We start from the raw sequence: 144,179 nt of genomic DNA, 5'->3' as shown, positions 1-144,179 counted from the left end.
TTTAACATGGCTGCTGCTTCCTCTGCTGTATTCTTCGTTTTTTTGATTTTAGTTTTCCTTTTTCTCCCCAAAGCCCCCCAGCACATAGTTGTATATTCTTACTTGTGGGTCCCTCTAGTTGTGGCATGTGGGAGGCCACCTCAGTGTGGCTTGATGAGTGGTGCCATGTCCGCCCGAGGATCCCAACCGCGAAACCCTGGGCCACCCAAGCAGAGCATGCGAACACAACCACTCGGTCACATGACCAGCCCCCTCTGCTGTATTCTTAAAACTGAATAACTAACTAACTAACTAACTAACTAACTAACTAAATAAATAATGGGCTCGATGGAGTAAATTAGTAGTATCTACCTGAGGGCTGGGAAACTGACACTCTTAAAACAGTGAGAATAAATCAACAACTAATATTTATCCAAGTGCTTACAATTGTCCAGCTTATGCAGAGCACCTGCCTTGATGTTAACCAGCATTTAACTACTGTGTGAGCGGCTGCCAGGTCCTGCTTACTGCCAGGAATTATTTTAGAATCTAAAGTCTGTGTTTGCATTATCAGCCCTTCTATTTGGCTCCCTCCCGGGCCTCCCCTCGGCGCTGCCCGCCTACCCACTCAGCGAGACTGCCTGGCTCAGGAGCAAAGCACTGTGCTAAGTCCATTTATGTCCTGCGGGACAGCCCACCTTCATCCCACCTGCTCCATTTGAGGCTGAACAACTGGGTCCACGCGTGCAGTGACCCATAGCAACAGGGACTAAAGCCAAGGCAACCTGTCTTGCTGGGTAGCAGAAGGAAAGAGTTTTCTAGAAGACTACACACTGCCAATCTGGGGCAAATTAATGTCTCTAGCTAGAGGAACACTTTCCAAGGGAAGTAAAGTTGCTATTATTTTCCAGATAGAGATCTAAGAAAAAACAACTTGTGTTGCTAGAGATAACTTATTGCAAGAAAAATAAATATGCAGCCGTCCTCCAAAAGGTTTTAAAAGATACGTAGTGTTAGTTATCAAACAGGAGACAAGGACTGTTTGGATCTGTGCATACAATTGAGTAGCTCTATGGTAAATTTTAGTTTTTCTCCACAGAACGGAACTTTGTGCGCTTAAAGTTACCTCTTTTTTTCTCTGTTCTCCTGGTTTAAGCACTAACACAATTTACATTTCCCTATGGGATTTATACTCTCTTAACCATTGTGCCATTACCACCCTTTTATTCGGGTCGATTTTGAGAATCATTATCTGGAAACTCTGCATCCTCCATCTTTTTAATTATTTGTCTCCACACTTAGTAATTAAAAATTTCTGATATGAGTACTCCTACTGTCTGTGGTTCCTAATTTTATCACTTTTTTTTTTCCAAGTTGCTTAATTAGGTCTCAGACTAGAAATGTGGCAGCATTACAAAATGCGTTACCTCTTTTGTTATCAAAGAAATAATCATTTCTCTCAGAGATATTTTGTTGTAATTTATGTTATGGTTTTGTCCCATTTGTTTCCATAATTATTCAAAACAGAAACTATTATATATAAGACACCACATTAGAAAATTTAGAGATTACAAGAATAAGTAAAATATTTATGCTTTCATGAAACTTACAACCTACAAACTTATCTAAGATATTTAACAATTATAATACATGTCTACACATAATAAAAGCTGAAAGCAAGCAGATCAGCTCTTTCACCAAATCCCTTACTGTAAGAATAAAAGCTCAGTGACCACTGACATTCCTATCCCAAATTCAACAGCTGTGTGATCTTGGTCAAGTTATTTGACCCTGAAACCTTAATTTCCACACCTTTAAAACAAAGACAAACTCAATACTTACGTCATAGAGTTGTCAGTATACAATGAAAAAAAATCTGTGTGAAGCACTTAATACAGTGCCAATCATCGTGCCCAATAAATACAAGCCATTACATTTTCATTGTAATGTATTTTTATACCAAAATATCAAAGAAGTAAATGGACAGATAGACAAATCAATGAAATACTGAGAAGTAAATTGTTTGGATAGAAGACTAATGACATTGGGTAAGACTTGGAAACCTCACTTCTGGTGATGGGGGAGGAGGGCGATAAGTCCTGAAAATAACAGTTCGAATTTTCTGCCACTTCATTGAGATGGGGCAACAAAATCTAAATAAAACACATTTGCAGAATGTAAGGAAATGCGGTATTTCCTGGATGCCAAAGTTGTGGACTGTCAATCAGACTTACTATATATGGTCAAGGTTGATGCCAGGGAGAGCTAACTCCCTGCCTTTCTGGGTTGCATCATCTAGCCACTCAGCTGCTATTCAGGAAAGTAGATTCTCCACCTTGCATGTTGTGATGTTTGCTTCAAGTCTAAAGGAGGGAAACCTGGTCCAGGTAGCCATCAAGCAAAAGAAAGAAGGGGATGGCAAGGGATTCTGAGAAAACACACAAGGCTTATAGCAAATGCACCCCAAAACTTGTCTCTGCTACTGAAGCTGGAAAACTGGGTAGAAAATAGTAAGTTATAAAATTACAGCATGAAGGAACAAGAAGGAGGGTAGAGTTTGAAGGAATGAGGAGAAATTTAGAGAAGCAAGAGACAGTGAGAGATTTCTGCAGTAACCCATGGAACTGGCACATAGATTGAGAGCAGGAGGTACTTAAGAAACAGGAATCTGTGTCCTCTTCTGTGGTAGCAGCCTGGAGAAGGACCAAGACCTTAAAGAGGAATGGCTGAATTTTACATCAAAAAGATGTGAACTGAGGCACCAAGATTCCCAGACACATAAAAGATTTTGACAAAATTTGCCAAAGACGTGAGTCATTGCTTAAATGTTATCATCTTAATAATTCCTTGTATATGATCACCCAGCTTAAAATTACAACCCACCACCCCATCCAACATTCCAATCCCTTCTACTATGTTGTAACTTCTTTACTTAGCACTAATCATCTTCTAACATATCATGTAACTTACTAATTCATGATGATTACTGTTTATTGTCTATCTTTTCTCCACCCCTAAAACATAAGCTTCATGAAATTGGGGATCTGTTTTGTTTACTGATATGTTCCAAGCACCAAGAAGATTTCTTGGCAAAAATTAGATGCTCAATAATATTTGTTGAATAAATGAATCCCTGTAACCTATGCAAATATATGACCAAATATTGACCCCTTCACCTCCACCTTCATGCTCAGTCCTATGCAAGACTCTGGAACTTTGATATGAGGGGTGGAGGTGCCCTGGTAATTACTGAAGTTGAAATTACTATCAATCTATTATTTTTCACACACCTGATCGTAGATTGAAATTCATATGTGCAATATAAATTCTCATATCTTTCAAATCCATATACTTTTATCTTTCTCCCTTCCATTAACTTATGCATGCCATCATCTTCCTCCCAGGTTCACTACAATAACATTCCATGTTTCTCCCTGCCTTTCCTCTTGCCTCCTTCTAGTAGATGGACTCCCATAATAATGCAGTCCCTTGCTTCTTTTCTAGCTTTCTATTCATTAGCGTCTCCCAATTCCTCCCACATTCCCTGACCTTCATACTTTTCTCAACAACCCTCCTCTCTGCACACAGCACATTGGAAATTTGCATTAATTTATTTACTCTTTTATACTTAGAGTATTTTCTGAAATATAAACACATAATAATTTCAATTGCGATTAAACTGATTAAAAAGTAATTCCTTTATTTTCTCCACCAATCAAGTGAACTTACAAAATGTGAGGGATTTTTTTTAGCTAAATTCATCTTTAAAATAGATAAACTAAATAAAAATACATCTTACATAAAACAAGAGTTTCAAAGGGTTACATTCTCTAGACTTAGAAGATGTGTGTCTAAGCATGATTTCCTATTCATTATGTTAGAATTAAATAATGCTAAAGAAACAGTAAAAATGTAGTGTAAGTTCAAGTAAATATTTCAAAAAATAAAAAAGAGCATATTAAGTTAAAATTTTAATTAAAAATTCTTCTTATATTGACCTAATGATGCATAGATTTGGACATAGTCACTTGCATGTACCAAATTTTAGAAGATAGAATGAGAGATTGTTTAAGTGATTGCTTATAATTAGTGATAGATGCTAAGGGCTCATGGAAAAAACAATGTCTTTTTCCCTTTAGCTTAGCTGATCTGAAAATCTGACAGTGTCACACTAACAAAGTTTGTGTAGGAAAAAAAAGGGCTGTTGCTTAGTCGCAAAGCCCTAGAGTGGAGAGTGTGTGTGCTTACGGGTAAACAGATTATCCAGCAATCTTTCCTGAGAGAAGCAAGGAAGTGTGTTCCAGCACCTGACCTTATCTGCTTCACATCTGTCTTTTTCTAGTGAAACCCCACGGTAAATAATGGGCATTTACGAGCATCTAAGAAGATTTAATCATTTGAATAGATGGGACATTCCCACTTCCAACGATGTGTATAGTAGTATGAAAGGTAGTATTGAAAGGTTATAGTTAAGCTGACACTTTGCACTCAGGTATAGGTTCCCACAAGTTGTTGCACTCTTGGTGAGGTGGAGTAAATTTGCCTACCTTTAACAAATAGAGTAGAATCTTGTTCTAACTCTGGTGTTAGACCGCAAGGGTTTTCTCATTCCTGGCTTTCTAAATGGAAGAGGTAAATAATACATCAATATATACACAGTAGCACAATACCATCCTACACATAGCAGATACCTATTGAATACTGACTGTGTGCCAAACATTGTGTTAAGCAACAAAAAAAGGATATAAAAAAGTATAGTACTTGCTCTCAAAGAACTCATAGTCTTGTATAAGAGAGTGTTGAAGAGGATGGTTGGAAACAAACAAGACAACACTTACAATGTAGTATGAAATATACTACCATATAATATGATATAATGTAATATAAGATATAATGCTACGGATATATTCTGGGGAATGCAGAGGAGGGTGTCTAAGGCATTTATGGGGAGAGCAGGACAGGATAGTAAGCTCATTATCCTGAGTCTTCAAGAATGTTGGCCAGGTGTTGGAGGGACATGGGGATGAGAAGAGCAATAATGGAAAGTAATTTCAAACCGAGGAAATAACAATTCAGAAGGCATAGTGGCCCAAGATACCTTCGGAAGACTGTAATTACATAGCTGTATAGCAACAACATGGAGGGTAATCTATATTGGAAACCAGATGGAAATGGAGCATTTTTTACTGCATTATTCTTTTATAATAAAGGTAAAAAAATTTAATATTACCAAATTGAAGCACACCTAATAAGTAATATTTTGACAGTTATTATATCTAGAATATTGAGTCCTTGATATAAAACCATGTTGTCTACTGAATAGACTTCAAACTGACAATTATCCTGTTTTTTAGACCAATTTTTAGCACCATGTAATTTCTGCTTTTCTGTACCAATTTTTCTCAGGTGAAAAATGTGAAAAATATCTACACTTCTCAACTTTCAGAGATGTTGTAAAGGGAAAAGATGTAATAGATGTGAAAGTGTTCCATTATTTTTTATTGGAAGAAGATTTATTCCTTTTTATAATTTACAGCCCCTTATATATTAAGCACTGGGCAAAAGTGAGTTAGTGTCAGTATTTACCAGAAGGCAATTCTGATCTAAGAAGGACTACAGAGGTGTAAAGTTACAGAGAACAAATGCAAATTACCTTATGTTTACTTAAATTAATAAAAATTAATAAAAATAAATGTAAGCACAGTGACAGGAAACTTTGCTATCAAGATGACTAAGGACAGAAGCATGTGAGCTGAGTATCAGCACGAATGAGACCTTCTGGAAGAAGACAGATTTCAGAATCTCTTCAAATAGCAGAAAGGATCTATTGTAAGACTCAACACAGAAAGGGAACAACTGAGGGATAAATAAGTATGAAGGTAGATATTTAATGTATTTTTAATATCTTAAATGTATTTTTTAACTACACTAATAATACACATGTACATAACTATACAGGGTTCAAATAGAATACAAGCATACAGGGCAAATCTTGAAATTTCCATATATTGCATCCTTCCTTCCCTTCCTCTCCTGAGAAGTGACAACTGTCAAACCCTTGATATGCCTTTTGTGTGTGTGTGTGTGATTTCAGTATAACTCACATATAAAAAAGTGTCCAAAACATAAATGTTTGGCTTAATGAATTATCATGAAGAAAATTCCTGTGTTACCTCCACCCGGGTCAAGAAATAGGATCTATCAGCCCTCAGAGTGGCCCCTATCTGAACTAGTGCTTGCCAAAGATTACCTTATCTCAAGAGGATACACTATTTTTACTTCTAATATTCGAGTTCATTTTATCTGCTTTTAAATGTAACAATAAGACTCATAATGTTTTGTTTATATGTGTCTACCTTCTTTCTGTTCAGTCTTTGATTTGTGAAATTCATTGTGTTTCATGGAGTAGCTGTAGTTTCTTCATTTTCGTCTCTGTACATTATTATACATAAAAAATAAACCATAATTCTTTTATCCTATTGGTAGATATTTAGGTTCCTTCTTGTTTGAACTATTTTAATAACTTTTCTATGGACATTCTTGTATACATGCACAGATTTCTGTCAATGTGCCTAACAGTAAAACTCATTGACTTGAAGGGTATGCTTATGTTCAGCCTTAGTTGATAGTGCTAAACTGTTTTTCAAAGTGGTTATACTAATTTCTGTAGCTCCAGATCCTCACCAACACTTAGTATTATCAGCCTTTTAAGTTTTAGCTATTCTGGTGGATGTATAGTGGTACCATATTAGTCCAGCAGGACAATAGTATACCTCAAAACACTGTTTTGGAAATAAGTGGTCTAAAAAACAGGGAAGTGAGGCCTCAGTCTGGGAATTTTATCATGAAGTTTATGGATGCTATGAAAAAGCATTATTTAGCTCTGATGCCTATGAAATCGAAATAGAGCCAACTAGAGTTCTAACTCTACCCACAAAGTTTTTCTCAAGATCTTAAGGAACGAGGGGCTGAAGGGATAAAGAGACCAACTTAAAAGTCCTCACCGGAAGTTATTAGCTCTGTTCTACTCTGAATTTCTATGATTTATGCAGGATATGTTTACAAAGTATGGTCAGAGATCACTAAGGTTCCTGAAGCCCTATATTTGCAGCCAATGACTATTTCACCTAAACCTCAGGATTCACTTCCTGAGGGCCTGAAAATTACTTGTTATTCCGTCTGCAGAAGGAAACCACAAAAGCCACAATGAAGCTAGAATCATAGCAAAGGATATCATCCTTCTCGTCACTTTTCTTTTTTCTTTTTTGTATTTACAATGATAAATCCCATATAAAATGAATTTCTTTAGCAACAAAGTGTAGAGATCTCTCTGCTGACATTTACTTATTTTTCTTTTTGCTATGAGATATATTGCCACAATAATTATCATTCATTTTTCTTGTTTTATTCAAACCAGTTATTAAAATGTGGCCTAGATTGGTTCAACATTCAAAAATCAATTAATTCAATTCATCACATCAACAGGCTAACAAAAAGGAATTAATCATCTCGTCTGTGTTTGATACGTACATTAGATTTCCTTGGTAGGTGTCCTTTGTTTCCATTTTGCAAGCTAGACTGGTTGCATTTTCAGCCTCCACAAGAATGCTATCCTGGGATAGGATGTCACTCCTCAACCAGGCAGGATTCACAGATGAATCTGGATGTTTTCTGGATGGCAGGTCTTTGTCTTCTTGGTTTCCTCCCTCCCTCGGTCTCCCTCTCCCTCGCTTGATTCCTTCCTTTCCCTGGAGTATAAGGTCAAATGACTTTTTAAAAAAAGACATAGAGGAGCTAAAATCTTAGAGTTTAGATTATCTGAAATACCTTTATTTGTTTCTCATATAAGATTTATTTTGTTTTCCAGGTTGGCTGGGAATAAAACTATAAAACAGTGCTCTCACACTTTTTGATGGCTTTTCTTCCTTGTTTCCTACTATCAGTTATTGTTATTAATAGTCAGATGGTGATCCAATTCTTGTTTGTTCTCTTGTCTTTGATGTTTTGAAATCTTATGATGCATCTCAATGTGTGTTCTTTTTCATCAAGGGAACACTTGGTGAGCTTTCTCATTTCTGGAAATTTTTCTTATAATTCATCTACTTGATATTTTACTTCGGGGATTGATGCTCTTTTTTTCCTATCACATGTTTATGTCCTTGTGTTTTGTTCAACTTTCTAAAAGATGTCTTTAATTTTTTCTTCCAAACTGACTACTGATTTTTCTCCTGCTTTTTCTATGATACATATAATTTATGAAAGCTCTTTATTATTATTCCTCAAGGTATCCCATTCTCAGTTCATAGATGCAATGTACTCTTACTTCTCCAGGATATTAATGATAGTGTTTATATACCTTACGTTTATATGCCTTATTTCTATACCTTAGCTCCATACACCATCTCGATTTTTCAGATTTATATTTATACTATTTTTGTGTTTGGACCAGGCCTTGGGAAACATTGTTCCAAATTGTAAGAAGGCAATGAGAGGGAGACATCTAGGAACATTTAAAGGAGAATTGCTAAATTAAGTTTGGATATTTGGAATAATAATTGTCACTCATTAACAGATCTAGTGGAGCAATTAAAAATATTAGCAAGGAATACATGAATCAGAGGAGACTAATATTTCCACAACAACATGAATTCTGTCCATTAAATTTGGTATAATTCATATTTTAATTTGTATTAATATTTATTATAATTATGTAGTTCTGTTAAATTTGTTTTAAATGTCCGTTGATTTTGTTATAGAGCTGCATTATTTTTCTTCCCCAAAATTTCATCCCATAATAATTCTCCCTCATGGTCCTCAGCATAGAGTTTATACTTTAAAACACACACACACACACACACACACACCCCCACACACACACATATATACACATACACACATACACATAGCCTAGAATCACCTAAAAAATCAGTTCCTCAGAAAACACTACCAGGAAATTTTTTGAGTATATGGATACCCAGAAGTGGGCATTAGAATGAATATACTTTTAAGCGTTATTTCTAGTGGAGAAATTAGTATGGAATGCTAGGGACTGGCACAGTTAATGAACATTTAATCAAATAGTGGTGAGCATGAATAATTTAGCTGTGACTAGACAAATAAGGTAAAAGTAACTGGAAAATAGAAATGTTTCATGACAGAAAACATATTCAATGAAACATAAAAAGTCACGAGTTTTCACTAAATGTGTGAGTAGCAGTGGTCTAAATCAGTGGATGCTTATGTCTTTTATGCTCCTCCAGTACTCGGTACATATTTGTATCATAACAGTTATCTTACTCAATTATAACTGCTTGTGTGGTCGATGATATGTGAAGTATTAACTGATGTGTTTTTACTTCCTTCCATATTTCATGTTTCATCTGTAAAATGTGTATAATAACACCTTTTATAGGCGAGGGTTAAATGAATATACACAAAGTGCTTAGAACGATGTCTGGCACATTGTACTGAATGAATGTTGGTTTTTGTTATTGTTGTTGTTATCGAATTTCTTTGCTATTACCTGAGGTTCTTCCAGCCACTCCCCTCAAATTCTGGCTAGATACCAAGGCTATTATTTCCTAAGTGGAATTGCCATAGGAAACAGATAAAACAATCATCAGATTCTTGTGTTTTAAATTTAAAAGGTTTCAGTCTAAGTGTTATGAGTTGAATTGTGTTTGCTCCTTACAAAAAAGATATGTCAAAGTCCTAATCCCCAGTACCTCAGAATATGTCCTTATTTGGAAGTAGTCTTTACAGAGGGAATGAAGTTAAAGTGAAGTCATTAGGGTGAACCCTAATCCAAAATGACTGGTGTCCTTATAAAAAAGGGAACTTTGGCGGGGCTGGCCCCGTGGCCGAGTGGTTAAGTTAATGCACTCCACTGCAGGCGACCCAGTGTTTCGTTGGTTCGAATCCTGGACGCGGACATGGCACTGCTCATCAAACCACGCTGAGGCAGTGTCCCACGTGCCACAACTAGAAGGACTCACAATGAAGAATATACAACTATGTACCGGGGGGCTTTGGGGAGAAAAAAGAAAAAAAATAAAATCTTAAAAAAAAAAGGGAACTTTGGGCACAGAGACGGGCATATAAGAGGGAAGATGATGTGAAGAGATGCAGGGAGAACGCCACGGAAAGATGGAGACAGAGATTGGAGCTATACCATCACAAGCCCAAGGACTGTCTGAGCTTCCAGAAGCTGAGAGAAGGAAGGATCCCTTCCCTACGGGTTTCCGAAGGAGCGTGGCCCTGCTGACACCTTGATTTAGGACTCCTAACCTCCAGAACTGGGAAATAGTACATTTCTGTTGATCAGAGCCACTCAGTGTGGGACTTTGTTACAGCGGCCCTAGCAAACTAAGACTTCAGGTATAAGACAGAAAGATTTGAGAGGAAAACTTGTAGAGCCAGTTGACTAGCAGCACAGAAGGAAGCTGTCCGAGCAAAATACTTTGGGGACTGGAAAGAAGGTTTGTGAGAAAGCAAGGGAGCCCAACCCAACAGGAGTCTCAGATAAGGGTGCCCTACATAGCATGCCTGCCTAGAATTAGCTGAAAAGGTAGAAAGATGAGAAGTTGGAATATTCCAGTGTAGCAGAGATTGTGCCTTACTTGTCTGAGGCCCGCAAGCACCTTACACTCCATGGGATAGAAATAGTAGAAAAGAGATGGTAATGTGGGATATCGGGGCCGTGGGACTTATGTCAGCCAATACCAGCCCTCAGTGACCCTGGAAAGCTGCTACACGTTTCTCTTCCCTCTTCCCCTAAGGACAGGAACCAAAGCCACCTGAGAGGAAGAGCTCACAAAACCTGAGGGTACTAATGGTCATGAAGAGGGGATGCTGCCACACAAAACTGGACGGATGAGGCTTCTGGGGCCAGACAGGAATGTGAACACATTTGTAGATGTTCGTGTGGAGGAATGATGACGCCTAAGGATTCTACAGGATTCTCCGTCTCGTTGGATGATCACATAGAAAAGTGGAAGGTTGGGGGTCATAGTCTGCTTTCTCCTTATGTGTATGCATCCCTGGACTTAGCCCCCAGGAGAAGGGGAGAGGGAAGAGAAAAACTGCACTGGTTTAGCGTAAACCTGAAATCACTGGGAAGAACCTCAAGTGATTCAGCCTATCTGGAGCTGATTAGATTTATTTTTCTGCCATTATGCAAAATGGAAGCTGGAATGAAAAGCTAAATAAATAACACTGCTTTAGTACATGGTTTGAAAATATGGTTATCTGCTAGATTTGTCTCTCTTCATTACATGTAAGCTCCTTGATGACAGGCGCTGTGTATTTTTATCTTTGTTTTTTCAAAGCTAATATTGTGCCTGACATATATTGTGTTCCATCAATATGAATGTACTTAATTAATTAATGATAAATTAAAATAATTATAGTTGTTTGCTCCAAAGTAAATATGAAAAGTCAAATGAAATGAATAGCACTTTGATTAGCTAAGAAATCTCTCTTAATAAACTGATAACAGCCATTTTCATTTTGCTTACGTATTGTGTGCTTCAACGTCCTTATAAACAATATTTTTAAAAGTATTTTACAGACATAGATATAGTAATATATAATCATTGATTTGAATTATCTCACATAAGATGAATTTCAACTGTTTCTTGTGTCATATACACACACCAAAACAATCCACAGATCTAAATTAGATAGACTTCACTGGAGCTTAGAATACTCTTCCACATTCAGATATTATTTCTTGTAAATACTATTTTTTAAGGAATCAGATTACTCACGTGGAAAACAATTCATTCTGTGAGAAGAAAAAGTTTTCAGAAGACTAGAGCAGGCTACAGAGAGATTTTGCAAAACTCTACATGTAGGGTGTAAGGTAACCTAAAAACAATTTTCAAACAGAAATTCATCGGTTTTTTAAATTGTAGTAGTTTATGAGTAAATCAACTTTGTAAATTTATAAAATTTAGAAAAAAATGTTAGTGAGATGCAAATAGTTGAGTATGCAAGAGTCTCTTCGTAGATACTCATATGCAGCGGCTGAGTTACATTTTACTTTAGGATAAAGAATAATGAGGATGTTTTTCCCTTTGTTCAATTTTGTGTGTCTGCCAGTAGATGGCGGTACCACGTTGAGCGCTGTCAGCCTTTTTTTTTTTTTTCTTTCTCAAAGCTGTTTTCTGATATATGTTGGGTACCATAGAGTGAATCTCAGAACAGGAAGCGGAGGCATAAGCAGAGAGGATTCTGGAAAGGTCTCTTTGTTTTCTTGTCCACAGAGAAAGCAAAGGAAAAAACATTGTAATTAATTTGTAAACCCTTGTGGCCAAAAATCTGAACAACTGCAGACGAAGGCACGTTACACTCTGACCATCTTTGATGCGGGTCTTTGTTATGCTGTGATCCATAAGGCTCTGTTTTAGCAGGTAAGCTGGCAAAATGTTTAATTATCTGCACCATAGAATCTAGCCACGAGATCATTTTTCTTATTTTAAAATCTTCTTCATCCTGCTATTGTGAACCTAATGTTCTTTTCATGTAAATTACAAGAACGAAAGGCATCCTTTGACATGTAAACTGCTTACTATTCCTTTATCTCTCAAAGGAAATAGAGCTTCTGTCTAGAAATGGTGACTTATGGTACAGACTAGGCATTACTGATCTCGTGTTTTTGAAACATGCAGATGGTTGTGATTCATTGTATTCAGAGAAAATATTTTTTATTACACAAAGCTAACTTAATGGATTTCGTGGCTGTACGTCATCTATTTAAATGTCCAGTGTGTGTAGTATTTTTAAAATGTAAATGTATATTGAAATTGGAGCTATCATTCTTGTGCTGTAGTCTTTTATTTCACAGCTCTGGAGAAGCCATGAGTATAGGGAGTGATAACAATACAGAGGTGTTTGGCTGTTTGAAACACATTATCATTTTTCTCTAAAATAATCCATTCTCATAGAGGAAAGAAGATCACCAATACTAACTATTAAAAAGAGGCTTAACCCTCTAATACTAAAATGATCCTTATATGCTCCAAAATGTATTATTTCTTTTATATTTTAATATGGTCATTTTAAAATTAAATATTTACCTCTTAATTTATTGACTTAAAGAGTATTATATCTTCTTAATGAATTGTCTCATAAGCTTGATACATTTCTGTTTATATTTTTCTGTGTAGATGTAAAAACTGGTTGTTATTAGTATTGTTGTTAATAAGCAAGGAGAACCACTTGACCCAAAACCCAATTATTTATTTTATCTATAATCTATATTTTCTGTAGTTTTCTTTAAAATATTTTATAGCAAAACCATAAATGCTTCATTCAATCAGCAATCACATATGGAATAAGAAATTATTGACAGAAAATCTATAGGCATTAACTGAAAGGAGGGTTTTAAATATCATAAAGGTTTTTTTTTAATACAACAGGTGGTGTAATGTAGCATATGAGGACAAAGATAAAGGCATAAGTGCTTGTAGGAATTTCCATGGAAGAATTTCATCACAATCATTGCAAGTTGTGTGTGTCCTATGTGAAATAAAGACCTCTGATTTTAACCTGGGTTCCCAGTCAGTACTGGTCAAAAGGGCGTAAAAATAGAACTTGAGGCCTTTGCTCTCAAAGCAATTGTAATTTCTAATGATAGAGTAAAAATACTGATTTCTCACTTAATATTTTACATTGAGTAGCAATAATACTCCCCCTAAAAACATACAAAATAGTGGTTGCCTCAGAGAAAAGCCCTGGGTCATGTATATTTCAGAAGACCTCCTACCATAGGATATAAAGAAAACTGTTTCTTTGAAAAGCATTCCCAGAAATGGCTGTTAATTGACTACTGAGTGTATTGTACACTCCATGCTTCTCTACAGGTGACTGAATGTGAGTAACTTTCTTCTGTGTAAACACGAGAGCTGGTGTGATTGAGCTGTTTTACATTTATGAATGGATGCTTGTATTTTGGTCCTGAATGTCAGCTATTTTATTTTGATATAGTTGTAGTAATCTCTTAGTTACTTCTCTACACATGTAGTCACAATGTGAAGAACAAACGTACACAGTATTCTTCACAAGAGTGCTCTTTGAAAATTTTCAGAAATCAAACCTGCTTTGATTAAATGATATATCAAGTAAGTGAGTATCTTATTCTTAAGAAGACTGTAACAGTGACTTCATTTGTAAGGTCAAGAATAACACTAATTTATCAGTGTGGTAGAGATAACGAGGTTGAATACTGAGCTGGAAGTCTTGGTTTCTGGTTAAAGCTCTGCTACTAATGAGCTTTGTCACCTCAGAAAAGACACCAAGTTTATCACTGGAGTGCGTTTTCCTTGCCTGTAACAGATGAGAATTGGAATCAAAGATGCATAAGGACACTTTCATTTTTAAAATTCTATGATTCTAATTTATCTGGATTTTCACCAATTGATTTCTCAGTTTGACTGTAATCTGATACATCTTTGACTCTTACTGAGTTGTGTATTACCATTAATGGTGCGCTAAACATGGGGATAGAGAAACAGAGGAATAGAGTTGTTTCAAAGGTCCTTGGTCAGTTCCTTCTATGGTGGTAATGACTAAGAAGCAATATGGAAAAGTGGTTAAGAGCAAGGGCTGGAAGATTGAATCCTACCTCCACTATTACTTGACAAAGTATTTAAACTTTCTGAGCCTTTATTACATAGTCTAGGAATCATAATCACAGGAATGATAATGCTTAAGTTGCGGGATTGTGTAAATAAAATAATCTTTGTTCCGTGCTTATTATATATCCTGGAACGTGATTAAGTGGCCCCCTTCTCTCCTTCTCTGCCCCCTAACCCCCACCAAAAGGACAGGTATTACTTTTATTATTGGTGATAATGATATAATATCTTTCACCATACCAGGAAGAGTAGAAAAAAGTACCAGGAATTCTGTAGTTGAAAAGTGAATAATTCTCATTTTGGAAAGGATGCCCTTGCAGAAAGAACAACAAAATGTGTTCCTTATAATAATATGAATTAGTGCTAGCATCCTGGGCATCTCCTGGAGACTTTATAGAACTCTCATAACACCTTCTAGAAGACCATTCTTTTACCCAGTGATATATTATCATGGACTCCACTTCAAAGGCTTTCTTCTTTTTAGCAAAATAGGGGTAAGGGATTTTATTTCACTTGTGCCTTAATAAGATATGTCTATTAGGCAAAAGGCCTCTATGAAGATTCACAAAGAAAATCTAGGTTTCACCAAGAACCACATTTAAATATCAAATGACTTCTACTATGATCATCAAATTACAGATCCTAAATCCCAGAAACGACTTGCATGTGTTGATTATGTGATCAACTCACAAACTCTCTACTACTTAAATCCTGTTAATGGCACAATAAAAGGTGGAAAGGCCAATTGTGCCTGATGAAACTGTTGATATCCTGCAAAATCCTTGCTTCCCTCCAAAGATTTTCTCTACATGCAGCTTCGCGCTCTTGACAGCTGTGTGCTACTGGGATCATCGGGAGCTAGAGCAGGGATGTCCTTTGAGCACCGCAGGCCTCCTAATCCTTCCCTTCAACCACCCTGGGCCTCTTTAAACTGACTCAAGTAACTGCACTGTCAGTTTCATCTTCATGACAGCCAAGATGACTTAATGGGCTCATGATTAGACAGATCTGAGATGGCTGAGAGTTTGGGAGGCTTAAAGATACTAGGGTAAGGTTTCTCTAGACAATGCTTTGCTTGGATTTGTGGCTGGTCTACCACCCTTGACTCTAGGTCACTCCCAGCTCTTGTGATTCCTTATTTTTATGCTTGAAGTTAACTGAAAGCATCAATAAGTATGAGCGTATAAAGACAAATGCTTTTCTTTTTCACCAAAGAATGAGCATATGACTAGATAGTGAAATTTCTTTGCATGGGTGGCAGTGCAGATTACTTTTTTCTCATTATCATTCATATATAGGAACACTGTGAACTCACTGAAGGTTGGGAATTAATGTTTCACCTCTCATCTAAAAATACATTATTCATTCCACAGTAATATTGATGATTATTTTATCAGTTTTCCAAAACTATGAGAATTAGTCACCCACCTAACCTTGAAATACAATTCAAGATATTAACAGTATACTTCTATACTTTCAGGATCTATTTTTAAATTTTGATTAATTTCAGTTTTAATTGATCTTTGCTTCCATTTGAGTTTTACCCAGTAAGCAATTTGAACAGGATTTCTAGATAGAACCTGATATCTGAACTACTACTTCTTAAGGTAGATTGTTCTTTGAGGTAGTTATAAAATTTGGGAAGAATAAAAGCCAACTGTATTGTTGCTTTGGATTGTAAGTTCACACCTTTATCTTCAATTGGGAAGCTATTTTTTTAGTTCAGCTTTATCTGATGATATTTTTCACTCTAAAGTTAATGCATTCTTTGGACATATTTTAATAAGATATAACAAGTGTAGACACCTATTTCAGAGCAGAATGGTGTTAATTGTAGTTTACTCAATAATACGGCAATAAAGAAAATCTTGCTCCCTTGCTAAGCAAAGACGTGCTTTGTCCTATGAACTGCCTGACAGGCACCAGCTCTGAGTATTTGAAATTGGAATCTATACCCAGACATATAATTAGCCACAGTAGAAGAATTCTTTAAAATTTATATAAATACCTACTCAACTGGATACCACAAGTTTTAATGTGCCCAGTGTTAATTTATTGATTTTTTTTAATACTCCACCTCTTTTCTCCAGGATTTCAAGTGATAAAAGACCTTACAGAAAAAATTTTAAAAAAAGTTTTTGCTCAAGATATATGAATAGAGAACAACTGCGAAGTAACTTATAAGTAGGTTTACAATATTAAATATAAGAATTATGCACAAATACACCGCATATAAATATATGCTAGGCTGTATGAGGTTGTATAAGGGAATTCTCAGGGGTTATTTTAGTTCAGAGAAACCTTTTAAAAGTCTGGAGTTATTTCTGTAATAATTGAATTAGGTCTTCATCCTTTTGGAGACTGCATATAGGAAGCCCTTCATGTGATTAAGCTCTGTCCTGGATCAAAGTGAAAGAAATGATGGTCCTTAAATAATTAAATGGTGGTTTAATATTGTTTTATTCAATGGGTGAATTCAATGATGGGAAGTCACTCTTTAAATAACCTTGGCCATTTTCTGCCAAGAAGTTCACTTTTGGGAATTTTAATCTCCTAAAATCAGAATATACTTTATTCTTACTTAGGTTGGACGGAAGGAACATTTTGTCCTTTTCCTTTCCTAAAAGCTTGAACTGGAAAAATTCACTAAATTCCAGTTCTTATTGCTAAGTGACATTGTGCTTCTGACCTAGAACCCAAAATATTCTTGCATAAGGCTTAACAGGACATGTTTTATGGGCTTAAGCCTCTATTTGAGAACGAGTCGCCTGTTTATTAGTTTCCCTGTGTCCTTGGTGTTTTTGTTTGTGACATTATTTTTCTCCTTATAAGTTATTTTGTTCTGCCTACACAAAGTATTCAGAGCATTTTCTTTTCATGGAACTTCTATCAGGGTTGGAAAAGACCTTAAAAATTAATTCTCCAGGAAACAAACCCAAATTTCTACAATGGGCAAAGCGAATAAGAAGAATGAGTGAAGCCAGTCAGTTTGGGACTAAGGAACTCAACCTCCCATGCCATTTCTAAAGAGGGGAGGTTCCTCCTTAGGGCTAGGAGATTGTTAAACAAACAATTTCTCCAAAGAAGCTGAAAATTCAGATTGTTGTTAGAAATCTCCCTCTTGTTCAATGTTGTCATCTATTTTAAATTATTTACAGTACTGAATAGATCCAACAAAACATACCTATAGGCAGGATATGGCCATGAGATTTTTGGCCAGGTTTTTTCCTTTTGCCAATCCAACCAGGATTTTTACCAGTGAGAGAAAACAAATCTCATGGAGAGGAAATGGCTTGAGTATATTTAGGGGCACAGCCACACTGACACTCAGATTTCTTGTCTACTACCGCAGGCTCAACCTTTCAAATCCTTGAAGAGTCTATGAATTACGTCCCACATGTTTGTTTTTCCAGCTGATATTTACATCACCAAAATAATTATCATCATAGATCCTTTTTTTCCCCTTTTTTGTTGCTATTAACGCTTCTCTTGCTGTGGATATCTTTTTAATGATATGCTAGTTGGTGTGGTGTGTAACATTTCCACTTCCTGTTCTGAAACTATTAACATTTGCTTTTCAAGCTTAAAACATAGGGTAAACATATGTCCTTCAGTTGTGAAAAGGTAAAAATATTATTAATAAGATATTGGCATGTCCTTAAGTCCCATATAGTCTCAAAGTTCTAAAATACCTTATTAAGTTATCTTTAATCATAGCCAACAATGATTACAGTTCAAGTGAATCCATTCTTAATATTAGTTTTTAACAACTGTATTAGGCTCTACTATCAATCTGTATATATTCATATCAAAATTTAAAGTATCTTATTATATTAGCATTGGAAGAACAAAGGGTAATTCCCAATCATATTGCATTCTCTTTCATTGACATAAAAACTTGGTAGAATTAGATAAGAATACAAATCAAATACATGTGCCTGGAATAAGAACTTCTTGGCCAGTAAATGGAAAATCAGAAAGAAAAGGCAAAATGAGAAATGAAAAAGAAAAAAAGATTTTTAAAACCTCACTCTTAGGAAAAAAAGAAATGGTTGAAGGGATATAAATATGCAAACATTCTGAGAGAAAATAGGAAAAGGATAAACATGATGAGCTTATTCAGAGAGTGGCCCACAGCTCTGGCTGCACATTGGAATCAGGGGAAGCTTAAAAAAGAGCAATGCTTGGCTCCACCTTAGACCAATCCAATTAGATTCTCTGGGGCTGACCTGGGTATCAGTGTTTGTTCAAACGCCCTGCAAGTATAGTTCAAATAGCAGCCAGGTTTGAGAACCAATTAACTAGACGAAGGCAGAGAAAAATGAGAAGCTAATGAAAGCTTAACTAGACAAGGGAAAGATAGCTGAGACATCACTTTCAAAATAATTTCAAAATGTTGAAAATGCTAATGAGTGGGCGTGTGTTAAGTAAAGAGACTATGCAAATACTTAAGAAAATGACGAAAAATACATTTGTGTCCATTTCCCTCTTGGTTGAACAAGCTGGTATTTATTCTATATGTTAAAGCAGTTTTATATTTCAAATTGTTAATTTCCTACCCTTACTTCTATTTGAAAGTTGGTCCAGCTGCTGGTTATGGTATGTTTTGCAAACTAACAATACAAACAACTGTGCACACTGGGAAATAAGCATCCACGAACTTCAGTTTGTACAACCAGAGATTCGCCTCCTTTTTATTCTGTACCTTAGAAATTGCTCCTTTGAAAATTAAGTCTTAAATAATCAAATAAGAGTGTCTATTGAAAGATACTCTTTAAATGTCCAGGTCATTCAACTGGAAATAAAACATTGATTTCTAATTTTTTAACTACCACTGTGGCAGATTTAGAGGAAAGGTAGATCTGCAAACCAACAAATGTTTTAAACCCAAAGTGCATTTAAAAATGTATTTTCAGAAAGTTGTGTTTCTGAGAAAGAAATGAATTAATCTAATAGCTAAGTGGAATTAATAATGAATTGCATGTCTTAAAAGGAATTCTATTACTAAAGTGAGTCAGCTTTTTCAACTCTTTAAGGAAACATTTGCTGGTTAACACTACAGTGGCTTTTCCATTTTGGTTTCCTGCAGCTGGGGAGAAGACTGTGGTAGCCTTTAATAAAACAATCCTCTGAGCCTTTCAGAGCAGATTATATCCTAAAGCCTTTCCTCTAGAGAAACATCCGTTCATATCACTACTTAACTATGCTTTCTTCACGACCTCTACCATTCTGTCAATCTGGTCAGTGAAGTTATCACCATATAGAAAAGACCTGTTAAATCTCAGGATGAGAATATCCATGTTTTGAAGCAGGAGGCTGGTGCTTCTATGATAAACAGAAAAAAATACAATACTATGTTTGAGGCTGAATTTATGATGGATGTCAGTGAAACAGTGCTTGGGTTTTCAAACTGGGATTGGATCATTTTCTTAAAAAAAATTACACCCTACTTTTATACACAAAGTACTTGGGTAGCCTACAATGAAAAGATAAATAACAAACCAGTAAAATACCAATAAGAATGAAAGCCTGAATCAGAAAAGAAATGTTTTCTGAAGAAGAGTCACCTTAAATTATTCAGAGAGTAAAATAATTATTGTTGATATAACCATTCCCTCCACCAACACGGTGACAACTGTGAGAACTGACGTGATTTTTTGGGAAAAAGCATTCCAACTTGTTATTCAAAAGCATTTAGTACATTCTGTAAAGGGAAAGTGTCATGCTTAGGAGTTAATAAAGAGTGGCAGAGCACATCCAGATCATGACGCAGATCTATGCAAATTAACATAAAAGAGTTGATACACCACCAAAGCCATAATAGTGACCTCTCTTTTATATATTTGTCAGACATGTTTTCTCTGTGTCTTCAAATTATCCTGAGTCATTGTAAAACACATTTCTTTTAAATATTCATTAAATGCACTATAGTCGCGCCACATTTCAGACAACACTTCATGAGACCAATTTAATCATAAAATAATACACTGTTTTTCAACAATCCATATTCCCCACGAAGGCTAAATTTGGAGAATTTGTTGCATGATGAAGTATTTTCTATTCATTCTCTTAATTTCTTCCCGAATGAAAAATTTGGAAACTAAATAATTAAGAGAAAATGACACACTTGATGTGGGAACTCTTTGTACTTTCCAATCATTTTTTTTGTAAACCTAGAACTGCTCTAAAAAAATAAAGTCTATTAATATTTTAAAAGGGAGGATACTTGAAGAATGAGTGAATTGGATGCCCACTTTAGCACAGGCAATTTAATCAGAATCCTGAATTATCCATGTCCTTGAGGAGACAGGTCAGGTGGCACATCTGGAACGCTGTAGGAACGCCAAAAATTCCAGTTCCGTCCTTCCTAGTAACTTCTCCTGTCAGCTCTTCTTATGCTTCTCCGCCTGATTGCTGCTCTCATTAGCCAGCGTCTCACTTGCTGGATCCTCCATCCTAGCAAGGGCCAAACAGACAGGCCGTGCCCATCTTGGCTCTCCTTAGCAGTTTGGTTGCTGCAATCCCTGTCTGAAATAAAATTTTGCATCACATGTAATTTTCTCTTACCTGTGGCATTTTGGCTCTCCTTTAGCCTCAAAAGAACTGAGCACTGAACAGCATTCCTCCTGCCTTTACATCCAGAGACCTTTCACTGTGTGTCCTCACTGCAGTAAGTGGCATCATCGACACCTAAATCAGGGCAGTGCCCACAGGCCCTTGCTCTATTTTGGTGCCAATGATGTGCTCAGTGGCTGAAGGAAAAGCACCGACTCTGGGTCCTGAATTCAGATCCTAGGAATGATATTTTTATCTTTTCTTTACTTCAAAAGGCCCTATTTTGGGGGGATTTAACCAAGTGACTTGTCATATTTCACTGAAAACTAGACAAAGTTTTGCCATTTTTTTAAAACTGCTATTTGCATAGAATTTCTCAGATGAGAAGATTTTCGATATTACCACATCATGAAGAAATCATGTATACAAAATTGAATATCTAGAGTTACAAAGGATTTGAGGGGTAGTTCATTTCAGCAACCAACCTTCCAGCCATGCTCTGTTCAAGGCATTTATAGCATTGATTCAACAAAAAACACAGTTTAAATTTAGCAAACACCTAGTTCATTAAAGTATCCTGAATATGAAGATGGCCTCTAATAAGCATAGCACAACCTACCTCAGATACATGATTAGTCCAGCATTCAATGATCCTTGTTGTTCAGAGAGTAAGGCTATTGCCGTCCCCTCAGATCATTCTCTCTCAGAAGGGATGAATGTTGGAGTACACAGCACAGTATAGAGTCCCAGAGTCTGTACACTGGAACTAGAGTTTTAGAGGTGACAGAGGCACTACAAATGAACTAGCCACTTTCCCTCCTTTCCCTCTTTTTTCCAGATGTGGACACTGAAACCTAAGATGTTGAGTGTTCAGTATGTCACAGCAAGTGATGGCAAAGACGAGTCTGGAAGACAGGTTACCTGAATTGCAGCTTTCATTTCCCTCCTGTTTTCCTTCCTCTCTTCCTTATCTTTTCATTAAATCTTGTTTCTAAAAAGATGAGGCAGGGAATACTTTTCCATTATGTTACACTGCCTTCTGCGGCACTGCCTCAGGATGCTCAGATTCCAGAGCATCCATTTATTTGTGGGGCATGCTTAGTGGAGAAGGCCTCTCACGTGGCTGGGTTCGGGCTGGTGAAGAATCACGTGACAGCTGATCTTCAGCCCCACCTAAATCAGCTTGTGCTCCCGCTGATCGGAAGGTAGTGATTACAACCTCTCCGCTCCAGGTTAGACACATTTCAATCCTCAGTGTTTTAAATCTCAAAGGAGCGCAGGTAACACGTGGAGAAGGAAGTAAGCACCTCCATCTTGAAGTAACAACGCCAAGTTGTACCTCAAGATCCCAGTTCTCAAGTTCCCTGAGGTTGCCAAGTGAAAAAGGCAATCGACTTTTAACACTCAGTTGTGAAAACAGTGCGCTGTCATTTTGATTACAGTCAGTAAACAGTCTGTGGTTGCCTGGAAAGAAGCTGCCTAAAGCACACGGCACCAGCAAGCAGTAGGAAAAAACGGGGCTGAGGGCAACGCAGAGGGCTCTCTCTTATGGCTGATGCCAAACTGATATTAGGGTAGAAGTGTGGATCAAGGATCGGCTATTGGTCTGAGAATGTTGTTTGCTCTCTATTTACTTCAAAATAGAAAGCCTCCTATAATTCTGTTGTATTCAGATTTAAATGTGGCTTCTGCTCCAGAAACACATGTGCCTGAGCACACACAGAATGTTTGCTTATGGACAAAGGAGCTTTTTCACTGTAGTATTTCTTGGTCCCAAATCCTATGACTTAAGCACAAAAACAGCAATCTGACCAAGTAAAATAGAAATGTTATTGATCCAGAGAAAGCCTCCTCCCTTTTAGAGCTTCTCAGAATATGGGATTTTTCCCTTTTTTAATTCATGCATTTGTTTATGGGCTTAATCGTTTGGAGGGGGTGAAGGAGTAGGGAAGAGTACGTACGAGACCAGGACCATCCAACAGAAATACAACGAGACCTACGTGTGTACTTTGAAATTTTCTAGAAGCTAACATCAAAAAAAAAGTGAAATTGTTATTAATATTATATTTTATTTAAGCCAATTTATCCAAAATATTATCACTTCAAAATCTGGCACCAGCCACCTTTCAAGTGCTCGACTCCTATATGTGGCCAGTGGCTCCCACATGGCCAGGGCATTTGTATAATTTGCTTTAGGTAATTGTATTCAACAGATATCAAATAATGTCCTGCTTACTGTGTTAGGTAGTCAGGAAAATCCTCAGCCTCAAAAAAATGTAATAGTAAATGTAGAAGCAATACGTCACATCCTTAATAACAACAGAAAACAGAATATTATAATTATTTTATGAATTTTAAAGACAATATGTGTGTGCTCTGGTTGTTCAGAGGAAGGCGAAATCGCTTCTGACTCAGAATTTGGGCATAATGAGCCTTGGAGTGTAGATAGGACTCTAACAGGCGATGGTTGGTGGTGAATGGTGTTTCAGTCAGAGGGAATGTTTTGGAAAGCCAGAGACCAGAGACTCAGGACTTTCAGGGAGTGGTGAATAGAGCAGTTCGAGTAGAGAAGAGCATACACGTAGGAGAAAATGTAAGACGAAGCTGGAGAAGCAGATTGGTAAAATATTTTTAGAGAGAGAGGCTTTGATTACTTTTTCTAAAGAAAAAACACACTGGATTTGGCGGCACCGTTTACTAGCCATGTGACCTTGGACAAGTTACTTATTCTCCCTGAATTTTATAGTTTGTTTATCTGCAAAATAAGGACAATAGTCACATTTCTCTCACCGGATTATTGGGAAGATGAAATGAGCTAATAATCAGTGCCTGGCACACAGCAAGTACTTAATCAGTGTTCCCAAGTACTGTTATTACTACTTCTCTAAGATATTTTGGAGCGGGGGATTCTTTGAGTAAAGCACTCAGTCCTCAATTTGCTTTGTTTAAAAAAGAGTCTAGTAAACTTAACACATGTGTATGATTATCTTTGAGGTAAACAGGATTTTAATGTACGTATTTTGATCTAGATTAAATAGTACTACATAATTAGGAAATATGATGCCTATAGATATAAATACAGAGAATTTGGCTTTTATTATTCTTTTATGTTTTATCATCCTAATGGCTGTATAATACAAAACTAAGTTACTTTATTTACTTAGCTAATCCCCTATTGGTGGACATTTCAGTTTTTTCTAGATTTTGCTATTATAAAATGTACTGCCATAAATACCGCAGAAGACTTTCTATTGTAAGAGTACTTGGAGGTTGAATTTCTAAATAGTAAATCTAAATAAAAATTATCAAATCTTCTTGAGAAACCAAAATTATTCATTTATTCAAAAAACGTATGTTGAGCACCTCCCATGTGCCATGCACCGTTCTAAGCACTCACAATTCATTGGTGACCAAAAAGGCAAATATTCCAGCCCCTGTGAGGCTTATGTCCTACCCAGGAAAGACAGAAAATGAATAGTAAACATTATAAATAAGTAAATTATGTCATACACAATAAGGTGGTAAGTGCTTTGGAAACACTACAGTGGGGTAGGGAGCTGGAGAGGAAGCACAGTAGGTCTCTTGGAGAAGGTAAACTTTTGGTCGAGACTTGAAGGAGATGAGGGAGTTAGGCGTGCTGCTATCTAGAGGAAGAGCATTGCTGAGAGGGGGAACACTATATGTGTGCTCGGCAGGTGCAAAGGACAGCCAGAAGCCAGTTGGCTAGAAAGGAGTGAGGGAGGAGGTGAGCACGAGGAGATGAGGTCAGCTAGGATCATAAGGCCTTATAGGCAATTGTAAGGAGTTTGGCTTTGTTTCTCGGTAGCTCCTGGATGCTTCTGAGCAGAGGAATGACATGATTTGCTTTCTATTTTCCCCAAATCACTGACTGCTGGGGACAATAGGCTATATGGGAGTCAGGCTGGAAGCAGGGAGATAGGAAGCTATTGCAGGCTTCTGTGAAACTGCCGTAAATCATTTCAAGTTTCCAGGTTGAGAGGAATTATACCACAGGACACTAAATGAATGAACAAATGAGACTGAAGAAGCTATGATTGTCATCTTTGAGAAATCATAAAAATGAGAGCGATATGACTGGCATGTACGTTTCTAACTTCAAAAAACCATGAAATTCTGGATTCTATAAGCCAGTCATTGTCACCCAAAGTGGCCATTCCTGGGCCAGCAGCATCAGCATCATCCATGTGTGCTTGACAGAAATGCCAAATTTGGGACCTCACCCATATCTATAGAACTAGCAACTCTGGGGTGGGGCCTGACACTCTGTGTTTTAACAACAATCCCTCCAGGTGATTCTGATGCTAAATTTTAAGGACTGCTGCTTATAAACTCAAATGGTGAAACTAGCTGGCCCGAACGATCCATTTTAATTTTAGGATACTGGGCTTTCAAGTTCAATTTTAACATTTATTTTCGTTACAAAATTAAGTATAGTCCTTAAGAAAAATGGTTTATAAGAAGCATAGACTCATGCTTAAGAACAAATAAATCTTTCAGATCAAGTATTTAGAGGAATTTGACTTTTATTTTATACTAACTCTTTATAAGAAAGTGATGGAAAGTAGTATTTTACTATTTTTTTTAATCCACGCGCAGTAGGAAGTTGAAGACAAGGAAAATGGAGACAATGTATGATAAACCTGTTAAAGACTATGGATTAATGAAGTTACTCTTTGAGAATGTACATGTAGTTCTGAGCCTTCTAGGCTCAACGGTTTTAGAGTAAGAGCAGGAATGAATATTACATAACTTCAAGGAAAAAATCCCAGATTTTAGGTTAACATGGACCACCAAAAAGGCTTCTGATGTATGGTTTGCTTCCTAGACAGACTTCCAGTATTTCACTTCATAATATCTTAGTAATTTGGCCATTTGAAGTTATCCCCTTGATAAGGTCCTCAAGTCTTAAAACCAAATGAGCAGCTGGTAGGTTAGGACTATTACTGACGTTGAAGGGCCAACCAGCGTTCCCATCCGGATGGAAGGTTGCCCTTTCTCCGTGGGGAAATGCTCCCAGGGACCTACTGGCAAAGTCTGTGAGTTCCTCTGAGCAGCTTTGGACCTGCTTCAGCTCTTGCACAAAGAGCTAACTGAATCCCGAGAGTTTTACAGCCTAATGCATGACTGAAATGGTTTTGATCTGGAAAATTCTGAAGCAGGTACATCCTGTTGTTGGTATAAAGGAAGATAAAATGGATTGAAAGGAAATAAAATAGCATAAATGACCAAAAGTAATTAAAGGATAATAAAGAGGCAAAATGATGGTTAAAAACAATGGAGTAAGACAAAAATATTAACAACTGTGGGGACTAGAAGATCTTAAAGGTTAAATAAATTGTCAGGATAAACTAAAATAACACAAAAGGGAATATAAACAATTGTCTCTAGAAAATTCAATTGTTGATATTAGTATTACAACTAATAACTTTAATAGTAAAATAGAAATGTGTTAAGAAAAATAAAATTAAAGCAACTTCGTCCAAGGTTCCTCAGCTGGTGACACCTACACTTTTCGGGGTAAAGCCTCTGCATACTCTTTGAGCTACCAGGTCTTCATTTGCGGCATAAAGAACTTCTCCTTACTGTCCAAAATGCTGAAATTCTGTTAAGATGATTTCAAAGGTAAGCTATCCATTTTTGGGTGATCTGTGTGTCCAATACTCATATTAGATACCCTGAAAGTAAAGTTTCTGAACCATCTTATCTCATCAGCTTTAAAATTAAATTCACTGAATTTAACTAATTTTCATCATTAGTAGACATATTTGATTAAACCTTGTATGGGTCTTTTGTGAAATTAAATTCAAGACATCTGTTAAGCATGTTACTTAGTGTCTCTCATACCATGTCCTAAGCAAAATGTCTTCCCTCAGTTTAGTTCTTGGAGAAAGTTTGTCTTTTTATACACAGCTTTTAGAAATTGTTTTTGTTTTGTTTTTTCCTAAAATAAAAGAAAATTCATGTTATCCAGTGTGCTTCCACTTTTTCTTACCTACTGGGAACATTAGAGCTAAATTCCAGCCTTGACTGATTATAGAACCTATCTCATGTTCCTGGTAAGGTCTACTCTTCTCCAGAGCAGCCTTCTCAAATTGTAACCCATGTGCCACCAGCACCAAATTCATTTAGGGAGCTTGTTTAAAATACCTTGTCCCAGACCAACTTTTTCAGAATCTCCAGAGATTGAACCCAGAAATTGCATCTTCAGCAAGGAGCCCAAGTGGTTCTTATGCTCACTGAAGTTCAGAACTACTTTAAAGAATCCTCATAGTCTTCTTAACTTAAATAGTCCAGTTTTATATTATGGTTATTCTGTAAGCCATGATCTGGTGTTAAAGATGAGTGAGATAGAGATCCTATTAAGAAAGAATGCAACTTGAAGTATGAGGCCTAAATTGGAGTATGAGGCCATATGCAGAAACCACTGCTATTTCCCTTGGGTACTTGGGATTGGAAAAAATCTCTCCCGTTTGGAGCCCAGGCCATGAGACACATTTTCTTTGATCCATGAATCAGTGATTTTCACAGGGATAGGGAGAAGAGAGAGGACTCAAGCAAATCAGAAATTTCCGGGATGCTTTCTCAAACTCCACTCTCCTGCTCCTCCTTAACTTCTTAGTTCCTCTGTGATATTCAGCCCTGCTCACCTCATGTCCCCGAGAAAAGGCCACAGGTATTTTGGAACTATATCTAAATTGACATTTATTTAAGATCATGCTCATTACATGTTGGGCTGAAGACCAAGGTGTTTAAAACCCAGTCATTTGTGTGCTGTGAAGAGAAGGGAAGTAGCATTTATTAAGCTTGTGGCTGTAAAGTAGAGGGAACTAACATTTATTGAAGGGCTATAAATTTATTTAACAATTTAATGCTTCAAGCTCTGTTGCATGGGTCTGTCTGATGAATATTATTAATATTGTTGTCTTTTTACAGAAAAATGATAACTATAATACTATTATTGCTACTTCTAATCTTACTAAAACCTCCAGCTTTTATGGAAAATCTACTTTATACCAGCTATTGTATGAATGACTTTAAATGCATACATGTGTGTACAAATATATATACAAATACATATGTATATATAAAATCTCATTTAATTCTAACACCAACCTGTTTTGCTGGGTATTATAATCCCCATTAACAGATGAGAAACTAAAAATTAGATTGGTTGGGTAACATGTTGAATGTCACATAGCTAGCGAATAGCAGAGCCCGGTTTGTACTACTACCAAGTGAAAAGTAAGAGAGGAGAGTCAGAGACCAGATCATAAAGACACCTGCACACTTGGCTAAAGGAACTATACGTCACTGAGAGCCACTGACAAATTTTAATAAGGGGAGGAGATGTGTTTTGGAAAGATCACGCTGATGACAGATTAAAGATTGGGGTTTAGGAGTACATTCTTGTCTGGAGACAAAGATTTTAAAAGACTATATATATAGAATTAAAAGTGAGGTTTAATGGTGGTTTTTTTTTTTTTTTTGGTCATAGTACATTGTAAAAGGAGATTTATTGGTGAGAATCCATGACTAGTTGGCTCATGAGCATTGTACAAGTGAATTGAAGTAAATACTGTTTTAAATATCAATTGCTGATTTTAAAATTCTATATATTGTCATTTGAAATAATTATTGGTTTAACTGGGCTAAGACATCGCTAATGGTTGTAGGTGAAAGGAGTATAACATCAAATTGTTATATTTAGGTTAATATTATGCCATGGTTTAGCATGCTTGTTTTTCACCTTTGCTTGTCTAAAATTTACTCTGGAAGCCATTGAATACATCTTATCTTAGTCAGCCAACCAAGTGAGGTTTTAGGTGGAGAGGAGAAGGAGCTGAAAAGGAACTAGAATAGTGACCCACAACACCAATGCAGGCCACGTCTCCGCTGGTCCACCTCTTTGTTCTTTCTGGTATTTGAAGAAAAGAAACAAGGGAGAGCTAAAGAAGGGAGAGAAGCGAAGGATGTAGGAGGTGAAGAAGAGGAAGATGCTCTGGAGCTCCCGCATGCCTTCAGAAGAGTAATTGAATCGAGGCTGCCAAAGAAGGAAGGAGAGCCCCCGTCTGCACCCCAGGATCCTGGCAGTGCTTCCTGGCCCCAACCTTCCTTGAGCACACCGGGCACGCTGCTTACAAGGGTCAAATAACCTGCTTCACTTCAATCCTGCTTTCTTGATCTAGGGCCATATGTAAACAAAGTATGAAAATCCAGAGTCAGAGCACCCACTTCCATCCACATGCCAAAGATGCTGGGCTAACTTCACCTGTGTTCCCTTTCTACACAGATCACGGAGCCAGAAAGCTGACGCCAAGCCCATCAGAGTTCATCAGGGATGAGATATCTGCCAAGGATTTGTGGTCGAGTGGCTCACTGGAATAAAAACACGGAGTCTCTTCTAGGGATAGTGTAAGAACAAATGAGATAATTCCCAGAAGTGGCCTGGAGCTTTTCTGGAAAAAGGTGCTGTGACTATCTAAGGTACCTAAACTACTAGTGGGTATAAATTTGTGTTTGTGGAAAATAGACTAAAATCTCTATTAGCTAATAAAGGCAGCTATAACAGGACAAAAAGACGGCAGAAGAGTGATTTCCTCCCTCCTTGCAAGCTTGTTCCTCCAAAGAGACAAACACTTAGACAGAGACGTGGCAGAGTTGGTCTCGGGGAGTAGAATGATGGCAAAGACTGCTGATGTAAGGAAAAGAGACTAACCCAGCTTTTATTTCTTTTTCTTTTAAGGGAGACATTTACCTTGTGTACTTAGTAAATTACCCAGGATTGTATTTACTTGAATTTGATTATATTTATTTGGTAATTGAATCCATAGCTCACCTGTTTGTGTGGGGTAAAGGACATCCAAATATGTGGTTAGAATCTTGTTGTAAGCTGGCTTCTGGACTGGCCCAGTCTTTGAACTGACCAAGGAGTATTTATTTATTTGGTGTATCAGCTGCAACTAACTAGAAAAGCTGTCTAAAATTGTCTTAGTCAAGACTGATGTTTATTGAACATAACAAGCAGTGCAGAGGTTGTCTGGGTCCAAGAGCTGAGTGATCCATCTAGAGCCCAGGGGTAGATCCATCTCTGTGATCTGCCACCCTCAATTGTCAGCTTTACCCTCAGAATGGCATCTCTTCTGGTTGTGAGTTGACTGAAGTAGTGCCATGTATCATACTAGATGCAATAAGATCCAGAGGACAGAGGATTCTGTCTCCTCCTTCGTCTCTTTCTTAGGAGTGAAGAAACATTTTACAGGCATCCTGTTGGCAGACTACCTCTTTCCTTTTGTTGGCCAGAATTGGACCACATGCCTATTTCTTAACGAATGATTGGCAAGGGGCTTGGAGGAGGTGTCCGGAGTGGAATGAATATCGGGGAGTTAAACACAATTTATTTCAGTTTGTAAACATATATTAGAAAAATTCAGGAGCTAATAAAACCAATGTTGCTGACTTGCCTATTACAATGTTGGCTTAATTGTTTTTAATAGTTAGCAATTGTCTCTCTGGGCTTATAGCTGTCTGATAAGGACAAAGTCACGAGGAACATCACTTGGAAGCTAGTTATTATTTCCAAGATAAAAATTATTCTGAAGCCAGAAATGACCTTGTGCTTTCATACTCAGCTATTTTTTTCAGAGGCATGACATTGAGTCCAGGTAGAGAAGGGCAGAAATAGATTCTCTTATTAAATAGTTAGTAAATCAATAAATACTATTTTTGTGTGGAAAATCATATGTTTAGCTAATAGAAAGGCAACAATGGTAAAGAAAGTCTAGATTTCATTTGTATTTAGCCATGGCATACTGATACCCTTGCTATAGAGTTACTTTCTCACCAGGGTTATTCAGGCCAACAGTAATGCTGAATTCCTTGATACCACAAGAGAACGGGAGGTACACGATATAGAAGAAACTAGCCTAAGCTTTAAGTTTACCTTTAAATAGCTCCAAAGGGCTTAACATACATGTGAACATGTATCTATTAGATGTGGGTTTGGTGTTTGCTATTAATTCATTCCTGCTTGTTTTATCTTCTACATTAGAACAAAAGTGAGGACTATACTGCTGTATTTATTTCTTAGGTTGCACCTCCCCCGTCCTAACACAGGGCTCTAGTCAAGGTAACCTTCCAATAAGGTCGCTGACTTATCATAAGTCTGTTTCAGAAAACACAAACTAAAAATCTTCTCATTTTGCAGGCTTGGGACCCAGGCTATTTCCCACACTATCTGGGTTCAAATCCTGGCTCCGTCACTTATTACTTTTGGAACTTGGGCAAGTTATCCAACCCACCTGCACCTAGGTTTTTTTATTGTAAAATGAGAATAATAATAATACCAACCTCATAAGATTATAATGGCAATTAAATGAGTTAATATGCATAAATTACATGACAGAGTATCTGAGACACAGTAATCATCAACAGAGTTTTATCTATTTTTATCATTTAATCCTCAAAGACACCTGGTTAAGTAGGCATGCCAACCATGAAATATGGAAAATAGCATTTAATTCTGCCTTGGAGAGTGTCCAGAGGTTATCATAATAATGTACTGAATGCTCTGTGTATGCCTTTGATAAAATATTATGCTCTTGGTCAGATACGCTACCTGAGAATATAGTAAATATTAGACAATCAATCTAAAGTCAAAATTCCTTTGGGAAAAATTAATATCTTTCTTCAATAGGAGGGTAGGTAATTGGTCCATCTTGTCTTTTAAATTATATCTTTTCTATAATAGTCTCTGGTTGATACAAGGAAACACAGCATCCTTTCCTCAGTAACGGACCCAGTCTTTCCCCAACAACTCGCTCTCCCGTCATCAAGGACATAAAAATACATCATGGATTTTTTTTTTTTTAATCTCTCAAGTTGTATGACACAAAGCAACTTTCCATCCTTGAAGATGGCAAATTTACAGCCTCTGACATAATTCTGTTTCCATAGGAACAAATCAGAATTAATCAATTTTGTCTGTAACACAATCATAAAAATCCCTACAGAAAGAAAGACTGTTGATACTAACATGTTATAGACCAATACAATTCGCCAACTGTCTGCTGTTCTGAAAAATTAGACAAGACGAGACCTCACGAGCTATATGACTAATGAAAAACAATGTTTGTCTTTGCCTCAGTGACGCCACGGCATATCCCAAATGTTTGCTACACCATTTTTCTCAGATCCTGATTCATTAACACGTATTAGTTTTGTACTCATTGCATTTATTGGCTGCATAAAGTTTCAGAAACTTGTGCTAGTATCATAGCATACACATTTTTGAGCCTGGAAAAACTGAATTGAACTATACGAATTTATTTTTCTATAGTTATTTATATACAGCTTAGATCTTTAAAATCAAATTACGCAATAGTAAGTTTCAAGATAAAAACGTCAACTACAATAGAAAAAGTCATCCAAGAATAGAATGTGTGAAAAATATTTTGCCTCAGAACAACAATTGGTGTTTGTTAGTAGACATTTCAGTGAAGATTGCTTAGCTTCTTTGTGCCTGTTCCTCATTTATTTTGAGACAAGGAGTTGGACTAATTGTCAAACCCAATGTATGCCTTTTAATTGTCTAATATCCTCTGTTTCCTCTCCTTAAAAATTGGTAGTCACTAGCATTCTGCCTCTTCATCTTTCCAATTTTTTCCTAGACAATACAGTGCATATCCTTAGCTTCAGTTTCAACCAGTGACTCCTTTATCAACATTTTCCCAACCCAAATGGCTTTCCTGAGTCTCAGACCTATATTTTAATTACACACCCAGTTGTCTCGCAGGCATCTCAAACTAAATCCCAAACAGAACTTATTATGGTGCCCTACAAACCTCCTCCACTTCTCTGTTGGGTCAATGACAACTTGTAGCTTTACTCAGAAACCTAGAAATGAGGGTAACTCCAAACTCTTCTTCACCTCTCATATCAAGTCATCACGAAATCACATTGATTTTCTTTCTCTTAATTGTGCCTTGAATACAGTCCTCTGGCCATGCTTTGTTTTCTCACTAATTTGTTGAGGGCCTACTATCTTCCAGGCATGGGGCTTGCCCTCTAGATGCATTTTCTCATTTAAATGTCACATTAACTCTATGAAGTGTGTGCTATCATTGCTATCAATATCTTCATTATGCAGATAGGGAAACTGAAGATTATAAGGATGAAAAAAAAATGTCCAAGGTGACACTGCTTGAACCTAGCAGAGCTAGGTCTTGCATACAATTCTGATTGCCAAGGCCCTTAAATAGAGGAGCTGCCGTCCAGTTCTCTCCCTTAGACTGCTGGTGTCCATCAGCTTCCTTCTAGGGCAGCTGCTCTCAAGGGTTGGTTTGCAGACAACTGGGGATTCCTGAATCCTTTCTGGAGAGGCTCTGTGGTCTAAACTATTTTCCTAATAATACCAAGATGTCACTTGCCTTTTTTCACTGTTTTGGCATTTGCCTTTATAGTGCAAAAGTCATGGGGTAAAACTGCTAATGCCTTAGCAAGAAGCAGGGCAGTGGCATCAAACTGGAGGAGTAGTCCTTGTTTTCTTCACCACCACACACTTTCGGTAAGAAAAAAACGCCACTTCATATAAGAACATCTTTGATGAAGCAGTAAATATTATTAATTTTATTAAATCTTGACCCTAAAGAATAAGCATTTTTAATATTCTGTGTGATGAAATGGGGAGAATCCATAAAGCATTTCTGCTGCATAATGAAACACCGTGGTTATCTCAAGGGAAAGCCCTTGTGTGATTGTGAGTCAGGAAGTGAATAAGCCACTTCTTTTTTTTCATGGAACACCATTTTCACTTGAAAGAACTGACAAGCTATGGTTATTCAGACTCTGGTATCTGGCAGATATTTTCTCAAAAAGGAACAAAAGAATAACCTGTCGCTTCAAGAAAAGCAAATGACAGGATTTGTTGTCAGCGTTAAAACTGGAGCTTTCATGTGGAAATTGGAAGTTTGGAAAACTTTTACCTGCCTCTGGGAGCTTGACAGCCTCCCAATACATTATGACTTTTCTCATGACATCAATGGTGCTATCAACAAATGGGATTTTTGAATGTTATATAATGAAATTTGTCAAAATTTGGAAAATATGCGTAACAATATGCCAATATTTTCCAAATGACCCATGCTTGATGGTACAAAATTCATCCAAATGGCAAGAGCATCCAAAAGTTCATCGATACGGTTTCAGATTCCACATTGAAACTAATTTAAGAAACTACCACTTGTAGAGTTTTGGTGTGTATCAAAGAATATTCACAATTGCCTGAAAAGGCAGTTAAAATACTCCTTACTTTTCTGGCTGCATATATGTGTTTTCTTCATGTACTTCAATCAAAGCAACATATCTCAACAGATTGAACTCAAAAGCAGATACGAGAATCTAGCTGTATTCCATTAAGCCAGAGATTTGCCTAAATATAAAACAAATTCATTCTTCTTAGTCAATTGTTTTCATTTGGGATAATATAGTTATTTTCATTAAAAACTGTGTTTTATTCATAAACATACAACAGCTTATTAAGTTAATAAAAATTTTAAAATTTTCCATTTTAATTTTTAATATGGTAAATATGGATAGATAAGTCCTCCCATAAACAAAAGCTCTTCAAGATCACCAATAATTTGAAGAGTAAAAAGAGATCCTGAAAGCAAAACTTTTGAAAATCACTGCTCTAGGATCACTCTTACCTATCTACACTTCATATTGCCGTCATCTCTCTAACCTTCAGATTGATCTTGTCATTCCCCATCCATGGCTTATCTTAGTGTGCTGTACAAGACCTTTGGTGATCCGTATCTTGCCTAACTTTCCAGTCCTTTCTCTTACCACTTCCTTTTGGGCAGATTGGTCTCGACCCGTAATGAACTCCTTATAGTTCCTCCCAAACTCTCCATGCTCTTTCTTATTTCTGGGCCCGTGCACATTCTGTCTCCCTGCCTAGCATGTCTCTACTGGTATGTCTTCCTACTAAGCCTCCTCCAGCTACCCCCCAACTACTAGTTGGTCAAATCCCAACTAGTCTACAAAGCTTACCCCAACATCACTTCCTCAGAAAAACTTCCCTAAACCATACCCCTCCCCACCTTCCCTGGGCAGAATAAATTTCTACCTTCTATGGACCTCAGGCAATAACTAGCTGTATATAACTGTGTTATAATTATTTGTATAAACATCTGTCTCTCCCCCGGACTGTCAGCTCCATAAGGACAGGGACCATGGTTGCCTAGTTCAAGCACAGTGTTGACACACAGTAGTCCTTCAATAGGTATTTCCTGGATAAATGATCCTCAGGGCCCTTCCAGGTTTGAAATTCTGTGATCCATCCGCACAATAGGATATTCTGAACCGCAGTCTTTTTATTGACTAGCAGAGGGATGCATTTGCTTTACTCGCACACATTCGCACACACAGACCCTTTGATTTTTAATTAAAGAGATCATCTCCTCAGAGCTTTTTCTTATCTTTTTTGTCCTTGCAAGGACAGTTCTGAAGAAAATTTGGAATATTAAATTTGCTGTATTTGAATAAATTATATTGCACGTAGATTCATTAATAATATATATTCCACACCAAGGCATCGGTAGGAATTAATTTTTTAAATTCTGCTCTAATAGGAATATGAAATTATGTAAGAGCTCTGTAAAATAAGCTCACACAGAACAAAAAAGAAGAGGAAAAACCTAAAATAGAACTGCTAAAGATCTATGAGAGGTTTCTAAACAGCAAAGCTGCAGGTGAAGCCACAGAAACTCCGCTCACTATGATCTTTCATGTTTCAGCCTATCTCAGAATTGGGCAAACCCGGGTTGCCCTTGCAGAGGAGAAGCTGAGAGTCTGGAACTGGCCTGCGTTCTTAGGATTTAGAGGCAACACTATGGGAACTTCAAAGAGACTCTTTTACTTCCTTTTGACCAAGACTCAACTTCTTTATTCTAGCTCTTGACAATTGAATGGGAAGGTAAAAGATTGTGTATTAAGTAAATTTTCATGATTTTGTGATGGTACCTCATTCCATGCCATCTCGGAGAAATGAGTCATCTGTGAAGACTGTTGAAAGATTTTCACATTAGCTACATTTAACCTAATTGCATTTTAAAACTTAAGAACCAGGACACTCCAATTAAATGAGTATAATTATTTCTTTATGGCAAAGTGTTACGCATATATGATAAGATACTCTGATGACACTGAGGTTGAGGAAGGTTAAATGACATGGGCAAACTGTTATTGACAGACTCAGTACTAACCCAGACCTCTGATTCCAATCGCTGCATGGTTTTCATTCCATTGTCAATAAAGAAACCCAAACCAGTTCAACTAAATGCTCAAATACGAAAGTAACCTTTCTTCTCCCCTAAGAAAGCAATCATTTCGTAGATATTTTTTTCTTTTCTTTGTGATGAAGATTGGCCCTGAGCTAACATCCATGCCAATCTTCCCCTACTTTGTATATGGGATTCCACAACAGTATGGCTGGATGACTGGTGTGTAGGTCCATGTCCAGGATCCGAACCTGTGAACCCTAGGCTGCCAAAGTGGAGAGCGCGAACTTAACTACTACGCTATGGGGCAGGCCTCTAGAAATTTCTTAAGACATGTTTGCCATGCTGTTTCATTTTCATTTAGCACTGGGGAAGAACCTAATCCCTTCAATTCATAACAGGTGATGAGAGACAAGTGGATTACACATCTCTGAGTATTTAAGGCTTGCAGTTAATAGCAAACTCTTTTCACACTCAAAAGTATAAAAGCTGTGAATATTCCACACAGCCGTTACACTGACAATGTGGCCATCAAAATCAACGTAAAATGGCTAAAAACATTCATTCTACTTTGTGCCATCTGCTGTGAATTTAGAAGGCATAAAATAAACAGTTAATTGAATTTGAGTAAAGTAGAATAACTGTTCTCGTCTTCTAATTCATATACCACTTGATAGAGCACACAGAAGAAGAGCCCTACCACTACAAATCAGAAGTTCTTTTTCAGAACCAGCAGGGAAAATGGCACAATTTCTTTGACAAGTCTAATACTTTATAACTTATTTAGAATATGCCTTCATAATAGCAGGAAATATAATAGCAAAGTCATAAATATGAATTCAATGAAAAGACACAGCTATTAAAATACTTTTTCTGTCATTGGAACAGACCAGGGAACCAGCAACTCAGATATAAACTCAAAAAACATATAATAACTTGTGTCATTTTTCTTACGCTGCTATGAGATCTAGAGTTTCTTATTGTCTATAAGCTCAGTATATCCACGCAATGAATTACTAAGAATTAGAAGGCCATTTAGGGATAAAGTACTATGGAGACCAGAATAAATGTGGGGACAGAGGTGCAGGGAGTGGGTGGGGACAGGAAAAATGTCACGGATGATTTTGAGGATTACTTTGATGCCGTGGTTGTAGATGGTTCTACAAGATAACTGATGTACTCATTGTATTTTGTTGTCATTATTTCTATTCTCTATCTTGCTTTTTTAAATGTGATTTTTGGCACAATGCAAAATAAAATAACTGTTAACTTATGTTTCAAAATTTATGTAGCTAATTTGCTGTATTTTTGACAGCTCTGTCACATTTCCAGCAGATAGAATTTTTTTTCCCTTCCCTGGGAAATTGAGCAGGGCGACTCCATATGTCTGCCTTCTCTCCTTTCCTCCCCCAGCCAGGTGGCAGGCATGTGTGAACGTGCCTTGTACTCTGCACTTCTCAACCCATCCCTGAAGCTCCGTGGTCAGTTGTGGTTCCAGTAAGTCAAGACCTTAATATATTTTTTAGAAATTTTCGGACAAACATCTGCTGTGTGTTTGAACCCACACCACCACATCATATTACTGTTGGCAGTACAGTTTTTTCTTCTTTTACATTTGCCTTTCTATTCCATGAACTGATTTTCATTCCCTGGGAATCTTGTATTGACTCTAAGTAACTCCTTTTCCTTAATATCTTAGAATACATCTTAAATACAGCTGCCAGAAACATATAAAAGGGCTTCAGTAATCTTGTCAGAGTACTTCTACAACTCTAGCTCTCTACAACCCTATTCTTTCTAGGATTGAGGCCCAACTGATTTTCTACTGTTAGTGATCTCCTCTTATTTCTTATTGCTGCCCACTTTTGTGCTCAAATGTACCTTGTCAACAGGCCATCTTTCTCATTGTCTCCAATCTCTGTTGCTCTTTTGGTTGATCCGGAACTCTTCATTTTGTGTTTTTTCTTGATTCAGTGTTTTTGCTATCTGGCGACGAGTATTGATTTTTAGCATCAGACTAACCTTTGGTTGAATCCCAAATCTGGCCTTGACCAGCTGTTTGATCTGTGTAATCTCTGGGCAACTAACTTTAACCTCTCTGAACCTCTGCTTCCCATTGGTAAGAATGTGGGGCAAGTACTTATGCAGGTTTGTGGTGAGAATCAACAGACAGTGTATTAAATATGCCTGACATACTGTTAGCTTATCTCCCTTTCCCTCCTACCTGCTTAATTCAATATTTGGCTCCAACTGTTCTGAGAGGTAAATAAAATTTGTAAAGGTTAATTAAAATATTAGCAGTTTAGAGAGTACTAAAGAGTCATGAGTACAAGCAATCAAATGTAAACAGTGGATCCCACTGATTCATGCAAGTTAATGATAGTTGGTACCCTAAAAAAAAAAATCACAACTGTAATGACTCTGCCTGTTTCCTTCCTTATTTAAAAGAGAGTGGCTTGAATTGTGAAGAAGCTTTAAACCACAGAAGAGGAAATGGCTGGAAGAACAGGAGATAATTAGATTATGATCGGTGAGGCCACTATAGTGCTTACTAATTCCAGAAACTATTATAGATACTTAATGTGAATTAATTCATTTATTCCTTACAGTAAGCTGGGAGGTCAGTTCTCCTATTATCTCTGTCTTATAGATGAAGACTGAAGCACTGAGGGGTTACATTTTGCAAAGTCATGCAGTTCATAATGGGCAGAGCCAGGGTTTAGAACAGAGGGAGTCTTGCTCCATAGTCCACGCTTTTAACCACTACACCAAATGGAAGATTCAGGAAGAATATGCAAATTGTCTTGTAATAGTTGAAGAGTAGCAGACTGGAAAAGGAAGTAAATATTGCCTTGCTTCAGAAGATGCCTCGGAAGCCTCCAAGGTGAAAAGCTAAAGGAAACAGAGTTTTTATTTCCCAGTCACTGCTGATGGTCAGACCTTGTCTCGAGAACCAGAGGTTGATGATGCTGATAACCAAAACAGTGGTTGAGTTAGGCAAAACTTCTTTTCCTATCCTGACATATTATGAGTCAGGGATATACCATTGCATTGGCACCGGTATTTCTTTATTTGAAGAGTTAGTAAGATGTAATATAAAGATGGGGGAGAGAAATAATGAGTCCTTAGGTAATTTTATTGACAAGCATTACTGGCATTGCTCTTTTAACCGAAAGTATACTACAATATATTTTGGCTCAAAGGTCTCAAGAACAGACTTCTGATTGACATAAAGTTGGCGTATTGGAAATTCGATTGAATGATGATGCTTCAAGTTAAAATCTGTAGTGCAGCACTAAAAGCCCTACTTATTGTTCATACTTTAAGAAAATTACTAGAAGAAACATTAAATGACATCTTGGTTGATTTCTTGAACCCTCTCATTCATTTGCTTTCCTAACTTCCATGCATTTTTTTTTATTGTAGGCAATTCTTATGCAAGAAGCTAAACGTAATTAAATGTGCAGGATGAAAAGATGGCACAGGCACTGCTGGTACCCCCGGGACCTGAAAGCTTCCGCCTTTTTACTAGAGAATCTCTTGCTGCTATCGAAAAACGTGCTGCAGAAGAGAAAGCCAAGAAGCCCAAGAGAGAACAAGACAATGATGACGAGAACAAACCAAAGCCAAATAGCGACTTGGAAGCTGGAAAGAACCTTCCATTTATTTATGGAGACATCCCTCCTGAGATGGTGTCAGAGCCCCTGGAGGACCTGGACCCATACTATATCAGTAAGAAAGTGAGTGGGGATATTATACTTCCCAAAGTAAAGCTATACTTCCAAAGTTGAGTCTTTAATTAAACACTTAACTTTAATATTCTTTTCTCTGGCTTGTATACATACTGCATCATAGTTTTTCTATGATTAAAGATTCTACACTTTTTATTTCCACTTACTTTTAAGCACAGTATAATAAGCAGAAATATTTATAAGCAATGAAGTCAAGATCTGGCTACAGTGAAGAGATATGAAGAGATGAACAACTTCTGCAATTTCACAGTACTTGAGATAGTCAAAATTAAAATTGACATAACAAAGCAAAATATCTGTTATTGCTGACATATTTAAGCACATTGTAGAGAACAGAATAATAGCTGTGCAAAAGAAGAGTTAAGGGTATATGTACTGCTTAGTTTTTAGTTCTTATTTGGCTTGAGGTTTCTTCACAATAGATTTGTATTTTAAAGGGTAAGAAATAATCTTTTACTTAGCATCCTCCTATAGGAAGATAATACATTGAGAAGCATGTTCACCCAGAAATACATTTTTGGTTGTGGTCCACTAACCTGGAATATAATTGGGATCTTCTCTTAACCTTACTTAATTTGTGACAGGCTAGATTCTGGAACACTTAATGTATTGTTAAAACATCACTCTGAGAAAAATAATGTCAAGAACAGAAGGAAAAAAACCTCAAGTTTTCTCTGTCTATATACGATTTAAATCAACAGTTATGACTCTGCCTTCCTAATGCTAGAATAACCACATAATTCTGTCAGAATTAGCTGGTTTTTGAAGTTAAACCAGCTGTGAAGTATTTTATAGGAAATGTTTTAAAAAATGGATGATAAATTTTATAACTTTTAATTGGGTGTTTTGGCATCTTATAACCACAATTTATATTTCACATTCATGAGCAAAAAAACAGGTTTATGTAGAAACTAAAGATAAATTAATATCACCATGAGTTGATGGTTTATGGATTAAAGAAGATATTGAACACCTTTATTAATCTAAGCCAGCCCTTTTAAAAGGAATGGCTGAAGAAATTGATTCTTTAAGCAGCATGCAATTTAACTTAAAAAGATCAGTGATGGCTAAAGGGAATGACAAGTAACCATTCAGACGTGGAACTAGCCCTATTGCTCTAAAGGAGCTTCTCAAACTTGCATGTCCATACACATCACCTGAAGATCTTGTTAAAATACAGACTCTGATTTCATCGATCTGCGTGGAGCCAGAGCTCCTGCATTTCTAACAAGCCCTCGAGTGAGATTCATGCTGCTAGCACACGGGCCACAATTTGAGTAGCAACTTTTAAAATGCTTTATTTAAAGTCACAAAACAAATTTTAAATAGTTAAAACGGGTCCTTTTCTTTCCTTTTTAAACTAGCTTCATGAAAGGCGGCATTTAATATATATTCATACATTTCTAAAAGGAATTTATTCTAGTACTTTACTATAGAATTGATAAAGAAAATTTTGAAATTTATTTATTGTATTATTACACATGATGATGACAGTGAGATATCCCCCCCAAAACTGGAAGAAAATTCTTTTTTGAAAACTATTAATTCAAGGTATATATTTGCAAAGACACCTTTAAGAGATAGGGGTGTGACTTACTCTGATATGATTAAAAATATTTGCTATTTATAGAAATAAAATGTCCTTAAGAAAGGGAATTGGTAAGATTAAGGATGAAAAAAATGAAATAGAGACAGACATCAGCATCTTCCAAGGGAGACAAACCTTTAGTAATAGCCCTGAAAGCATTTTCCTCCCCAAATCAAGCCACTTCATTGTAGAGGGACTACACTGGGCTACCTAACAGAGATGTCCTTAGCCATCAGGCATCATTTGATTAAGTCAGCTTGTTTGGACTGTACCCTTAGCAAAGAACCTTCTTATTATAATTTGTCTTCCCACAGATCTGCTTAAAAGGAAAGAATGTGCTAGTTATGCCATTGCAATTATTTCAGTCCATGTGACAGTAATGTATCTCATTGTAAATAAATAGATTGGCATTCTGATTTTATGTGTCAGACTTTCAAGCTTGGTTATTGTGAGTCTGTCACTTCTGTGTGCTAACAAAGTCAGTTTTCATTGCCTCCCGGTCTGAGAACCAGACTTGGACCCTGGTTTAGTCATCGTGGCTGTGACTCAACTCGGGAGGCATCTAGGCAGCTTCTTTCCTGTTGGCTGCTCTGCTTGCCTTTATGAAGTGGCTATGTACAGATGAAGATAGAGGTGATATTGTAGAAGAAGGTAGTTTGCGACTCTTAGGATAGGAGCTAATAGAAGAAGCTGATGGAAGAAGTTCTGAAATTTTAAAATATGGTATGAAGCTTATGCTAATTACACAAAATGAGGCAGATGAAAGACATTTAAAAACTGTAAAGCATTATGTAGCTGTTTGCTACCATTAATGATAGATTTTACATACCTAATTTAATCAGATGAGCAGCATCACAATGTATTTTAATGGTATTTAAGTTGACCAGGTAATAACTTAAAAATAGTGACAGTGATAATAATAATAATAGCTAACATTTGTTGTACTCATGCTTTTTCAGGCACTGTTTGAGTGCTTTAACTGGCATAACTCAATATTCAATCAACTTAATATTCAAAGGAGCAGTGAGGCAGGTACTGTGTCAGCTTCATTTTACAGATAAGGAAGTGAAGCCCAGAGAGGTTAAGTAACCTGCCCAAGGTCACACTCCATAAGGCGTGGATTCAGGATTTGAACCCAGGCAGTCAGGCTCCAGAGCCAGAGCTCTTAACCACTAAGCAAAGCTATACATGGTGTTTATTAACATAATAAAAGATGATGTTAAAAATTGGTTGTATAACTTTTTGAACTCTCTGATTGATATGGTCCTACTCAGAGAAGTAAAGTTTATTCCTGCCTCAAGTAGTAAAAATTTTAGTGAACTTATAAGATGTGATTTACCTGGGAAAAAGAAGCAAGCAGCATTCCAGCTATTCCAATTTCATATACTTCCAGCTATAGCATTCATCACCTTAGTAGCAATGTAATATTGTTTTGTTAAGTCATATCATTACTTATCATTACTTGAAAACCAGGTATTGGAATTGACACTATTTATTCCTCCCCCAGTCATCTGTCATTCTCTCAAGTAATTATCAGTTTAGGTAGGTCTCTCAATAACATCAGAGCCCCAAATTTCAAAAGTCTTTCTTGTAATTCATTCACTGTACAAGACATTAGTATTTTATTCCTGATTTCTCAAAATTCAGGGTTTTCTTTGTGTTGGGTGTTGTTCTCCAGAAATAAACTGGGGTTGTATTCTTAAGGCCTGATCTGTTCCAGAATCTGTAAATTCGATGAAGATGCCCTTGGTGCGTCATCTTTAATCCTATTAGTACCACAAAAGCTAATCTTGCTGGAGGAGCAGAGGATTCCGTGTTTAAAAGCACAGCTCATTCTTGTTCACTTTGTTTTTAGAGATCTTTCAAAATAAAACCCTCTCCTAAACAATACAGGAAAGTTGTTTCAAAAGAAAGCATGAGTAAATGCACCGTAAATTATGGTGAACTATTACGGGTTACTGCTGAATATACATTGGATATGGATATGGAGCGTTCGTAATATTAAATGATCTAATCCTGTGAATCCAAAAAGATCCTTTAATGCGTTTGTGCTTCAAGGGCAGTCTTCCCAACGTCCACTGTCCCTTAGGGATAATCCAACTGCTAGTAAAGAACAGTTTACTTGCCCTCTTCATAGAATTGTTCAAATTTAGAGACTGTAGTTCATGGAAAATGGCTGGTTAGGTAATGTTTGGCTCCATGGTTTTGAATACAAAAGGGCAAAGTACAGAGAAATTGTTTTTTCTGTCCTTTATGCTCACAATGTAATATATTTCTGTCTACCTATTCAAACAGTGCATGTTGTCATTGAACATGAATGTACAGGATATAGCCCTTAGTTAAAGGGTAAAAACATATTATTAAGTAAATGGATATATAGAATAGACGTCTTAAAGGAAATGGTATCTTAAAGGTAAACCCACATTTAATTAAAACAAGTTTTATTTGCAAAACACATTATTAAATACTGTGAAAAAAATGGAGAAAAAGTAGATTACAGGCTCTTTATGCTCAATGGGTTATAACAACTTCTAACCTAGTCCTTCAGTGGAATGAACCCTACATGTAAATTGCTACTTGACTATAATTATAAGCAACACGCCAACGTGTGCAAATTAATATACTAAGACTTACTGGTAAGGGGAAACAATTAGGGAGTGATCAGAAGGCAGTGTGATTTATCTGGAAAGACTTAATGGAGGAGATGATTTTGATAGCAGAGGACATTCCCAGAGAGCAGGGATTTTCAACCTTGACTGTGTATTAAAATCACATGAGGGAATTTAAAATACCCCTGTCTGTGCCCATCCTCCAGAAATTCTGATTCAATTGGTCTGAAGTGGGATCCAAATACTGGCAATTTTAAAATCACCCCAGGAGATTCCGATATGCAGACAGGACTAAGAGCCTCTCATAAAGTAATGGGTCATTGTAGGTGGAAACTTGTTGTCAGGTCTGTTATGGACCTGAGATGAGAGGGAGTTTGTGTTAGATGACTTCTCAGGTGCCTCCTTCCTCTAGGATTCTATGGCACCCATTTTCAGAGTCAGAGGGAGAGTTTGACAGGTTGTGAGGGAGACTGACAAGTAAGTTGAATTGGCTGGAGCAGAGACGCCGTGGTGGGAAAAATAAAAGATGATCTGAGAGAGAGGTGGTAGGTAATCACTGGGCAGCATAGCTTAAATGCTAAGTTGATGATTATAGGTTTCAGATCATAGGATTTTAGCTATGGAATGCCCTTTGAAATGATATATTTCAGCCTCATTCTCAATGCAGCTGCCCCTTCTCCGTATTACCAGCAGATCTACAGAATCAGCAAAACCAGGTTATTCAGTCTGTTTGAACATTTTAAAGTAGGACAACTTCCATAAGGAAAATAGAGAGGCATCATATACTTTGGAGTTAAAAAGACTTGATGAAATTAAAATAGTTATAAAAGATTATTTTGATATCAGCGTGTACAGAATAATCTGAAAAGTTACCAAAGCTGGAGACAGGTGGTTTAAGCTTTAAGTAGAAGTGGAGTCTGTAGGTTGCCTTACAACTTGGTAAAAATTTTGTGTCGGTTCATTGGTTTGTATTGGGAAGTTGGAAGCTTAGAGACTGATTAATAGTAAGTCACATCTTTATTTGTAGTTATATGCTAATTCAGGGGGGAAACAGCTAACTTGTTGAGAGTTATGATATACCAACTAGTTTAAATAGACAAGTTTGAACAAACAAATCAGGTAAAAAGTTCTTCATGTGTATAAACTCTTCAAATTAGCCACACATCTAATCTAATAATTTTTTTCTCATATTTTCTTTTTCAGACTTTTATAGTGTTGAATAAAGGGAAGGCAATTTTCCGATTCAGTGCCACCTCTGCCTTGTATATTTTAACTCCACTAAACCCTGTGAGGAAAATTGCTATTAAGATTTTAGTACATTCATATCCTTTTTGTGTGAATTGTCTAAATGCTGTTTCTAGTGGTTGATTTTATAGAAAATGTCATATATTTTTTATATATGTATAAAATTTCTTTGAGATTATTAGTAACATCATTGTTTACTCTGTTTTCATTGATTTTTTCTATTTACAACAAGATTATTATAGAATGACTATTATGATTCTAGATGTAAAAATACAGCTGTGATAGTGAATGTGTAAATGAAACACGTTGTGTATAAGAACAATAGTAAATCTACTCTATATTTTTATTAACTTCAATTACACCATATATAACCATTGCTCAACAAACAGTCTCTTGTGGTTAGTATTATTATCTATATCACCAAATGTTCAAACTTTTGTTCCTTAATCGGTTCTGTATTTTCAGCACCTGGATCCAGCCTTCCTTCAGTAAACATTTATTAAACTACTATATGCCTATGTATCTGATTGGTAATTTATATTTAAAAATCTTTGAACTTAAAACTATTTATAATGATAGTCAAAAAGTATATGTAAAAGAACAGAATAGGTGTGGATTTCAAGAAAATTCTCAAATAAGTAGTGATAAAATAGTAAGGTGATCTTTTGAAGCAGTGTTCAAGAATGGGCATCTTATATAGGCAGATTCCAAACAGGCTTATGTAAAAACTAAAAGGAAGACGAAATACGGGGTAACCTAGAGATGGGGCAAATAGGACTGATAACTTTTTGAAGTGCATTTGAATTCTCTCATTCTACGGTTTGATGTTGGAAGGTATTTACATTTTAAAATAAAAGTTTTACCTCAAAATAGTCATAAGCTTCCTTAAGGCAAAGTCTGGATTGACATCCCAAGAGAAATTATTACAGCTAATTCTCAGGAAGTTTTCGAAATAGTGTTTATCCGTTTAGGTATGGGGTGGACTAGGTACACGAAGATAACCAAATGGCCTGTTAAGTTTTCCCGCAATCTAAAGTGAAAAGAAAAAGTTAGAAAATAATATTAACTTATCAGCAAAAAATCATCTCTCCTTTTATTCCTGTGTTGTAAACTCTAAAGGAATGAGTAACGTCACTATAAGACTGCTAGAGTACCTAATTACGGTAGAAATCTCAATCAGTGTAACCTTTGAATATATTGAGCTATACATTCTTAAGCTTTTTATATTGCATTCATTAACTTTTTGTCAGTCAGTGGAGATTTTCAATTTTCTGAAGTGCAACTTTTACACTTATGTTGTAAACTCACTAAAGAACGGTCATTTTCCCTTGCACGGCAATTTCACACAACTGACTGAAATGTAAAATTCTCTCTTACTTTTGGTAGAGATCTCTATTACATTCAGTTTTGTGAAGATATGATGTAACATGTAAAAAGAATGGACCAAGAATATATGACAGGCTTTGAAGTTTCTTATTATGTTTGCCATTGTTTTAAAACAAATAAGTAAGATTAATTTCACAGGTAACTCGTGTGGATGATTTTTTTTGTATTAGATCTTTGGTTAATGGCCATGATGATTTACTAGCATTTATTCCTTAACTATAATCTACTTTATTCAGTATGCTTATCATGTGCACTATTTTGACCAACTGTGTGTTTATGACCTTGAGTAATCCTCCGGACTGGACAAAGAATGTCGAGTAAGTAGAAACGATTTCTTGGAATGAGAAACGCACACTCAAATTCTCTAGCGTTCTCTTTATGGGTACGGTCTGACTTACGGTTTCCACTTTTTGAAGTCAGGTTAAACACTTCTAAGAAAAAGTTATTTCCATAAAATTAAAGAAGATAAGGGAAATTCTTTGGGGGAGTTTTTCTTCCATGAGGTAAGTATTTTTTCCAACAAATTCATGATAATATCTGTTTAAGAAAGGTTATAAATAGTATATACTAGCTGGTAAACTAAACCTATCATTTAGCCTAAAAGTGAACATTCAATCATTGTTATGCATTTTAGATAAAATCCAATGACCATTTGAGTAATTTGATGAATAAAATTACTGATTCTAGTATATTATTGTAAATGTTATATTCCCATAAAATAGATTTAGATATTTAGCTCAATTTTATTACATTAGACATTTTAGTTTTATGTTAAATTGTTATATTTAGGAAAAATACATTTAAGTATTTAAGTTCAGAAGTTTAGGTTATATTTAGAGATATAGTTTATTTAGACATAGCATCTGTACTAAAACACTCTAGATATGCTCCGTAAAAGAAAGAAAACACCTTCTTCAAAACTATGCTCAAAAAATTGAATGGTTTGAGCCAGCCCTGATGGTCTACTGGTGAAAGTTTGGCGCTCTCACAGCTTCAGTGGCTCAAGTTCATTTCCTGGTTGTGGAACCACACCACCATCTGTCAGCTGCCATGCTGTGTTAGCGGCTCACATAGAAGAACTAGAAGGGCTTACAACTAGGATATGCAACCATGCACTGGGGCTTTGGGGAGAAAAAGAAAAGGGGGGAGGGAAGATTGGCAACAGTTTTTAGCTCAGGTGAATCTTTCCCTGCAAAAAAAAAATCAAATGTTTTCTTAAGGGGAAAACACAATTAGGGCAGATCACTCAAAACTTATGAAACTTTGTAATTACAACACTAATAAAAACAATAATAATCCCAATAAAAAGGTATTGGCCCAGTTAAATCTCTACACATGTGAATACCTAAAATCACAGCCAGTTTCTTTTGTAGTCTCAGACACTAGGCCTTGTCCCTTCTCCCTCGAGTTGGAGGCCCTGGGGGCATTTGTATGATGTTATTGACACAAAACATTTGATTCAATATTTTAACCCAGAGAGAAAGATCTAAGCACGATAGTTCTTGGGCATGCTAAACTAGCCCCTGTTGGCACTACAGAAGGCACGTTTGTCAATTTTATGCATTAGCGTTAAGGTCTTTTATTGCTAAGGGTGTTGAGGGAAAAGATGCCCCTGATTATTTCAAAATATCAATATGCTGGGAAAAATTGTATATTAACTAACACAATTTCTGCATTATAATATTATTCCCTAATTTGTTAGTTATATGTGAAGTTATTTATGACAAAGAAATATGCTTTTTAGCTAACCAGGTGTTTAGTTTATATAGGCTATTTATATATAGTGTAATACAATGATCAGGTATTTTATTGGTTTAGTGAAAGAAAAATTTATAGGATGTTCTTTTTATTGTTATATTTTTAAAAGCAATGTCCAATAGGAGATAAATTATTATGAAGAATATTGCCATTTTTATTTCTGTTGTTATAGATTTCTATGAGGATTTACAGCACCACTCTAAGCCATCATTTGTCAGTGATTTAACACATTAGTTACAGATTTTTTTGATAGTAGCTTGAAAATTCTCCCTAGAAATCCTTTCGGTAATCTAATTCTTCTGTTGAGGCAAGCTGTTTAACAGGATTGTAATAACCATTTATGATTTGGGGATTAACAAATGGACATAGCTATATAAAACTGTTCTGTATGTGCTCTTCCCAGCAGAAATTATGGAAGCATTTAAACATGTATAAATTTCATTTATTTGTATAACGTTATTAAAAGATAGGTAAAGGGCACACTTGAGTATTATTACCTGGATATGCAGATCTCTCTTTTTAAAATAATGTTTAGAGATGACTATACCCATTATGAAAATAGTCTCAGCCTTACAAAAGTTTTTGATTTATATCTTTCAGTTGGAAAACTTTGCATTGGTTTCCTGATCAATTATCTCTAATCACTTGATAGCAAGGCAGCAGGAACACAAAGAAAATATTAGGTATTACAGTCAAAAATCTAGGGTCCAATGAAAAGAGAAGATAACTCAGTTCTGACCTGAAAAGAGAAGTCATTGGTCATTGATAGCAGAAACAGTCCCTAACCAAAGAGGTGCCATACACAGAACGGCCTGAGGACCATATTATGTAGTGAGGGTGGTATTATATAATGCAAGGCACTTCCTTGGACATGATAATTACAGGGAAAAACCTGTGACGTGGACACAGTCAATGGCGTGATTAGGAGCCCAGTCGGGGCAGAGCCAAGAAAGATCAAGGTGCCCTTGATTCCCACTTACCTGTTCAATCTAGTTTGCTGATAGGCGCTTCTGAACACCTGTTCTGTGCAGAGAACAGAATGTCTCAGATGTTCAGCTCTAGGACTGTCTTCCTTGGACAGCTGTCAACACTCACTATATACTCCAAATGTCCCCACAAATTTTCCAAAAACAGGAATAGGGAATAGAGACTTTTATCTTACACCAGTAATTCTGTAGATAACTTAGAATTGCTCAAGAGTAGACCATAGAGCACTGTTAAGATGATAAACAGAATATACACGTGAGCTGTCTCGTGGCCTTTTGCAAGGCCAGCTATCACTCCAAACAGAAATGTCCTGGTGATTTTGTGTAATACACAAAGATCCAAACTAAAACGCAAGTCAACATAAGCTTGGTCTATAAAACGTATCTCTTCCTAATAAAGTCAGCTACTTCACAATAAGTAAAGACAGCATTAGACATATTCCTCATGAAATCACTTGAATTGTTAAAATAAAGAAAGGAGGGGGGATGTTCTTAGGAAAACTAGAGGTGACGATTTCTGTAAACATTTACTGCTGATTTCTTTGTTCCCTCATATGAGAGAAAGCTTCTACAGAAAATGATGCAGAAATAACTCTCCTTTTTTCACATATAAAATACTATTAGGCTGGAAAATATAATGAATTTTAATAAGAGTAAATCAAATCTTTGTGGCTTGGGTGAAGTGATCTGAAGAATAAACTTAAATTGTGCTTTTTAAAGAACACAATGTTGAAAAACAAGCACTCTCAACTATTTTTGGAAGACACAGAAATAACATATTGTCAACACTCAGAGAAGAGAGGGCTAGAAATGCACTATATCAGACAGCAAATGGGAAAGTCTTTCACCATTTTGGATGCTGAAATTTGGAGTTGACCATGTTTAAATGATTTGGCCCAATTGCACAGAGATAGTAGCCATGCAAGGTTAGATTCAGAAATTTTATTTATCCTTGAAGTTTGGTAATTGTGTAAATCACACAGACAAAATACTAATGAATTTAAAAATCTTGTGATTATATATATATATTTATGAGAGAGAGTTAGAGGGAGATGGGGGAGAGAGTGAGAGAAATGGAGAGAGAGAAGCAGTTTTATAACTCTATGCCTGACGCTTAAGGTTAAAAAAAAGGGAAGCATATCTTCTAGATTAGACATGTAAAATATCCCTAAAAATAATTCTAACCATTAAGAAATTTGAATGAAATATTTTTTATTGAGGTCATAATAGTTTATAACATTGTGAAATTTAAGTTGTACATTATTATTTGTCAGTCACCATATAAGTGTGCCCTTTTACCTCTTGTGCCCACTCCCAACCCCTTTCCCCTCAGGTAACTACTAAACTATTCTCTTTGTCCATGTGTGTGTTTATCTTCCACATATGAGTGAAATCAGACATTGCTTGTCTTTCTCTGTCTGGCTTATTTCACTTAACATAATACCCTCAAGGTCCATCCGTGTTGTTGCAAATAGAATGATTTTGTCTTTTCTTATGGCTGAGTAGTACTCCATTGTATATATGTATATACCACATTTTCTTTATCCAATCATCAGTCTATGGGCACTTGGGTTGCTTCCACTTCTTGGGTATAGTAAATAATTGTGCAATGAACATAGAGATGCATAACTCTCTTTGAATTGTTGATTTCAAGTTCTTTGGATAAATACCCAGTAGTGGGATAGTTGAGTTGTATGGGATTTCTATTTTTAATTTTTTGAGAAATCTCCATACTGTTTTCCATAGTGGCTGCATGAGTTTACATTCCCACCAGCAGTGTATGAGGGTTCCCTTTTCTCCACAACCTCTCCAACTTGTGTTATTTTTTCTTTTGGTGATTATAGCCATTCTAATGGGTGTAAGGTGATATCTTAGGGTAGTATTGATTTGCATTTCCCTGATGATTAGTGATGTTGAACATCTTTTCATGTGCCTACTGGCCATCTGTATATCTTCTTTGGAGAAATGTCTGTTCATATCCTCTACCCAATTATTGATTGAGTTGTTTGCTTTTTTGTTGTTCAGTTGTGTGAGTTTTTTTATATATCTTGGAGATTAACCCCTTGTCAGATATATGATTGGCAAATATTTCCTCCAAGTTGGTGGGTGGTCTTTTCATTTTGTTCATGATTTCCTTTGCCTTGCAGAAGCTCTTTAGTCTGATGAAGTCCCACTTGTTTATTTTTTGTTTTGTTTCCCTTGTTTGAGTAGATAAGGTATTCGAAAACATCCTTCTAAGACTGATGCCAAAGGGTGGATGGCCTAAATTGTTTTCTAGGAGTTTTACGGTTTCAGGTCCTACCTTCAAATCTTTGATCCATTTTGAGTTAATTTTTGTGTATGGTGAAAGATAATGGTCTATTTTCATTTTTTTGCATGTGACTGTCCAGTTTTCCCAACACCATTTATTGAAGAGACCTTACTCTCTCCATTGTTTATTCTCAGCTCCTTTGTCGAAGATTAGCTGTCTATAGATGTGTGGTTTTATTTCCGGGCTTTCAATTCTGTTCCTTTGATCTATGTATCTGTTTTTGCACCAGTACCATGCTATTTTGATTACTATATCTTTGTAGTATACTTTGAGGTCAGGGATTGTGATGCTTCCAGCTTTGTTCTTTTTTCTCAGGATTGCTTTAGCTATTCATGATCTTTAGATGCCCCATATGAATTTTAGGATTCTTTGTTCTATTTCTGTGAAGACTGTCATTGGAATTCTTATAGAGATTGCATTGAATCTGTAGATTACTTTAGGTAGTATGGACATTTAAACTATATTTATTCTTCCAATCCATGTGCATGCATTATCTTTACATTTCTTTGTGTCATCATTAATTTACTTCAATAATGTCTAATGGTTTTTATTGTATAGGTCTTTCACCTCCTTGGTTAAATTTATTCCTAGATATTTTTTTCTTTTTGTTGTGATTGTAAATGGGATTGTTTTCTTGAGTTCTCTTTCTGTTAGTTCATTATTAGAGTGTAGAAATGCAACTGATTTTTGTCAGTTGTTTTTCTACCCTGCAGCTTTGCTGTTGTTGTTGATTATTTCTAATAGTTTTCTGATGGATTCTTTAGGGTTTTCTATATGTAAAATCATGTCATCTGCAAACAGCGAGGGTTTTACTTCTTCATTGCCTAGTAGGACTCTTTTTATTTCTTTTTCTTGCCTAATTGCTTTGGCCAAAATCTCCAGTGCTGTGTTGAATAAGAGGGGCAGGGGTGGGCACCCATGTCTTGTTCTTGTTCTCAGAGGGATGGCTTTCCATGTTTCCCCATTGAGTATGATGTTGACTGTGGGTTTGTCATATAGGGCCGTTATTATGTTGAGGTATTTCCTTCTATACGCATTTTATTGAGAGTTTTTGTCATAGATGGATCTTGGATCCTATCAAATGCTTTCTCTATTCCTGAGGCAATCATGTGGTTTTATTCCTCATTTTGTTAACATGGCATATCACATTTCTTGATTTGCAGATATTGAACCATCCCTGTGTCCCTCATATAAATCCCACTTGGTCAAGGTGTATGATCTTTCTAGTCTGTTGTTGTATTCAGTTTGGTAATATTTTGTTAAAGATTTCTGCATCTAAGTTCATCAGCAATATTGGCCTGTAGTTTTCCTTATGTTGTCCTTGTCTGGCTTTGGGATCAGGGTGATATTGGCCTCGTAGAATGTGTTAGGAAGTGTTCCATCTTCCTCAATTTTTTGGAATAGTTTGAGAAGGATAGGTATTAAATCTTCTTTGAATGTTTGTTTTGGCAGAATTCTCCAGAGAAGCCATCTGGTCCTGGACTTTTGTTTTTTGGGAGTGTTTTGATTACTGTTTCAGTCTCTACTTGTGATTGGTTTATTCAGATTCTCTATTTCTTCTTGGTTCAGTTTTGGGAGGCTGTATAAGTTTAAGAATTTATTCATTCTCCTAGGTTGTCCAATTTGTTGGCATATATTTTTTCATAGTATTCTCTTATAATCCTTTGTATATCTGTAGTATCCATTGTAATTTGTCCTGTTTCATTTATAATTTTATTTATGTGAGGCTTCTCTCTTTTTCAATTAGTGAGTCTGGCTAAGCGCTTGGCAATTTTATTTATCTTCTCAAAGAACCAGCTCTTTGTCTCATTGATCCTTTCTACTGATTTTTAAATTTCAATTTCATTTATTTCCGCTCCAATTTTTTATTATTTTCCTCCTTCTGCTGACTTTGGTCTTTGTTTGTTCTTCTTTTTCTAATTCTGTTAGGTGTAGTTTAAGATTGCTTATTTAAGGGGCTGTCCCCAAGGCCAAGTGGTTAAGTTTGCATGCTCCACTTTGGCAGCTTGGGGTTCACTGGTTCAGATCCTGGGCACGGACCTAGCAGTGTTCTCAAGCCATGCTGTGGTGGCACCCCAGATAGAGGAACTAGAATGACTTACAACTAGGGTAGACAACTATGTACTGGGACTATGTACTGGGGCTGTGGAGGGAAATAAAAAAAGGAAGATTGGCAACTGATGTTAGCTCAGGGCCAATCTTCCTCACCAAAAAAAAGGGGGGGCATACTTAAAGAAAAATGTGTAAAAAACAAAAGGATTACTTATTTGAGATTTTTGTTGTTTGTTAAGGTGAGCTTGTATTGCTATGCATTTCCTGTGTAGGACCATTTTTGATGCATCCCATATGAGTTGGTATGGTGTATTTTCATTCTCATTTGTCTCCAGATATTTTTTGATTTCTCCTTTAATTTCTTCAATGATCCATTGGTTGTTCAGTAGTTTGTTTAGTCTCCACATGTTTGTCACTTTCCCAGAATTTTTCCTGTAGTTGATTTCTAGTTTCATAGTGTTGTGGTCAGAAAAGGTACTTGATATGGTTTCAATCTTCTTAAATTTATTGTGGCTTCCTTTGTTACCCAAAATACAGTCTATTCTTGAGAATATTTCATGTGCACTTTAGAAGAATGTGTATTCTGTTGTTTTTTGATGGAGTGTTCTGTTATCTATCTATTAAGTCCATCTGGTCTAGTTTTTCATTTAAATCCTCTGTTCCCTTGTTGACTTTCTGTCTGGATGCTCTATCCATTGATGTAAGTGGGGTGTTAAGGTCCCCTACTATTATTGTGCTGTTGTTAATATCTCCTTTTAGGTTTGTTAATAGTTGCTTTATGTACTTTGGTGCTCCTGTGTTGGGTGCATATATATTTGTAAGTGTTATGTGTTCTTGGTGGAGTGTCCCTTTGATCATTATATACTTCCCCTCTTTGTGTCTCATTACCTGTTTTGTCTTGAAGTCTACTTTGTCTGATATAAGTAAGACAACACATCCTTTATTTTGTTTGCCATTAGCTTTGAGTATCATCTTCCATCCCTTCACTCTGAGCCTGTGTTTGTCTTTAGAACTGAGATGTGTTTCCTGGAGGCAGCTTATTGTTGGGTCTTGATTTTCAATCCATCCCGCCACTTTGTGTCTTTTGATTGGAGAATTCAATCCATTTACATTTAGAGTGATTGTTGGTATGTGAAGGCTTAATTCTGCCTTTTTATTGCTCATTTTCTGGTTCTTCTGCATTCTCCTTGTTTCTTGTTCTGTGTATTTTGGCCTGCCAATTCAGTTTGGTAGTTCTCTGTGATGGTTTTCTTAGTTTTCTCTTTATCATTTGTGTCTCTGTTCTGATTATTTGTTTAGTGGTTACCATGAAGTTTGTATTAAAAATCTCGTAGATGAGATAGTCCATTTTCTGATAGCCTCTTATTTGCTTAGAATATTCTGATTCCATCCCTTTCCTCTTCCCCCTTCTAAGTTATTATTGTTACAACTTAGTCCATCTTGTATGGTGAGTTTGTGGTTAAAATGAGATTATATTTATTTTTGATGTTTTCCTTCCCTTTATCTTTAATGTTATAATTAAGTGTTTGTTAACCTATTCTGATAGAGAGTTGCAATTTTCTGATTTTGACCACCTATTTGTCTCCTTACTCAAGGGTTTGTAAACTCTTTCTCTTTTTTTTTCAGGTACAAGGGGCTTCTTGAGTATTTCTTGTGGTGGTGGGGGGGATCTTGTGGTGATGATCTCCCTTAGCTTTTGTTTATCTGGGAAAGTTTTTATTTCTCCATCATATCTGAAGGATATTTTCACTGGATAGGGTATTCTTGGCTGAAAATTTTTGTCTTTCAGAGTTTTGAATATATCATTCCACTCTCTCCCAGTCTGTAAGATTTCTGTTGAGAAATCTGCTGAAAGCCTGATAAGGGTTCCTTTGTAAGTTATTTTCTTCTGCCTTGCTCCTCTTAATATTTTTTCTTTGTCATTTATTTTTGCCAGCTTTACTAGTATATGCCTTGGAGAAGGTCTTTTTGCATTGATGTAATTGGAAGTTCTATTGGCTTCTTTCACTTATATTTCCAGCTCCTCCCCTACGATTGGGAAGTTCTGAGCAATTATTTCCTTGAACAAGCTTTCTGCTCCATTATCCTTCTCTTCTGTTGCTGGAATACCTATAATTCTTATGTTGCATTTCCTAATTGAGTTGGATATTTCTTGGAGAATTTCTTCATTTCTTTTTAGTCTTAGTTGTCTCTCCTCCTCCTTCTGAAGCATTTCTATATTTCTGTCCTCCAGACTGCTACGTCTCTCCTCCATAACATCAGCTCTTTTATTCAAGGTGTCCAGATTTTTCTTTATTTAATCTATTGTGCTTTTCGTCTCCAATGTTTCTGATTGTTTTTTCTTTATAGCTTCAATCTCTTTTGTGAAGGAGTTCCTGATTTCATTGAACTATCTGTATTTTCTTGTAACTCATTGGTTTTTTCAAATAGATTTCTGTGCCTTCAGGATTGACTTCTAGGTGCTTGTCATTTTCCTTCTGGTCGGGAGTATATTAATATATTTTTTCATACTGTTTGTTGGTGTCGATTTGTGCCTCTGCATAGTGATAGTATCTGATCACAGATTCCACCTGCTGCCACTGGGGGAGGGTCAAGAGCTGTGTATTCTGAGCACACTGGGACCCCCCAACTCACTTGCTCACAGCTGCTGCTTTACTATCAGATACATGGGCACTCTGGCTGACTGGCTAAGCTGGAGTGCCAAGTAGGGGGAAGGGCTCTTTCTTTCACCTGCGCAATCCTGGGGGCATTCTTGCTCTGCTCTCACTATCTGCTCTCCTGGGGTGCTGGCTTGATGAAAACACCCCTGAAATAGTTTAGTCACCTGTGGGGGGCTTTCCCATGGTCTGTTAGGGAACTTGGAGAGTGAATGTGTTCCTGTGGAGGGCCACCCCTCCCCCCTCTCCTCTCAGAGCCACCCATGGTGCCACACCCTGGGTTGCTGCTACTTGGGGAGAGAAAGGAGACCCTCTTACCTCTTTCCACTTCCTCTGGAGGGTCTAGCACCTCAATCTTCAGATGTATGGCTGCCTGGGTCTCTCAAACATCTTTTGTGTTCTGTGAATGTCCTCTGTTAGCATATGAATGTTCTTTTCATTGTATCTTGGGAGAGTCTAAGGGAAGCGCTCACTCCACCGTGATGCTGACATTACCTCCTGAATGAAATACTTTATTATAAATAGATGAATCCAAGAAGTGTTGCCTCTATAGATGTACTGTCCAATGAGAGAGACACTAGCTACATGTGGCTACCAAAACTTGAAATTTGGCTAGTCTTAATTGTTGAAATGATATTTTAGATATATTGTGTTAAGTAAAATATAATGTGAAAATTAAGTTCACTTGTTCCTTCTTTTTTATTTGGCTACTAGAAATTTGAAAACTATGTATGTCACTTGCATTGTATTTCTATGGAACAACATTGATCTAGAGGGCAGCTTGATGATTATCCATAAAACACATGAAACTATTATTCTAAAACCAAAATAGCTAAACAAGATCAGATTCTTGTTTAGAAGATATTATCTCTTCAGTTTAACCCTTTACTTGGGCTTGTAAGATTAATAGTAGATTTGTCAGTAGGTGGAAATAAGGAATATGATTTTAGTGAATTGAAAAACCACAGAAAGATAAGATTTGCAATATGTTAAAAAATCTATTTTAACAGTTCAAACAAAATTGTTGATTTTTGTTTTGATGTTTTTCCTAGGTACACATTCACTGGAATCTATACCTTTGAGTCACTTATAAAAATTTTGGCAAGAGGGTTTTGCTTAGAAGATTTTACATTCCTTCGTGATCCATGGAACTGGTTGGATTTCAGTGTCATTGTGATGGCGTGAGTATTTCTGAAAACTTGTTAAGCCCAAAGAAATGAAAATAATTGTAGCATAAACCAGGTTGTTGTGACATATTTTAAATGTAGAGTTTGCTTATTAGCCAAATAAACTATATGCCTCATATATTTAGAGAATATATATTAGAATAGATATTGCAAGGTAAATATATCTGATAAATGAGCAATAAATGGAATTACTTTCATATCATATAGTCTTCCACTTCATCAAAATGAAGTTATTCATTGACTATAATTTAATACCACCAACTGTACTTTGATAGTTTTGCAAACAAATTTATTCATATTAGTCAAAATTATATTGAAATAAAGCAACAAAATTTCATTCCTTAAAAGCAGCTTTCAGCATATGGCACCCTGAGGTCTACAGCAATTCCATTTGTTAATCTCAAGGGGCTCTATATGCCAAATCCAGCATTAATTCTTTCTTTAGTATAAACGTTGCCAAAACTATCAGTAACTCTGATTTAATTCTACAGGTATGTAACAGAATTTGTAAACCTAGGCAATGTTTCAGCTCTTCGAACTTTCAGAGTCTTGAGAGCTCTGAAAACTATTTCTGTAATTCCAGGTAAGAAGAAACTGGTCTGAGATGGTAGGCCCCTTATATCTCCAACTTTTCTTGTGTGTTATTGTGTTTGTGTGTGAACTCCCTATTACAGATATGTGACAGAGTTTGTGGACCTGGGCAATGTCTCAGCGTTGAGAACATTCAGAGTTCTCCGAGCATTGAAAACAATTTCTGTCATTCCAGGTGAGAGCGAGGTTAAACACCGAGGCTGACTTTAAATATACTACAATAATATTGAGGTTGAAATCACACTTATAACATTAGCCTTGTTGCTTGTCATTCTTGTTTATCACATTCAAGATGCCAGATGATGTTTCAGTGCAGCTCAGTTCCTAACATTTTAGAAAATACATACTTATTTATAAAGTCAGCCTTTGAGTTTAACAAACAATTGCATGAGATGTCTATAAAAAAATACTAGTTTTTCTCTCTCTCTCTTTTTTTTCTCTTTTGCATTTATGACATAAAGTTTTCTCTTACATTCTGAAAAAGCTTCGCTACCATGGCTTTACTAACTGATTTGGATTTTACCATTCACTACAGATCTATTTTGAAAATGGATCTCCTTTTATAAAGGAGAAAAAATTCTTATTCAACAGCATGCACATGGCATGGGATTTTTATTATTTTAAAATTCTTTTCTCCTCTAAATCATTTGCTACTTGGGGGCTAGTATAAAGAATGGTTTGAAGGGAAATAGCCTTATGAATCACAAAATCTGAAATGAAAAATAGCTCAGGTCCATCTTTAGATGTGGTGGCAGCACGAAAAACCTTCCTGCCTAGGTATTTACAATTTCATTTTGAACCTCCAGAAAACACACTGTTCATAAATGAAATCTGCTCTTCATCTATTTCCAAAACCATCTGGCTGTCCATATAGTTTTGGTGTCTAAACAGCCAAGCAATTGTTTGTGGGTAGAGAATGTGTGTGACTATTAAGAAGACGTATGGCACTCTTCCTCAGCTGACCTATCATTATCTTTCCTCAGGGTTAAAGACCATTGTGGGCGCCCTGATCCAGTCCGTGAAGAAGCTTTCTGACGTCATGATCTTGACCGTGTTCTGTCTGAGCGTGTTTGCTCTAATCGGTCTGCAGCTGTTCATGGGCAACCTGCGGAATAAATGCTTGCAATGGCCCCCAAGCAATTCTGCCTTTGAAACCAACACCATTTCCTACTTTAATGGCACAATGCATTCAAACGGGACATTTGTTAATGTAACAATGAGCACATTTAACTGGAAGGAGTACATTGAAGATGACAGTAAGAAATATTGCTACATTTTTAACCGTAGTGTTGCTGAATGAGTTCTCAAGTATCAATAGTTGAGGCTGTGGGTGTGAAGCCATCTTTGTAAATATACTTTATCATTGTCCACTTTGGAAGTAACTGAGGTAGTCTAACTCTCATTTATTCTTAATATCAGTAGGATTGATATGAAATGAAATAGTTTATTCTTTATATTAACAGGTCACTTTTACGTTTTGGATGGACAAAAAGACCCATTACTCTGTGGAAATGGCTCAGATGCAGGGTAAGGAACAAATTTTTTTGAAAGATGTGGAACACTTTTAAAAAAAGAGAATAGGAAAAAAATATACAAAGGTAGCCTTACATTTATATAATAAAGAGTGGTGCTGCCTAGCTAGGAAGTAGCATCTCTGTCGTACTGGATTGCTATCAGTTCTAAACTCACAGCCATCAAGATCATCCCTTTGGGCGAAGACCTTTTCTCCAGAATTTCAGTTAAGATATACCTGAATTATTGCTCCAAAATGTGAAGGCATAAAGTCTGTCTTTTCTGTAAACCCATCAGAGCTTTTTAAAAAATAAAGAGAAGGAATTACAAGATGGACACATTATGATTGGTGTAGGTATGTGTTGATGGGATGAGTATTGCTATGGCTGGGAAAGATCCAGAATTTAACACGGTTTTCAGGGTGCAAGCCCTACTGGGAAAGTGCTTTGAGAGACTTAAGTATTCTTGAAATAGCATGAAACCCTGTGTGCAAATAATCCAAGGGGTAGATATATGTAAAGGCATGTCCAAATCTGAGTCTGCATACTGAACAGTTCTTTTTGGTCACATTCCACAATAAGAGATATTATAATACCTTAGTCATCCTGCTAGCCTCTCACACAACATATTTTCCCAAGAGTATTGTAAATTAATTTTAAGTCAAGATAGAGAGTGAATATTTTTAGAAGCCAAGAGATAGCAATAGTAAGTGACTCTTAGACCACAGAACTTACACAGAATGTATTTGGAGTCATCCTAGAAAATGGGAAACCTGGTGTGGCCACAAAGATCTATGAGAATTATTGAAAACACATACCAGTTATAAAGATGCATCTTTGGAGAAATTTCATTTCCTGATAGTTTTCCCAACCTTTCTTAGAAGACTCTAGTGAATAAGAGCATAGGTTCTAGGCTTCATGTATACCTGGGTTCAAATCCTAACTCCACCGTTTACAGACTCTTTGACCTTGGAAAAGTGTCCTAAGCTCTCTGTATCTCAGTTTATTTCTAAAATGGAGAGAATAATATTGTCTCTCTCTTAGGGTTGTTATGGCAATTAATTAATACATAAAGCAGGTGTACTAGCACCTGGTTCATCATAAGCATTTATTGCATGTCAGCTATTATTTTTTATTATTGTGGTTAATGTAAAAGCCTAGATAAAATTTTGGATAAGATTGGTTAATGCATGCTTTAATCCTATTAAACCATAATAATCACTTCCCTTTATTGAGTACCTACCATGGGTTAGGTAATTTACATGGTAAAACTGATAGGCACTCTATTATTCAATGTCAAATGAAATTCTAAAGAAATCTACCCAATTTCAAGACTTCCTATAAGGCTATCGTAATCAAGATAGTATGGTATTTGGGAAAGAACAGATTTATAGATCAATAAACAGAAGAGAGAGCCAAAAAGTTAGACCCATACAAATATAATCAATTACTTTTAGACAAAGAAGAAAATGCAATTCAGTGGAGACAGGAAAATTTTTTCAATAAATGGTGCTGGAACAATTGGAGATCCACATGCAAAGAAATGAGCCTACATACAGATCTTACACCTTACAAAAAAATTAACTCAAAGTAAATCAGAGACCTAAATATAAAATGCAAAACTATAAAACTTCTTTAAGAAAACGTAGGATAAAATCTACGTGACTTCAGATTTGGTGATGAGTTTTTAAATATAACACCAATAGCACAATCCATGAAAGAAAAAATTGATGTTGGACTTTATCAAAATTAAAAACTTCTTCTCTGCAAAGACGCTGTAAAAGGAATGAAAAGGCAAGCCACAAATTGGGAGAAAATATTTGCAAAACATATATCTGATAAAGGACTTGTATCCAAAATAGACAAAGCACTCTTAAAACTCAACAATAAGAAAACAAGTAACAATTTAAAAATGGACAACAACCTGAGCACACATCTTACAAAAGAATATATACAGATGGCTAATATGGATATATAAAGATGCTAAACATCATTTGTCATATGGAATTGAAAATTTAAATAATAAGGAGTTTTCACTATAAACCTATTAGAATGTCTAAAGTCCATAAAGACTGACAAAAGCCAACTGCTGATGAGCGTGCGAAACAACAGGAACTCTCATTCGCTGCTGGTGGGAATGCAAAATAGTATAGTCACTTTGGAAGACAATTTAGCAGTTTCTTACAAAATAAACAATCTTACCATTGCTCAACTAGGTCTTTAGCCAATTAATTTGAAAATTTATGTCCACACAAAAACCTACACATGAATATTTATAGCAGCTGTATTCATAATCAGAAGAAACTGGAAGCAATCAATATATCCTTCAACAAGTCAATGGATAAACTGTGGGACACTCATACAATGAAACATTATTTAGTGATAAAAAGAAATGAGCTGTCAAGCCACAAAAAGAATTGATGAATAAGGGCTCGCCTGGGAGGGTAGTGGTTAAAGTTTGGCATGCTCCGCTTTGGTGGCCTGGGTTCGCCAGTTCAGATCCCAGGTGCAGACCTACACCACTCATCAAGCCATGCTGTGGTAGTGACTCACATACAAAATAGAGGAAGATTGGCACAGATGTTAGCTCAGGGCCAATCTTCCTTACATAAAAAAAAAAAAAGAATTGATGACCCTTAATTGCATATGTGAAAAAAAAAAAGCCAATCAGAAAAAGCTACATTCTGTACAATCCACTTACATGACATTCTGGAAAAGATAAATAACAGAGATGATAAAAAGATCAGTGTTTTCCAGTGGTTCAGGGCATGTGGTTGACTAGATGAAGCACAGGGGATTTTTTAGGGTTGAGAAACTATTCTGCATGTTTCTGTAATGGTGAACATAAGGCATTTGTCAAATCTCATAGATCTTTACAGCACAGAGAGAGAATAGTGTATGCAAATTTTTAAAAAATCATTTGTGAAATTGGTGGATGCTAGGTTAAAATATAGAATGTGACAAAAGTATCTAAATGTATTTAAAATGTATAAAATAATCTCACTGAAGGAGGTGTGGGAATAGGTGCCAATCTAAGTAACTTTGGAAATGAGTGGAGTCTGTAAGACTAAAGGCAAAAGGAACTGTGTTCTAGTTGATAAAGTTGTTTCCCATGGCAGGATGGATTAACAATCCTGAAACAACCTTGCATGTATACTGGTGTTGAGTAATTAAGTATATGGGTGGCAGATGACAGACACCCAGTAACTCACTTTGGGAGTGAGAGGTTGCAGATAAGCAAAGAGAAGAGTCTAGAATGATCGTGTGGTAATGAATTAGAGTTGGAGACATGAGTATGACCTCAGGTTTAGCTTAACCTAGGCTTAGATATTTATGTATAGAAACATATGTATTGTATTAGAAACCAAGATCTGATATATCTGTTCATATATCAGTTCTGTCACCTGAAAGCCTAGAAGCAATGACACCACCTTAGCAACAAACACAGTGAGCACCCAGACCTTGGTTTCTAATACCATTCTCCAGGAAAAGAACAAGCGTGCCTTGGAGAAATGGCTGATTCTAGGACTAGGGCAGGAGATATAAAAGATGAGCCTGGAGCATCTTGTAGTGCCAGAAAGTAAGAAAATGCTAAAAAGCAAAACAAAGCAAAACATACATATAGCCATGGGGTTGTGTCAAAGATATACAAGAGTCAACTTAAAAAGTTTCCAATGGCCAAAACTGAAATAATTTGAGCAAGAAAATAAATAAAATATAATTGTATTATAATTCAAATTAGAAAATCAATATCCATGAGTACATACTCATATAAATAAATGATTGAATAAATGGATAGATAGATAAGTAGATAGATAAATGAGAAATAATAGACAAATCTCTCATGCAGGAGAATTACGAATAATTTATGTACATGCTCTGCTCTTAAGAAGGTGGATTATAACTCCCCACTCCTTGTGTGTGGGCTGGACATAGTAACTTTATTCCAAAGGGTTCAGTATGGAAAAAGAAGGAAAAAAAGACAAATTTACAGCAGATAAAGCTGACAAGCACTATAAGTCAGGTGACGAAAGTTAGCATCAACAGTGATAAGCCACATTGAGGTACGTACTGTACCCTTGATAGGATGTGATGGCAATGGTGCTTTACCTCTGTGGTCTTCCTCCCCAAAATCCATTACTCCAATCTAATCATGGGAAAAACATCAGACAAATCTCATTTGAAGGACATTCTTCAAAACACCTGACCAGTACTACTCAAAACTATCAAGGTCATCAAAAAAAGGAAAGTCTGAGAAACTGTCACAGTGAAGAGGAGTCTAAAGAGACGTGATGACTAAACGTAACATGGTGTCCTGGATGGCATCCTGGAACAGAAAAAGGATATGGGGGTAAAAACTGAGGAAATCCGAATAAAATATGGACTTTGCTTAATAACAATGTATCAATATTGATTGAAATGTACCATACCAATATAAGATGTTAATAATAGGGGAAACTGGGCATGTCTGTACTCTCTGCAATTTTTCGGTAAATCTAAAATTGTTCTAAAATATAAATTTTATTTGAGAAAATTCTACAGAAGTAGCTATGGCAGTACCTCATTACGTGGTTCCCTATCCTTTGGCTGTTTTCTGGTTTTTCTTTTTTAATCATTGATTTTTGCCACTTTGTAAAGAGCAGCATATTGATGGTGTCAGAGGCAGAAGCGTGTGGTTGCTGCCTCTCTGCCATTCTAAATGTCTATAAATCTGATTCCTTTGCACCTAAGTTTTCTATTGGTTTTCCTAATAAATTTCATCTGATAATAGTCTCACTGTGAGCAATTACCTAAAGTGCTCTGGAAATGAAGGCAAGAAAATTCATGACAGCAACTCTGGGTTTTGACAATTCCCATAAATCAAGATTGATTGAAATAGCTATAATTGCTATGCTGACCCCAGCTCCATTTCTCTGTTTTATAGCCAGTGTCCAGAAGGATACATCTGTGTGAAGGCTGGTAGAAACCCCAACTATGGCTACACGAGCTTTGACACCTTTAGCTGGGCTTTCTTGTCTCTATTTCGACTCATGACTCAAGACTACTGGGAGAACCTTTACCAGTTGGTGAGTGTCTGAGTCCGTTTGATCTGCTACAACAAAATACCACAGACTGGGTAGCTTATAAATAACAGAGATTTACTGCTTACAGTTCTGGAGGCTGGGAAGTCCAAGATCAAGACACTAACTTGGTGGAGTTCTGGCAAGAGCCCTCTCGCTGGTTCATAAGCTAATAACTTGTTGCTGTATTGTCACCTGGTGGAGCGGGTTAGAGATCTCTCTGGAGGCTATTTTTATAAGGCACTAATCCCATTATTAAGGGCTCCACCCTCATGACCTAAGTACCTTCCAAAGGCCTCGCCTTCTAAAACCATCACATTGGGCATTAGAATTTCAACATATGAATTTTAGGACACAAGCATTCAGACCACAGCAGTAAGGGTCAAATTAACATGCACGGGATTTAATGTTATGAGCACATCTGGAATGAAGCAAGTAAGGATACTTGCTTATAACAGTCTAGAATACACAGGAGGGTCCAGTATAAAACGCTTGTGCCTAGGATCCCAATTGTTCATTCAGCCAGTACATGTATATTGAGAGCTGCTTTATGAAAGACACTTTGTTAGGGACTATGGAGAATGAAAGGATGTTCATGATTTTGAGTTTACAATCTAGTTGTGAATAGAAAAAAAAATGTGAAAAGATTTTAAAAATAAATTATATAACAATTTCAAATTAAGCTTATAGTTAATTGGGACTAGAAGAGGAGGGAAGAAAGATCCTATCTCTAGATGGTGTGGAAAGTCGGCTTCCGTGGAAGTGGAACTGCTTTGAAGGAATTAGTGTTCTCATTTGTAACATTGCCCAGTGTTGTGGACTCTAAGAAAAGTGCTTTAATAGGGTTCATATGGATATCCAATATATACTAATTTGAAATGTGTGTGTTTATATCAAATGACACTACAGTCAAGCCTCGGATAATTTAATTTACTATTTGTGTGTGTGTGTATGTGTGTCTTTGTGTGTGCATTTTAACACCAAAAAAATCTTGGTCAAAATACATTGGATGCTAAAAAGCATTCATCTCCCAGCTATCTACTTATGGTAATCAGATCTTTATTTGGGAACAATATATAAAATCTTGATGAAATTACCCCTTTTTTCCCTAGACGTTACGTGCAGCTGGAAAAACATACATGATATTTTTTGTCCTGGTGATTTTCTTGGGCTCTTTTTATTTGGTGAATTTGATCCTGGCTGTGGTAGCCATGGCTTATGAGGAACAGAATCAGGCCACCCTGGAAGAGGCAGAACAGAAAGAGGCCGAATTTCAGCAGATGCTCGAACAGCTCAAAAAGCAACAGGAAGAAGCTCAGGTACTGAGAAAAAAAAATAAGCAAAACTTTATTATTATTATTATTGATCCTTATTTGAGAACATAGTTGCATTACATAGAAACAGTTTGATTCTTTTGCATCTTCAAGCCTTTGAAGATCCCTTAGGTAGAAGGAGAGCAACGTTTAGTCTCAGGCTAACTATTCCCTCCTACTGAGTGAAGATTCTTCCGAATATTCTATCCAACACCCCATCCATGCACTGTCTTCAAAACCATTGTTACATGTATTTTGTCTGCTTTGTTGGTTATTTCAGGCAGGAGAGCAAATCTGATCCCTGTTAGTATACCTTGGCCAGAAGTGGAAGTCCAAATAACTTTCATACATTGTGACTTTTGATCCACGGTGATTTTTTTTTCTGCTGAATGGTTCCATTTATTTAAAGCATTATTTGGATGATAATGTATCCTTAAAATTTTTAGGTTCAAAATTTAAATTTTTAACAATTCTGAAAGATGAGTTACTCTGAAGATACACACCATATAGCAGTAGGTCCTTTTCTGAGGCATTTTTGGGTGAGATATGGATCTGACAATGAATTGCTGAGCTGGTTACCCAGCCCAACCATATACTTGGCATTAAACATGCTGGTTTTGCTATTTTCATCCTGCCATTGGGTACAGAGTAATAAGATGGTTGTATTTTATTGATTTTTATAAAGAAAGCTATTAATACATTTGGTGATACTTGAAAATCTTATAAAATATACCTCATGCTTGCCAGAAAGCTCTACTATATTTCAAATATTTAAGAGTTTATTTCAGGTAGCTATAAATAAAACATTTGTAAGAAAATGAAATAAAGTAGCTATTTACAGAGAAAAGAATTTCTTTATTTCAAAGTTTTAAATAAATGTTATAGGAAATACATATGGGGATATATATAGGAAATGTTTTATGGGTTCTGTATAATTGTAATTTAAAGTATTGGATTATTCTATTATCATTTATAAAAATAGACAGAGCAATGGGATTGAAAATGCTACACAGACACACAGAACAGGAGTAAGAATGTATTCTGAAATTCAGCCTCTTTAGGGTAAAATATGGCATCAATTAAAAGAGTATAATCTTTTTAATTTAGAAATAAAAGTGCGCTATGTCTAATAGAAGTTTAAAGAACCTAATTATCTACATCCTAATTAGGTCAGCTAAAAAATGTCAGTTCTTTTCACTTAAAGTCAGTTATTGGATTCCAGTGATCAAATCATGATTTGACTCAGCTTTAGCTTCATTCACACAAAAATGTAAATTGATCTCAGGGTAACCATCCTAGTGTTTTACTACTGACTGGGAGGACACAGTACCGAACCACGTTTAGTTCCTTATTGACAACACAGGTAACATTGACCAGCAAACAGACAATGTTGAAGCAAAGGAGGGGGTTGGAGGCAGAGAAAAAGCAGGGGCCTTAGCCCACCATAAGGTCAGTGGTGCTCCAGTGTAATTTAAGTCTTGCTAACCACCTGCGATTCTTCACAAGTTATCATCTAGTGGACGGCTTCATGAAGCCTGGCATCACTTCCATTTTTATTTAATATGCATTGAGGGACCTCCTAGTGCTAGTCATTGTTTAGACATGAAAAAAATGACATATTCAGTTCAGTGGACTCACAAATCAAGTGCAACTTTAAAAGATGGTGAAAGACAAACCTGACAAAGAAACAAATGTTTTGTCCTAGATCATCATAACCGTGTTTGGCATTTAATTTGTGATCTTTAAATGTTTAATAGTGCCCAGTGTAGTACATCCCATAGCAGTATATATTGGTCTGATAGAAAATTTAAGAGTAAGCTTTGGGACAAAATTAGGAATAGTGGCGTTTCAGAGATCCAATAAAATTAGGGGTAGAATCTAAACAGATATAGTTAATGTCTTGTGGTTTGAATAGGATTTTGAAACTGGATTTTATGTTTAAAATAAAGTATAATCACAAGTAGTCATGTGGTTCTATTTTTTAAGGATACACAGATACAATGAGTTATAGAACGTATTTTGAATCACACAGAAATGTTATAAGAAGAAGAAAATGTTATTCCTTGTGTAAGTATTAAGCACGTATTTGTTATTTGTTACAAGAGGAATTCAGCAAGCTGGTTGTGAAGGTAACACAGTCTAAGTAAGCAGGACGTTGGCCATGTCACAGAACCGTGTATAAACAGGTACACAGACATGGGAGGTGACAGGAAACATCTGCCTTTAAGGGAATGGGCAAATCAATGGAAGTGGAACAAGTGACAGATTTGAGTTGATGAGTGACGCAGAAAATGTGTTGTGTCGGAGGTTACCATTGTTGCCTTAGAAATCTGTTTTGGTTTTGAGTTATTCGAACTGTTACCCAGAATAGGTAGGGAAATCATGGCTTATGCAAAACAAATTCCGGAAGTGATTTAAATGAACATGAGTTTCAGTATTATGGCAAGGGAATGTTACCACCACTTCCTTTGTTTCTAATGACAAACAAGTCAATACATGATTGGCACTGTGTGTTGCGTGTTTTTGTCTATACAAAGTGGAAAAGAGAACTGAGGACTTTATTTGGATAAAAAAGAATGTATGTCTACTCATTCTTTCAACAAGTAGTATCTCCCATGTATCAAGCACTATGAAACTATATTTAACTTGCTACAGATAAGTACTTCATTTATTCACTCTATTTTATACATATTTATATTATTAAACTTATTCATATTTATAAAGGGCCCTTAATATTTCTCATCTTTCATCATCGGTGATATGAGAAGTGATAATAATGATCAAGAATTCAATAAAAAATCTGGCTATCTGACTATATGCAATCTATAAATATCCAAATTCTGAATTAATGTTTCATTTAAATGCTAGGCATTGTCTTATATGGAGTCTTAGGTCTGGGTTTCCTTTATGAATATAGCATTCAATATAAACAAATATCAGTGTTACATTTTATGTATTGCTTACCCAAACACATATATTTAGTACTATATGTAGCGCTATGGTTCCCATCCCTGGAGTCAGGTTTATCCTAGAGAATTTGCATCACAGCACCTTTAGTTTTAAACCTTTTTTTCAAAATTTTAGTTGAGATGAGATTCAGAAATGAAAACTACTTAGGAGGGTTTGCTTCTCTTCAGGAAGGAAGAAAAGTAAAGCACAACGTGCTGTCAAAGCATTATAAATGGGTTTTACCTTCATGCTAAAATATGCTTTAGCATATTCCTAAAATATGCTCCTATTATATAGACCACTCTGACACACAGTCTTTTATGACATCTTGAAAAGTCAAGCCTAAGTCTGTCTTGTTCTTCCCCCACCCCAAACCCAGTGTCTGAGACAATGGACAGCGTGATGCCTTTTTCCATCTTTATTCACCAAACATTTACTGAAACCTTTTTGTGTCAGTTGCAGCCTAGGGAAGGTGCACAAAAACATATTCCTATCTAGCTGATGGTCTAGTGGAGAAAATAGAGAAAATGGTAGATAAATTGGAGTTGTTTGCATTCAGTAATGACATATGTAAAGAGTTGAATCATTCTCTTCATAATTTAATCATTTCCATTTCTGTAATGATGTTTAAAAACAGGAATATACATAATGAGAACTCAGCCTTGATATGCACTATATTGTTGTTTCATATCCTCTCTAGTCGTGGTTAGATCATTTCCAGTCTAAAAATACTATTCATGTAAATGAAAATACAAAACATTCCCCATGTTTCACCTCAGACGTGGCTGTGTTTCTGTAATAGGCACAGAAATTCAAAATGCTTATGTATACTTAGTGCTGAAATGTGGAGAGAAAATATTTGAAGTTCTCACAATCCCTTGAATGATTATTTTGGTATTTATTGATTGATATGTTAATCATTTGTTATTATTTTTAGTAATAATACATAATTTATAAGCATTTAAAAATTTAAAACTAAAAGTGCTATGTAATAAATTAATCATGTTAATAGCTGGGATTAACGTGACCCCAGGGATGTGAACTATAGTGCTAAATTTAATTCAAATGAAGGAAGAGGATAAACGAGCCAGTACATTCCCACTACTTCCATCTAGAGGTAAAATAGAAGACACTTGAAATGCTGTGAGTTCACAAAAAAAAGGAAAGAAAAAGTCTTTTGTCCTAGATTTAGAGGGAAAAAATATGCCACTCACTTGTTCGCAATCACATATGAGAGGAACACGCCTATGGATGGAACTGGAATAGTAATCAGAACAGCAGCCACTACCAAGAGAACATCTGCTTTTAAAGTATAGAAGATCAGAGAACAGTTGTCTTCTGAAATGAAGTTAATCTCAACAGAGTTAAAAAAAAAAACACTCTCCAGGAGATGTGCCAAACCACACTCTTCTTGCCTTAGTGCATAGGCTAGCATACTGCGTTATACAATTTAAAATTGTAATTATTAAGTAAACAGTCTTGTAGTAAAACACAATGAAATGATCAGAAGATGTAATTTTCACACATAGTTAATATCTTAAATGACAACCTTTACACCCTAGTCAACGGTTTTCAAAGTTCCATGTTCTAAACAGTGCCTGGCTTTGTTTTCAACAGGCAGTTGCAGCAGCCTCAGCCGCTTCGAGAGATTTCAGTGGAATCGGAGGGTTAGGAGAGCTTTTGGAAAGTTCTTCAGAAGCATCAAAGTTAAGCTCCAAAAGTGCTAAGGAGTGGAGGAACCGAAGGAAGAAAAGAAGGCAGAGGGAGCATCTTGAAGGAGGCAACAGAGGAGAGGCAGACAGGTTTCCCAAATCTGAATCTGAAGACAGTGTCAAAAGAAGAAGCTTCCTCTTCTCCATGGATGGAAACCGACTGACTAGTGACAAGAAATTCTACTCTCCTCATCAGGTACAGTTTTCCATGACATGCTCCAGTTTGTTTTGTCACAGCTATTGCTTTGTAACTGCTGTGTTTTGTTTTGGTATATTTCTGTAAGATCTGATTTTAATGAGGGACAGGGAACTAATATTTAATATAATTATTTAAATTTGTATCATAAATTTTTGTCTTTAAAAGGGACTTTTATCAAACCATTAGTAACTTTTAATTTAAGGTATCAGCTTTAAACATTGCGCTATTGTGAGAGCACATTTCTTAATCTGCTTTTTTTTCATGGGGGTGGGGAGGGGGTGAAAGCTGTGCAACTTTTCTCTTCAGTGAGACGGTTTTGCAATCTCTTGATTACATTTTCCATTCTGAGACCTCAAATGATCTTATTTTCTTTGCATATGGATTTCTGCTTTTATTGTCTGAGTTTGAGACTGCAACATATGTATGGATTTTGAAAAGAAATATCTCTGGATTTTGCCTTTATCTTTTGATATGAGAACTCTACTGTCTTAGTCTCCATATGCTGATATGGTGTCACACTATGATACTTTAGAATGAAATTATGACCTAAATGCTCTTTAAGAGAACTAAACGCAAAACAATCTATTTCTGCTCTGACTTAATGCCAACTACCCAATTCTTCAGCATATTTACAAGTCAAAGAGGGAAAATAGTTTCAACTCTTTGCCAAATTTTATTGATTGCACAATGTAAAGAGCAAATAGTTATGAAATCTATGATAAGTACAGCATGGCTTTGAACACTATTTGGTTCCATTAGAATTTGATGTGCTATGAATTATTAACTCTGCTAATCATATTAATCTGAGGCAGAATTATACTCTAAAGATAATGCTTTGAGACATTCTATATAATTAAAACAAAAAACTGTACATCAACCAAGGGGTATGATATCTTTCTTATAAAGAACAAAAACTGTAAAAAGAATTAGAGTGATAAACACAACATTCAGTATAGTATTTAGCTCTTGGCTGGAAGGAAAGGGCATGTGTAAGTTATCAATGGGTATTTATTTTATAACTTATATTGAATATCCAAATAAAAATTTTTAAAAGAAATTCTATATTAATAACTTAAAAGTTGAATTCTAATGTTAGGACAAAACAGATATGTACACACAAAAGGTTGTAAGATAAAAACCATTTTCTTACAGATAATGCCAGTATCAAGAGATCCAACTACTATTTTGCGTAATACGAATATAAAGTATAGTATTAAATCAGTATAACACTTTTGGGATTAACCTGAAGCTCTGTGGAGCAAATTAGTCTCTTAGCCCAGATTTTTTTGGCTTAAACTGTCATCCTTGATATTTTAGTATTATTCAGGCTATTAGGAATCACGAGGATTAGGAGTATTTGACACGATAGCGCAATGATTGATGTCACAAAAGCTTGTATTCGTATCTCAACTCCAAATTAGTTCTGTGACCTTGGTTGAGTCACTTGTACTTTGTAAGATTTCTATAAAATGGGGCAATAATGTCTACCTTAAAGAGTCACGGGGAAGTAAACAATATAAAGAAAACTTATGTGACAAATAGTAAAGTTCTTCTTAAGTTAAAATTGGTGATTGAACTCCAAATGAGAGAAACTGAAAACTTGAGTAGTTTCAATTACTCACAAATGCATATGCATAGTAGCAACATTTACATGAACATATTTACGTGTTTTTGAAAATAGTATTATTTCCATCATTGTTTCATCACTGTGCTCAAATAAAGACTCACAGATTAGTTCATTTGCCCAATGAACAAATATTTATTGGCTACCTACTGTGGGGCAGAAATAGTTCTAGATGCTGAAAATTCCTCAGTGAACAAAAAAGATACAATTCACTGACCTCATGGAACTTTATACTAAAGGAGGAGACAGACAATAAACAAGATTAATAAGTTATGGACTGTGTTAGAAGGTGATAAGTGCCATGAGAAAAAAATGAAGCAGGAAAAGGGGGTCAGGAGCACGGACTGGAGGTAAAAGTTTTAAAGAGGGTGGTTTGGGAAGACCTCACCATAAGGGAGACATTTCAGCAAAGATTTAGAGGCAGCGAGGGAAGAGTCTGTCTCCCGGGAAAGCACTACAGACTCATGGAAGAGCAAGTGTAAGGGGCTGACGCGGCAGCGTGCCTGGAACGCTCCAGGAGGAGCTGGGAGGGCTGTGTGAGTGAACCACGGAGAGGCAGTAACACAGGGAAGTTAACTGACAGCCAGACTTTAAATACTAAAAACAGAATCAATATATACATATGTTATATGCAGTTCATTCTATATTTGTAGATAGTGAGTTGGCAAGATGGTAAATAAGTGGGTGGGTAGATAGATGGTAGATAATTCAAAAGTAAAAGAAATAACCTAACATTGATATTTACACATCCCAGTAAAAATAGGCAGAAAGCTTTAACATAACTCACAAGCAAAAATATACCAGAAGTCAGGGGCTGGCCTGGTGGGGTAGTGGTTAAGTGTGGGCACTCGGCTTCAGTGGCCCAGGGTTCACAGGGTTGGAATCCAGGCGCAGACCTACACACCACTCATCAAGCTGTGCTGTGGCAGTGTCCCACATACAAGAGAGGAAGACTGGCACAAATGTTAGCTCAGGGTCAATCTTCCTCACCATAAAAAAATATATATACCAGAAGCAGTTTACAATTTCTGGCTGTGTAAAGAAAGAAGAGCTCTCTCTGATAGGAATAGAGAGCCAGTGAAGTTAGTGGGGACAGGAAGCATACGATGAACAGGACATACAGTTCAAAACAAGTAGATCTTTTGTAAATATCAAGGCAGAGAAGCCAAAATTATGGGTACCCTGCCCTCTACTAACATAAATTTTAAATGATGTTATTTCACATTTATTGCATTATTTTATTTTTAAATAAATCATACACATTCGTAGTACAAAATGAAAAAGTATTTAGAGGTGTACAATGGAAAGTGAATCCTCCCAGAGATTTTATCTATATTGTTTGGAAACACTGAGACAGTTTATTTTAAACTAGAAGATTCATAGCTAGAACCAAGTGTAGTTGTTGACTTATTGGAGACATTGATAAGGTACATACATGTAACTCACTTCACATATTTCTCGTAGAACATCAAATTCCTTGTATCGTTGTCCATCTTGGCTTTTCCTAATCCACTTCAAGTTCAACCCTTATTGCAGGATTGTGTTTTACAGACCTAATTTTGTCTGTTTGCCCTTTTTTTAATTGAAACTTAAGAAAAAAGTGTTCATATTTACCTTCTTGGAACAAGGCGAAAAAAAAAGATACCTGGGGTTTGTGTTTTGGCGTGACTCAGGCAAAGAACAATGGCCTTTTGGTCCTTAAAGCATCACAGCTTGTTTTCCCTGAGAAAAGGCTGCCACAGCTGTGGGTATTCCCTCCACTCTGCCGCATATTCGACTGTGTTATTTTTGGTTTATTTTCTCTGAACACTATTTTTGTTATCTTCCTTTTCAGTCTCTGTTGCCTTGAATGCTGTGCTTACACCCATTATTATACTTTCCAAAGAGTGAATAGAAGTTTCAAATAAACTCAAAGATCTGGAACGCCTTTGAAAACACCCCAACATCAAAACATGCAAATTAAAGGCATGTACCAGATACATGATGGATGTACACACATACCACATACTCCCAACAAATACCATGCAGACAGACTGCAGTTTCCAAAGAGCCTCTGAACATTGGTAGAGTAAGATGATTGCGTTGAACCATCCTAGGGATTAATGTAAAACAGAGTTAGGATTCCTCTGAGTGTAGGCTGAAGTCCATCAGCATTAGAATCACCTCAAACGTTTGTTGCGTGTTCAGATTCCAGAGGCCAACTCCCTGCTTACTGAATCCCAATTCCAAAAAAGCTGGGACCTAAAAACACACACTAAAGTTTCAAACTACAAGTCTGAACATAACCAATATTATATTGATCAATTAAGTCTGAGGAGATTAAAAACATTAACATTATTACTTGGGGCTGAATTAATCTCTTCACAAAGTCTAATTTCTTGATCACTTTGACGGCTGGTAAATCAGTCTACTTACTCTGGGACATTGGGTAGCCAGACCTGCTCATGAACTGAGCGTCACAGACACAGTCTCAGGTTGGACAAGCTGGAGAGCCAATAGTTCCTGTGAATAGGCTAATCAAATCCAAAGGAATGGCACTTTTCTAGAGAATACCATCTTTCCAGGACATCACTGAGACGGAGGGCAACAAAGATTATTCTGGTGCTTTGCAGTCTGGGAAAAGACAGAAAAATAAAGCTAAAAATGGGGCCTAAGAACATGTCCTAATTAGGCAGAGGGACCAAAAGTAAATTTGATAAAGACTGTCTTTCCTAGGTTTTATTCCACTAAAATGATTTTATTTGGTTTTACATCAAAGCTTGAAGGAAGACAGAGAAGGCCCAGGCATGTTTGCTGCGGTCGTATGGACATGTATGTATGTGTATGTAGGTCCATGTATTGCCCTGGCTAGGAAGAGAGGGAGGAGAGGTCATGGGAGATGAAGCAGGGGAAGAAACCGGGAATGTCATTGTTAGTGATGAGGGAAGTAAACAAAAATTCTGCAGACTGAGTAGAGATGTTTTTGAAAAATATCACCAAGGCTAGAATAAACAGAATGATTTGGTGCTGCTGGTTTAAAATCCATCTAAAAGGTGAAAGAAGGGACGTCATGCTAAATCCTCATTTGCCAGCACGAGAAACTGTTTATGTGATATATTTGTGAATATATATAATAAAAAAAGTTTTTGAATCGTCCAGTTCCTTTTAATAAAATTAAAGTGAGATCAGAAGGCTAAGCTGGCTTCTACATGACCCTCTGTGGTAAAGTCATGCAGGTATATGTCTTGCTTTTTAAAGCTAGTGTTAAATTTTAAATAAGAATAGTAATTTATATAGCAGTTTAAGAATTATCGCTATTGTGTTTGTTATGACATATACATTCTCTCAAATAAGGTGAGTCATTCGTAGACATTTGGAAAATTGTTAGCAAATTTGAAAAGGCAGCATCATAGGTAAGTTTCATGACTTTTATTCCCACATGGATAGAGACAAACAGGTCCAGAAAAAGAGTAAACTAATTTCTTTTAGAATCTGAAAGAAGAGAATGGAGAGATAATGGTTTTGTTTTTAAATCATTATCCAGAAATATTTTACTTCTGGATTTGTACCAAACAAAAAAATAGTTAAAATATTTGTACCAAATATTTCAAATTTGAGGCAACAGTCTCACTTGAGTCAGAACTTATTTTCCAAGTTGCGTGCCCTTCAGATCATGGCATTTAGTAGTGACAGCTGCCTACCAGTTGCTTAACCACCACTTCCACCAAAAAGAATAATTTATCCTCTCCAGCATCGGGTTCCACACCTCTAACAAAATTGTGATAACAAAATACACTTCACAATACTAGAATGAAGATTAAATGAAGTCATTGTGCACTTAGTAAATTGCAAAGCAGGTTTCTTAATCAGAAAAACACTCTATTTTAATTTGCGTTGTGGTCTTTAATAAAAATACCAAAATATATGTGTTCTCTTTAAGCTTTATTACCTGTCTTTAAAAGAAAAACTATTCTAACCCAAAAGAAAATAGATTCTGCCATATTAAGACTTTTATGAAATAATTGTCCAATTCCTTTCTTCCTTGCTCTTTCCTCAGTCTCTGTTAAGTATCCGTGGCTCCCTGTTTTCCCCACGACGCAATAGCAAAACAAGCATTTTCAGCTTCAGAGGTCGGGCAAAGGATGTTGGTTCTGAAAATGACTTTGCTGATGATGAGCACAGTACATTTGAAGACAGCGAGAGCAGGAGAGACTCACTATTTGTGCCACACAGACATGGAGAGCGACGCAACAGTAACGTTAGTCAGGCCAGTATGTCATCCAGGATGGTGCCAGGGCTTCCAGCAAATGGGAAGATGCACAGCACTGTGGATTGCAATGGTGTGGTTTCCTTGGTGGGTGGACCCTCAGCTCTAACCTCACCTTCTGGACATCTTCTGCCAGAGGTGGTAGTAGATAATAAGTTAGCTGCTACTGACGTTTTACACCAATTTGAAATAATCAAAGCCTGGGCAGTTTAGCCTGTTAGACCATCCTGCTTCCCCAAGATGAAAGTCCTTAAAAATAATATATGATTTATTAAATGGAAAACAATGGAATCTTCAGAACCAATTGAATTGTATGGGATCATTAACTTTCAGATGCTTTAGATTAAAAGAGCCCGGTTTTTAGAATCTGGGATGAAACACAAATTCTACAAATTCTGTAGACCTACCAACACAAAATAATGGGCACTTTGATGGCCAAATTGTTATTATAGATATATATTCACCCAGAATTGTATAATTATCCGTTCAGATTCTGGAAATCTCATATACTTAAAATTAAACCTTGAAATGACCAATATGTTGATAATGGGCAGTTTTCATATAGCTGTCAATATTACGGTAACTCTAAAATGTTTTGATGTCTATTAAAATGACTCTAAATTGTTTGGATTTCTTATAGGATAGCATATAGAAGTCATTAAAGAAATCTCAGGAAAGCACACACATTTCATTGTACATCTGTGTTTGTGCATGAAAAAAATTGGCCCATATATGTCAATATTGTCAATATAGCCTCAAAGAAAATAATTCAACCTTGGGACTATAAAATACTATTATTTGTTTGGGGGAAAGATTGATGTGATTATTAACCATTGAGAAAAGCTGAAAAATAATTTGCATTTGATTGAAATGAAAAAAATATACGACTTTAGCATGCTTATGAAAATTTTCCTTGAAAATTCCAACAGGCTAACTAAAATATTTCTGCAACATAATTGCCCTATATGATTGCATCCTGCAGGTGAATTCTTGTTAAAGAGTATCACCTGTGATAATTTTTTTAAAAAGTGTTTATAGCTTAATAATAAATTCAGTGTTTTATTATTACTTGAAAATTATTACCTGAAAAAATTGCATGTAGCATGATTTGCCAAAGAAATGCTATGTGGTGTTGTATTATTCATTGAAAAGGGTGGTTTGAGCCATCAGTATTTGGTTTGCAGGGCACCACCACTGAAACAGAAATCAGAAAGAGAAGGCTAAGTTCTTACCAGATTTCAATGGAGATGCTGGAAGATTCCTCTGGAAGGCAAAGAGCTGTGAGCATAGCCAGCATTCTGACTAACACAATGGAGGGTAAGAAGTAGACCATGGGATAGCCAGCTTTCTATGGCTATGTGCTTTGTGGAACTATTCTTTCTTCCGATAAAATTTCCAAGTCAATTACCCAAGATCAGAACTGTATAATAGACCTAGATAGATGGTATGTGGAATACATTCTTATCACATTGATTATAAAAACTAATATTGTCTTTATTTCTTTTTGACTTGGGTCCTTATCTTGTTTGCAAGTGTGATATGTCACCACTTGATATTTGATATCAGTGAGGATTTATCCTTATATTACATTATCCTTAAGCAATTAAAGTAAATACTGCCCTTGTTTAAGTCTTAGTATGTAGAAGCAGAAGAAAACATCGCTTTCAAGCTTTGGTCTGTTCCCAGGCATGGAAGGGGTGATGGGGTTGGGAGAGGCTTATGAATGAGTTGGATAAATCCAAACCTGTGCTCCACTTCAACAGGGACCCTAAAAAAGATCTCTCCTCCATCTTCCACATATATAGAAACCAATACATTCCTCCAAAGGACAGCTGACACAAATGTTTGTTGATTTTGACACACAGGAATGGGCAGCAACTATAACTCCCTTCTTCATTCATTGAACTCCACTTCTTGAAGTTTGGTACTGCATCAGTGCTGCAATTTTATAAGTCAATTATATAAGTCATATCTTATGTATATTCTTTAGAAAACATCAATTACTATTTGTATCATGTCCTATTTGTGTATTTGAGATCTGAACAGTCACATAATAATTACTTTATAACAGGATTCATTAAAATTAAATTAAATTACAATTTCTAGTAACTTTTTTATATATTAGGCTAAAATTCTGAAAGATATGAGTAAATATGAATAGCAGAAGTAGATTCAGGCCTGAATCTATACCAAAAAGAAGAACATAATTACATTTTCATTGTATGAGAGATCAATGCTGATGCGGAGACAATCAGAGGAGAGAATGGGTCATACATATTAATAAGGATCACAGTTTTAGACAGTGTTCTTTAAAAGGTACTTTCAAAAGAAACAATAATTGATATATTTAATATTTGTGTAAAGCTTATTTAAAAATTCTGTTTTGATAAAATGAATATAGAAATTTGATCAATTATTATCTGGTTATTAAATAATGAAGTTAGTTTGAAGCAAGATATTAAATTCAAAGTGTTTATTTTCTGTATTTAATTAAAGGAGAAAGAAAGTCTATTTACATGACCTTTTTAATGAACATTTTGTGACAATATTGAACAAGATTGTCCTCTCAAGTTTGTTAAGCTAATATGAACTTCCATCCTCAAGTAGGAGCATCAGTTTTATTAAATAATCTATAGCAATAATAATTCCTTTTTATTGTTATTTACTATTCTTCCTCTTTATTGTTCCCCCAGAACTTGAAGAATCTAGACAGAAATGTCCACCATGCTGGTATAGATTTGCCAACATGTTCTTGATCTGGGACTGCTGTGATGCATGGTTGAAAGTAAAGCATCTTGTGAATTTAATTGTTATGGATCCATTCGTTGATCTCGCCATCACTATTTGCATTGTCTTAAATACCCTCTTTATGGCCATGGAGCACTACCCAATGACTGGTCAATTTAGTAGTGTGTTGACTGTAGGAAACCTGGTAAGTTCGTTTGAAGTTTGCTTATTTCCTTTGGCAGGGATGGGGAAGATAGACCAAAGAAGAATTGTGTCTGTGCTATGTTGAACCCCAAAACTACATCATCTTTCTTCATAGGAAGAAACATCTAAAAGAATATTACAGGGAATCTCAGTAATAAGGTCTAAAATTCAGCTGGTATGGATGTTGGCTGTTTAGACCAATGTCTATGCTGATTGATCATGGCATCTTACCAGTTGTAAACGCGTTAAAATCTTTACTGTCATTCTTGTGGGAAATAAAGTCCAGAGAAACTGTGAGACCTAATTCTGGCTCCACAAACATGCACTTTTAAGACACACAGCCACTGAAACCATGTCCACTGAAGGAAATAGGCAAAGATTGATTTCTGTACAAAAGAGGCCACGGTTGTTTCAAACTGAATCACCTAATAAAATGCTTAAGTAGTATTCACACAGGAGAAGAAATAGTTGGTAAAAATACATTTGTAATTTAGCCACACTTTTGGTTCAAATTACTAGAGCAGGCATCTGTGTATGTGTGTGCTGACATGTACATTTCTTCCTAAATCTACATGAAGAAATTGAAATGAATGAACAAATAATAAAAGGATTTATATAGTTTATTAATCAAGACTGTCCTTTTGGGTACAAGGCAGAAACAAACTCAAACTAGCTTCAAAGCTAAAAAAAAAACAAAGGCTGACTTGTGGAATGGAAAGATGAACTACCAAACCATGTAAATGGTAATTTTTCAGTTGGGTTTCAGGAAACGCTTTAACCAAGCATTTAGATGTAGCCCAAACGTTCACCGCATCTTTTGTCTCTAGGTCAGGAAACATGCTCACTGGTTTTACATCTTGTAACCTCTGTACTGCAGAAGGACTGGATCTCTTTTTCAGTTGCAGTTCAAAGACTCTCATGATAAAGTGTGTTTGGTATAGCTAGAGTCAGGTGCTCACCTCTGGTTTAATCAGTCTTGGCAGAGGGTGGAATCATGTGAAAACATGGCAGTCCTGAGGAATCATACAGGTGGAGGAGCAATTTCCGACTGAAGGAGGAAAGGGAATACTGGGCAGACAATTGCATGAATGTCTACCCCAATGTATGGGCTCAACTTCAGTCCATTATATGACTCAGTGAAACACCCACCAGATTCTTGAGATTTTCTTCATCTTTGGTACATGTGATATTTATTTATTTTTTCTGATTATTCCTTGATCCTCCCAATTACTCCAACTCTGCCTCCTTTTCTAGACTTCTTTTCTTAAGCCTCTTAAGACTATGTTTTTCACTTAATGTTTTTGTGTACTCAGCAAGTCTAGGACTTGCCTATATTTGTGGTATAAGCTGTGCTCCAGTCCTATATTTCCAACTGTTATAAATCATTGCTCGAAAGATAACTAAACACAATATGTGACAGCTAGAAAGATCATCTTTCCCATAATTTATTGAAAGTCCTAACAATTTCAGTTCAGTCTTGTCTTACCTCAAGTGGTGGCCTTCCAGCTTCAAAGATAGAAGTCTTAAGCCATTTTTACTTGCTTTTCCTTTATTTCTTATATACGATTGGATATGAAGACCCATTATTTTTTCTTTCAAGTTATCCCTTTTTTAATCCTATAGCTACTGTTAAAATAATATTTCCAGTACTCTGTACTCAGTGTGCTTTCACCTTGCTAAAGTATCTATCATCTTTGTTTGTGATTCACCATTCTTAGCTGTTTTTCGAGACTCGCCATCTGCTGGTACTCTTCCTATTCATCTTATTCTCCATTATTTCCTAATCAGTCACCATCAGCCCCATCAGAACAGCCTTGTCACTGTACCACACAAATGTTTATATGTTTATATGTGGAAAAAAATTCACTGTTCTCTGCATTCACTGAGTGTTCTGACTCAAATCACCTCATTTTAATTCTTTATATTCTTCAAGGCCCAATTCCAGCCCCATCTTCTCTAACATGACACTCAGCCCATACTGAACACTCTTTTCTTAATTCCTAATGCATTTGTGAATAAAGCATGATTTAATATTAAACATTTTCTTTTATCATAACTCTTGGTTTTTAAATTCAATATAAATTACTTGATGACAGAGGTCGTGTCCCATTTTCTTTTGTATCTCCCACAGTGTCTACATGGCTGTCACTCAATAAATAACCAACTGGTTGTTTCCTTTCCAAAAGAGCTGTTTCAGGTAGCATGTTTTTGTGAAAGAACACAAGCTATGAAGTCAGATGGGACTGGGTTTCACCTCATTGCCAATGCTTACTAATAATGTAGCATCTGGACAAGTCTGATAAAAATCTGAGTCTTTGTTTTCTAATATTGAAACGGATATAATAATACCCATCTCCCAGAGTTGTTGTGACGGTCGAATGAGGTAATGTGAAAACACTTAGCACTGTGCCTGGAATCTAGCATGTGCTCAATAAACAATTTCCTTCCTCTTATATATGCTATTAATCTTTCTTTGAAATATTGATGGAAAATAGTTCTGCTCTAGCTCTTTTATTTTTTCCAGAATATTGGAAAGTTAAGGAAGTTGGACAAATGAAGGAAGAAATTTTGGAAATTTGCCACAGTTAAGCAGAAAATTGAGGTTTTATAGAATTTCAATGTTGAAGTAATTGAGTATGGAATCACAGGATAAGAGAGATTGGATTATAGGATGATCAAGTGGAAAAGCACTAGACTAAAGCATCGAACCTGGGCCCAAGCCTAAGAGTCCATGCTAAATATCTGGGTGGTCTTGAGAAAGTCACATAGATATATGGGTCTGTTTTCTCATGAGCACAATGTGTTGGACTAGATGACTTTTCATGTCCCTCCCACTTCTAAAATTCTATAACTTTATGAGTAGCGATGCAGATAGTGAGGTAGGGAAATGGGGTGGAAGACTGATGACTAATAGACTGTTTGTGGTAGAACCATTGGTAAGTTGAGGTTAGTGCTGGGGAAACAAGGCTCATCAAGATAGAGTGTAGATGACAGGGAACAGACTTGAGTTAACTATTTCTAACCATAAAAATAGAAGAATGTGTAAAGTGACTTTTGTTTCAATTGGCTGAAAGCTCCTAATTATTATTAATAATAATATATCTGTAAAGCATTTCATAGTTAAATTTCTCATGTCTTATTTGATACTCATAACAACCTTCATAATAAAATTTACATATATGAAAAATTACATATTATACAGTCATGCATCGCTTAATGACGGGGATACATTCTGAGATATGTTTCATTAGGTGATTTCGTGATTGAGCAAACATCATAGAGTGTACTCACACAAACCTGGATGGTCTAGCCTACTACAGAACTAGGCTTTATGCGTATATGCGGTCCGTCATTGACCCAAATGTCATGATGTGGTGCATGACTGTATATGTCTGTGTGTGTATAGCGTGCGAGAGAGAGAGCAAGAAAGAGAATATTCCTTATTTCCTGAGTACTTAGCTGACTTTGGACTACATTACACACTTTGGTTGGTTGCATTGAATATTTTGTGAGGAGTTTACGGTTTGTTCATTAAATAAATTTAGGATTTCTATGAGCTAGTTTGCTACTGCTCGTATGATTGCATACTGCCTTATAAATAAGGACATAGAGGTTTTGGTTGAATTGAAAACAAAATAATATCCCATAAAAGAGTTGTGGAATTTTCAGTCTTTACTTAGATCAATGTGCCCTTTTTCATCTTGTTTCTGAAGCATATAAAAATTACATCACTTTTCTGTTGATCAGATTGATCAAATTTGAGTATCAAGAGACCTCAAATCTCTATTGAGTTTCTCTAAGGTGCTGTGTGGTTTTTGTTTTTGATTTTGTTTAACCATTGTAAAATCCATGCACCGACCTTAGGGATTCTATAAGCAAGAAATCTTCCACCAGTAACAGTAGGTTAGACAACCTCTTTACCACACAAACATTTTCAACTAACCTGTAAACCTTTAGTCAGGGCATATACACAGAGATTTGTAGCTTCTACGTTGGTTATTTTTCTTACTGTAACTCTCTTTGGATCCAGTGGAGTCCACGATATCCCCTTCTTCTGCTAGACCCAGAAGGAAACGCAGAACATGGTACCTGTTCTAAGGATCTTACAGGCTATTTACAAATAAAAGTTGGAAGAAACATAATTAGCAAAACAATTTGAATTAAATGGTGTGGCATAGGATATTAATTTAAAATCTCAAGAAAGGGACATGATAACTCTTTAAAGGAAAAAAAAATGGCTCTCGTTTATTGAAAGATAAAACACTCGGGAGCCAAATCCTAGAATTCACCTGGGAGGCTTCTTGCATCAGTGAAGGAGTGCTGTTTTGCCATCTAACTCCTTTCCTAGTATAATATAATGATGGCTTGTCGTCTCCAAATGAACAACTTCTAATAAGGCTCTTGTGTAACAATAATTGTGTGTACACCAATTTCTGAATAAAATTTGCTAAGCAATACAATATTGGTAAAAGTCCAAAAATTTTAGACACCGACTTGATAAATCCTCTCAATAAATATTCTCATTTGACAGACGAGGAAAATGAAAATCACAAATGTCAAATGATTTCCCACCACTTTTAAGTATATTTCAATTTCATCCCCCTGCGAAAAAGAATCAACAACAACAACAAATATTTAAAGATGCATATCCACAAGGCATGGGAATAAGAAAATTAAAACAAGAGGCTGGTAGTAATGTTGCAAGAGAAGGCTACAGTTACATCAAATTCACTACAGAGGAATGGAATGTTAGTCTGGGCAAGTAGAAGTTCTGTAGAGCAAACTGACCAATGCATGAACTTCAGCTGTTAGACTGAGCATTTCTATCTTTTTAATCTATATCAACAGAACTTTCCTCTCTAAGTAAATACTCAATAGGGAAACCATCCCATTCCTGAACTGAGACCTTAACCCCAACATATGATCATCCCAATCCCTGTGCCACCCAAAACAACTCCAAGTGCTCCAAGTTTCTTTCCTCTTGGTCCAGACTCCTTAGCTGATTCTCATCCCCATCCTTAACACTCACACTTTTACTAGTTATCATGCGTCATCATATAGAACAGTTAGGAACTTTTCACCAAACTTATCTCCTCATTAAAGAGGCTGACTTAGGAAGCCTATAAATTCATTGTCCATAAGAAATGCATGAGTCTAAATGAACTAGGTTTATGCAATGTCAGGTTTGTATGTCTTAACTACTACTGTATTTTCAAAGCCTAACACAATATCTACTGTTGAAGTAGATGCTCAGCAATATTTTAGAATGAATGAATGAATGGCTACAGAAGCATATAATCCAAAATTTCAAAAGACAATAAGCTTCTGCAGAAGACAAGATATAATTAGCCAAGTACAAACAATAAACATTCAATATTTTTTTTAATTAATTGTCTGGGTCTTAAAAATTCTTTGTGATAAAGAAAATTCAAAGGCAGCTGAATGTATGTTTATAAACCATACATCAGCATTGTTTATAAACTATACATGGGAATTATATATATAATCCTGTACATACCCAGAGGTTGCTAGTTCTCACTGTTCTTAGCCTTTTTTGGTGAAGTTTTAAAATTTTGTAAACGTGGGTATCATAGTCAGTATGCTTGATTGGTCTTAGCCAGAATGAGAAAGACTTTCTAAAAATTCTTAATCAGTGACCAGCTAAACCTAGACTAAACTGTACCAAAAACAATCCCAGTGATTTTTAGGGCCTAAGTTGAAATATTTTAAGAGATAAATGAAAAAATCATTTTTCAATGTGCATTCCACCATATATATACATCTGGATTTTCATGTACAAGGCTTGCTTGAAATACATTTTATTTCTATTTGAGTGAGTGAATGATGAACTGCAGTCAAGCTATTTTTTCAGGGAGACTGTTTCCTTAGCTCTTTCCGTGATTGCGAAAATGAGATGTTAACTGCATTTACACATTTGAAGAGAAAAATCAAGACTTCTTTTAATTAGCATGATGTTTTAGGAAGCCAAATAATTTTGATACTGTTATTTGGACAGAGTTCCTTCAAGGTAAAGGCTGATTTACCTTGGTAAATGGTAAGCTTGACATTACAGTCATAAATGCAGCTTTTACCTAGAGTTGATTAAGAGAATTGCTTTAAAAGACTCTTTGCAAGAGTAATTTCACAATTCTTCATGTCCTTGGGTCTCTCAGCCTATGATTTTGAGTGAAAAAATCCAAATTTTGAGTTTTTTCATTGTTTTCTTTCTAGTGTCAAATAGACATTCATCCAACTACTCAATAATTTGTTAATCTTAACTATGGGTGTATGCATCCTGAGAATGTTCTCCTACTGCTTTCAATTCCATCTGCAGTTTCTTGCTCTATTAATGCATGAGCCTTAATTCTGAGGCGTGCATACAGAGATCATTATTGTAAAACATGTGGCAAACTCACTCTTGGGTCAGGAATGTTTATAAAATTATAGAAATAAGATGGTGTCCACTGAAAAAGACACAAAAATCAAGAACAAAATCTTGTTTTTACCAAATTTAAAATAATTTTTAGTAACTTCCAATAATATATAGATTCGTTCCCAATGAAATAATACTAAAAAATATTGGTTGTGATGATGGTAAAAGCATAGTCTACTAAAAAGGGCAATAATTCAGTAGCTATTATTTAGTATCAGGTTTAAAATGTGGATGATGAAATGTTTTAAAATCATCCTTTTCCTGGAAATCTAGCAGATTCATTAAATAAAGCAAATCCACTTAAAATATTCCCTTGGAAAAATAATGCTAAACTTGTATAAATTTGTCAAGTGAATATTTCTTCACTTGAAATTTTAGATATTTTCTTTCCAGAGTTTTGCAGTGTCAGAAGTTTTCCGATGTTTGTGAAGTACTGACCTCCATTTTACTTTAGGTCTTCACTGGGATCTTCACAGCAGAAATGGTCCTCAAGATCATTGCCATGGATCCATATTATTATTTCCAAGAGGGCTGGAATATCTTTGATGGGATTATTGTCAGCCTCAGTTTGATGGAGCTTGGCCTGGCAAATGTGGAGGGATTGTCCGTGCTGAGATCATTCAGACTGGTATCTGCATAAACTATGTTCATATGCTGTCTTTCATTGGCGTAACATTTATTTTGAAAGTGAATCAATATGTATTTCTGTAGCTATTTACTTTTAATGATATTTGAAATTTACACCAATATGTGTGTAATTCTAAGAAAATATGTAAATGTTCTATTTAAAGCTATGTGTGAGTATTTTCTAAGAATGATAAAAGTGATTGGATAATTTCATAATGATTAACTATATAGGGCACATTTAAAAACACACATGTGCTTCTAAAATTATGTTTTAAATTCTTAAAAAAATTTTTTTGCTTTAATGTCTGTAAAGAAATGCAAATAAAATCTTTAGGCCCCAATTAATCTTAGCTTTATTTATTTATTTTTTTGGTGAGGAAGCCTGGCCCTGAGCTAACATCCATTGCCAAGCTTCCTCTTTTTGCTTGAGGAAGATTGTCCCTAAGCTAACATCTGCGCCAATCTTCCTCTATTTTGTATGTGGGATGCCTCCACAGCATGGCTTGATGAGCAGTGTGCAGGTCCATGCCTGGGATCCAAACCCTCAAAGCTCAGGCCACTGAAGCAGAGCATGAAAACTTAACCACTACACCACTGGGCTGGCCCCTAAACTTAGCTTTTTATCAACCTTACTTATATTAGTGGGAATTGCTTTAAAGGAACTGGTGGGAAAATATTTGATATCATTAGCACTTTAAACAGTGGTATAGCAAACTTTCTTGATATTACAGCAAAAAATTTTATTGAAAAATATCTAAAATTTTGTGGAAATTAAGTAAAATATGTATTTCTTCAAATTGAAAGGAAGCCCCTTTATGTTTCTTTATAAAATTAATTTTACTTTTATGTGTCTATAAAAATATGTAACATACTTTTAATATTTCTTTTTACTCTATAAAATATAGTCTGAGAGTGACTAGTTTGCTAAATTCACAAATGTCTCTAATGAAAATATTAATTTGTTTTCATGGACATATCTGTTGATGAATCAGAAATGCCTTACTTTTCACATCTGGAACATTTTATCTTTCTTCTTTTTTCGTTTAAATGATATTATGATTTGATTTGCCTTTCCAATATTATTAACACTTTTGCTTCTGGACTTGAATTTATTCAGTGTAGGTTGAGATTTTATATCCCTCTATGATATGGCATACTACTAAAACCATGTCTAAGCAGTTTCCAAATTATATTGTGGATTACTACTAAAAGTATCTTTTCACTTGATTACAGCTTCGAGTTTTCAAGTTGGCAAAATCCTGGCCCACCCTGAATATGCTAATTAAGATCATTGGCAATTCAGTGGGGGCTCTGGGTAACCTCACCTTGGTGCTGGCGATCATTGTCTTCATCTTTGCCGTGGTCGGCATGCAGCTGTTTGGTAAGAGCTACAAAGAATGTGTCTGCAAAATCAACGAAGACTGTGAGCTCCCGCGCTGGCACATGAATGACTTCTTTCACTCCTTCCTGATTGTGTTCCGCGTGCTGTGCGGAGAGTGGATAGAGACCATGTGGGACTGTATGGAGGTCGCTGGTCAAGCCATGTGCCTTATTGTTTTCATGTTGGTCATGGTCATTGGAAACCTTGTGGTATGTATGTATTACAAATGCTCATAATTAAGAATAAGACCAGGCATTAGCTGGGAAGGCGGCCTGGGGCAATAGACATATCTCTGGTTTTATCCTCTGTGCGCTAGACTCAAAACCTAGTACAAGCACTCTAAGCATGGGCAAGTTACTTAACTTCTCTGAGGCTCAAGTTCCCCAACTATGAAACTGCAATAACAAAACTGAAATCTTATGGTTGATGTGAGGATTAAACGAGGTGTGTTTGTGAAAGTTGGGGGGCAAAAATACTCCTCTTTTTCTTTATTTTTCTCTGTTGAAGAAATGTTTTTATCAAGACTAACTTTACCCTAATATTATTTTTTATGGCCTGAATTATTTTTTATCATAATATTATTTTGATAAGATAATCTTCTCCAGTAAATCTAAAAACACAACTGTCTCTTCTGTATTGCAATTGCTCTTTACGTATTCATAGTTCATATTTTTTGCTTACTCTGCGGCATAAGTTGCATATTACTAAATTTTAAAGAAAAATTTCAATGTAATAGAGCAACATATTGTAGCTATGTATTGTAATTATCCAAATGACTTGTAAGGGGACTAAATATGTTCTTCCCTGAATTTGCTTTATTAAAAGGAAATAAATTATTGCAATTTAAGTTATTCATATGTATGGACATTGACCAAATTCAAAAGACTTATTTTTAGCTCTGAGTTAAAAGCATCAATGTAAAAGCATAACTTGTATATTTATGTGTTTTAATGCTTAAATTTCTCAGTCATGTGTGGACAAACCATTTCTTTATGCTATCATACCAGACCCTTCCTTTGAGAGGTAAAATTCAAATGAGAATGCTTAAAAGAATGTTTGTGGGATACCAGTTGACATGCAATTTTTTTCAGAATAGTAAATTAGGAAGTTCTAGATTCCCAACAAAATCTGATACAGAAATAAGGAAACAAACTGGGGTTCTTGCTTTGCAAGTGTCTTCCTTCCAAGTAACATTTTTGAATCTCAGTAACTACATTTCAGACTAAAAATATTCGTATAAATAAATTTCCTTTTTCATCAGCTATAATGAATTATTCCTGTATCAATCATATTTTATCAGTTAATTGGGTAATTTGTTCCCCTTGTATCCCAATGATACTCTGAGATTTAACATTTCCTCATATTTTCTGCACAAAGAAAGGAAAGAGAAAAGTCTTTTACATTATATGGGTCTACCCTAAACCCTGGAATAATTTTAGATTTTTCTCCATCTGTTGAACGATTTGGACACAAAAATTTCAAAGCACATTGATGGAAAATGTGTTAAACATTATATAATTTGCATTTACAAGTTTCTGCTGTTATAAAAGTGGCCATTAGACAAAGAAATTTATATTTCAAGTATATTGGTTTTACACATATCACCAGGCTATTAAATAAGTAAATTCATTATTTACACACATGAACCTAAAGATTCCCAAGACAAATTGGTAAAATGACTAATATGAAAATATCTTTTTTTCTCCTTGGCCAAAACCATAAAAATGGGATTTAACTTTTCACTAGCAGCCCTGAGTAGATACAGTTTAAATCTTAGAAGCTCTCATTTCCTGTTGTCCTTCTCGGGAGGAAAGAAAAGGTGCTTGTTTTACCATTTTGCCCTCACAGCAGGCAGAAGATACTAGATCCTTTAAATAGTGTGTGATTAAGACATGGTGTCTGAAATATAGCAAGCATTCAAGAAGTATTTGTTGAATTAATTTTAGCAGAGATCTATAAGATCTCTGTTTAAACTGTTATTTTTGTGTGTACTTTAATGTTTGGGTACAGTTTTCTTTTCTTCTTTCAGGTTCTGAACCTCTTTCTGGCCTTATTGTTGAGTTCATTTAGCTCAGACAACCTTGCTGCTACTGACGATGATAATGAAATGAACAATCTCCAGATTGCAGTAGGAAGGATGCAAAAGGGAATCGATTATGTGAAAAATAATATACGGGAATGTTTCCAAAAAACCTTTTTAAGAAAGTCAAAAGTTATAGAAGTCCATGAAGGCAACAAAATAGACAGCTGCATGTCTAATAATACTGGAATTGAAATAAGCAAAGAGCTTAATTATCTTAAAGATGGGAATGGAACCACCAGTGGTGTAGGTACCGGAAGCAGTGTTGAAAAATATGTAATCGATGAAAATGATTACATGTCATTCATAAACAACCCCAGCCTCACTGTAACAGTGCCAATTGCTGTTGGAGAGTCTGACTTTGAAAACTTAAATACTGAAGAGTTCAGCAGTGAGTCAGAACTGGAAGAAAGCAAAGAGGTAAGAATGCTTTTAAGGTTTTTGTTGCATTTCCGATAAAAACCATGCACTACGATTATTTAGTATTTTTATTGTGTTTATATTATTAAAAAGTATATTGTAAATCATATATATGGTAATGTGGGAAAATTATGAGGTATTCTTTATTGGGAAATCTATTTATAGAAATTCCAGCTTTTATAGGAAATCATCGTTCAAATGATTAGTATATTCATCTTCCTGACAATTTTAAAATCTGGTTAAAATATATGGCCTTCCAAAAAAGAGATGTTATTTAATACATTCTATTCTACACTACATTATGCTCTTTAGACAAATCAATGAACCGTATTCATTGATCATTGTGAAAGTATCATCTCCTTACCTTCTGTAATAGATTAGATTTTGCTATGATTCTTTTAATGTGCAAGTTTTGTGTAGTTTTTGTTCACCTCTGAAAGTTTTATTGACTATGATAGAGTATTATTCATTCATGAAAGTGTTAGACATATCAGGGAAGTACAAGCAGCACTGGTTACATTTGCCCGGGCAAGGATGAGCAAATCTGCATGGTCTTACAGATTAACTTGAGAATACTAAGAATTACTTAGAAAAGCTCCACTTTAGGATTACAGCTAGACTGTAGAATGAAAAGTTGCTCTTACTGTCATATTGCTTATTGTTTAAAAGAAAAGAAAGAAGAAGGGAAATTGTTCCTACTGCATGATTGAAATAATTCACAGGATCCCATAATAGTAGCTTAATGGTATTAATTCTGCAGTTCTGTATTGTGGAGAACAGCAGTAAAAGTTTTTACTATTATTTACTTTTGGACTTCTAATATACCAGTAAGAAGTAAGTCTAGCATGGAGTTATAAAAGACATGTGTTAGCTTGAGGGTATAATATTGACACCATAGAAATCAGACCAATAATGTCTGATTTTGTGAGCATATTTTGGAAATGTTTTTAATAACTACATCAATGGAATTTGTATAAGTAACAAGTAGCTGACAGTGTCACAACTCATAGCCTACTGATCCCTTTTTCCAGGCATTTCAGAGCTGCTGAGATATATTGTAACAGCAAATTTGAAAATATTTTGAAAAAGAAATACATACAATATGAGGTATAATATTCTTTCTCAGAATTCCACTCAGAGTCTGCTTAGTAAATTCAATTCTAATTTGTATATTGCTCAGTCTGGTAAAATAAGAATTCAATTCTAATTTTATTTCCCATATCATCTGACGTAGGTTTATTTAAGAAAAAACATCAATTAATGAACGAGCATTTATTGAGCCTTTTTTGTGAACTCCGCACCCTGCTGGGTACAAAGGGTAGGAAGAGTTAACGGGGAGCTCCATAACAGAACCCCTTCAGGGAAATCGCAACATCTTTGAGGAAGCTAACACCAACTCACGAAATCATTAATGACCTATTAAAAAGTTTCATCCTGCAGGACTGAATATAAGGGTATAGGTATTGAGAACAGCAAGAACATAACAAGTTGCTAAATGGAAGAGATAAAATTGAAATAGGCCTCCAAGTTTGGGTCAAATATATGAACAGAAACCAAAGCAGAAAACTGTGAAAGGAAAGCCAGAGTTGAGAGTGGGCTTGGTATTAAGGTGCTACAGGGGCACAAGCAGCATGAATAAGGTATTGGTTGAGAGGATAGTGGGAAATGTGTTTGGGTGTGTAAGGTAGTTTCAGATTATAAAGTCTCTGAAGGAAGTCAGAGTTTGGAATTGGCTGCATAGTGAAGAAGGAGCTATCTGTCTTTGCTGAAACAGGGGAGAGGAAATAGGAGAGTGAGGTTTTAGGAAAATTTATTTGATATCAGTGAGCAAAACAGTTTAGACTGAGGGATAAGGGGGGTACTCCTGGAGAATGTGGTAACAATCATTTGATAGCAATGAGGTGAGGAAATTCTGGGCTAGGGTGATAAGTATGGGAACTGAGACTAACTGGTAATTTGACAAATCTGGTAAAGAATCTGGGAAATTGGAACGATGGCAATGCCACTGTCTGAAATGGCCTGTGTAGGAAGGGTACCAGGTGTATGTGGGAAGAAGAGGATTCATTTGTGATACGCTGAATTAGAAGGGACAGTGTTGGGAACCAGAGGCTGGGTGAGAGGTCAGGGTTTAAAAATAGCTTTGATAATGCAGATTTATAATTATCTGATTCCTTGAAGATAGAGAAGCTCACCAAAGAAGTAACTATAAAGAAAAAATAAGGGAACACTAGGGACAAGACTAACTTGTGGTTGAGAAGAGGTAGAAAAGCAAAGAGGCAGAGAAACGTTTGTTACATTCACATCGCAGGTTTCATCACATTGGATCTATGGGCATTAAATATCTTACTTTCTACCAAACAGTTAGTTTCCAGAATACTTCAAAAACTCTATAATGTCCACAGGTACTTCAAATGACTGCTTAGAAGAATGCTACCTTTTTGTCATGTCTTTTAAGTGGCTAAATAATCATAAATTTGTAATGAGATACAACGTCTTCCTCATTATCAAGACCTAGAAAACATTTTATTATCTCAATGAAAATTCCTTATAGGATGATTTTAAATAACCATTCTGTCCTCTTCCAAGCTAATTTTGGATACATGGAATCCAATGATAGAATGTAATGAAATTGTTTAAAACGTACAGATGTATTGGTGGGAAAATACATCAAAGTAAATATAAAATTAAATTCTTTTTTATATAAAGCTAGGATAAAATTTCAAATTATTTTGCACAGTAAAATTAAATTCAGTAATAAATTTTATGTGGATGATTTTCAAAATTAATACCAAAAAATCCCTGAAAGAGTAATAGGGCAATTCTCATGTACGCTCACACAAAGATTAAAAGTACACTGGTTTTGGGGGCTGGCCCCGTGGCCAAGTGGTTAAGTTCAGATGCTCTGCTGCGGCAGCCCAGGGTTTCGCTGGTTCGGATCCTGGGTGCGGACATGGCACCGCTTGTCAGGCCACGTTGAGGCAGCGTCCCACATGCCACAGCTAGAAGGATCTACAACGAAGATATACAGCTACGTACCAGGGGGGATTTGGGGAGATAAAGCACACACACATAAAAAAAGATTGGCCACAATTGTTAGCTCAGGTACCAATATTAAAAAAAAAGTACACTAATTTTAAAAATAACAACAAAAATCAGTGTGTTCTAACATTACAGAATACATTTAGATAAATTCCAGCAAAGTTCAGTTTTGATCTGAAATTTGTTGAAACTACTGGTTTTGAATACAGGTCACATTTCAGATGTGTGTTTATGTTGCCTGGGTTAATCTTTTTTAATAGCTATTGCACATACACACGTGTACATACACAAGGTAAAAATAACATATCCATAAAATGACATTTTGGTTCATGCTTCTTAGTTTTTTGACCACAAATAGAAAAGAACATTGAGTGTTGCTTCGGAGAGCACAGAATATCTTTCTCTTTGCTGACAAAGTGAGAAATAACACGAGCTGAACCCAAAAGAGTGATACATTCCTCAATTTAAAAAAAAAAGAAAAAGGAAAAAAATTACAGTACATTTCTGCTTTAAGAAGAAGCAGTAAATTAATCACTGATTTAGGTAGTATTTGAAAACTTTAGTTACTCTACTCCTTCCATGCATTTTCATAATAAAGTATATCTGGCCATGTTATGGTTGGGGAGAAATGATCTTTAGAAGTTTTGGGAGGTAAAAATATGAATTGTTGTTATATATTATATACTGTATATATTTATATATATATCTATTATAACCACATATACGGACCACTAACATAAGCAGTCTGGTATGGAAACAAATATCAAGCTTTGCATGAAAAAATGTAAGAGAATTGAAGGTATAGCTTTCACAATAGTGACCTTTTATTTTGAAAAAACTTGGAATGATACAGATCTTGTGACAAGATGTAATGTAGAATTTTGTTTCTTTTTATATTTTTAAATATATTTTTAAAGTTCACATCATCATGACTTCTTTAAATTTTTATGCAACTGTGGACTTTTACAATTAAGTTCTTAAAAGGTTTCAATGTCTTCCCAGGTGAAAGAAATAGAAGAAATGTTCTTGAGAATCATATGTGAAGTTGAAATCCAAAGCACAGTCTAGCAATATCGTACTGTAACCTTCACTGCTTGCCATTCTTACTTCTCACAGGGGTAAAATCAAGCTGGAGCCATCAAGAATGCAGCTCTGGTGTTTTTTAACCAGCCAGAGGCTCGGGCCACCACTTTTACCCAGGTTACCCAAGCAAGTTGTCCACGTACAATCACTTTCTAAGTGAATTTTGACTGGCCTGCATGCTACTCAGCTACGTCCCTTCCCCTGCCATGCAAGGAAGTGCTAGACGTGCCCAGCTGCTCTCTGCTGAATCGTGTGACACATCACAGCATGGTCAGGCGAGACGGGCAGTCCCACATGACATTTGATTCTGTTAATGAGTTTCCAGTTTAGTCTTTTAGACTTTTAAAAGCAACAATTGCATGCTCTGTAGGATTTATATCTATTTTAAAACATGATAGGAATGTTTAAAATTCAATATAGCCAAGAATTTGAGAGCATGCATTTTCTTTTATTTCTCTGCTTTTATTTCATTAAAATAAAACCACAACTTTTGCTGTTGTTGATTCAGCCCTTATAAGTAAATTGTATTACCAAAAGGACCCTTACAGGGTTTTTTTTTTGATAGTGCTGCCATTTTCAGATCATTATATTCAGATCTATGAATGTAATTTTCAACCCATCCAATTCATGTTCTTCACATGGAAAGTCTGCTTTCATGTTTTTTGGGAAAGGCTCTGTTAAAAAAAAAGAGTAGGGTGATCATGAGTTTTTGGATATGAAGGGCCATAGTCTGTATGCATTTGGGCACCACATATCTTGGATTTTCATGTAGTTTAAGAAAGTTGTTAAGTCATGTGTCTGCAAAACCGTAAGTGATCACTGTAAGGTAATTAACAGAAGGAAAGCATCATGATATGGGATAGGAAAAGTTCACTGCATCATGATCATTAAGTTATTGACCCAGTGTACCCATTTTTTTTTTATTTCCTTGAGCTACATTAATTTCTCCCTAAATGTTCCCAAAACTGAGCAGGCAAAAAAGAGACTTGGAAATTTTCCTACTTTTGATTATTAATTATAAATTATAGCTTTAAGAGGAGTAAAGGACATCTCCCAAAATTATTATTGTAGGTTTGTGGACTAACTAAAATCTTAAGTTTACTCTCTTGACTCAGCTTTCTCCTGTTGATATCATTGCTTACTGGAATCTCAGCTGGAGTGAGGGTTCTGGAAGGGAAATTATGAAGCAAAAAGTTCATGAGTGTTGGCAGTTTTCAAAGCTTTTGGTGAAAAAAAAATCTGGAGTGTGAGGTTGTCTCTAGGTCTCTTTTCTTCTTTCTGATAACTAAGAATTAGTTGTAGAAGGCAACAAATTCAGAAATAAAATTATTAATGAAAAATAGAAAAACATACAGCCCCTAGTGATTTATGTAATTTTTACTTAGCAATGACTTTTTAGCTTTAGGAGTAAATCATTATTAGTCATTGAAGAAAATCTGATTTATTTTTTCTTCACAAACAGAATAGAATTAAATGGTACTGGAAAATTATCTTTCACACCCTGTTTATAACAGGATTCCCTCCTTCTCAAAGCCTTTATGGAAACTTTGAAAACAGATGCTTGACTAAGGTCCCAAGCACGTGCTCTTCTGGAAAAGGCACTGTGCTCTGTTTTCATAATCTGGAGAGCAGTGGGAGAATATGCCTGTAGCTCCCAATTTCCGTTATGCTCTCAGCCTTCCAAATGCTCTGTGAAACTGAATGTGAGGCAACTCTTCCAGAGGCTCAGACGGGTGTGTGAATAGCCACTTTAAACCCATATTAACCCTTAGAGAACTGTTTTGGTGCTTTAATGTACTTCTGCTGAAACAAAACTTAATTAAAGCTAGTTCAAATGGAAAGTTTTGTAATCTTCTCAAGATCAACCAGCTTTTTCTTTTGCCTTCTTGATGCCCCTTTACCTTACTCTTCAACTACCACATAACTATTTTCAGTTTCATATGTATGTTCTTATTAAGGCTATTTTAAAATAAAAGGAGCACCAAGGGTGGTGTATATTTAAAATATGTCGAGGGAAAACTGAATAGAAGTGGTTTATATTTTTAGCTATTCCATAATTGGTCCAGAAAAAAAGAGCTATTGGTTTTAGTCTTATTCTTTCTGCCTTGGATAAGGAGCCCAATGGCCTTATGGTGTGGCTATCTGTTCTTCAAGTCAAATATCATAAGTCAAGATATGGATATGCATATCCAAAAGATCAGACTAAGGCCCTGATAGTTTGTGTGACCAAAAGATTTTCCTCTTGTACTTGTAAGACAAAACTCAGAAGTTTTGAGAGAAATGGCTAGATTTTAAAGGTAATCTGTAATGGCTGAATCTTTTATTTTTACCTCTTGAATCACACAGTAATTTGTGAGAGTCAAACACAATAGCTGATTGAAAATAAATGAAATGTGAGCGCATTTCAGTGGAAGTAGGCCAGTTGCTAACATTCTCTTCTATCACTGAAAGTTAAATTTCATTATTTAATTGGATAAAAATCAAGAGCAATATTCATCATAAGGGGGAATTTCTATAGAAGTTCACCTTATTAAGGGAAAAAAAGGTCTCACGGCCTTTTTGGGTGCTGATTCTGTCATTTCTTAAGAGTGGTATTTGCAGTTAACCTTCTTGAAAATCTGATATTCAGGTACCATGTCTCTGAGCACATGGTTCTTGGATCAGCGTGCGGCTTCCACAGCACTGCGCCGGGCTTCTGCTGCAGCCAGGCATGTTTTCTGTGGCTGAATTAGGCCTGGAGAATGTTGCATCTTAAAACTTGCTTTCCAGTGTGCATCTGTAGAGCATAAGCCATCATCCCTCTGTAGACTTAGTAGTTTCTACAAGGGATGGAAGAATCTGATGTTAAGTGCCGTAAAATATTGGAGGACTAGGGAGAAAATAGTACAAGAAAACAAGTTTGAACTTGTACTATACAGTTTTATATAGAAGCTTTCTATTGTTATTGCTTATATACCTAATTATATTTTTCTAACTACTTCTGAACAAGTTTTAATTTTAGTTATTTAGTATAGCCATCAAGTTCCTTATAATGGAAAATTTCATTTCAGATTTCTTTGATTTTTTTATATCACTGTAGTACCACAGCTATGGCAATATAAAGTAAGTTATTCTCTGTATTTATCATCAGTCACTTGCTTTTAAATCAGTTATATGCTTTTAAATATATTTGAAGTCATTATGTTATGGCTTTGATAGAACATATCACAAACTACCTTCTACCAGAGTATGAATGCTGAAGTATTGAACTTAATCAGAAAATGTTAAGATTATGTAGATACTATTATATTAGTGGATAGAATTTTTTAAATGCTTAAGTAGTTTTCTAGGATATAAATTAATGATTTAAAATTTCAGCAGTAAAATTCTTTATGTATCCAGAGCCTAAAGCATGTCAGGCAGTATATCATAATTGGTAAGTTGTTGTAACTTAATAAGAACACAGTCTAAATTTAATTTAACTCAATAGGTAAATTCACAACTTTTGAAATTTTATGTAGTTGCTATAATATTTTCATAACTTCATAGAATAAAATTATGTACTTTCCTACGACAAAAATGTGCCCTATGAAGATGACAACATGAATAAACCTGATCCCCCAACTGAGGATGAGTTAACTTTATGTCACCCTCCATAGGGAAAGGAGCCTCCCACAAAACGCTTTTAGTGAAATGAACTCTAGCCTACCAACTATCTTTTAAGCTTTGGTGCATGAGGGTCTACAAGTCTCTGTCTGAACATTGCTTAAGGAGCTTTCTAGAGTGTAAGTTTAAAGAGCTTATCCTTGTAATCAGAAAAACTCCTGGATAACAGTGAAGTAATCTCCATTGAAATAGATTCTGCTCATTTGAGAAGAGCAGGATGCGTGCAGAATTTTTTTCTCGTCCATTTTCAAAAGACACGTTATGCCTCATAATGTCGGGCAGATAGAGCCAGACTGATTACTGGCCTTCTCTACTTCATGATGTGGGAATGTATAACCTCCATAGCCATTTAGAAAATTGAAATTATTTATGTCCAAACATGTTAACCAAATTCGTAAATGTTTATAATCTAAAGACAGCACCAATAACAAAAACACACTCAGAGGTCAATACTTGGTAAACAGTAGATTCGACTGTCATTCAGATTAGCAGCTACTATTACTTGTGCTGTGAAGGGTTTGCTTTAAATAAGTATTTGTATTTAAATATAAGACTCTTGTAGAACATATGGCAGACAAATATGCGAAAAATTGAACATCTTATAATTATGTTAACAGTGGTAAAATAAGTGAAGGATAAGTATATTTTCTAAAATTTCAAATGGAAAGGTATACAGTCATGTGTGGCTTAATGATGAGGATAAGTTCTGAGAACTGCATCAGGCGATTTCGTCATCGTGTGAACATCGTTGAGTATACTTACACAAACCTAGATGTACAGCCTACTATGCACTTAGGCTGTATGGCACTAATCTTATGGGACCACTATCATGTATACGGTCCATCCTTGATGGAAATGTCATTGTGTGGTGCACGACTGTAGCTGTATTTGTGTGTATATGCAAATATGCTTATTACTTTCTTCTCTCAGATTTCTTTATTGAACACCTTCCAATATTTTAGAGAAAAACTTTGGAAACATCACATTTTTATCACTAAAATGTTATTAATTAAATAATTCCTATTCATTACGAAAATACATTTTCTTATACAATTAAATAGACTTCTGTCAAAGCCGTGATTGAGTTATATGTCAAAATGGAGAGATGAAATTACTTAAACACTACAATTCTCTCTATAAGAGTAATACAAAAATGCATTCAGTCACACATTTATTCACTCTTCATAAAATCATAACTGTTTAGTGTCTATTCTGTACTCTGACCTTTTGGTATATATATATATATATATATATATATATATATATACACACATATATCTGTGTGTGTGTACATTTTTGGTATATATGTATATGTACATAAATATATAGTTTGCACATAGATATAATTTTATGTACTATATAATTTATATATATTTATGAGAATATTTGATCAAAGCAAACAAGTATAATGGACTAAATGTTCTATAAAATTATTTAGTGTGGAGGAATCATGCAAGAAAGAAAGTCTTCATGAAGCAGGCGGACCATGACTAGGCTCAGAAAAAATTATTGAGGTTGGATTGGTCAAGAGGAAGAAGAAGAAACATGGAACTTTTTACAACTAACCTTAAAATAATCAGATTTCTTAATGGTTTTATGTATGCAGTGGATATCATTGCTGCCACTCATTAAATGTCAGTGTCCAACCCATAAACCACCAGTGAAATCAGAAGAGAAGAGTTAGTTTCTGGGTCCAAAGAATTATCCAATATTTTCTTCATTATACCAGAAGCTGCTGCAATTCAATCCAACAATAGCTTCCTGAAATTTTCTTAAAAGAATAAAGATATCCTGGCTGTAAGAAGACGAAAAATCTTGGGAGAAAAAAATATGTCTTGGCCTTACACCTCTCCAAAAACTAGAGGAATTTAATGGTAAAAATTCTTGTACTAAAAGGATCATAAGAACCATCAAATGATGGCCTAACTTCTCTCTTTAGCATACTCCAGACTATGAGATCCTTTACTATAGAATTATATTTTGACTTAAAGTAATTTTCACAATATATTTAGTTGGACATGTTTAACCTCACCCTCAAAGTAACACTACAGAAAGTATCATCTGGATATTACTCTTCAGTTAGTTCACATTATAAAATATTATACTACATTTACATTATGATTTCAATAAATCAAGAGTTTTGAGCCAAATTTCCTCCAGTTATGACTTATGTTTAGAAAGTCATTTAGGCATTTTTCAATAACACATTAACTCTTTCAGAAAGCTGGGGCAGAGTGACACTACCACTTAGCTACTAAAGTTAATGGGGGCTTTGAAACCATTAACATGTCCATGTATTGTTCTTTCATTCTAAAAGCTTCACTTCGCCTAGGTTGTGCTGTATGTCATGTGTTTGCATCCGTTTTCATAAAACATTGCACCTCCATAATTCCTCCCCAAGTGATTTCAGAGTACTTATTAGATATTTATTCTTCTAACAATAAAGTGGCTCTAGCATGTCACAATGATTTACTATTTAAAGGAAAAATTCACAGCCGGATCACATATTGAATTCAGAATGTGCTCCTAATAAAAGTCTATACAGATTCTGGACAATGCTATTTATAAAGAAACTTCTATTTCATTTAGAATTCTTTGCCAAGTATTGAATTCATTTAAACAGTTCAAAAAAAGAGAGAGATCCATCATTTTTCTGCTAGTAAAGTAAGAAGAAAATTATGGAAGCCAGAGAAAAATATAGCTCAAATTTGAAATATAATGACTGTGACTAATGTTAATGTGCTGCTCTTCCTTTCTAAAATTACAGAAACATGGACAGTAGTTAGAGACAACTGGTAATGTTCTTTGCCCTCTGAAAATTTCCATCGGAAGAGGTGGAAATTACAGTTTGATTTGACGCATTTTAATTAATACAATCAGTAGTGGATGTCAGCAAACCAAACTTTTATCAGACTATTCTTGATTTGGCCTGAGTATTACTGTGTTTGATGATTTTCATATGGCGTCTATATACAAATGGAGATCATAAAACAAGTTAATCAGTATAATTCATCCTTTCCAAATCACCTATATTGAATACTGTCTAACCTTTTTTTTGTCTAAATCAGGTCAGTAGTTACATTGCTTTGAATAGGAGGACTTTAATTATGTTAAATTATTAGTAAATAATTATCAGTAATGTTATTAGAGTCAAATGCTATCACTACCATTTTTTCACACTATGACAGAATGTTTTCAAATTAGCTGAATGAAAGGGGAGAAAAATCATATCTTTGCAATGGGATTTTGTTTCCAGAAATTAAATGCAACCAGCTCATCTGAAGGAAGCACAGTTGATGTTGCTCCACCCCGAGAAGGTGACCCAGCTGAAATTGAGCCTGAGGAAGACCTTAAACCAGAAGCTTGTTTTACTGAAGGTAAACAAGCTCTAATATGGTTAAGTTCAATCTCCCCTCTTTCCTTACAGAGACTGAACAGACCTCCTTTGGAGGAAATATTTCAAAGAAATGGTGAAGGCATGTTCATCTTTGTTTTCCTGTTTCTTCCAAGAAGTTATTTATCTTTATTTCTGGATTATACTATGGCAGTGACTGTGCCTGGACAATTAAGATGATTTGATGTGTCTTTTTTTTTTTCATCCTCTAGCATGTGGAGACATTAACCCTGTGAGATAAATGGCATGCTGGAATGTCACCTCATTGATATAGCAATCGCCTCAGACCTCACTGGCAATGTTGTGATTTGATTTATAGATGCTGCAATAATTACACCCCAGCCCCTACAGTTTCAAATGTGATTAATTTGTGCTGCGGCCAGAGCTGTTTGGGGATGCAGATGTGTTGTAGATCCTTGGCAGGGAGAACAGGAGTTGTTCTCAGTGACCGGTACAGTGTCTTGCACACAAATTAATAAAGATTTGCAGATTCATTGTGATTGGGTTTAATCCAATGAATAGTAGCTCAGAGAGTCAGAGCAGAAGAGTGGATGGAAGTTAGAAATAACATGAAAGCTCAGAGGGGGAGGACAAAGGAATAGAGACACTGACTGACAAGATGAGTCATAGGTGTGAGTAAGAAAAGCACTGAGGCTGAAAATAAATGAGCTTGAGAAAACTGACAATGGCTGATACCTAGGAAGACAGGGGGATTTTCTGCGCATGAAAAGAAGGGAGTAAAAATCCAAGATCACATCACAAAATGAAGAGATAATTTGAACATGTAATTCTTCCCCAAACCTACGAGGTGTTCTTGGACCCTACTTCCATCAATGGCCTTAAGGCAAAGAGAGATCCTGACTAGTGTTAAAGAATGAAACCATTTATACTCAAGAAACTCTTGGTAAAGTAATTCCTTGAATTCTAGGCAGCTGGCTGAATGTCTAAGTCTGAGAATGATTCATTACGCAGGAGGGATGCTGAAGATAACTAGGGAATGAAGTAGCTAGTTACCCTGTAAAAGGATGATTTGAGACTGGGATGGAGAGGGAGCAAAAAGTTTATTTTTTCCTATTTAGGACCTCAATATAGTTTTCTAATTTATTATATTTAATGTTATCTTTCAGGATGTATTAAAAAGTTTCCCTTCTGTCAAGTAAGTATAGAAGAAGGCAAAGGAAAGGTCTGGTGGAATCTTCGGAAAACCTGCTACAGCATTGTTGAACACAACTGGTTTGAGACTTTCATTGTCTTCATGATTCTTCTCAGTAGCGGTGCTTTGGTAAGTGAAATGCATCTTGGCAAGAATCAGGTTCTAGTGAAATAGCTTATTCTCCTAAAGAAATTTACACTGAGTTTAAGAAGTAAAGGTGGAAGTATATCTGTGCCTTGCAGAGCTTGACACCCAGGACTGAACTATGCAAAATTCAGTACAAAATAAATCAGAACCATGAACAGCCAGATGGCATTTCTCATCTGGTGTTTATCTAACAGATGTTTTCCTCACTGATACAGCCATTTACAGACATTCTGTAACTGCGTTACCTTCCATGTCAAACACCATCCAGTTCTCCCTAATAATCAAATTAGCATTTATGGACTAAAAGTATATTTCATTTTCTTTATGTCTAATCAATTTATTCTTCCAAAATAAACCAGATCATTCAGGGGAGTAATGTTGGAATAGATGAAGTCTATCCCTCGTTAACAGAACTTTCATTATTTTCTGAGCTCATATTACTTCTTAAAAGCATGTGTTTGTAGCAGTAATTGAGATAGAGATTTTGAGGTGAAAGGGCAGAGAAGGAAGCATACATCAAGTCAGTAAAGATATTGATATTTCCTTGCCAACATTTTCTGTTAGTTTTAGTTTTTAGATTTTGTCTGATGTTTGCTGTTTGTCTGATATTAGCCAATATTTATCCAATTATTGTTTTGTGCCCAGTATTATACTAAGAAATTTTATCAATTATTTAGGGGAGGCAAGCCATGCAAGTAAAATAAAAGTATTCTTGATTCACAGGCTTTTGAAGATATATACATTGAACAGCGAAAGACTATCAAAACCATGCTAGAATATGCTGACAAGGTCTTCACTTATATATTCATTCTGGAAATGCTTCTCAAATGGGTAGCTTATGGATTTCAAACATATTTCACTAATGCCTGGTGCTGGCTAGATTTCTTGATCGTTGATGTAAGTATTCTGAGTGATTTTTATGAAATTGTTTTTTTAAAAGGCAAGTTTGACTTTTCATGCATTTCTATGATTAAAATCTTGACTTTTGAGAACTTAGTTTCACTAAGCTGACATACTTATGCAACTATCTTTTTAAAAACTACAATAAATGCAAAAATGAGGAAAGTCTCATGGAAAATAGTAGTAGGATCCCTAAAAATGTGGACAGTGGTAAGGGAAAACACAGAGAGAGTTGTTCTACGCCACAAGCAGACAGCTCTTCTTTTTCTGAAAGTTAAGAACTTCAAGGTAAGGAATAGCTAAAAATCTGTGAATTGACAGATCTAAGCACTTAGCTTATTAACAGTTCAATTTAAAGAAAACATCTCCAGGAGGTAAAAACAAGACAAATTTGGGGCCAGGAATTGTGAGAATTGTACTTCAATCCCTTACTAGAGTGCATTACTAAATAATGTTAAAACAACCTATTTACTGTTTTCCTTCCACCTGATTCAACCATATAGCCACAGAGACAATAAAGTGCATTTCCATTCTTAAATCAGTAGTTAGATATCCCAGCAGCTAATCAGATATTTACCATGCAAAGAGTTAGATGTAGGAGGCCTGCTCTGAATGTGATTACCCTGGAGTGAGCAGTCATAGGAACGCTGCCAATAACGAGGTCTGTCTGACTCGAAGCATGCTGTTTTATTCCAAGCCATGGAGAGGCACTGGGGCAAAATGACAGTCATCTGGTTCTTTGTCTTCTGTGATATTCCATTGCACAAGGTTTCATAGCCTCCCAACAAAGTCAGGTACTTTAAGTACCATCTCTACTGTTTCCTAGAAATCATAAATCACTTTATTTTTAGCTCTCATAGTTGCCACTATGAATCAATGATTGCCCTATGTGTGCATTCATTCTTTTAATCATTTTTGACAAGTGTGGGCCTATCTAAATTCTACTCCCCCTTCTCCCACACATACATTCTCATTATTCTATAACCAAAATGTGTTACCCACTTTGAGTTGAGAAGAAATATGCTGCCAAGTGGCTTTTAATGGACCAGAAATGACTTCCAATTTCTATGGTTCGTCTTCAATGAATAATAGAGATAAATCTCAATATTGTCCTGAAAAGCTATCCATAAAGAGAAATTTAATATTCTGACATTCTGCAACTGGAATGCATCTTAAAGAATATCTAACCTTTATTCTAGAGAGTTTTCTGAACAGTTTATTCTAAACTGAAGCCTCAGTTTAAAGAATTGTCCTAAGATAGCACAACTACCTAGTACCAAAGCTGAGATTAGTATCCACGTTTCCCGATTCTCAAATCAACGCTCCTTTACCTCATAGACTTCCTATCTAACTGCTACCAATATTTTATGATATTTTCAGACTGTCCTTGGGGCCTAGCATTTATAACCTCCAGCTCCTCTTTGGAAGGATGGAACACTAAATACATTTAAGAATCTTCTCGGGTTCAAAAAGATTTTGTCATGATGAAGAACATTTACAAATGCGATAGAACTTCTCCAGAAAACTCTGAAATTTACTGAAATATGTACATTTACTGAAAAATGTACATTCATTGAAATACTTGCTGCATTGTACTTTAAGTATTTCTGTGTATTTCCCCCATATAGGAGGTACAAATATGGTGCAAAAATCTCTCAAGAGCTGGGGTTTTGTTTCATGTTTCTATCTTTAGACATCTAATATACATGCTTAGGTATCTATTGAATAATGTCAAAATGAGTAAATTAATGACAAAGAATAGTGCCCAAAAATTACTTCCCTAAATTAGTAGATTGGAACTGGGTACTTAAAGCTTTCTACCTTTGGGCAAGTTATGTTATTTTAAATGGGTCTATTTTCTTCTTTTTCTCACTGCAGGGGCTGAAATACATAAATTAATGTAACTTCAGAAAACAACTTGTTCTCAGACCACTGGGTACACTAAGCTAAAGTAAACGTAGAGTTAAAACAGTTTTTGAAAGTAAAACATACTTCAAAGGGCTTCACAGTCCATCAGGTATATTGATGTAACAAACTAAACAGCCACAGAAAGCTTAAAAAAATAATAGAGGTAGAGGTGAAGACTTCAAACTAGAAGTATGCTTTGAAACCTCGAGAAATTTATCTAGGGAAAAAATGTAATCTCTTCAATTCTCTACCTGAAAGTAAAAGTAGATTGTAGTGGATTATCTGTCCAACCTCCTAACATTCAATCATTTATTCAGTAAATATTTTGAGCACCTAACAAGGGTCACATGCTATTGTAGCCAAAGGAGATATGAACAAGGCAGATCAGGCTCTGTTATGGTTTACACTCTATGGGAGATTGGAACAGACAGTAAAGAGGTAAACAAATGAAATCTGAAAATAAAATAAAGGCAGATGGTGATTACTGTTATGAAATAAAACAGGGTAATGGGCTAGAGAATGACTGCAGGGTAGGGAGCAGGAAGAGAGTATTAGCTAGTGTCTAGGGAATGTGTTTTTGGGGTGGTAAATGATGAGAAAGGGTGTCAGTCCATTTGGGCTGCGCTAACAGAATACCGTAGATTAAGTGACTTATAAACAACAGAAATTTATTTCTCACAGTTCTGGAAGCTGGGACGTCAAGATGCCAGCAGATTCGGTGTCTGTTGATAGCCACTTTCCTGGCTCATAGATGGCCTTCTTCTCACTGCGTCCTCACATGGAGGAACGGACAAGAGAGTTCTCAGGGTTCTCTGTTATGAGGGCACTAATCTCATTCATGAAGGCTCTGCCCTCATGACCTAATCACCTCCCACACCTCCAAATACTATCATATTCGCGATTAAGTTTCAACAAATGAATTTTGGGGGGACATAAACATTCAATCTATAACAATGGGCCAGTCATTCAAAGACCTGAGGAAATAGAAAAGAACAATCTGAAGGCCCTAAAGTGAGTATGCGCTGAGGACACTCAAGAGACAGAAAGAAAACTGTTGTGCATGTGTGTGATAAAACATGGGTGAGAGGGACAGAAACTGAGTTCAGAAAGCTTCCTAGAGGCCTGGTAAGAAGTTCATGTTTTACGGTAATTTATTATATATTGTATATATTATGTAATTTATTGTATATTGGTTATAGTTACAATGGGAAGTTTGCGGGGGGTGGCTGAGCAGGGATCTGATCTACTGTTTTAAAATGATCATGCCTGGCTTGGGGAAGGGATGACAAAGAGTGGAAGCGGGAAGATAAATTAGAAAGCTGTGTTAATATTCTAGGAAAGAGATGACTGTGTCTTAGATCAATTTAATGAGACTTACTGACGGACTGGATGTGTGTGGTGTGAAGAAAAGAGAGGATTCAACAAATAGATTTTCTTTCAACATGAACAAATGGATAGAGGATGAAGCCATTAACTGGAATGGGGAAGATCAGAAGAGCAGGTTTAACAGGGCAAGCAGATGGTAGTGGGAGAGGGATGAACTAAGTTTGAGATGCCTATTGGACATTCAAGAGTAGATGTTGAATTTTACAGGAGTCTTGAGCTCTGGAGAGATGCCAGGATCTGATTATGAATTTAGGAGTCATCAGAATATAGATGTCATTTGAAGCCATGAACCTCCTGGCTCATGAGCAGATCAGCTTACCTAGGCAGACAATGCAAGTTGACAAAGGAGCCCAGGCCAAACTCTGGGGACATGTCAACATTTAGAAGTTGGGCAAAAGAGAAGGAGCCAGTAAATTACATTGAGAAGTAGCAGTTAGAAGAAAAAGGAAAACAGAATATGCATGGTGTCACAGAAACCCAGAGAAGGGAGTTGAATTTTTCCAAAGCAGACATAATCAATTTCATCACAGGCTGCAAGGAGGTCAAGTGACATGAGTACTGAGAAATGACACTTATATTTGGAAAAAGGAAGTCACTGGTGTCATGAATAAGAGATGTCTCAGGGAAGTGATGGGGATAAAGTACTGGAAATATTAGAAAATTTGAGGAAGGAATCAAGATGAAGAGATAGAGAAAAGTGTGATAATTCAGGTTGGAATCAAGTAGGACAACTTAATCTGTGCCTTTGTCTGCCAGAATATTACACTACATGGACTAATTTTTCTGATTCTGTATGGTTATTGGTTTTTCCATCCAAAGGTCAAAAAGATACTGTCTTCATATAAAAACCAAATTACCCTACACTATAACTGTAGCAGCTATATTATAAATGCCATTGTTGGCCACACAATGAACTAAATACGTGATCATAATTCATTAAAAATAATTCAAATTTCTTGTCCTTATTAATTTTTGCAAATATGTCATCCCCAGGAAATGTCATATTATCATGACAACTTCAAATTTGATTCCAAATTATGCTAAGGTGCTGATGTGTTCAAAACCCTGAATAAAAGATTGAACCATTGTGAAATATTTATTGCCCACAAGTGATTCCCACTTTATAGACAGCACAAGTTGCTGATGTGGTTGAAGTGAGATGCTTGATGTTTGCTGATCAGAAACTTTTTATATTTGTTCAAGGGCCCCTTAGAATCCTCATCAGCCGCTCTGTTGAGGTGAACAAAATATGAGGTGATTCATACATGTGTTTCCAATTGGCAGCAGCCTCTAGAATCTAGTGGTTCCTGCCTTAGTTCTTGACATTTATTCTTGACACATTGGCATCCTTAATAATGAAGCTAGGCTTGTTATTAGTATTGGTAATAGCACAATAAGATGCCTAGCACTTCCTAAGCACTTACTGTGGGAGTGGCACTAATTAAAAGCCTTACATAATAATAATGAAAATTAATAACCCTGACTTAATGTTTACTCTGCACAGTTGCTACTGAAAGCACTTTATATATGTTAACTCATTGAATCTTCAAAACTCTATGAGTTAGAAACTATAATTATTCTCATTATGCAGATGGGGAAACTAAGGCAAAGAAAGGTTAAGTTACTTGCCCAAGTTACAACAGCTAAGTGGCTATAAACTGGATTTTGCACCCAAGCAATCTGGCTCTATTAACTATGCTCTTAATCCCTGCTTTACAAACCTTATTCTCAATATCTCTTTTTAATTATAAATTATTTACTCATCCTCTTAAGCATCCTGTGATCTAAGTCTTATTATTATCTCTATTTTGCTACTGAGGAAGTGAGGTTTAGAGACGTCCTATAGCTAGTAGGCGGCAGAGCTAGCTCTACCTAACCTGCTCTTTGCTCCACATTTTGCAACAGTGCACAGACCTGTTTGAAATACTGTGTTACCCCAGTCAGAGTTCCCACATTACAGTCCAAAGGTGGTTGCCTTCGATGCTGGTGAATGAATACAGTGAGATGCTTGCCTTGAATTTCAGTTGGAGCTCTTGTGGAGAGAATCAGATTAAATTAAAAGAACTTTGGGATAGGGGCTGGCCCCGTGGCCGAGTGGTTAAGTTCGCGCGCTCCGCTGCAGGCAGCCCAGTGTTTTGTTAGTTTGAATCGTGGGCGCAGACATAGCACTGCTCATCAAACCACGCTGAGGCAGCATCCCACATGCCACAACTAGAAGAACCCACAACGAAGAATATACAACTATGTACCGGGGGGCTTTGGGGAGAAAAAGGAAAAAATAAAATCTTTAGAAAAAAAAAGAACTTTGGGATAAAGGAACGGAATAACTTTAAACCATTTGTCATTTCATCTCAATTTCTGATCTCTCTTCAGACATGCTTCCACTTAAAAAGTATCGTATGTGCTTTGGTTTTTCCTGTAAATGCCTCATAATAGGAATGATTCACTTTGTTCTTTTCTTGGAAGGATTTAATTCTCTTATAGCGTTATCAATTTAGTAATAAGAAAAATTTCTCACTGGCCAGATTTTAAAAGATAACCCTATTAATTTAACAGCATAAAATTCTATGTTCCCTTCTTGAAAAAGTTATGACTTTTAGCACAAAGAGACTTTTAGTCTTTAATTCTGGTCTTTCCTTAAACCCCAACCCACATTTCTAATTGCTTCCTAGGTAATACTTACTGATACTCCTCCTGTCTGAGTACATTCATTATCTTTCCCCTCCAATCATGCATTTCTTCCTGAATTCCGTTTTGTCTGGTGGTGGTATATGTATGAAGCTAAGCCAAATGTCATCTTTGGCCTCTCCTCTTTCACCCCTCACAACCAATCAGTCACAAATTCTCCTCCATGTTATCAACTAATAAGTGAACCGGGGTTCTGGACCCTCCTATTCAGCACCACACCAACACCACTATGACTAACTGGATCAAGCGATGGCTTACTAAATGGTCTCCCTGCCTCCAAGGAGACCTCGACAAATATCTCCTTTACAAAGATCCACATGGCTCTTTCTCTTCTTAAATGCCTTCTCATGGGAGACCATACCAACTCATCAGCCAGGATTCCAAATAGTGACAGTCAAGGCAGATAATAAGGGTGCTCATATTTAATATTAACAACAACTAACCTTTGTCTTAATTCATTTAACCTTCACAAAACCACCGAGGCATCTACTGTTATGATCCCAATTTTGTAGATGAGGAAATTAAGGCACAGAGTAGTTACTTAGCTGTTAGAGGACTATATAACACACATTCGTTATACAAAAATGTCAAAAATAATTCCTATCTTTCCAAAAAAAATTAAACCTGAGTCTTGACTCATAATTATATACCCTATAAACAGTAGTAATCATGCTCACTATCAATCAGACCAGCACTTCAAGTATTTTCCCAGGGGTGTGTTTGATTAAGGATGACACATCCATTAAGAAAAATACTGTGATTTGTCTTTTCAGCATGAATAACATATAGTGTTATTTTGCTTTAATCATCTTGAAATTACTGAATTGTAGAATTTCAGACGAGGAAGTAAACTTGGGAATCATCTGATTCAAAGTCCTCATTTTTAAAAGACAGTGGTGTTTGGATATTTACATGAAATTCCTGTGGAACCTGTGGCCTCTATTATCTCCAGCTTCCCACTGCCATGGGCAATACCATAATGACTGAGATGTTTGCTTTTATGGAAATTTGGAGCATTTTAAATTTTCCAATCATGCACAAAATTAAAGACAAATAAGCTGTAAAAGCCTAAGATAGAAGTAGAAGGAATGTCAAAGGCAAAGAGGCAGCCCTTGAGTTACAAACTCTCCTTATGTAAAAATGGACTCTCATTCCTGGCTGACATTGCATAGGAACTGCTCTTTACTTCTCACAGACACTGGATATCCTTCACTCCTTTCCTACCGTAAACCTTACCCATCCCAGCGGACCAAATCCAGCCATCTCCAGTATCCCCGACCTCCCATCTTCACCAAGAGCCCTTTGCCACCACTTCCATGGCAGCTCTGTGCCTGGCCCTCACCACTACCTGAGCCCGTTTTCAGAAGTTGCCTAGCAGATAGGAAATAGGACTGTTATGGGATGGAAGTGAGGATGTGTGCATCTAGAAATCTGAAGCTCCAGGTGCGGATGCTCCAAGAAATATTGAGTTAGTCTACATGCTTTTTAAACTCTATGGTTCTGTTAAAGGAAAACCCGCAATTGCATGATGTGTTGTAGAGGCTTTGTGGTCTCAGAGGGAAACCAGCCACAATGTGGATTATTGTTTCTACCTCCTGACCTCTGTAGCAGATATAGATTTTACTCTATAAACTGTGAAGGTGTGTTATTCCATTGTGCTCTCCTGCAGGGCTGCAGAGGAGTTGATGAAGAAACTCAAAAGTGTCTAGCTTTCCTGTACAGAGACTTTCAATCAATTCTGTTTTTAGTGCCATCTGTAACCCACCCCCCCTTTTAGAGGCACTCGGTGTCTCCAGGTCCAGTGCCTTTTGAGAGGTCATTGCAACAATTTGCTCGCTTCTGCAGGCACTTGGATTTCTGCTGCTTCTGCTCCGCTGAGAAAGTAATCATTCCTGTGCTCTCCATAGTCCAGGATCATTTTTTAACTCTCCTCCTTGCTATCTCTTCTCGTATTCTCTTTGTTTGTATTCCTTTGCTTTCCTTCTAGTTTCACTAGGGAGTGTAAATAAATACGATGTTCAAACAGACAGATTAAAGGGAAAGTTTAGAGAGAATCTGTATGATGTTCTATTTGGTTAATGACATTTTTGTTACTGATTTGTAGCAGGTCTTTTCATATTAAGGAAGTTATTTTGTCACATGTGGTATGACTATTTTTCCTCTTTGGGCTTTAGTCTCTTGATTTTGTTCTTTCGTCATGTAGAAACTTTTCACGTTGATTCAGTCAACTTTAGCAGTCTTTTTTCCTTCGTGGTTCTTCTCATGCTTCTGAAGACCATTACACTTCAAGATTATTAAAACATTTTCTCATGTTTTTTCCCAATTTTATAGGTTGCATTTTATTTGTATCTTCATTCATTTTCATTTTATGTTTTAATTTTTGATCAATCTGGAGCTTATTTCCGTGTAAGTTGTGAGGTGAGGCTCCGATATTATTTTCCTCAAAATGGTTTCTCACTTGTTTTTCTCACCTCTCATTTAAAATCCTACTACTATCTACATGCTAAATCTCGATAAGTCTTGGGTCTATTTTGGACTTTATTGTTTCTCATTCATTTCTTTGTCTGCTAACAAGACAGTTTTAATAATTGCAGATTTAGAAATGGTTTAGTATCAGGTGGGATTTGTCCTCTCTGATTGCTCTTCTTGAAACAATCATATTTTAGATTCTACTCATACTTATATTTTTTCCATGTTAGTGTTTTAGAGTTGGTGTAGTTCCAAAAGACTCTTACACAAACTTTTTAAAAAATTAATATGAAAACATATGTTAGCACCTAAAACAATTATATAATTATTTATAACAGTTTTTCACTTTATCCCTTTGGGTTTTTTGAGGTCAACAATAGCGAATAATGACTTCTTCCACTTCCCTAATTCTTATAGCTCTTATTTCTTTTTCCAGAAAGTGTTAAATGATAACATTGGTAGTGAGCATATTCTTTTATTTCTGGTTTTGCTGGGAAAGCCTCTAGAGTTTGCCATCAAAAATTATGCAGGCTTTTGAATTGAAACGTATCATCCGAGTGTATAGAGGTGATTGTATGGTTTTTATCTTTTAACTGTTTATATTAAATTCAAAGAAATTATCTTTAGCCCTCTTTCTTTGGTGAGGAAGATTGGCCCTGAGCTAATATCTGTTGCCAATCTTCCTCTTTTTGCTTGCGGAAGATTGTCACTGAGCTAACATCTGTGTCAATCCTCCTCTATTTTGTTTGTGGGATGCCTCCACCATGTGGCTTGATGAGTGGTGTGTAGGTTCATGCCAGGGATACATGCCCGTGAAACCTGGGCCGGGAAAGCGGAACGCATGAACTTAACCACTATGCCACTGGACCAGCCCCTTTTGAGCCATTTTTAAGGGAAGTAACTCATGTCACTTGGTTCATTAAGCAATCACAGCACTCCCAGGGTCTTCTTCAGAATCATCAGTTCCCTCCCTGCATTATTCCTTTCTTTCTCAGTCTCAGCTGCAATAGGGATGTGGAAAGGCATGGATGACAACTGAACCACCTCCTAAACCTCTGGCACAGACAGTTCCATATATTTGCTGTGGAGTGAGGTACCTAGAGTCATGTAAATTTGTACTGAAAATTCAGTTTTTGGCAAAGGGCTTCTCTTACACTTTACACATATTGGCAAGAGTCCCTTTTGTGTTTAGCACAAAAGAAATGAGGATTAAAACGTTGTGTACTGAAAGGTTGGGGACAAATTTACTGAGATGGAAAACACACTGGACTAGAAAACAGAAAACCTAAATTCCAGTTATGTGTTTTTCCTTTCTCCCTTTTCTTGGACTAGTCATCTGACCACTCTGAGACAGAGATAATGAGTGAAAAACACCAATATGAATTGTACAGCACCCTACCAATGTAGAACGTTATCTTCACATTTTAACTATATTGCAAATCTTTAAAATTATTTATTTCAAATTCACCTTTAAAGCAGATTGTTCTTCACATTAGTCAACTCATGAAAGTGAGTTTTGCCCTACACAAAATTATATGAGCTCCATTAAAAGCAGGGCAGCTCACCAACGCCCTGCTTCTCTAGCACACGCAGAGCCACCGAGTGTGGGGTGGTTATGTGTGAGTGGTGCCTCTCATGCTTGAACCCACAACTTCCTATCCTTCCAGCGCCCCCTGGGTCTGGACATTACCTTTCTTTTACTTTCAAAGCATAAGCTTCTTTACTTCAGGGTCTTGAGAAATTTGCATCCACTTCCCTTTAAAATGCCCAGGTCTCAAATAAAGGGCTTGGTTGGGAAGATGAGGCAAATCTTCAGAAAGCAGCTTCAGAAACATAAAGAAGCTGTTAAGGCCTCCTGAGGCAAAGGAGCACAGAACACAGAAGCCTGAACATCCTCTAATAACCTGACCCATCTCACCAGCTTTCTGTAGCAGCGAACACTAGACAGAAATGAACAGCTCAATAAATTATCCTGCGTGAGTCATGCTTAAATTCAAGTCATTTATTTTTCTGGTCAATTCTGTGAGATGTATACTAAATTAAACTTTGAGGCGACCGTGGCTCCATTTGCCTTTAAAGCCTAGGTTCTGGTTTTGGTATCACCCTTTATACCACGTGTTTTGGGGCAGATCATTGTTTTCCTCCCATCTTACAAGATTGTTGGGAGGGTTCAGTTTGATCCATTTTCAATAGCCCTTTTCACAAAAAAATTAAGCCCTAAAGCCCTTAAGCCATCCAGTGGATGTAATGAATTAACTTCTCTCCTATGCATCAAGGAAAGCACTAAGTTCCCTACAATCCTCGCAAGAATTGAGAAGATAGTCACTCAAATCATTTTCTGCGTTTTGTGGTTCCGATGAGGAAAGAATTTTTGATAGTGGATCCAAAATGTTAGGATATGGTTTTGAAGTCAGAACACTTGTGTTCAAGCCCCAACTCCACCTGTTATTACCTGTGCATCTTTTTTGTTTTTTGAAAGGAGGGGAGGGGACTCAACTTCCTCACCAGAGAAAAGGTAATACTAATAATACCCACTTTTTAAGATTTATACATGTAAGTCCCTTAGAGCAGAACCTAACATAGAGGAAATTTTCAACAAATGTTAATATATTGAAGGAAAATCAAAGCAAATAAAAGTGACTTCCTCCCAAAAAAGGGCATATCCTCTTTAATCTTTCATACATTTAAGTAAAATTTAGCATATGTGTAAATATCAGAAAGATGTATTATCACTCTGAATGAGAGGTACTGTATTATAAATCATGAATTCAATAGTTTAGATAAAAATTTCATTGTTACTATGAAACTACAACGTGGTCTGATAAAATGTTTCCCCAGGTAAAATTTTCCCCTTATTTATTTATCCAACACATATTGACTAAAGCATATTCAACTAGACAGTTTTAGGCACACTAAGAGAAGCATGTTTCATCCTAGTCCGTAAAAAGCTTATGTGACCCAGAAGGGGAGAGAAGATATTAAACCAATTGATTCTATTACATGGTAAATGCCTCCAATATGCATAACCAAGATACTACGTAAATTCAAGAGAGAAACACGATTTCTAATGAAATGAAAGATGGCTTTTGAACCATGTCCTGAATCATCAGTGGTATACACACAGGTCGAAAAGGGCTTCATGGGGTGAAATATCTACCTGGAGGGGTTTACAAATGTTTATTAAAAATTGACAAGGACTCCAGTTTCACTGATAAGAAAAGCAATAGTAGGAGATGAGGCTGGAAATGTGAGATGACCCCACCATGTGGAAGACGGAGGCTGCCCAGACATGTCCGAAGCTTTATTTGGTTGGCACTAAAGAACAGACACCCTGTGCTATGCCTTGAGTCAACAGTTTATTTCTTGGTGGGCCAATTAATATTTTTTCCTTTTGTAGGTTTCTTTGGTCAGCTTGGTAGCCAATGCTCTTGGGTACTCAGAACTTGGCGCCATCAAATCCCTAAGGACACTAAGAGCTCTAAGACCTCTAAGAGCTTTATCCCGCTTTGAAGGCATGAGGGTAAGAAGAATGAAAGTTCTCTGATGATTTATGACAAAATGTAGGTAATGATTTAGATACAGAGGGGTGCCACACTCTTCTTATATTTATTTCATAGACTGTAGAATTTCAGAGCAGGAATCCTGGAGATCACTAAGCCCAGTCTCTTGAAACTGAGATTTATTTCAACAGGCCCTCAGAAATTGTGGCAGAGCTAGGACTAGAATCCAGATGTGATGAGAGTTCAAGGATGTTTCCACAACATCCAAAAATTGTGTGCTGCCATTTATTTCCTTTCATTGCTTATACACTTTAAAGTGACTATTTACTACTGACATTTATCGTAGGAGGGGTTTTCCTTCCTCTACACAGGTAGTCGGATTCCTCCAAAAATACTGACAATGAATGAAAGTTAAAATAGTTTTTGTGTGCTTTATTTCTTCAGTTAATATCAGTAATAAAAATAGTTGTACAAGAAAACAACACTGAATTGTAGCCTCTGACAAAATCTATATATCCTAAGCAACCAAAGTAGGGGGTGAGGATAATTAACGAAGCATCACAGGTAACCTGTAGGGTTTGTTGTACGGACTCCCTTTGAAGTGAACATTCTGAATAAGGTTCACTTTTTCCATAGTCCTTGTATTTTCTCCTCCAACTCTCTTCCTAAGTGTATATTTTATGCATCTAAATAAAAAGTATGCAACTATATGGATACACACCCCCTGGCCACACCCCCTCAAAATACTATTTAACCCAAAGCCAGCTTTGTTTAATCCAGCTTGCAAATGTACATGGATATTGAATTTTTTCTAGGCCATAAACCCTTTATGTCAGGAGGTAGATTGGGCAATAAAAACACTCAGACTTGACTTCAAGATTCACGCTTTAATTCAGTTATATGGCAGAAGTAACATTCCAGCTATAAAACATGGTAAAATGTATCATGCATTTATTTGATAATAAGAAAACTGGGAAGGTCATTTTAAACAAATTTTAGTAGCCAAAAAGTCTGGTAGGTATAATATGTATGACTTCTAAACAAAAATTCAAGCAGCGTATGAAATTTTTATAATTTTGAATTTCAGGTTTTGATGTCATTTTAAAATTCTTTGGTGTTCATTTCTAAAATAATGTTTACAATATTTTCAAATAAAACAATAGTTTAATTTAATATAAGTGCTTAACAAAATAGTCCAATATGAACCAGATTAAATTAGATTTAAAAAGATACTGTTGGCTTCTCTAGAGATTTCAAAATACATCTTAATCTCTTCTGCATTTAATTAGAGAGAAGGTGACTGAATTTCTCCTTCATGAAATAGGTCAGCCTTGGTTGGTGAAGTAACATGTGCCCCAAAGTGAACATTTAAGAGATTTGGAATAAAATGATGCAGACGTATTCTGTATTTTCATGTCCAGGGATAAATTCCACCTCATTTCCTAATTTAATATACTTTCTTTAAATTTGATTTTACCAATGGGGGAAAAAAATGGACCATGTAAATTCCTAATCCTATTCTTCATACTCATGAAAAGTTAACTTCATCTGAGGATACAAATTTAAGGCATTATTAATACTTTGTGAAGGGTTTGTTTAACGATGTTTTTCAAATCATTTATCATTCATTAACACCACTGAAAATTAAAATGTTTTGCTGAATGATGAATTTCTTCTGTTGATGTTTAATGCATCTTTTTTTTTCTTTTTTCCCCAGCATACATTTTCTGACTCCATCTTACTGTATCAGGTTTTTGTTTATTTCTTTTCGTGCTTTGGCACATTTTGCTTTCCTTAAATCCTTTAGCTCTTTAGTTGTGTCACTGTTTGTTTTCCCTTATCAAATATGTCCTAGAAAATATCAGAAGAAACAACCTGTCCACCTAAATTTTTATTTATCTCTTTTCACACCCATTTTACTGTTAACTAAATGAAAGGAATGGTTCCCAGTTTAACAATTTGTAAGCTGCCTTGTCCTCCTTTCCTCTTCCAGGTGGTTGTGAATGCTCTTGTGGGAGCCATTCCCTCTATTATGAATGTGCTGTTGGTTTGTCTCATCTTCTGGCTGATCTTTAGCATCATGGGTGTGAATTTGTTTGCTGGCAAGTTCTACCACTGTGTTAACACAACAACGGGTAACATGTTTGAAGTTAAAGAAGTCAACAATTTGAGTGATTGTCAGGCTCTTGGCAAGCAAGCTCGGTGGAAAAACGTGAAAGTAAACTTTGATAATGTTGGTGCTGGCTATCTCGCATTGCTTCAAGTGGTAAGTGGCTACTGTATGAGTTTTGAAAATGTTTTCATAATGTTTCAAGTAAGATCATTTATCTGACGTTCTTTGCTTGAATGATTCATATCTGACACTACAAAAGGAGTTGATGTTAACACCTATACTATTAGCTTGACTTGACTGTAAAGAAGATGTTTTGCAGTTATTTTATAATGTGTTTTCCCCAGTGTTCAGCTTTTGGTATGTTTTAAGTGATTTTATATTTCTGCTTCCTGTTTTTTCTTGTCGTATTATTGAGTGCTATTGTGCTATTACCATTTTTAGTTTTTTGTAGCAATCGTTGTCAAAGGAGCAATTTTATGTATTAAAATAACAATGTATATATTGTAGTGATGAATTAAATGTATGATTATTAGCCGGATAATTAATTTTACCAACATCTAAGGAGTACGGTTCTACTATGTGTGGATAGGCAAATCTTACACCGTGGATTTCAAAATGTGTGATATTTAATAATTTTGACTTAATGGAAAGTATATTAACTAATTGATAATTAGTTAATGAAAATGATTGAGTTGTGTTTAAACACACCATAGGTTTGAATCATAGAGCTTACCTTTTGGTATGAAAGGGATTTGAGACTGAAATGGGAGTTTCATGAATCAAGCATCTAGTTAAACCTTAGTGGAGAAAAAAATAGAATACCTTCCAAGAAAAACAAAGAGAACGAGTTCCAGACTCTAAGTAAGACTTAGCTTTATTTCGGTTTCATTTCTTCTTTCAATTCATTTGAGTGTCTTTATAGAAAATTTCATAATAGTGTACAAAAAGTTATTTGTAATAACACTATCAGATTTTCATGTGGTAAAATGCATACTCTTGGATTAGGCTTTTATGCAGAATTCAAATATATGTTGTTACAGGCCACATTTAAAGGCTGGATGGATATTATGTATGCAGCTGTTGACTCACGAGATGTAAGTATCACTGATATTATTTATAGCTACTAGATTTTCCATAGTGAACATTGTGATAATGTAACTGAAAGGCTCAGAATTTTATATTAGATGCAATCAGAACATTTACAATTGCATATAGAAATGATCTTTTTTAAGCCAATACACTTTGATATAAATGATAATTTGGTTAACATATGCCTATTATAAAATATATATCTAATATGAAAGGATATCTAACTTTATGGATCAGAAGATATCAGATTGGTCCAGTAAATGAGATTCTTAAGGTTGGGAAAACTGCTCAGTGGGGAAATGACTTGTCTATCCCTGTCCCTGGAAAGAATGATCAACCAGAGTCTGTGAAGCAGCTTCCAAAAATATCATGAAAGAAGCAAGCAAGTTTCAGGGAAACTCAATTTTGAAAATAGGAATAAAAATAATTCTTCAGAACATATCTGTTCATTCTGAATTTTCCTCTTAGAAGTTGATGTTCTGTTATTAAAGCCATATCTCCAAGAGCCAGAATTTCCAAACCCAAATTGAAAATATTGCAAAAAATTTATAATAAGACTAATAATAAGTTCAAAATCTTTGCCTTGCTTATACTGCTGTTATTTACTCTAAAGAATATGCACAGGTAAGCCACAATGGGAAAACAGATGCAAGAACAATCATAAAAATGGAAACTTTCATTACTAAATCATAGTAATTTGAAAACAGAATTGTTTTTCAGAACAATATCTCAGAGCAAGGCAAAAATAGCTCTATATTAACTAACAACACGCGAAATGTTCATTTAGTTTAAGTATTTATTGTGTTTTAAAATATTATTTAATATTTTCAATGTTATTTAGGTTAAACTTCAGCCTGTATATGAAGAAAATCTGTATATGTATTTATACTTTGTCATCTTTATCATCTTTGGGTCATTCTTCACTCTGAATCTATTCATTGGTGTCATCATAGATAACTTCAACCAACAGAAAAAGAAGATAAGTATTCCTCAGCTCTCACATTTCTCCATTCTGAGGTTCTGTCTGTTATACATCCAAATAACCAGGATACTCGGAGTCATGACAGACTTAGATCATTTTTGTATTTTCTTCCATTCGCTATGTGGTCAGTTCAGCTCAGAGGATTCCGGCCTCTAGTCAGTGGTTTCTCTCCAGGTTCATCCTCTGCAGATCTGCTACAGTGTCTTTCTGACCCAAAAATGTGACCATTGCTTCAAAACATCCAGTGGCCCTCCAATGCTTTCTCCTTGCTTACAGAGCCTTTCAGGAACTAATCTCCACTGAGTTTTCCAGCTTCCTCTTGTCTCACACCACATTTTCTAAATCTACTTCCTTACTCCTCAGTCACCACCCACCCACCATCAACACCATCACTTGCCACACACACAGCTACATGGATTTTCTGCCCTTTGCTGAAAAAGTCATGCTCTCTTACCTCCATGACTTTATGTAGGATATTTTCTCTTCCTGGAATGCTTTACCTAGCAAACACTGACTCATCCTTTAAGGTCTAGTTTAAGGGTACTCTACTATATCAAGCCCATTTCTGAGTCTCGGAATCTATTGTTATCTCTGCAGTGCATTTTTTGTTTTTGCATAAAACACTGTGTCGTATATCTATGCAACTCTGATATCAGGTACATTGTCTAGCACACAGAAGTGCTCAAAAATTGTTGAATAAGGAAGTAAAACTGTCAACAGTGAAGTGGATTAAGAAAACATTGTTTTCTTTCATGAAAATATATGAGACCCCTGAGCCTCCGTCTAAGCATAATATAATCAAATTAGGATCCTGTACTAATCAGAGTTTTATGTGATTATGGGTTTTACATGATATTAAAGTACTCAGAATTCCCCGTAAATGGGAAAAGCAGAATAAATCTATATGAAGCAGGATAATATCCATTTAAAACTTAAGAAAGCGTTAAAGGAAAGACTCGAATATTTTTGTACAAGTGCTGTCATAACACATGTCTAGGTTGTAACCAGTTTTATACTATGTCTTTACTTTGGAGGTCAAGACATCTTTATGACAGAGGAACAGAAAAAATATTACAACGCAATGAAGAAACTCGGGTCCAAGAAACCTCAGAAACCCATACCTCGGCCAAGAGTAAGAATTACTTATTTTATTTAACATTCCAAAGTCCTATTTGCATATATTGAAATTGGGCAGTGCCCTGGATCAGAACATATTGGGTGATGTCACCAAGATATAATATGCCGTAATTGTAAAGCTCATATGTGTGACACAGTTCACAACTGCTACTTGCAATAAGAATTACTAAATTCTTTAAAAAGAGGCAATGTTCTTTACAGTTTGTCAGTTGAAAATTTCCAACTCAGGGTTCCCAATAACTGCATGCTTCATGCTCCTGCTGCCACCTACTGCCACCAACAGTGAACCCAGTTCCTGCTCCTCTGGTCTTGCTAAATGGCACCCTCTTGTCCTTTTAAATAGATGGAGTTTTCCAGACTTCCCATCTTACTCCCATGGCCTCCCTCTATGCTGTTTGTTCTCTCTGTTTTTATGACTAGAAAATATTCTTAATCTTTTTAGAAAGGAAAAAGCTGTCATCAAAGTAATTTGTTTCACCAAATACACAAAAAAGAAAAAGACTTATTCAGAATGCATACTCTGTAGAGCTTCATTATAACGGAAAGACATTACAATGGTAGATTATGTACTCTAAGTCATCTATCCTCTTAGATGGGTAAGGAATAAGGAAACTGAGGCCCAAAGAAGGTGAATATCATACCCAAAGTTAAAAAGCCTGTGATTGCCAGAACTGGGACTTGACAAAATCTCGTGAATCATAAATGACTTCACTTTATCATACATATATATATATATATTTTTTTAAGATTGGCACCTGAACTAATATCTGTTGCCAAACTTTTTTTTGTTCCTTCTCCTCAAAGTCCCCCAGTACAGAGCTACATATCGTAGCCAGCATCTGAACTGGCAAAACCCTGGGCTGGTGAAGCAGAGTGCATGAACTTAACCACTTGGCCATTGGGCCGGCCCTCACTTTACCACATTTTTCAGAGTAGTTGAAGTTGGGTAGGGAGTGGGAGGGAGGAGGAAAGACAGGGTACACAAAATGGCATAAACCTGTTTTACTGAAGGTGATTTAAACAGAATAGTTAGAAGAGGTAGAATTAAATGGAAGATGACTGACATATTTTGAGAGAGAAAGAGATGGAAGATATAAATCAAAATTCCTAAAGTATTGATAAATGAATAGGGGAATTCATCCATCTAAAAGTCTGTCTGTATTAACCTACTTTGTAAATCTTCATTATTAGTCGCCATTATTTTTTGTGAAAATTATCATAGATATTAAAATCAAAGTCCATGCATATTATCAGCCAGTTGCCACCAATTTATCAATTTATGTCCTATTCAGTTTTGCTTTCCTATGGAACCTATATAAACCAATTATGTTTCATTCTTGTCCTATGACTTTTCATTTCTTTCTCTTTTTTTAACATGCAGAGAAATGGAACACACCGAATTGTCTAGGATAATGTGAGAAGGGTGCAAATCTCACGGCCATAGGTCAAAGGACTTCGTCTGAAGTTTTCCTGGGACATTATTTATGAAATACGCGTATTAACCTCCTTTCTCCTCTCTGTTTTTCTAGAACAAATTCCAAGGAATGGTCTTTGATTTTGTAACCAGACAAGTCTTTGATATTGGCATCATGATCCTCATCTGCCTCAACATGGTCACCATGATGGTGGAAACTGATGACCAGAGCAAGTATATGACTCAAGTTTTGTACTGGATCAACCTTGTGTTCATTATCTTGTTCACTGGAGAATTTGTGCTGAAGTTTATCTCCCTCAGATGTTACTACTTCACCATAGGCTGGAACATCTTTGATTTTGTGGTAGTGATTCTCTCCATTGTAGGTAAGAATGGTTTAATTACAGAGAAGTGCCGTTGTAAGAAAAAGCTCCCCAAGTTCTGACAGCTGTGTAACATGGAAATTAGATTGAGAATCATAAGGTTTGTAGATCTAGAGTTTACCATTCTTGTTCATTTTCCTCTAACTGAAGAAGGTCAGTATTCAAAAATAGAAAACAATGTATTTGGAGATTTCAGAAATAATCCTTGTAATTAAGATAACTATTCATAGTAACTGAGTATACATAATCTCAAATTGTTACACCATTATGTGAGATTATTTAATTTGTTGGATTTTGTGAAAATCTATATTGATTTATGACATTATACAATTATTAAATAACTTTGTAATCTTTAATTGCTAATATTAAGGGGTGGATCCAAATATTTATTAAAGGTTTATATTCATAACAAATTTGTTGTTTTCATAGACCTTGCAAAGAAAAGCACTGTTTAGCTGTTTTCTGTATTTTTCCATAGGTATGTTTCTGGCTGAGATGATAGAGAAATATTTTGTGTCTCCGACCCTGTTCCGAGTGATCCGTCTTGCCAGGATTGGCCGAATCCTACGTCTCATCAAAGGAGCTAAGGGGATCCGCACGCTGCTCTTTGCTCTGATGATGTCCCTTCCTGCGTTGTTTAACATCGGCCTCCTGCTCTTCCTGGTCATGTTCATCTACGCCATCTTTGGAATGTCCAACTTTGCGTATGTTAAAAAGGAAGCTGGAATTGATGACATGTTCAACTTCGAAACTTTTGGCAACAGCATGATCTGCCTGTTCCAAATTACCACCTCTGCTGGCTGGGATGGATTGCTAGCACCTATTCTCAACAGTGCACCACCCGATTGTGACCCTGACGCAATTCACCCTGGAAGCTCAGTTAAGGGAGACTGTGGGAACCCATCTGTTGGGATTTTCTTTTTTGTCAGTTACATCATCATATCATTTCTGGTTGTGGTGAACATGTACATCGCCGTCATTCTGGAGAACTTCAGTGTTGCTACTGAGGAAAGTGCAGAGCCCCTGAGTGAGGATGACTTTGAGATGTTCTACGAGGTTTGGGAGAAGTTTGATCCTGATGCCACTCAGTTTATAGAGTTCTCCAAGCTCTCTGATTTTGCAGCTGCCCTGGATCCTCCTCTTCTCATAGCAAAACCAAACAAAGTCCAGCTCATTGCCATGGACCTGCCCATGGTCAGTGGGGACCGGATCCACTGCCTTGACATTTTATTTGCCTTTACAAAGCGTGTTTTGGGTGAGAGTGGAGAGATGGATGCCCTTCGAATACAGATGGAAGATCGGTTCATGGCATCGAACCCCTCCAAAGTCTCCTATGAGCCCATCACAACCACTTTGAAACGCAAACAAGAGGAGGTGTCTGCTGCTATCATTCAGCGTAATTTCAGATGTTATCTTTTAAGGCAAAGGTTAAAAAAAGTATTAAATAAATGCAAGACAGAGGAAATCAAAGGGAGGATTGACTTACCTATAAAAGATGACATGATTATTGACAAATTGAATGGGAACTCCACTCCAGAAAAAACAGATGGAAGTTCCTCTACCACCTCTCCTCCTTCCTATGACAGTGTAACAAAGCCAGACAAAGAGAAGTTTGAGAAAGACAAACCAGAAAAAGAAAGCAAAGGGAAAGAAGTCAGGGAGAATCAAAAGTAAAAAGAAACAAAGAATTATCTTTGTGATCAATTGTTTACAGCCTATGAAGGTAAAGTCTATGTGTCAACTGGACTCCCAGGGGAGGTCTATGCCAAACTGACTGTTTCAACACATACTCATGGTCAGTGCCTATAACAAGACAGTGACCTCTCCGTCACTACAACTCTGTGAGTCAGGGTATCAATATGGACAAGAGGTTGCTGTTTTCATTACCAGCTGACACTGCTGAGGAGAAACTCAATGGTTACCTAAACTGTAGGATAGTTGTGCAAAGTGATCGTTATAACTACACCAAACACCTTTAGTACAGTACTTGCATCCTCTCTATTTTTAACTTCCACATCTGCCATATTTTTACAAAATTTGTTCTAGTGGATTTCCCTGGTCCCTAATTCGTAGTTTATTCATAATACTATGTCACTATTTTTGTAAATGAGGTTTAAGTTGAGAAAAAAGTATTTAAGAGCCCCATGTTCCTACTCTACAAATAATTAGACAAATGTGTTTTGCCCAAGAGATGAAATTCTTGCTCAAAACCAGAAAAAATTCTAATGTCAACAATTTGGGATCCTTTCATTTTCTAGGCTGCTTTCATTTTCAGAGTGTTTTAGTCTGTGATGTTTGTTGATATCTGAGGAGTTGTGTGCCTGCAAGTCTCCTCTAATTTTTAAAGGATTATTTTTATGCAATGTATTCTGTTTCAGCAAGTGCAAATTTTATTCTAAGTTCCAGAGCGCTATATGTAGTTTTGGTTAAATGCTTTCCAAAAAAGGTAATCCAATAAATCTGTTCTAGAAAATTATATCTAAAAGATCACCTTAGAATCGTTCCCTTTCTGCTGCAATATTGCTTTGCCACCTTCTGCCCTCAGCAAAGCTGACATTCAATGTCAATTAAACACCCTCTGTTATGTAAATAGTTATTTTACCCTGTGGTGCATGTTTGGGCAAATATATATAGAGATTTATATATATATATATATGTGTTTATATATATATAAATATATATATGGCCTGATAAACAAGTTCTATTAAATCAAATATGTACCACAGTGTATGTGTCTTTTGCGAGCTTCCAACAGGGATGTATCCTGTACCATTCATTAAACATAAATAGTTTGAAGACTATCACTAATGCATGTTAATATTGCCTATGCTGCTCTGTTTTACTCAATCTATTCTTCACAAGTCTTGGTTAGAAGAAGTCACATGTTGGTGATAGAGTGAATTCAACCAGCTCTATGTCTAGTATGTCAAGCAAAATAGCTTGCAGTTATTTAAAAGCACCTTTACTTTTGTATTTTTAATTTGACTTGAGTGTCATATGGTGTCTCTCTAGATTTCAAGGAAACACACTGCGTAATGCCTATTGTCAAAGCCTATACTCCATATTCTCCTGAAAATATGTCCAAAACTTAACTATACATAATGTAAAAATATGATCAATTTTATTTGTTGCATTTTGTACATAAGAAAATTATTTTCAGGTTGATGACATGCCAATTTATTTTACTTTATGCTTTTGCTTTTTATTTTCAATCACAACTCCAAACTTTTGAATCCATAATACTTTTCAATGGATAATTTCCTAAAATAAAAGTTAGACAATGGGTTTTGTGGATTTCTTTGCTATAATATATTTTCTACCATTCCCATAGGAGATACATTGGTCAAAAATTCAAACCTAGACCATTTTCTACCAACTGTGGTTGCCTCTATATAACCCTTTATTCATGGAAGGTTTTTTTTTAAAACTCAACTTTTGTAGTATTTGCTTATGCAGACTAGTCTTATTTTTTTAATTCCTGCTGCACTAAAGCTATCAGAGATAAAACACGGGCTTTGTCCTTTTCAGCCATGAACAAAGTGGCAAAGTTGTGCAATTACCTAACATGATATAAATTCTTGTTTTTTGCACAAACCGAAAGTTTAACATTAATTCCTTTTACAAAACTATCTACTTGTAGTGTATTGATGAACTGCATGCAGGAAATTGCTATTACTAAAAAGAATGGTGAGCTACGTCATTATTGAGCCAAAAGAATAAATATTTCATTTTTTATTGCATTTAATTTCTTGGCTTCTGTTTTTCTTTATTGTTGGAAGTTTAAAATACACATAATTAATGAAACCTGTACTTGATCTGACATTTGTATACATAAAAGTTCACATGAATTTTATAACAACCTAGTGTATGATACACCAACAGTACTACAGAATAAAGGCTATTAAAAGCAGTTTTTGTGAACTTTTGTGTGTGCAAAGGATCAAGTCCATACGCTCCAACTTGCAGGTTCAATAACAGTAACAGTAGCATCTACAGTGGTTGTCAATTTCAGTTAATTCCCTTGGCTGTAAACATTTTAATCTCAGCTCCTCTCAATGTAATTAATGCCACCACCAAATTTCTTGCTAGTTAATAAATGTTACATATTTTGTTACTTAAATGCATTTTATGAACTCCTATTTGCACATGAAGTTTTAACAATGCAGAGATTGAGAATTTATATTAACATTTTTTTTCAGGATCCCTTGGAGTTATGTCAGGTCAAAACCAAACATTTATTCTCAGTGGGAAACTTTAGTTATAATGCATATTTTTTTGAAGATGGATAGGGTCTACATATGCATTTTGGAATTTCCCTGACATACACAATATAAGGTGACCTCCTTGGAATTCATTGGCTTCTTTCTGCTCAAGTCAATTTTCAGATCTCACCAACACCACAGTGAAGTCAAGTATTACTTTGCAAAATCCTTAGCCTTTTTATGCATCTTATTATATAATCATTAGCGAAGCAATTTATTAATTGATATGCATTACATCTAAATGATCCTCTTCTAAAACAATCAGAAGAGGCTTCAGTTGCCAAAAAACAACACTTTTATAAATACATCAAGCTAAAGGATATTCTGAAAATACTGTACAGAATATAGAGTTGCTAAAGGATATTCTGAAAATACTGTACAGAATATAGAGTTGCTAAGGTAATTTGATAAATTTTTGAAACAACTAACTCCAGACGAAAAATTCTTCTATTATTAAACTTAACAATAGAATTCTACTCAAAAAAACAGTAGAATTAATCAACTTGGACACAGAAATCACAATACCAAGAAATTAAAGAAACTTAAATTAACCAATAAGTGACATTAAATGGCTGCCTTTCAGTAAAGAAAAATCATTTTTATGGAAAGAAAAATGGGCATTCTGGTTTTCAAATAATGTAGCAAAAAGATAATGGGCATATACATTTATGTGTTTTGCTAATTTTCAAATAACCAGGATAGAGTAACATGAAAATCATTCTTATGCATTTCAGACTATGCAGTAATAATCATAAAGAAAGTTCCTGCTGACCATTTTTGTGGAAATGGAAAAAGCAAAAAGAATTGCACCAAGAGTTCTAACACTTGGCTTTTAGTTTCAGTCCTGATATCAAATTAGCAACGTAATTCAGGAAAAGCAAATTCTGGCCCTCAGATTCCTCCTCTACTGAATGGGGATGTTGTCTCTAGTATGACGTTAATTCTAAAATTTTATGTTCAAAATCAAATTGCCTATTCAAAATGAGTAATTTCTTCTATATGGGTAGTAGTTAATGAGAAAAATGTATGTCATCAAACTACCTTTTAAAACATTACTCAGAAAACTTTAAATAGACAGAAACACATTTGACCTTGACTGTAGCCCCAATAAGAAAAATGTATTCTGGGGCAGGCCCGGAGGTGTAGTAGTTAGGTTCATGCACTCTGTTTCAGCAGACTGGGGTTTGCCAGTTCAGATCTCGGGTGCTGACCTACACACCACTTATCAGGTCATGCTGTGGCAGTGTCCCACAAACAAAATAGAGGAAGATTGGCACAGATGTTAGTTCAGTGACAATCTTCCTCAGCAAAAGAAAAGAAAAAAGTCTTCTTGTCCTCAAAGATTTTATAGCACAAAGGTATAAATGATTGAAGGATTCGTTAAATAATCGAAAGGATGGCTACTATTTCTTTTTATGATGTTACAGGTTTCTAAAAGACAATTCCTGCTGTATAACAGAAGAGATTAAAACAAAGAAATCTTTAGTCATTTGTGAAATTGACTCAAACCACAAATGTACTTACTTTTTCGTCATTAAGATTTGCCACAAAACTTCAAGAAGCGAAGCTTAAGTCTTGTATTCTCTAGAATACTATTTTTATTACAAAAGAATAAAAGATGAACATCATTCTCTTATAACAACATCCAAAACATCTTATTCTTTTCATAGAGAAAGGAATTAATGACTTGATGCATCCAAACTTTCATTATTACCGACACCTGTGTCCTTTCGTCAGCAGTTTCTCCTTTCATCTTCTCTAGACAATCTCTTTGTCCTCCATAATTCTGCTAGTTGACATATTGAAGTTCTTATTTGAAACCTTCTACACTTGACAGCACCCCTTCGCTCAAAGTCTCAATTTCCTTTTCTTATTATGAAGTAAAAACTCCCCTGCATAGTCTGCCCTCGTGTAGCCCACTACTATCATCTATCATTCGCCATGACTCCACAACTCATGCCTCCTCCCCACAGAATCTCCAATTACACAATTTTTTGACATCTTTCCTGTCTTGGCACATGCTACAGTCTTTGCCTGAAATGTCCTTCCATCTCATTTTTCCTCTGGCAAATTGTTGCTCATCTTTCAAGAACTGGCTTAAATATCATCATCTTTCAGGAAGCTTCCTCAGATCTCTCCAAGTGGTGTAAAGCATTTCTCCTCAGACTTCCTAATGTGCATCTAAGGTGGTGTGTATCGTACTGTGCTGTTACCTCCTTTGCATTTACCTCTTCTAATAGACTGTAGGACATCCAAGGTATGGGATGCATCTCATTCATTTTCTCACCCTTCTTTCCTTCCTCACCAATGACTAGCAGAGTACATGACTGTCAGCTTTGAGATATATTGCTAGTAGAAGTGATTCTTGCAGGAACACACAGAAGTACTTAAGTGCCAAACAATCATACCAGTAAATTTTTTCCAGTCTTTACTGAGGAAACTCTCAAATTGATTAGCATCTAAATTCAGATAATCCACCCTTACAGTCAGTTGAAAAACATACAAATATCTTAGAAATACTGTGTAGCTTGCAACGGTAGTTTATAAGTAACATCTATTACCTAACAGAAACTACCAAAATAAAAAACTTCATTTCATTAATTCTACCAGTGAAAGAATAGTTTTACTTTGTTGTCCTCAATTAGAAATATGTTACATAGATAAAAACATAGGTTTTATTTCATCACCTTAATCAAGCAGATGTTCTTCACTTTAATAATTCATGGGTACACTGGTAATATACTGATTACTTTAAGATTTTGCTTGATGTATGTATATTTCCAGCATATAATGGGACAACTATCATAAACCCTTCCTATCATAAAATATCTAAAAACAGAGAATAAAATATTTTTAAAGACCATTTTAATATATGGTTGGCCTCACAAGAAAGCAAGGGAAGTTCCCTGGGGCTGACAGTGAAAAGTAAGCAAGCACTGAAGTTGGAGGCTATTCTGTGGGCTTCTATTAATCCCAGAGACCTATAGCTTGGTTTTAATCACCTGCACATAGGAAAGAGAAGACAAAAATTTGGATCCAATATGTGTTGGAGATCCTAAATAAATTCAAAACCCACAAAGAGCTACACACTTAGTGAAAGCATTTTTAAAAATCAACCTTGCAAAAGCAGATAGAAAGGAAATTTGGCAAGCAAACTTTTGTCTTGTCTTAGCTCTAGGTTTGCGGGGAAAAAAAATCTCTCTTAAGATTCATAGTCACACGCCCAGAATTCACCCGAATTTATAGCCCAAATTTATACTGTCTGCCTAGTCCAAAATACTGCAAGCCAAAAATTCAATCTAAAGTAGACACAAGTTGCTAGTGTTTCTAAGCTCGTGGTAGAAACTAACTGATGTATTTTCTAAAAGACCACACCTCAGTCAAGGCCTCCAAGATTTCCCACAAATCAAGTCCAAGAAACATGAACTCACAATAAGAGAAATAACAAAACAAAGAGAAAACAAAGCTGCAGAATGAGAGGAAGAACATATCCACAAAGTCTTCAGATATATGATACAAGAATGTTTAATAGTATTTCCAAAAACAGAGGGATTAAAATATGAATGATGATATATTAAATAAATTTATGAATAAAACATTACTAAGAGTTATTAAAGCAAACCTAAATAAAAGAGAGACACCACAGATGATAAAATTCAATGTTATTAAGTCACATAAACAAACTGAGATATATATATATATCTCACCTATATCGTGATATAAATGAATGTGTATATATAAAATGTATTTTCAATGCAATTCCAACAAAAATCTCAAATCCAAGAGCAGGTTTTCTCTTTTATAGGAATTGATAACGTGATTCTGAAATTTATATTGAAAAACAAAGGGCTGAGTAAAGCCAAGACAATTTTGAAATAAAAGAACAGTTGGAGAACTTATACTACCTAAAAATAAAAAGAACAATGAGCAAGAGATAAAAAATTATGAAACATACATGAAAAAAAATATCATGCCATTTCTAGAAATAAAGAATATAATAATTGAAATTAAAACAAAATGGAAGACTTAAATAGCAGGTTATAAGGAACCGAAGAGCAAAACAGTGAATTAGAATCTGAAAATCTTAGAAGCAAAACAGCACAGGCAAAACCAGAAAACAGACAAAACATTAGGAGAACTTAAGCAAATGTGAAAAGGTGTAACATAACTGGAATTCCAAAAGGAGAATTAAATAGGAGGGGAATCCGACATATGATTACACAATGACAGAATTTTCCACTGTTGATAATGGACACAAATTTTAACATTCAGGAATCAAAGAAACTCCCAATCAAGATAGACAAAACAATCAGACCCTGGCACATCTTAATAAAATTTCAGAACAACAAAGCCCAAGAGAAAACATTAAAAGTAAACAGAAAAGAAAGACAAACTAAACAGAACAATTCAACTACAACAGCAATAACAAAAATGTTGCAAGAAAATGTCTGTTAAACTAGTATTTTATACCCAGAAAAACTATCTTTAAGAATAAATTGAAAACACTTCCCGATGAACAAAAAAGGAGATATTTTATTAACAATATATTCTCTCAAAAGAAATGTCTGAAAGATAAACTTCAGGAAGAAAAATTATTTCATCAGAAAGTTCTAAGAAGCAGAAAGGAATGTTCAGACCAAAAAACAAAACTTTAAACCTGTGATTAACATGATAGTGCAAAGAAACAGTGATAGCAAAAAGCAATAATAAATTTTACTTGTGTTATTAAAACTAGATAAAGCTAGAGCTAAAAGATAAAAGCTCAAAGATAGAGCTAAAAGAGTAAAATATTTTCATGTAAGCTGAGAGGGATGTCGATGGAGTTCAAGAATTCTAAGGTCTTTGTATTATTCAGAAGGATAATAAAAATATTAACTTTAAATTTCCCTTAAAATGCTTACTAGAATTTCAAGGATATATGTAGAAAGACAAGAAATGGAATAAAAATGTTAAAACTAATATAGGAAGATAATGGAATAACCGGATATTCAATAAATTCAAAAGTACACAAAGAAAGAGAAAAATAGGAAAAAATAATATATTTGTACAAAATAACCTGGCAGAAATGAACAATAGTCAGTGTGTAATGAGCGCTTGCTATGTTCTAATCTAATCATTCTTCAAATACTTTACATGGTAATCCTCACATTATCCTTATGAAGATAAGAGCTTTGAAGAAACTGAGACACAAGTAACATTCTTTACTTGCCCAAGGATACATTGCTAGGAAGAACCACAATAGGGATATTAATCCAGGAAATCTGGCTCCAGAGCCAATCTCTCAATCACTGCACCATACCACTTGATATGCCAGGATGACTGTGTTACACAACTCCAGAGGAAGAATCATACTGAATTCTAGAAAAATGGTACACTCCAGAGAACAACTCCATCACAGAATACAATGAAACACCATGGCACTGGTGATATCTATAAAAATATGTCAGTAATATGTCAGTAATTGCCAGCAAATACATTGATCTGTCCAGTTAAAAGGTAAAGAATATCAGTTTGATTTTTACAATCTAGCTATTTAAAATAAATAAACTTAAAACATAGAAGTACAGAAAGGTTAAAAGTAACAGGATTGAAAAATTGTCAGGCAAATACTAAAACAATGAATGCTTACATATTTATATTATTAGAGCCAAAATAAGTTTAAAACTCTAAGACATGATTTTAAAGGCATGCACTTATTGAACTTCTCTTTAAAATATATAAAGCAAATATTTATTCAATCACAAGGAGAAATAGACAAATCTATCATACAATGAAAGATTCTAACATATCCATGAATAATTGATAGCTCAAGTGGACAGAAAGACCTAAAAGGATATGTAGTCTTTGATTATAATTACCTTCACTTATTAGATACATAAAGAACTCTGCAACAACATTTGAAAAAGTCTTATGATTTCTTTCAGATGCATGTCACATTTATTAAAATGCATTAAGTGAGAGATCAAAAAGCAAGTGGCAAAAATTTCAAAGAATTGGTATCATACACAGCACACCATGTTCTCTGATTTGAATGCAATTAAATTAGGAATCTAATTTTTTGAAATATATTTGAAGGGTTAAAAATGAGCATTTTGTTTCCTCTCCTAGAAATGATGAGGTAGCTAATATCAGACCAATGCTCTGATAAATAACAACTATAAATCCTGAACAAAATTCAACTATCTTTAGGTACTAGAAAGTGATCCCCAAAAGCCAGAAAATTGGAAAAGAAAATGGCACTGGATGAGTTTCCTATTTAGTATGGCTTTTGTCTGAGGTCAGGACCCACTCGCACTGAGCTGAAAATCAGACAGAAATCTGCAGTCTTCCGTGTTGAGAAATCAGAGGACAGAGTTCCAAACAACTGCAGCAGCTGGAGAGTGACAGAACCAAGGGAGAGCAGCCCCGAATTCAGCATTTAAACTAAATTATTTGGCTGATCCCTGAACTTTGTTTGTGTGGGGCAGATTTAAAGCAGCCATGCTAAGGCTTAAAGATCCAGAGTTTTCAGTTGCTGTCCTCTGCAGGGGAGACAGTTTGGAGTTGATCCCAGCCAACATTCTTCACATGAACAGAGGAGAAGCCAGAGAATCTGCACACTCAAAAGAAAGGGTGGGGTGGGGCCGGTCCAGTGGTATAGTGGTTAAGTTCGTGCACTCTGCTCTGGCTGCCTGGGGTTCGCAGCTTCAGATCCCTAGTGTGGACCTACAAAGTGCTCATCAAGCCATGCTGTGGTGGTATCCCACATACAAAAAATAGAGGAAGACTGGTACAGATGTTAGCTTAGGGCCGATCTTCCTCACCAAGAAAAAGAAAAAGAAAACAATGGAGGCTCAAGTGTTGTATTTAACACGCAAGAATTCCAAACCAGTAATTTAATTATATCCAAGGATTGTAAAACAATATATGTTCCAAGTAAACAAACAGATAGGAAATATCAGAAGAAAAACAGATATTGGTTCCTATAAAAGGAACCAAAAAAATTTGAGAATTGAAAAATACAATATCTGACATCAAAATCTAATCTACTATTTTAGAAATGATAGAAGAAAATGTCAAGAAATTTGAAGAAAAATCAACAGAAATTAACAAATCTGAAAATACACTTCTTTATAACTCAAGGGTAAAAAAGAAATAAAATGAAAGCTAGAAAATAGAGTTTGATAATATAAAAACATTACACTGTAGAAATTGTGAGATGAAGCTAAACTAATACTTAGAGGTAAGTTTATAGTCAGAAATTTTTTTTATTATAAGATAAAAATGGTTAAAACTTAGTGAGCCCAGGAATAATTTAAAAATGAGAGAATAATTCCAAGGAAACTAGAAGCAAGAAGATAGATAGATATAGATACACAGACAGATGATAGAGATACATAGATAGATAGATAGATAGATAGATAGATAGATAGATACAAAACCTAATGAAATACAAAAATAATAAATAATAGAAGAAACAAAGAAAAATGTTTGTTCTTTGAAATAAAATTAATGTTTTAAACTTCCTGTAACATTGGTCAAAAAAAGTAAACACTATAAGGAATAAAAAGGAACAAAATTACAAGCATTGCTGAGATTAAAATAATAATAGTAGAGTAGAATGCAATAAACTGCTGTATTTCAAAAGCTTTGAAAAATAGACAAATGAAAATGAATATATTCTGAGAAAAATAGCACACCAACACTGAAAGTAAAATGATAATGATTCAGAAGCTCTCTCCTGGGCACTCTAAGACTGCAGGAGTCCCTCTGTTCCTAGTGCCCAGTCTGAGGAGGAACAGGCTGCCTTCATTTCTCATCGTCACCCTCCACCCTCATCCACCTATTGCAGGAATTCCATTCCAGACAGGCACTGCTGTAAGGATTGAGAGTCATTCCCCCCACCCAGGCACATTCATTGAGTAGAAGTGCTAACCCCGGCATGGCAGATCAAGAATACTGGGGCCCCAACTATCCCCACCACAGCTCACTCATAGGGCAGTTTTCCCTTCAGGAGGGGCAAATCTAGATCAGGGGTTGCCACTCACCATCCAGTGTCCACTTCTAAAGAGGGGTGTCACTGTGGAAAAAGCAGGACCCTGCCTCCAATTCCGTGGCAGTGGTGTGGGGGTTCTGTCCAGAGGAACAGGCAGGTCATAAGAACGAAGAGCTCTAGAGCAGTTCCTGATGGGATGAGCAGCAACAGGAATAATGGAGCACACTGCTTGGGGCCATGCTCCACCTTCAGAACCTAAAACAATATGGCAGCTGCTTTGGTTGTGCCCAGTGGGCAATGCTATACCAAAGCCACACCGGAAAGAGAATTCTGGGGAATGTCTTTCCAGTTTACCTAAATTCATTCCACAGGAAGCCTCCACAGCAGGCTAAGAGAGGTCCAGGGCCCAAGACAACTTTGATACAAATTGTGATTCATTTGATTCAGGACGCTAGTTGAAGCCACAATACTGGAACAGACTGCCTTGAGAGAAAGTATAGAGAACAGGAGGGAAGATTACTGCACCAGCCCACTATCATGACCAGGTATAGCCACAGGGCAAAATAAAAATATACTTATTTTCTTGGAACAGAGCTTATTTAAAGGAATAAGTATATATGTAAAATATTGCTGAGAATTTGTGGCAAATGTAAATCAAATGCTCACCCCCTAATGAATTAACCTGGTAGATTTAGGTTTGTATAATGTATATGGCACACATCTATGTTGTTGAACAATAAAACGGTTTTTTGTGAGGGGCTACAATTTTAAATTATACCAGTGAGTCTGTTTAAACAAAAAGAAAAGAAAGAAACATTTTTTTCCTTTCACCTATTTATCATGTATAACAACAATATTCCCATTTAAGGCAGTGTTTGGCTTTCCAATGATCATTAATATTTAAATCATTTCAGGGAATTAGAGAACTAGAGACAAAGTTAAAGTTAACACAAAAGGGCAGAGGGGAATGTGAAACTATGTGCCAGATCCTAGAAAACTCCTTGTCTTGTGGGTTTTTTTGTTTATGAAATAAGGTTTTGGGTGTGTGGCTTTTGGATGACAGCATTATGTAGAGTCACAATAAAAGAGAGACACAATCAAGCAGATTGTGCTGGAAAGAAGAGAAGTGAGGTGAGATTTTCCTCAGAAACAGCCCCTCCCCCAGCCTCAAAAGGTCTTTAGCTATGCGCAGCTTCCCGGAGGACACACGGTTGTCATGGAGACAGGGGAGGCATCCTCCTCTGCCCTCGGAGCAGAAACAGCAGGCCTGGTTGGAGCAAGCATGGGAACACAGTGGTGAGCCCTTTTGCTGCTTGCAGTGGACATCAGGCAATGACCTAGTACATTGAAAGAGAGAAAAGAAAAAGAATACAAAGAAATCGCGCCCCAACACACACCCGACACAATGATATTAGGAACAATAAGGATACTCTTTGATCACCTATTTACTGAGCTAAAATTCAAATAGATCAAAGAGCTGTTTTTAAAAAAGCTGTTTGTTTCTTCTAAAGTTCAATAAAGGCAAAGCTATTACTACTCCAATATAATTCAATCTTTCCATGTAATAACAATAGTTGTTAATAGTAAGAAAAATAATATTATAACAAGAATATATAAGCTCTTTAAGAAAGTCATATACCAGTTTAGTTACTGGAATCTTTCATTAAATACCAGTACCGTGCACAGAAAGATAAGCACAAACTAACAAATTTCTTAATATAAAAAATGACGAAAACAAAGCACAAATAGAAAAATGGAACCTATTAGTACTTATAAAGAATCTCTTTGCCTATTTTATAAAAATGCCCTATTTATATTATAAAACAGAGCAAATTAATTTAATTACATCTTAAAAAGTAAAAGTGAACACGTGAGTCAGAGATATTTAATAGTATCCTTTATATTTCACTTGTCGGGGCAAGCATAAATAACATTTTGTCTTTTATTCTACAGTCTTATTAAATTCAAAGCACAGCTACTTTGTCTAGAGAACTGTGGTCACAACTTCGATTTCTGTTGATATCCGGTATCCTTTAGCAGAGAATGCAAACATGAAAAAGGAGTATGTAAATAAAATAATTTAATAATAAAATAAACAATAAATTTACATGTAAGTTATTTTTAATTACTGCAAGCTACTTCCCTTGAAAAAAATTCTAAAAGAAAACTAATACAATCATAGGCTTAGATTTTTTAAAGTCTTTATATAAAAAAATTGTGAATATCTAGGTTTACATATTATTCATGAACTATATACAACACCAAAGTTACTAATGTATTTTTTAAAAAATTAGATAATGGGTAATATGGATGGAATTTTTGATGTATAAAATAATGAAACATATTTATTCCCCGAAGACTTACTTTCTAGATTTTGAGAGCACAATCAAATGTATACATGCAGGAATTTATGGCCTGATGACACTCCAATCCTTTCTGGGAAAAAACATGGAAAGCAAACCAGGAATGAATAAATGTTACACAAAAATGGATCTTAAGCTATATGAGAAGGCAGTATGTACTTCTTAGGGGATACCCATACTTACCTAATATTCTAAAAGTGGTATTGTGATCAATATTTATGTTCTTCATGACTTTGGTGACATAACATTATGACAATAATGTTAAGCATAACAATGAAAGATCAAAGATAAATAGAAATGTTGAGGGCAACTTATCTTCAGTAAATAGCTAATGTTCTTAGACTAATGACTACTCTGACTTTTCACTTTGAAACTTGAAACAATTTAAAAATTTCCTTCTTTTTTCTGTTTATTCTCTTTCTCTCCCTTTTCTCTCTCTCATAAGGAATGTGTGAAGAGGTGTATGTATGCATATACATACATATTTAAAGAGAAAATACAAAGTATATGTGTGTACGTATACACATACACATGTATAAATGTTTATATAGAGAGAGAGATTAAACAAAAAAATTATTACACAACAGTGTCAGGCAATATAACACACACACACACACACACACACACATACACACAAACACAAGCTCCTCATATTTTCTTAGAGGAAATTTCCAACCTATTCTCCCAGAGGGAAAATTGTGGAAAGAATATTTCTGGGCTCTGTTCACCTCCCGCCACCCAGGGGAGGAGGAGTGATATCCCTGATAGGAGTTTTAGTAGGAGGAACCATGAAAACTTGGCTTCCACCTTTTGGGTCTATTTCTGGGTCTTCCTGCCTGCAGAGAAACACTCAGATTTGCTGTGAGTTGTAGTAACTCTAGCGGGCTGGCTTTGCTCCAGCAAAGAAAACCTGCAATTGTCCACCCTTGTCTGTGATTGAGGGGAGTAAATCTGATTTCCTCTGAATCTTAAGTATGTACATATGTGTCTGTGTGTGTATAAGTTTCCCTCTCTTAATTTTCAAATTTTACTTCAAGAAGTTAACCCAACTTCAAATATTTAATGATTTCTCAATTTGTAGTTATCATACAGTGAATAAAACAGCATAACTTTATCAACTCTCCCAGATACTATTTTTAATTAATTCTGAAACAGAATGCCACAGAAATCTGAACACTAAAATTAGGCTACATTTTTGGCAGGTACTATACGCAAGATTATTTTGAGTTATAATTCCCTTATTTGCATGAAGGTGTAATGATAGAGTTCAACAACCAATTTTAAGAAAACTCATTCCCAACTCTCGTTTCCACTCCAAATAATGTGATTTCAATACTGCTTTAAAAATATCAAAATACATATTTTAAAAGATTTCATTTTCAACTTCAATATTGTGCTTTGAAAATCATATCATAGGACCAATCATTTCCTTTAAAATGAAATGACTTCTCCTGCATTCCAGTTAAAAGTGGTCGACTCAACTTAAATAGTTCACTCTCTGACTCATTTTAGAGTTTGAACTCATTAGTGGCCAGCTGATTGAAAGCAGGCTACATACAGAATTGTATCCTAATGCTCTGGCCCACTCTCCGGGGCCCACTCTCCAGATTTCTCCATCTCTGGAAGCTGGAACAATAAAATTCATTTGTTTACTGCATACACTCCTATGTGCCCAGAATTATAAAGACTCCAAGGCTTTTACATTTATTTAAGAATATTCCTTTTGTTAGAAGAAAATAAGCCGGTAAATATTTAGGTTTAATAGATAAATGTAAAGAATCCCCTGTTTTTACCTTAATGACTACTATAAATTGGTCAGAAAGACTATAGTAAAACACCTATTGTAGACCATGGTACTATGCGCCTGGTGTTTATAAAATTTTATCCTATTTACCCCTCATAAGACCCCAGTGAGGTTAGTTTTATTAGTCCTGTCTTAAAGATGGCAAAGCTGAGGCTCAGAACCACAAAGTCAGTGGCAGAGCCAACAGTCAAATCCAGATCTTCTGATGCCAAATCTTCCAAAATTCAAGCCCTATTTATTATATTGCCTCTTAAAACTATCAGATACATTAGCTATTCCACTGCTATTTTTAGTCACTATTTTCTCTGTAATCACATTTTCTATTACTTAATATTTATTGAATATCCTTTTATGTAGAAAATCAGGGTGTGAGAGAATAGACAAGAAAACTCTGTAGTTCCTGCCCTTGAGCTTAAAATAATTTAATTTTAGTACAAGTTGTTCTGAGTTTAAAGGCTTGATCACATGAACTGTTCTGTTCCGGACATGGAAAAAGATTGATTAAATAGACAATGTCTTACCCAATTAGGGTCAAGCAGCACTGACACACACACAGTAGAAATAATTAAACACAGGCACTAAAAAATGAAGCAAAGAATATAAATAGGGACAGTGGTGAAGTCAAAGCAAAATTCAGGCAAGATGATCATTGATTCAGTTAACATAATTATTGGGCACCTACTGTACCTGGCACTGTGTTAAATGCTGAAGAAACAACATCGGCCAGGAATATACACTCTTTGCTCTAATGGAGTTTACCAACTAGTGAGAGGCACAGAGAAGTAAGCAAGCAATGTCAATGCTGTATGATAAGACTAGGGAAAGGGGGACGTCCAGGCTGCTAGGAAAATAGAAACATGGGCACTTAACCTGGTCTTCACTAGATTCGTGTACAAAGGGATATCTAAGTGAACCTGAGGGACAAAAGGGAGTTAACTATGTGGCAAAGCTATAAGCCACTTGAGGGAACAGACCATACAATACCACGCCTGGCACAGATTCCTGGCAAAAGGTAGACATTAAATATTTCTGACTTACTAAACTGACCCAATGAATGAAGAGGGAAGTAATCTTAAATCCAACCAAGGAAGGAATGACGAGCCTGTGTAAGAGCTTATGTTTGAGCAGAGGCTGCTAAAGATTATTTTTTAACTCTACTTTTGATATTTAAACTCAGAATCATTAGCTATCTTTCTCCTATTACAAATAATGCCACAATGATTAATCTTGTGCATATGTTATGTTGTTCTTTTGCAGGATATCTGTAGGCTAAATTCCTGGCAGTATATATTGTTCAATAAGAAAAGACAGGATACAAAATAATATTACTAAATGATCAGTGTCTGGCAATCAAATACAGAAATAATTTATGCCTTTGCATTATAGAAACATACATAAGCACAAACATACATGTATGCGAGAGTGTTTCTGAGTAGGGGTTTAAAAGAAATGGTACTATTAGCACCAACAGGTTTACAATGGTTATTTATTTTATTTTTTCATGTTTATTTCATGTTTCTGAGTTTTAATAACTTCCTATAATGAGGCTCCTCAAAACATAGACACACATAGAGTATGTATTCAAATATACATGTTGATTTTGATGAATCATTACATACAATTTGCTGAAGAAAATATACTCAGGGTACTTAAGTTTATAATTTTAGTTAAATTAAGTAATATAAATGCCTCCTGTTCTTACAATGATTATTCTAATTATACACAAGAAAGGAAAAATTATCCCTGATAAGTGTATAGAATTGGAGGTATTCTACCTTCAGCTTCAAAATATCTTAGTGTCTTAATTTTTTTAAGTTTGAGTAGCTAATATTTATAGGCCGATAATCCATTACACATAGTGCTTTGCATGAATTACGTCAGTTAATTCTCACAACAACCATATGACAGAGGCTCTATTTTTTTTTTATTTTTTTTTTTTCCTTTTTCCCCCCAAGCCCCCCCCCCCCGGTACCTAGTTGTATATTCTTCGTTGTGGGTCCTTCTAGTTGTGGCATGTGGGACGCTGCCTCAGCGTGGTTTGATGAGCAGTGCTATGTCCCTGCCCAGGATTCAAACTGACGAAACAGTGGGCCGTCTGCAGCGGAGCGCGCGAACGTAACCACTCGGCCACGGGGCCAGCCCCTGAGAGAGGCTCTATTTTTAGCCCCACTTCACAGTTATAGAGGCTGAGGTTCAGGTTTAGAAATAGAACCAAGTTCACATAAGCACTAGGGGGCAGGGATTTAAGCCACGTGACTCCTCAGCCTGTGGTTTTAACCACCAGACTAAACTGTATCTTTCAGCTTTCTCATAATGTTATAAAATTAATTTGCCAAGATATAAAGTAAAACAAACTATGCCTGGAAGTGCCTAGTTTATACCATTTAAGATAATATCCACTTTTATCTCTGCATCTTAACAAATGTACATTCCTATCATGCTAATTACATATGCAAGTTTTAAAGGGAAAAATAAGATAAAATTTAATATTTTAAATAGAAACTTACATTCTGATTAGATCAATTTTATTTAATCAGATTTGCCCTGTATGTACAGTATATATATATATATATATATATATATATATATGAGGTTGTTTTGTCAACCAAACAAGTTTTTTCCATTGGTTGTTTGCAACTACCTAGTCTTAGAAAATGAAGCCATCTAATGTCTGTTATATTTTAAATGGAGACCGAACCATATTCTTAGAAGACAGTTGAGTCCACCCCAAGCTGCTAGGGAAGTAGAAGCAATCTTCTAAAAGAACTCTTTCATTTGCTCAAGTTCGTTAGTCCTATTACCCTAATTAACTTCCCAAATGTGAAGGATCTCTTGGTAATACTTAAGCACCCAAGAGTATGAGATGGCACCAGAAATGGGATACACAACTATAGATGGTTTCTGGCTAATCGTGATTGTCAAAAAGTTGGTGACTAAATAGGAAAAGATTTATTACCTGCTTTTCAAATAGTGGAAGACAGGTTTATAGCTGATAAGACTGTTAAAAAGGGAACTAAGATTATATATTCTGGAAACATATTTTTGAAAGGTGCTTTAGCTGATGGAAAGTTTTCTTAGCAATTGTGATTTGTCTTTCACTACCTAAATAGGCACAGACTAGATTTTGAATTAGAATTACTATTACTACTAATACATTCAAATGACATTTCCATTAAAATTCTATACTGGGAAAGGAAATTTTACAGTAGAGACTGAGTGCTGCCTTGCCAGTTGACAAGTCAAATATTTTAGCCTTGGAAGTAAATACTGAATGAGACCTGAACAGGATAGTGCCTGTTAAGCCACACTCATCTCTACCATTTAGATCAAGCTTAGTGAAGATACACTGAAGCATATTTTTAAAAGGGCGACAATATACTTTATTATACAGAGGTTCTTAATTGCTTATGAATTACAAATTTTGTTTTGAACATTTGTCAGCATTTACATTCTGCCTTTGTCTTGTAGGGGAGCAGAATTTGTTATCCTAAAATGTGTCTCTTTGGTTTGATTATTTTTAAGAGCAAAAGACTCAGGAAGAAACTTTGATCTTCCTCCTAACTGCCTAAAAGAGTTTAAGATAAAAGGTCTGTTCCAGAGAGAATATAGGCAGTACACTCTTTGACATCAGTTTCAAAAGAATCTTTTTGGACACTATAACTCCTCAGTTGAGGGAAACAATAGAAAGAATAAACAAATGGGACTTCATCAGACTAAAGAGCTTCCTTAAGGCAAGGGAAAACAGGATTGAAACAAAAAAACAGTTCACTAATTGGGAAAAAATATTTACAAGCCACTTATCCGACAAAGGGTTAATCTCCATAATATACAAAGAACTCACACTGCTTAACAACAAAAAACAAACAACCCGATCAAAAAATGGGCAGAGGACATGAACAGACATTTCTCAAAAGGAGATATGAATATGGCCAATAGACACATGAAAAGATGTTCATCATCGCTAATCATCAGGGAAATGCAAATCAAAACTACACTAAGATATCACCTTACACCCGTTAGATTGGCAAAAACATCCAAAACCAAGAATGACAAATGTTGGAGAGGTTGTGGAGAAAAAGGAACCCTCATACACTGTTGGTGGGAATGCAAACTGGTACAGCCACTATGGAAAACAGTATGGAGATTTCTCAAAAAGTTAAAAATAGAAATACCCTATGACCCAGCCATCCCATTACTGGGTATCTATCCTAAGAACCTGAAATCAGAAATCCCAAGAGTCCCTTGCACCCCTATGTTCATCGCAG

At 35.8% G+C, this 144,179-nt stretch overlaps 1 protein-coding gene across 1 annotated transcript; it reads left to right on the top strand.

Annotated features, from left to right (window-relative positions):
- The first annotated feature begins 39,948 nt into the window (after positions 1–39,948).
- Positions 39,949–125,560, top strand: LOC124238223 (sodium channel protein type 3 subunit alpha). The gene is made up of 26 exons (XM_046658914.1): positions 39,949–40,212; positions 45,625–45,743; positions 47,280–47,369; positions 57,869–57,997; positions 58,678–58,769; positions 59,578–59,850; positions 60,058–60,121; positions 65,030–65,171; positions 66,278–66,484; positions 71,045–71,335; positions 76,999–77,346; positions 78,393–78,525; positions 79,902–80,140; positions 87,027–87,200; positions 88,433–88,789; positions 90,610–91,080; positions 102,104–102,224; positions 103,369–103,523; positions 104,265–104,438; positions 116,290–116,412; positions 118,386–118,658; positions 119,546–119,599; positions 120,436–120,573; positions 121,604–121,708; positions 123,243–123,513; positions 123,989–125,560. The coding sequence occupies exons 1-26, from the start codon at positions 39,949–39,951 to the stop codon at positions 125,182–125,184; spliced, it is 6,003 nt and encodes a 2,000-aa protein (XP_046514870.1). The 3' UTR covers positions 125,185–125,560.
- Positions 125,561–144,179: the final 18,619 nt, after the last annotated feature.

This window comes from Equus quagga, chromosome 4, assembly GCF_021613505.1.
Source record: "Equus quagga isolate Etosha38 chromosome 4, UCLA_HA_Equagga_1.0, whole genome shotgun sequence".
In the NCBI taxonomy this organism is placed as follows: Eukaryota; Metazoa; Chordata; class Mammalia; order Perissodactyla; family Equidae; genus Equus; species Equus quagga.
This window is presented reverse-complemented; position numbering and strand designations above follow the sequence as displayed.

Coding starts and splice junctions, on each gene's coding strand:
- LOC124238223 (XM_046658914.1), top strand. CDS start 39,949: ATGGCACAGGCACTGCTGGTACCCCCGGGACCTGAAAGCTTCCGCCTT. Junction 78,526..79,901: donor TCTGACTAACACAATGGAGG/GTAAGAAGTAGA, acceptor TTGTTCCCCCAG/AACTTGAAGAATCTAGACAG. Junction 119,600..120,435: donor CAGCTGTTGACTCACGAGAT/GTAAGTATCACT, acceptor AATGTTATTTAG/GTTAAACTTCAGCCTGTATA.